Source organism: Adiantum capillus-veneris, chromosome 10, assembly GCF_014529385.1.
Source record: "Adiantum capillus-veneris isolate H3 chromosome 10, ASM1452938v2, whole genome shotgun sequence".
Taxonomy (NCBI): Eukaryota; Viridiplantae; Streptophyta; class Polypodiopsida; order Polypodiales; family Pteridaceae; genus Adiantum; species Adiantum capillus-veneris.
In genome coordinates this window covers 27,193,774-27,329,407 of record NC_140940.1, presented here as the reverse complement: position 1 = coordinate 27,329,407, position 135,634 = coordinate 27,193,774, and the positions used below count along the sequence as shown (strand labels likewise).

General features: G+C 42.4%; 2 protein-coding genes and 1 pseudogene across 4 annotated transcripts; 2 read left to right on the top strand and 1 right to left on the bottom strand.

Moving 5' to 3' along the window:
* The first annotated feature begins 28,979 nt into the window (after window positions 1–28,979).
* Window positions 28,980–87,073, top strand: LOC147448593 (uncharacterized). Of its 2 annotated transcripts, XM_086521161.1 has the most exons (6): window positions 28,980–29,341; window positions 68,509–68,577; window positions 85,987–86,127; window positions 86,306–86,425; window positions 86,502–86,597; window positions 86,718–87,073. In XM_086521161.1, the coding sequence occupies exons 1-6, from the start codon at window positions 29,117–29,119 to the stop codon at window positions 86,826–86,828; spliced, it is 762 nt and encodes a 253-aa protein (XP_086377287.1). In that variant the 5' UTR covers window positions 28,980–29,116; the 3' UTR covers window positions 86,829–87,073. The 2 variants fall into 2 exon arrangements, with proteins under 2 accessions (XP_086377287.1, XP_086377288.1); XM_086521162.1 differs by lacking the exon at window positions 68,509–68,577 and having other exon boundaries at window positions 28,987–29,341.
* Window positions 62,942–68,497, top strand: LOC147448595 (pentatricopeptide repeat-containing protein At5g55740, chloroplastic-like; annotated as a pseudogene). Its single transcript, XR_015189367.1, has 2 exons — window positions 62,942–67,980; window positions 68,088–68,497. The product of XR_015189367.1 is annotated as a pentatricopeptide repeat-containing protein At5g55740, chloroplastic-like (transcript).
* LOC147448594 (uncharacterized) lies at window positions 71,086–71,948 on the bottom strand. The gene is given in 2 exon segments (XM_086522510.1): window positions 71,086–71,525; window positions 71,528–71,948. Coding segments are annotated over 2 exon segments (861 nt in total).
* Window positions 87,074–135,634: the final 48,561 nt, after the last annotated feature.

The window sequence follows — 135,634 nt, the reverse complement described above, 5'->3', positions numbered from 1 at the left end:
TTGTTTGTCTCCTGCATTGGGGATGTATGTTGTCTGTGCTCCTGGATTGGAGATGTTCTTTTGGCTCCTAGATTGGAGTATACCAAAGATGTCAGTTTCTTCCTAGTCCAAACCTCAAGGGGAAGATTGTAAGGTGTGAGCTTTGTCATAGATTCACTAGACTGTGAGTCAAGGAGAGGAAAGGTGGAATTATCCCACATGCAGTGGTGCAAGGCTATAGAGCTACTTAAACCTCATTTTATGAATGAATTTATGGTGAGCTTCTGATGGCTTAGCAACAACTCAAGATCGTGTTTCTGAGTCCAAGTTAATTGATCTTGGAACCTAATTTGCTTGAGTGATAATCTAGCCAATACACACTCACTTGTGTGCACAATGTTTCTCTTTCATCCACCATAGCTAGCACGATCCCATTCCCATCACGGCTGCCTCTTATGAGAGAGGACAACCCTTTTGGCCTATAAAAGGAGGCCACTTCTACACACAAAATGCATTGTGGTGCATTGTGGAGTTGATGCAACAAGGTGTGTGAGGTGGTGAGAGTGAAGCAACGTGAGAGCTCTATTAAGGGTATAATCCTTTTGTAACCTACTTCTTGCTTGAAGTACTAAAGCCATTGAGTGGCTGCTTTCCCGTGGATATAGCCCACATTGGGTGAACCATATATTTTTTGTGCTCTCTCTCTCTCTCTCTCTCTCTCTCTCTCTCTCTCTCTCTCTCTCTCTCTCTCTAATCTTTAATGTGTGAAAATTATCTCTCTCCATTCAGTAAACTACTCTAATATCTACTTGGCTACGTCCTATTTCCTAACACTAATGTTACAAGATGCAAGAGTCATGAAGACTAAGAGTCAAGATACAAGAGCAAGAGCATGCAAGAGCCTTGAGAAAATGTCCCAAAATGAAATTAATCGGTCCTATTTATAGGTATCGACAGTGGGTTCATAGTTTGATAGTCTAGAGCTACCGCCTCCATGTGTCATCTGGCCACTGGCAGTGACTCTGAAAAGCCTCAATCTATAGTGGAGCGCCTCAACCTCTAGGAGAATGGTCCCACCTTGTACATTCCTTCTTCCCTTTCTTGAATTTTTTCATCTACAAAATTTCAAACATAAAGGCTTCATTTCTTTTGTCTGCAGTTTGGCTTGTCTAAAACATTCTTTACTTCAGATTGCTGAACAATCTGAGCTAGTGGTCTAGCAAATCAGATCTCCATCTAGTTCTAACGAGTGTTGGAGGTTGCATTCTCCTTCATGAAAATTTGATAGATAGCCTCTTGCTCTAGTTGCTCCCTTCTTTCTGTGTGCATCTCAACTTCATAGAGTGTTAACACGTACCATGTCTTTGCATCTAGATCATACAATTGCTTCTTTACCTTTCTCGGTCTTTCCCTGACCAGCTTGTGGAACATGGATGCAACTGTTATCCACCCATCTATATCTAGTTGATTAACTTTGACTCTAGCTTCAAACATTATTTTAGACATCTCCTTGAATTGGGACTCATGGTTGGCCTTGCTAGCTAGTTTCTTTTCTAGGATCTTTGAGGGTTTGACCAATAATTGAAGAAGATCATTTGGAATTGATCCCCTACCTAACCTAGTCTTTTAATTGTGTCATCATCCCTTTAAAGTTGACCGGATCATCCGTCAGTTCTGAAATCGTGTCTTTTCATTTCAGTAGCATTGAGAACTGACTCTTGGAGAATCTACTCCTTTGTTTTTAAAAGAATGTCTTCAACACTATTTGAAGGCTGATGGAATGAGCATGTGAGATAAACTAATAAAGAACTTGAATGTTACATTGTGGTAGTAACTAGAAAACAAAAAGCAAACTGGCATGAGTACGGTGTGGAAAGTGGTAGAATGAAGCCAAGATGACAACATTCTATGGAGGTGGACCCGATCAATCAGGTACCTTTCCAAAGATTATTATGTATCTATTTTGTTAGGCTAGCTGGCATTATGTCCTAGGGACAAATGAAACTTGATGGTTGTGTCTCTGAAAGCTATGGGAAAAACAACGTCGGGGTCAGCTGCCCTGGAGTATGTACTTTGTAGGTTGACTTCCATTTAGATGTGTAACATTGTAGGCTAAAGTGAAGTTCAACAATCAAGGACTCTTGCTTAAGGATCTGCAATGTTGAGACTCACAAATCCATGGTGCCTGTGTAGAGTTAGGAAGTAGAGTGTTACTCTTGGGTTATGTTTTCCCTTAGCTTTCGCAATGCAAGATGAGACCAACCCTTCACTAGTGGTTCATGCATAAAGCTACAAGTGTTGCAAGGGCAATGTCCATTGGCTCTCTCTCAATTTATGGACATAGGGTCAAAGACTTATCAAAGGTATACCCATACTTCATTTTGATCAGGTGGGGAATGTGAGAGCGCTAGGTGCGAAAGTGATGCACGGTGCATGTGGAGTGCGAGGGAGGAGAAGAGTAGAAGACACAGTGTGTGGGTGGAGAAAGCCTCTAAGAAGTGGTGAGGAGCTCCTTATTCTTTGTGTATATGAGGAATGTGTATGTAGACACATTCGGCTACTTGATATCGGATGTCCGGCCACGATCAAAGGCACAACACCTTTACCCCAATAATCTCTCACTTAAAGGCAATCTACCGATAAGTGAGTGCTACTAGCTACATTACTAGTATGTGCAAAGAAATTGGGGAGATAATTTCTCAACCTATGCCCATTGGCTCGCTCGATCGATCTATATATAATTGTATCCGTTCTAGGGATAGGCGAGCATGCGTGTACCCATGCAAGAGCCTGTAAATCTCATAGACAACTCTGTATGGTCTGCAAAACTCCACTATGCATCATGGTAGTGTCAGTCATTGTACGATTGACAATTGCTTCTACAAATACTCACACTACAGCTGCTAGGTCAAGCCTCGACACTGTAGGTCGTACATAAGACGCCCGAATGCTAACAAAATTTGCACAAACCTGGATGTTCTAGCCTCCCTTGTTCTATCTGCATGTACTGCATCATCACAAGACTATTCATCGCATAAGGATGTGTCAACACCAACACTGGAATGGCTACGTACTTCTCACCTATAGATAGATTGTGTGTCGTGGCATCAACTCATCAGCTCTTTAGAACCTGTCACAAAATGCATAAAACCTGGCAAAAATCCAATAGAGTCTCCTATTTAACTGGAGCAAAATGTCACCAAAAGACCAAGGAGATAAACAATGCCAAAATGCTATGGCACAATGCCAAACACAATGACAAACAATCCGAGAATCCCTCGACCGAAAGCAATGAGCATAAAGGTCTTGCAATGTCAATACATGAGTTGTACTTGCTACACAAGACACTGCAAATCTATTAGCTAATCGCCAAGCTCACCCAGTGTAGTATTGAGGCATACACCCACTAATATCCCACTTGCAGATAATATCACACAAGTCTTGAGTGCAACTTGCAAATCACTACCTAGATTACATCAAATCATCCGCATAAAACTACATTAAAAAACTGCCAAAGCTTCAACACCATTTCATCTGTTTGACCATAATAACCATACATGCCATAAACATGCTCAAAACCACGAGCAAATCATGCGCAAAATCCACACTCAAGCATACATTGTAGCCTCCCACCTAAGAGCAAGCCTGCGGCCAACAATACCACTCTCACACTCGAGAGAAAACCATGTGCGAAATCCTCCATGCACAACAAATAGTTGTTATTGCAAAAAATTTAGAGGTCAAAATCAATCCAAATGGATATCACTATCGTATGTGGAGCGTTTCAAAACACCAGGTTACATCTTGACCTTGCATAAATGGAATTTCTTATGCAAAAAACATTATTTTGGAGTTCAAAAAATGGCCTGCAAAAATGCAAATGTGCATTCTTCTAGATCTGGTGGTTGCTCACTAAACTCAAGCTCCCATCGAAAGCGAGCTCACCATCATCGAAAGCTCACTTCTCTATAGCACTCCATCCATCACAAAACCAAAGCTCTGATACCAATTGTGAGTGGGTGAATGCGGTGCATGTGCGTCGGGGGGGGGGGGAGAGAGAGAGAGAGAGAGAGAGAGAGAGAGAGAGAGAGAGAGAGAGAGAGAGCAAGATGTGAATGGACAATCGGACGTATTTGGCATGTTCGACTGGGGTTGAGAGGCACACCGCCTTTACCCCAATAGGAAACACACAGTTATCATGTATTAGAGATAGTAATGTAGGTTCACAAGACATTTATGACACTCTGTTGTCTCTTTTTAATGGTGGAAAGTTGAACAGAAGCTCCATTGAGGCAAATGTATAGTCTATGGGGGATTCCAAAAATGTCACAGATAAGCCTATTATTGAAGCATATGTACATGATGTACTTTATGTACTTGATGTGGAAAGAGCTGATAAATGAAGAGGCTAGGAGTATGCCTCAATAAATGGTGCCATATTTTATGTCATACTAAATTGTTGCACCTATGTCATCATACTCGTTCAGGCTCTCACCATGCATCATATGCATTAGTTATGCTTTGGTTATTTCTAGTTTATGTGATGAAGAGGAACCTCTTTCTTTTGATAAAGCACATAATTTAGAAAATTAGATGACTACAATGAAAACAATATATGATGCACTTATAGAAAATGAAACGTAGAATTTATTTGGTTATCTTGCTAGCAAAAAGGCCATTGGTATGAATCATGTTTACAAGATAAAACATAAGTCGTATTGTAAGATTGATCGCTATATGGTGAAACTTGTTGCAAAAGATTATACACAACAAAAAGGCATTGATTATGATGAGGCTTTTGCTCCCACTTTTTGTATGAGTATTGTTCATTTCTATGTGTATTGGCGATCTATTTTGGACAGAATGTATATCAATCAAACATTGTTACTACTTTCTTGAATAGTGATGTAGTTGAGAAGTATATGTAACGTAGCCTCATGGTTTTGTTAAGAAAGGACAAGAAAAGAAAGTGTGCAAATACAAGAAAGATTTAGATGGATTGAAGCGGTCTCCTGGTGCTTGGCATGAGAAAGTTGACACTCATTTGGTTAAACAAGGCTTTTGTAACAGCCCAGCTGAAAGCACTTTGTACGTCAAATGTGAGGGCGATGTATATCTCGTCGTCATTTTGTATGTAGATTATTTGTTGTTTACTAGTCCAAATGAGACACACATTGCTAAATTTAAGGTTGAATTGAGTGCTACTTTCAAGATAAAAGACTTGGGGCTTTTGCATCATTACTTGGGCATACAGTTTAAGCATTGTGAAGGAGGTATTGCTTTGTGTCAAGCAAGATACATAGAGACATTGCTATGTAAGTTTGGACTTCATGACTACAAACCTATTGCTACTTCATGGTGGAGACAAGTTTGAAATTGAGTCTTTAGGATGGTAGAGATCTTGCAGATATTTATGTATGCAATACTAGGCCAAATATTCAGTTTGTAGTCTCACAAGTCAGGTCAACAAATTTATGCGTAGCCCAAGGTCTAAGCATAGGCAAGCTGTCAAAAGGATCTTTCACTGCTTGAGTAGTAATTTACATCTTGGGTTCTTTTATCCCAAGTGCAGATCATTGCCACTAAACTTCATGCTTTTTTGGACTCAAATTAGGCTCGGTTGTTATGACACATGTGTGTCCATAAGTGGTTTCAATTTTCATGTTTGGCAATTCATGTAGATTGTGGTTGAGCAAGAAGAAATTTACCGTGGTCACTTCCAATTGTGAGGTTGAGTACAGGGTAGTCTTCATAGCTATGGTTGAGTGTGCATGGCTTAAACACCTTATGGTTGATTTGGGCGTTGGACAGGCTCGCACAGAGCACATTGAGGTGAATTATCACTATGTGAGGTAAAGAATCTTATTAGGAGAGATTAGCTTGGCTTATTTGCTGACATAGGAAAACCTTGCAGATTTGTTCACAAAGGCATTGTGTCATGAGAATGTTGAAGATTTTCACAAAGCTTTGGGCTTGCTTCCCTTTGTGGATTGATCATGTCCTTAGGGCATGGCACTTGCCTTGTTATTTGCATCACTCCCAAGGGGGATTTGTTATCATGTATATGGTAGTGATGTGTGTAAAGACATTTAGGACTGTTGAGGCACTTTTTTCTTGAATAAGAGTTTTCCCCCCTGTGAATTGTATATATGCCAATCACTCTAGGACTCTCTTATCCTTCTAGTTGCGAAATAAGAAATATACTCTTTTTTGTGTGCCTTGAGCTTCTACATCTTCCCCAAGTTGTGTGTGCATCCTTGCAACCCTAATTCCAACATATTTGATTGCACATGAAATAGTTCGACAAAGAGCACTTTGTATGCAAGTGTATGAATGATGTATTTTTTATCATTGTGCTCTATGTGGTGGCCATGTTGCTCACTATACCAAATGAGAGACATATTGTTGATTTTAAGGCTTATTTGGATGCTTCTTTTGAGATCTTAGATCTTGGGATTTTGCAACATTATTTGGCATACAATTTAAGCAAGTTGATGGAGGTATTGCTTGGTTTCATACAATGTACATTGAGACATTGTTTCATAGGATTGCAAGCCTATTGTTACTTCTACAAAAATAGGTCTATAGCTTAGTCTTCATGATGCTAGAGGTTACTTTGATGTCACAAAGTATCAGTAGGTTGTTGGTTGCCTCATTTAGGTATGCATTACAAGGCCAGATGTTCAATACGTAGTCTCACAAGTGAATAGATCTATGCATAGCTCAGGCTCTATGCATTGGGGCATAGTTAAGTGGATCTTTTTCTACTTGAGTGGTACTATACATCTTGGGTTGTTCTAACCCAAGGGGGGATCATTATTGCTAGATTTAGGCATGTGTCACACACGGGCGCTGGACAAGTCCAAAAAGAGGCTCTTTGGGTGCCTCTATTGTCACACACGAGCATACATTTTCATGCTTTGAATTTTTTCTCTTACATGAGCATCATTTAAACATAGCTGATTGGCTAATAATCTAATACATGACTATATTAACCTGCAATCAAACACTATCATTTATTTTTGCATGCCACATTTTGTTCATGTTTGTTGCCTTACATGTTTTTTAGACTCAAAATTGGTTAGTTTCTATGACACCAGTGTCCACAAGTGGTCTTGGTTTCATGTTTGGTAGTTTATGTATATCTTGGTTGAGCAAGAAGCAACCTAGAATGACCACTTCTAGTAGCGAGGCTAAGTATAGGGCATATTTCATAACTATGGTTGACTGCATTTGGCTTGGTGGATTTTTACTAACTTGGGTTTTGTTGCCATCACAATCTACATTGACTATTAAAGTGCTTTGCTAGTGCAAGGAACCCAATGTTCCATGTTCACACAAAGCACATTGAGGTACATTATCATTATTCATGGAGACTCTTTCCAAGAGAGGTCAGCTTGGCTTAGGTGCTTACACATGGCAACCTTGCTAATCGTTTCACAAAGGCTTTGACTCGTGGGAAGTTTGAAGCCTTTTGCAAAGATTTGGGCTTACTCCCCGTTGTTGATTGACCACATAACTTCTAGCACTTTCCTATAAATGAGTGCTAGCTCATGTCCACTGCATCACTCCCAAGGGCATTTGTTACCATATTATGGTAGCGATATGTGTGAACACACTTAGGACTGTCAGGGCACCTTTTCCCTCTTTAGGAGGTTTTTTCCCTTGCTTGTATATATGCCCATCACTCTAAGGCAAGCTTTATCTTTTTATTGGAACACTTAGTGTTTCTATTTCCCTTGGGGTGTACTCTTGATCCTCTCCTTCATCTTCTCCATCTTTGTGTGCATTCCTGTAGCCGTATTTCCTACAAATCTTTCTCCCCAACCAATTGAAAGGCAAAGGCTAGAATTTCTTTTGATGAGAAGATCAACATCATAGTTTCGACAAGCTTAAGTCATCTTTAGCATCAATACCTATACTCACTATAGTTGATCCATTTAAGCCATTTTTTCTATAGCCAAATGTTAGTTTTAGAGGGAAGACTATTGCATTTTGAGAGAAAGAACTTGATAGCTCCCATCAAAATTATTCTACCTATGAAAGAGAACTCTATGTTATCATGTACGCTTTGCAAAAGTGGAGACATTATTTGTATGAAGCTCAGTTTGAGATTGTGTTCAACCATGAGAACCTATAATCACGTGTTGCTTGTGCATGTAGCTTCTTCACCATAGAATTATCGGCCTCCATCTTCTCTGCCCAATTTAATACACCCATGCACACGATGCTTAAGTAACACCGCTCTCATATATACCACCATTCTCAAGTTTTCTATACTCACCTCTCCAATTACCACCAGTAGACATGCATTCTTAGCTACTACGAGAATGGCTTCTCTTGTGTAGGAATAGTGGCTTCGGTCATTGTTACATCACTCCCGACCAATATGTCCACCGGATGATATTTCTAACAAATGTGAAAATGATATAATGTCATAAAATCTAATATCTAACCAACCCAAATGATTTTCTCATATTAAACTAATCATTTAATGTGGGAGAATAAATAGGACCAAGGGTTAAGATATAAACATGTGCTTATATATATATCTCAACACGGGCCAATGGTAAAGGGGGCCAAATGAGAGATGGTAGATCAAAGAGAAAGGCTAACCAATGGAGCATAAAACCTTAGGGTTAGCTTCATTGAAGACCTCCAGCAATTAGTGTAAAAGTCCTTTGACCTTAGGTAAGCTAGGGCTTAGCTTGAGGTGGGAACCCAACCCAAGCTTAAGGTGCTTGAGGTGCTTGACGTGCTTGATAACTAAGATGCTTGAGGTGCTTGTCATGCTTGAGATGCTCGGGTTGTACTTGAGGTAGGAACCCGGCCCAAGCTTGAGGGGCTTAAGGGCCAAGCCTTTGGTGGGAACCGGGTCCAAAGTTGAGTGGCTTGAGGTGTGCAAAAGTCAACACTAATCCCTACAAGGAGGGGGCGAGCCCTACAAGAGGGGGGATGAGAGAGAACACACACACTCACACAAGGCATGCTTGGTACAAAGAAAGTAAAAGGGACACTTGTCAAGTTCTTCCTCATGTTGCCCTCATGGTCTGCCTAAAGTCTATTGGTTGGCCACCCAAGGGGTCCAATGATAATTTACAAGATTTAATAAATTGTTTTGCATTTATCAAGTCCTCTCTCTCTCAAAGGGGAAAGGTGGACACTTGTCCCAAGGCTAGTATGCCTGCTTGGTAAGACTCCTGCTTGTGATTGGCTAAGCCTGAGGGTTCGAATGAGCTTCAAGCATGAGCTACAAGGGGGGATCGACCAAAGCAAGTAGGGGGCATTTTTGAGGGGTATACTCTCTCTCTCCCCCCCCCCCCCCCCCCCCCCCCCCCCCCCCCCCACACACACACACACACACTCATTGTGTGAAGTGCAAAGTGCAAGATCTCCCTCTCCTTCTCCAAGCAAGTAGAGAGGCTACACCAACACTCTTGCTATGGAATGCAAATCCAACCAAGAGCCATGCTTCGATGCTTAAGCTTGCCATCTTCTCCATCTTCATTACTACGCTATTATGTATGCTACCAAGAAGAGTGATGATAAGTGAGGAACTAGTTCTTTCTCCTATGAAATGATTCTTCTTCCTCTTCCCTACCTTCATTCCCTGCTAGCTCTCTCCACCTTCTAAGGTGTTTGAGGTCTTGGGACTGAGGCTTGGGATAATTAAAGCTTTCCACAAAGTTTATGTTATGCTTGTGATGCATCAAAGAGCAAGAAAACAATGAAACATTTTTTCTTCCTCTGAAGATGTGGCTCCACGAAGATGGCGGTTTAGACGATCGCCCACTCCTCCCAAGAGGAAAAGATCAACACACAGTCCTTCTCCTCGTCATTTGAAAAGGGAAGAGAGGAAACAAAGGAAGAAAAGGGCTAGAAAGAGGTCACTCTCTTCTCCTTCTTCTTCACCTTCCTCCTCTTCCAAAGAAAGCTATGGCTATTCTCCTAGAAAATATAGGAGGGGAGGACATCGCAAATCATACCCTGCATGGCAAAGGTCGCAAAAGCTAAAGAAGTTCAAGGAGGGAGGAAAGAGTATCTCTTTTCTCACCTATGATGGCACCTTTGGTGCTACTGACAAAGTGTTGGCCTTCATCCAACAATTTGATGCGGTCTTTGGAGACGAGGGCTTCACAGAATCCTTCAAGCTACACCATGTAGCTATGCACTTCCAAAAATCAGCTCATCAATGGTGGGCTAGCCTTCGTGGCAACGATGAAGCCCCAAAGACATGGAAAACTGTACGAGTTTCCATCATGAAGCAATTTGTTGCAAGCGATGCAAAGGAGAAAGTGCTCACCGAATGGCGCAGCTTGAAGTTTCTCTCTCATGAGTCTATCCACAAGTATGTAGACAAGTTTTGGGATTTACATGTCAAGGCTATTGTCTTCCAAAAGATAGACTTCACCGAGCAAAAGCAATAAGTTTTTGCAGGATTACCTGAAGAGATGGTCAATTATGTCAACTCTCAACGGCCTGGTTCTATCACCGAAGTAATCCCACACCATGGTTGCTTCACACATCAATTTCCAACAAGGGGCTAGACGGAATGTCAAGCCCATGGAAAACAAAGATAAAAATGATGCAAAGGGAAAAACCAATGCTCAAAATTATTCCCAAGAAGGCACTTCCAACAACAACAACAATATTCGGTCCAAGGAGAAGGGAGTTTACAAAGGCAAAAACATACTCTCTCCTAAAGATCTTGAAGCTTTTCTCAAGGACCATAAGTGTTTCAAGTGTGGGGAGCAAGGACATGGCTATCGTTCTTGCCCCAAGAAGAATTCTCGCAATGAGACACCTAGGGCTTCCACCATCGAAGATCCAAAAGAGGATGCTCATTGCAAAGGATCATCACTTTCCTATGCTTGGGGAAAGGTAAGAGAGCATGATGCTTTCATCTTGTTTGACCCTGGCTCTACTCACAACTTCATGGCCACCAAGTTGGGCATTCAATCTTTTGAGATATTGTAACGGTTGACACAGCTTTCAAGGGACAACAATCCTCCGTTGCTCCCTTGATTGGGAATTTGAGGCTTCATGTCCAAAGCTATGTCGACAAAGAAGACTTTTTCATCTCTCCTCTCCAACATGAGGATGCTATCCTAAGGGTGTCATGGCTTGATCGCATGGCTGCCAATATGAAGTTTTTTGAAAGGAGAATCTACTTCACCTGCTTTTGATAAATCAATAAAGAGCTCAGTTTCTGCGTACATGATTTTTGTCAAAGAGTCTCTAAAAGATCCTAATGTTTTATCAAATGTAAATGATAGGAATCAAGAAGAGTTATACTTGTCTAATTTTCTAAAAAGGTTTCCAAGATGTGTTCATCAATGATATCCCTATGGACTTACCTCCAAAACAAGGGGATGATGACCATCGAATTGAGCTCCTTCCAGGAATCTCATCACCTAACAAGCCTCCTTATCGAGTCTCTCAAGCTCAACAAGAGGAGATCATAAGGCAAGTACAGGAATTGGTAGAAAAAGGGATGGCGAGGCCTAGCTCCTCTCCCTTTTGTTCTTCAATCCTTTTAGTGCAAAAGAAAGATGGTACATACCGTATGTGTGTGGACTATCGAGCACTAAACCATATCACTATCAAAAATAGATTTTTCGTGCCTCAGGTAGAAGATTTGTTTGATAAGCTACAAGGCTCCACCTACTTCAGTAGGATTGACCTTAAAAGTGGCTATCCTCAAATAAGGCCCTAGTGGATGAAGGTATTCTAAAGACCGCGTTTCGCACAACGTTTGGTCTTTATGAATATCTAGTCATACCTTTTGGCTTGACTAATGCGCCAGCTACGTTCAATCATCTAATGGAGAAAATTTTTAGACCTTACCACAAATTCATTGGAGTATTCTTTGATGATATCATCATCTACTCCAAGTCTTTGGAGGAACATAAGCAACATCTCCAAGTGATTTTTCAAGCATTGCGGGAGAATAAGCTTTTTCTCAACCAAAAGAAAAGTAAATTTTTCCTTCAAGAGATTCAATACCTAGGTCATATTATCTCTCAAGATGGTATCCGTATGGATTCATCGAAGTTAAAGGTAATAAAATCATGGCCTAATCCAAGGAATCTACATGAGCTACGAAGCTTTATCGGTACGTGCACATACTATAGGTGCTTCATAGCAAAATTCTCTCAAATGATAGGACCACTACATGACTTAACTAAGAAGAACAATAAGTATGTATGGACTGCTAAGGAGAAAAATGCTTTTGATAAGCTCAAAGAAAAGCTTACCTCCCAACTAGTCCTCATGATTCCGGATCTCTCAAAGCCGTTTGAGATCCAATGTGATGCTTGTGGTGATTGCCTTGGAGCAGTTTTGCTTCAAGAAGGGCATGCCATAGCATATGAGAGTTGAAAGCTCAATACCGATGAACGAGTCTTGGGTATTTATGAGAAAGAGCTTTTAGTTGTTCTACATGCCTTAGACACATGGAAGCACTACTTATTGGGGACTCCATTCATTCTACGAACCGACCACCAAAGTCTCAAGTATTTCATGACGCAAACCAAGCTTTTCGACAAACAAATGAGGTGGACAAATTTTCTTTTGCAATTTAATTTCCATATTTCTCACATTGCTGGTAAGCCCAATCAAGTGGCCGATGCACTTTCACGACGATCAAAAGTTAATGCGGTGTCTATAGCTACTCACAATGATCTATCTTCTATGATAGATGAGTATGCTACTGACCTTGACTTTAGAGACATAATTGTTAGGAAATAAGACGTAGCTAAATAGATAATTGAGTAAATTACTTAATGGAGAGAGACAAGTTTACATAGATAGAGTAGAGAGAGAGAGAGAGTACACACGATATATGTGGTTCACCCAATGTGGGCTACGTCCACGGGAAAGCAGCCACTCAATGGCTTTAGTACTTCAAAAAAAGAAGTAAATTACAAAGGGATTATACACTTAATAGAGCTCCCGCCTTGCTTCACTCTCACCACCTCACACCCACCTTGTTGCATCAACCTCACACTATATAATGTGTGTATAAATGGCCTCCTTTTATAGGCCGAAAGGGCTGCCCTCTCTCATAAGAGGCAGCCATGTGTAGCCGCCCTTGTGTAGATAAGTCCAAATCGGACCCTCCAATCCGCCCATGTGTGGCCGCCCTTGAGAAGACATGTCCGCTTTTGAATTCGGCCACCGGCCATTGAATTCGGCCACCGACCACCGGCCATTGACTTTCGACCACCGGCCACTGGCCATTGACTACCGGCCACCGGCCAACCGACCGGTTGTTTTCCGACAACTTTCCGGCCGCCATCCGGCCATAATATTCCAACGAGGAAAAAAAAAAGTCTCGGGGGCGGCCCCTAAAGTTGCCCCTGATTTTTTGCCGTGAAAATTTTGGTTTCCGGCGAGTGATTTTCCTTCACGTACGATGGCTTCCCTCATAATGGGGGCCTTACAAATGTGCGCTTTTACCACTGAAAATTACAAGGGGTAAATCAGGCTCCATACTTAACAATCTCCCACTTGGAGACTGATCTCCAAACCAAACCTGTGACTGCTTTCCATCTTGGCTTCTTATCCTTGAATGCCGATTGAAGATGAGCAAAAGCTCAACTTCTCCTTGGTGACCACCTTTGTAAACATGTCTGCAGGATTTTCACTTGTATGCACCTTTCCTAGCTTTAGTTGTCCCTCTCCCAAAAGAGCGCATATGAAGTGATATCTCACCTCAATGTGCTTTGTCCTTGAATGAAAGGCTGAGTTCTTCGCAAGATGGATAGTACTTTGGCTATCACTGTACAAGACACAATTGTTTTGTTTGAATCCAAGCTCTTCTAAGAATCTGTGAAGCCATAGAATCTCTTTGCTTGCCTCCGTCATTGCTACATACTCTGCTTCCGTGGTAGAAAGTGAAACCACTTTCTGCAGCTTTGAAGCCCAGCTTACTGCTGTGCCTCCAATTGTGAACACATAGCCAGTAGTGCTCCTTGGAGTATCTTTGTCACCTGCCATATCTGCATCAGCATACCCTTCTAGAAAAATATTAGTTCCTCCAAAATACAAAGCATTTGTTGTTGTCCCTTTTAGATACCTAAGTATCCACTTCACAGCTTGCCAATGCTCTTTACTTGGGTTGTCCATGAACCTATTCACAACTCCCACTGCATGTGCAATGTATGGCCTTGTCCAGACCATAGCATACATTAGAGAACCTACCACTGCAGCATATGGAACTTTAGACATATAGGCTATCTCCTCTTGTCTCTTTGGACACATATCCTTTGTTAGTTTAAAGTGACCAGCCAAAGGTGTAGAAACTCGTTTTGCATTTTGCATTGCAAACCTTTCTAGTACCTTCTTGATGTAATCCTCTTGAGATAGCTTTATTGTCTTCTTCGTCCTGTCCCTTGATATTTTCATACCAAGTATCCTCTTTGCAGCACCTAAATCTTTCATTGAAAAAGATTTAGACAGCTCCTCTTTTAGGTCTTTGATGTCCTGCATGTTAGCACCGGCAATCAACATGTCATCAACATACAACATTAGGATGATTTCCCATCTCCCAAATTCTTCGTGTAGACGCAGTGATCCGAGTTGCATCTTGTGAATCCATGATCCAACATCCATCGATCAAACTTCAAGTACCATTGTTTTGATGCTTGTTTTAAACCATACAAGCTCTTCTTTAATATGCAAACCATTTTCTCTTTACCTTTTACTTCATACCCCTTTGGTTGAAGCATGTAGATTTCCTCCTCTAAGTCACCGTGAGGGAATGCCGTATTTACATCCATTTGCTCGAGATTTAGATCATGAGCAGCCACAAGGCTTAAGACAAGCCTAATTGAGTTCATTTTTACAACAGGAGAAAATACTTCATTGAATTCAATACCTTTCTTTTGAGAAAAAACCTTTTACCACAAGCCTAGACTTGTACCTTTTCTTCCCACCTTCTTCTTCCTTCACCTTGTACACCCATTTGTTTTGAAGTGCCCGCTTACCTTTAGGCAACTCGACCAAATCCCATGTTTGGTTGCGATGTAGTGAGTCCATCTCCACTTGCATGCTCTTCGTCCATTCTTCTTTGGATTCATGTTGCATAGCTTCTTCGTATGATTCTGGCTCTCCAGAATCTAAGATCAAGAGATGGTTGAAGGAAGGAACAAACCTTTATGGAGGTCTACTTGCTCTTGTAGATCTTCCGAGAATAGGTTGAGGCTCCTCATTTGGTTGACATTGTTGCACATTGTCACCGTTTGCAGTCCTTGAGTCTTCACCGTCCTCAAGCTCCATGTACTCATCACCTGTTTCTTTTGTTTGTTTTCTTTCCAAGTAATCTTTGTACATATTTTGTTCGTTAAAAATTACATCCCTACTCCTTAAGATTTTACCATCTTCAGGATTCCATAGGCGATACCCAAAGTCACCTTCTCCATAGCCAATGAAGAAACACTTTTTGGACTTTGCATCTAGCTTTGATCTTAGGCTTCTATCTATGTGCATGAAAGCCTCACACCCAAACACTTTGAGAAATGCATAATTCACCGGTTTACCTATCCATGCCTCTTCTGGAACTCCCCCATCCAATGCCGTTGAGGGTGGCCGATTGATTAAGTACACAGACGTACTTACAGCTTCCGCCCAAAGCTCAAGTGGTAGGCCTGCATGTAGCCGCATGCTTCCTGCTCGCTCCATGATTATTCTGTTCATCCTTTCCAAAATCCCATTTTGTTGAGGTGTCCTTTGCCTCCGAATGCCATTGCTAGCACAAAAGCTTTCAAAAGCTTGGCTGCAATATTCGCCTCCATTGTCGGATCTGAGGCATTTAACCTTGGTACCTGTTTCATTCTCCACAAAGGCTTTCCACCTTTGAAATATGGAAAATACATCTGATTTATTCTTCATGACATAAACCCATGTTTTTCTAGTCGCATCGTCTATGAATGTTACATAGTACAATGAGCCACCAAGTGATGGTGTACTTGCAGGACCCCAAACATCAGAATGAACCAACTCAAGTTTTTTATTTTTTCTTTCATTTCCTGATTTTTGAAATTTTACCCTCTTTTGTTTACCATAAACACAATCTTCACAGAACTCTAAGTCCACTTCTTTCAAACCTGGTAGAAGCTTCTTTGGTTGAAGGATTTGCATTCCTTTGGCACTCATATGCCCAAGCCGGTAGTGCCACACCGCACTGTCAACTTCTGTAGTTGTTACACAAGCTAAAGGTTGCGTGCTAACAATACACAAGTAAAGTGTACCGACCTTTTCTCCTTTGGCAACCACCAAAGATCCCTTAGAGATCTTCCACCGTTTGTTTCTGAATGCAATGTTGTGACCTTCATCGTCTAATTGTCCTGTAGAGATCAAATTTTTGCGAAGAGAAGGAACGTGCCTAACATCTTTAAGCTTCCATTCATTTCCGTTAGCTGTTTTGACAGAAATTGTACCTTTGCCGACAATCTCACAAGCTTCATCATCTCCCAAGTATACATACCCAAAATTACCTTTGGTGTAATCTTGGAAATGTTGCTTGTGTGGTGTCGCATGGAATGAAGCCCCGGAATCTACTATCCAAGAATTAGACACATTGTCTAATGAGAGAATTAGAGCATCTTGCTTCACTTTACCTGCCCCATTGGCCTCCGATGTTGGCTTGTTGTCTTCAGACTCTGACTCCTTCTTCTTCTTGGACCAGCAATCCTTCTTGATGTGGCCCTTCTTGCTGCAGTTCCAACATTCAAGAACTGACTTTGTGCGTGACTTGATCCACCTTGAGCGATCACGAGCCTTTTGGTTTTTGAACCTCTCCTTAAGCCTTCCTTAATAGAGCTCCCGCCTTGCTTCACTCTCACCACCTCACACCCACCTTGTTGCATCAACCTCAGACTATACAATGTGTGTAGAAATGGCCTCCTTTTATAGGCCAAAAGGGCTACCCTCTCTCATGAGAGGCAGCCATGTGTAGTCGCCCTTGTGTAGATAAGTCCAAATCGGACCCTCCAATCCGCCCATGTGTGGCCACCCTTGAGAAGACAAGTCCGCTTTTGAATTCGGCCACCGACCATTGACGACTGGCCCACCGGCCAACCGATCGGTTGTTTTCCGACCACTTTCCGGCCGCCGGCCGGCCATAATATTCCGACGAAAAGGAATATTTCGGCGAGTGATTTTCCTTCACGCACGATGGCTTCTCCTCATAATGGGGGCCTTACAAATGTGCGCTTTTACCACAGAAAATTACAAGGGGTAAAGCAGGCTCCATACTTAACAATAACGTCAACCCTTGCTTTGGGGAATAAAGAGGAACCATTCACCTTGCAGGATGGTTATCTTCTCCACGGCAATAGGCTATGTGTTACCCATTCCCTTCGTGAAAAAGTTATGTATGAATCCCATGCTCCTCCCTACATGAAAGTGGAGATACAAGAGTATGTTTCAAAATGTGTAGTGTGCCAAGAGACTAAGTATGATAGAGAGAAGCAACTTGGATTACTCCAGCCATTTCCTACCCCAAATTCACCATGGGAGAGTATATCTATGTATTTCATCTTTGGATTATCTAAGTTTATCCATGGGAATACGGGAATATGGACAATAGTGGATAGGTTTAGCAAGCAAGCACACTTTATTCCTATAAAAAAGACTATTAAGGCACACCAAATGGCAACTCTCTTCATATCACAGATTTTCAAACACCATGGATACCAACATCCATCGTGTCAGATATAGATCCTAGAATGACCAGTAATTTCTGGAAGGGTCTCTTTGAAAATCTAGGAACGAGATTCAAATTCTCTTCTGCATATCACCCACAAACGGATGGCCAAAGTGAGATAGCCAATCTTATGATACCGATCTACTAAAGACTTATGTTACAGAAGTAGATCAACGCTCACAATGGGAAAAGTACTTACCTCTTATATGGTATGCCTACAATAATATTGTACATATTTCTACAAGAAAAGCACCTTTTGAGATCATTTAGGGAAGACATAAAAGTCCCTTGCTACTCAAAGTACATGGGAAGATCTTTGGTGCCAATGAGTATAGCCCTGACCTACAATAATCTTTTCAAAAGATTAAGCATGCTATATCCCTCTCTCAACAAAGGCAAAAAGTTGTTGCTGACAAGCACATAAGGGCCTTAACGTTCAAAGAAAATGATTGGGTCTTACTAAGTTTTCTAAGGCTCGATTAAGGCAAAAAACGGGAAAAAATCCTATTGGCCATCAAAAGTATTATGCTAAGCTAGCAAAAAGATACTATGGTCTTTTCTAAATCTTGAAGCCTATCAATGAGATGACCTACCAACTCAAGTTGCCCAACCATTGGCTCATACACAATGATTTTCATGCGAGCCTACTCAAGCCCTACAAAGGAGAGCCACCAAGTGAACCAATTATTGAAGACCCTCCCGAATGAAGACCAAGAAGAGGTCCTACAACCCAAAGCTATCCTTCGGCATGAAGACAAGGTACTACGACATGGTAAGATTATCCGACGGTATCTTATTAAGTTCAAACATTATCCTTTTGAAGATGCTAGATGGATGTAAGGAATACAGCTTAAGGATAGTATGAACCTTGTCAATGCTTACGATGCTACATTAGAGTAAGCAAATGTACAAATTTCTTTTAAATGACCCACGTTTTTGTCTTATAGATTAGTTCTCTTTTTAATTGTGCACAAATTTAAATAGTATGCATGCTTAGAATCATGTTTGTGATGACGACGTCTCTCAAAGGCCAAGTAGAATTTGTCACTCTACTTTGGGAGAATGAAATGGACTAAAGAGCAGACATGCCTGCGGGAGCTATGTCTCCCAAGCACCAAATGGATTGGTCATCCATCTCGGAAAGATGTCCTAAGGTAAAAAGGGATCCTCTACCCGCTAAGTAAGATTGACTAATGACTAAGGATTTATCTCTTCTAGCTCATAGTTAAGGACAACTATGATTTCAAGAGAGAGGTAATGTCATGACCAACCCAAATGATTTTCTCATATTAAATTGATCATTTAATGTGGGAGAATAAACGGGACCAAGGGTTAAGATATAGACATGTGCTTATAGATCTATCTCAACACGGGGCCAATGGTAAAGGGGCCCAAATGAGAGATGGTCTATCAAAGAGCAAGGCAAACCAATGGAGCATAAAAACCTTAGGGTTAGCTTCATTGAAGACCTCCAGTAGTTAGTGTAAAAGTCCTTTGACCTTAGGTAAGCTAGGACTGAGCTTGAGGTGGGAACCCAGCCTTAAGCTCCCGGCCCAAGCTTAAGGTGCTTGACGTGCTTGATGACTGAGATGCTTGAGGTGCTTGTCATGCTTGAGATGCTCGGGTTGTACTTGAGGTAGGAACCCAATCCAAGCTTGAGGGGCTTAAGGGCCAAGCTTGTGGTGGGAACCGAGTCCAAAGTTGAGTGGCTTGAGGTGTGCAAAAGTCAACAGTAATCCCTACAAGGAGGGGGCGAGCCCTACAAGAGGGGGGATGAGAGAGAACACACACACACACACACACTCACACGAGGCATGATTGGTACAAAGAAAGCAAAAGGGACACTTGTCAAGTTCGTCCTCATGTTGCCCTCATGGTGTGCCTGGAGCCTATTGGTTGGTCACCCAAGGGGTCCAATGATAATTTACAAGATTTAATTCATTGTTTTTGCATTTATCAAGTCCTCTAACTCTCTCAAAGGGGAAAGGGGGACACTTGTCCCAATACTAGTATGCCTGCTTGGTAAGACTCCTGCTTCTGCTTGGCTAGGCCTGAGGGTCAAATGAGTTTCAAGCATGACAAGCACCTCAAGCATCTCAGTCATCAAGCACGTCAAGCACCTCAAGCACCTTAAGCTTGGGCTGGGTTCCCACCTCAAGCTCAGCCCTAGCTTACCTAAGGTCAAAGGACTTTTACACTAACTATTGGAGGTCTTCAATGAAGCTAACCCTAAGGTTTTTATGCTCCATTGGTTAGCCTTGCTCTTTGATAGACCATATCTCATTTAGGCCCCTTTACCATTGGCTCCGTGTTGAGATAGATCTATAGGCACATGTCTATATCTCAACACTTGGTCTCATTTATTCTCCCACATTACATGATCAGTTTAATATGAGAAAATCATTTGGGTTGGTTCGATATTAGATTTTATGACATATAACGTCAAATTAAGTTGTTGAAAAACAATCACATGCAAAATCAAAGTATACTCACTCCTCATGGCTGATATGTGCACGTGCAACCTCAGACACTCTAAGGGGGGTGATTTTACACCCCTTCTCTCCCCAACCCACAAAGAGAATGTACTTCCTAAAATAAAAGTGCCATTGTCTAGGCTTGCGATGACAACAATTTCTAGCTCCTTTCTAATAAAGAAGCTCTCTGTACTCTTCAAATCACCAATGGCATAGCTTGCTTCATAAGCTTCTTCACTTGAAAATTACTCCCTTGCATCTCTTGTAGGAAAATTTTGTGTTTTTTGGTAATACATCACATCAAAATCCTTTTACATTATGCATCAGAGAGGTGGATTAAATTATGAACACAATGTATTCAAATCATCCCATGTATACATAGTGTAAATTACACTCACCTTCCACAAAATTTGAGCTAAGAAAGACATTGGAAGTTTAAGCCACTTTGATCGGTTCACGTTAGTGCCACGAAGAGCCCTTTTAGCTTTCTCTCTTTCTTCCTCATTGAATTTGTCTAACAAGGACTGTGGGTTGGCAAGTCCTAACTTTTGCATCATAAAAATATTGTGGGAGTTTGTGGCACATGGACCCTCGAAGAGCCCTTCTAGCTTTCTCTATGTCTTCCTCACTAAATTTGTCGAACAAGGATTGTGGGTCGGTTAGTTCTAACTTTTGCATTGATTTTAATAGCATAACATGCATCGTTTAGTGACCATTAAAACTTAGAATAGCGCAGCAAAGCAAAATTAGAGAAACTTCTTATTGATCATGCTGAGAACCAATAAAATCTCTACCATCTCTTGAAGATCGAACTTCACAAGGGTGCACTCAACCTTGGGAGTTGTGAATTCATCCAATCGCTAGTGGTTCCCATCTCATACAATGAACATCTTTTCTTCCATATGGCTAAGCTTTGAAATGAATTTAATTTGATCATCAAAGGTGGAGGATATGATCAGTTCGCTTCCATGAACACCATGCCTACCTAAACATATAAAATCAAGGCTAAGATAGACTTTGAAACAATAGAACTGTTGGAATTAGGGTTGTAGAGAAACACACACAGCTTGGAGAAGACGAAGGAAGCTCAAGGCACACAATAGAGAGTGTGTTACTTAGTGTGCAATGGAAATATAGATAGCCCTAGAGTGATGGGCGTATATACAATGCACGGGGGAAAAAACCTCCTAAAGAGGGAAAAAATGCCCTGGCGGTCCTAGTGTGTTCACACACATCGCTACCACATGTATATGGTAACAAATCCCCCCTAGAGCGATGCGGTGAACGAGAGCTGGCACATGAGTAAAGGGAAGTGCCATGCCCTAAGGACATGATCAATCCACAAAGGGGAGTAAGCCCAAGCTTTGCGGAAAGCTTCAAGCTTCGCATGAGACAATGCCTTTGTGAAAAGATCTGCAAGGTTGTCCTCTGTTGGCACATAAGCCAAGCTGATCTCTCCTGCTGAGAGCCTCTCCCTGACACAGTGGTAATGCACCTCAATGTGCTTTGTGTGAGCATGAAAAACTGGGTTCCTCGCAACTGCCAATGCGCTCTGACTGTCAGTGTAGATAGTGTTGGCAGTGTCCTGTCCAACACCCAAATTAGCCATAAGGCGTCTGAGCCATACACACTCAACCGTAGCTGTGAAGACTACCTTGTACTCAGCCTCGCAACTCGAACTGTCCACAGTAGGTTGCTTCTTGCTCAACCATGATATACATGAAACAAAAACCACTTGTGGACACTCGCGTGTCAAAACAACCAGCCCAACCTGAGTGCGAAAAAGCATGTAAGTTTGGCGGCAATGATCCCCCCTTATGATAAAACAAGCCAAGATGTAAAGTGCCACTAAGGTAGCGGAAAATCCTCTTGACATCCTGTCAATGCTTAGACCCTGGGCTATGCATAAATCTGCTGACCTGTGAGACTGCAAACTGAATATCCGGCCTCATGTTGCATACATAAATGAGGCAGCCAACAGCAGTTTGGTAAAGAGTGACATCAGCAGGATCGCCAGCATCGTGTAGACTCAACTTCAAACCTGTTTCCATGGGGGTGGCAATAGGTTTGCAATCCTCAAGTCCAAACTTACATAGCAATGTCTCTATATAACTTTTCTGACACAAGGCAATACCACCATCACACTGCTTAAAATGTATACCCAAGTAATGATGCAACAGCCCCAAACCTTTCATCTTGAAAGTAGCATTCAAATCGGTCTTAAATTCAGCAATATGTCTCTCATTTGGTCGAGTGATCAGCAAATCATCGACATAAAGAACCACAATGAGAAGCACATCACCCTCACGCTTTACATACAATGTGCTTTCTGTTGGACTGTTACGAAAGCCTCGTTTAACCAAATGAGTGTCACTTTTCTCATACCAAGCACGAGGAGATTGCTTCAACCCATACAAAGACTTCTTACATCTGCACACTTTGTCCTCTTGTCCTTTTATGACAAAACCGCGAGGCTGCGTTACATAAACTTCCTCAAATATGTCACCATTCAAGAAAGCAGTAACAATGTCTGATTGATGTACTTCCCAACCAAAATGACATGCCACCAATGCACATACAAAACGCACAGTAGTCATACAACAAGTGGGAGCAAAAGTCTCTTCATAATTAATGTCTTTTTGCTGTGCATAACCCTTTGCAACAAGTCGAGCCTTATGGCAATCGATCTCACCATCCAGCTTGCGTTTCAACTTGTAAACCCACTTCATACCAATGGCCTTTTTGCCAGGAGGCAAATCACATAAAGTCCATGTGTCATTTTCTATAAGTGCATCATATTCTGATTGCATGGCAGCCATCAAATTTTCTGAATTCTGTGCTTCATCAAAAGACACAGGCTCCTCAACATCATGTAAACTAGACACAGCTAAAGCATAACAATCTGATGCATAAGATGCATGGCGAGAGCCTGAACGAGTACGACTAGACAAAGGTGCATCCAATTTACTATCACGCAAAGTGTGCACCAGCCATTTTGGCATACCTCTAGCCTGCTCATTTTCAGCCCTTTCCTCATCAAGTACATCATGTACATCTACATCAGTAATAGGCTGATCTAAAACATTTTCAGAAACCCCATAGGCTGTACATTTGCCTCATTGGAACTCACATTCATATTTCCACCACTGAAAAGAGGCAACAAAGTGTCATAAATGTCCTGTGAGCTTAAATTACTGTCTCTATCTAGTACATGAGAGCAAGGGCTGAACATAATCTTCCACAAACACTACATCTCGTGAAACCAAAATACGTTTTGTTTGCGGATGATACAACATGTAACCTTTGCTTTTAGCACTATAACCAAAAAAAATACATTTGACAGCCTTATCATCCAATTTTCTGCGCTGCACTTGTGGCACCAAAGCATATGCCAAACAACCGAAAACACGCATGTGCTCAATAGAAGGCTTTCTATCATGCCATGCTTCATATGGAGTAATAGACTGCAAAGCTTTCGTAGGACACCTGTTAAGTACATAAGTGGCACACATGATGGCCTCAGGCCAAAAAGAATGCGGCAAAGCTTGAGTTTTGACCATACATCGTGCCATTTCCGTCAGTGACCTGTTTTTTCTCTCAGCAACACCATTTTGCTGAGGTGTATCAGGCACTGTACATTGGTGTTTTATCCCACGACTAGCCAGAAATGCATTCAATTCACGAGACATATACTGCCCCCCTCGATCGAAACGGAGGGTGCCCATAGTACATTTCGAGATATTTTCAGCCATAGCCAGAAATTGTTTAAAGCACATAAAAACTTCGGACTTTGCTTTAAGCGGAAATACCCATGCATGCCTGGAGTAATCATCAATGAAAGTCACGAAGTAAAGGTAATTGCCCAAGGACGAAGTTTGCATGGGCCCACAAACAGCACTATGCACAAGCTGCAACCTGCATGTGGCCTGAACTGAACCATCCTTTGGAAACTTAGAACGCTGCATCTTACCCAAAATACAGCCTTCACAAGCATGTTTGACAGGTGCTTCAAGAGGCGGCAAAGAAGCAACCATATCAGATTTCTGCAAACGCAGCAAACTGGCAAAATTCAGATAACCAAAACGTGCATGCCAAAGTTTTGCATTTGAAATAGCCCTTGAATCTGCAACAGCATTTGCAAAATTTTGTCCACACTTGTCATACAAAGTGAGCTTATACAGCCCACGACACAAAAGGCCAGATGCAACAATTTCATCACCAAAACTGAGATCATGAACTGTACATCTGTCATCCACAAATTTGACTACAAGTCCAAGTCTAGCAAGTGCGGATACAGACAAGAGATTCTTCTTGATCCTAGGTACATAGAGTGCATCAACAAGTGTGAAGGAACTGCCATTAGCAGCAGTGAGCACAATCTTTTCAACTCCATGAACTGGATAAGAGGCATTGTTGGCACAAGTGACAGAATTTCCATGAGGGACATACTCGAGAAAGGTAAACAATTCACGATGTGAGGTAATGTGCTTTGTAGCACCACTGTCAAAATACCACACATGTGAATCTGCAGCAAACTGACAAGCATGCATCATGGACAGCTGGATTATAAGTGCACTCTGCGCTAAAAACCCATTCTGCATCAACATCAGCATCACAGTCTCCTTTCACAGAAGACTCAACAATGGCTGCAATTGTAGTGGAACCAGCATTTGCAGTGGAACCACCCTCTTTCTTCTTAGCCTAATTGGCCTTCAACTTAGGACACGACTTGATCAAGTGATCATTAGATTTACAATAATGGCAACGCATCTTCTTTTTGCCCTTATCACCAGAATTTCCAGACGAAGTGCTGTCAACAAAAGCATTAGGAAAAGAATTTTTGCCACTCGCAGCAGAACCATAAGAAGTGGCTGCATTACTGTTACCACCCTTTCTTTGAGAAGCAATAAAAGCCTGTTCAACTGCACGCTGCCTAGTCCTGTTTTTTCTAGAAAGTGACTCTTGCAACAGCAATGTGCATAATGCATCAAACTTGACAACTTCAGGATTTCCTTGGGTCATCAATCTCCAAGTACTAGCAAAAGTCTGGTAGGAATCTAGTAAGGCATCAAGAACAGTTTGCACAAGGGAACTGTCTGAAATGACTTCACCTGCAGAAATAAGTTGCTCATTGATATCCTTGACACTAGCAAGGAAAGTTTCCATATCATCTTCCTCATGCATAATCTTCGACTCTAGATCTTTACGCAGCAAAGCAATTTTAGCCTCATTGCGACTTGCATAAAGACCAGCCAAAATATCCCAAGCCTATTTGCAGATTTTGCTGAACGGATGTGAGGAACAATGGTGCGCTTCACAGATTTTGGTGAACGGATGTGAGGAACAATGGCGTGTACTGGAGCAGCTAGCGACTAAGCCTCGGAGGACGCAACCTGCTCTGATACCAATTGTTGGAATTAGGGTTGCAGAGAAACACACACAACTTGGAGAAGACGAAGGAAGCTCAAGGCACACAATAGAGAGTGTGTTACTTAGTGTGCAATGGAAAGATAGATAGCCATAGATTGATGGGCGTATATACAATGCACGGGGGAAAAAACCTCCTAAAGAGGGAAAAAATGCCCCGACGGTCCTATTGTGTTCACACACATCACTATGTATATGGTAACAAGAACCTGCCATCATAGGTTGGTAGCCTCTCTCAAGTATCTGTTAACCCTCATGGCTCACGGACACCCTATCACCTACGACGGACGTTGTATTATTTACTTGTAGAGTCAGGTACCGGGCTTGTCGGTCCAATATGAAAAGGGTAAGAGTGATCGCCGATGAGAGGCGCACTCTAACTGGAACATTCAAGGGATTAGTTGGCTAAGCATGGGCGCCCAAGTGTGAATGGGGTGAGCTCATATAAAAGTCAACTAAACCTAAAATTCACTCGTTCTCTCATTTGTGCAATAGAAGAGTGCTCTTGCTCCATCTCCATCTTCTTCTTCTTCATCTCCTTGTGTGTGTGTGTATGCGAGAGAGAGAGAGAGAGAGAGAGAGAGAGAGAGAGAGAGAGAGAGAGAGAGAGAGAGAGAGAGAGAGAGTGCGATCGAGCATTGCGACGACGGCACGACGATCGAAGCGGTTGGGCGCGGTGAAGCGACGGCTCTTTCTTCTTCGTGGCGAGGAATCCTCCATGAAGCAAGCGTAGAGCGGTGAGTGACACACCATCGCCTTCTTTGAGCTTACTAGTTTAGGCTTGTTGTGTGCTTGGAGCCATTTGTGGCTTGCACACGGTGTATCGGCAAGTTCCTTGCATTGACATGTGCGACATACATGCACAGTATCAAATTGGTGAGCTCTACAACATAGCCATTGTTTGTTCTAATGGTCTGATTGGCCAAAAGATGACAAAGAGGAATCATTGGCAAAGATGGTTGTATGGTGCAATATGCACATCTATCCATCCTGTCAAAATGTGACTATAAAAAATAGAACCAAATAGAACGCTCAATGATTCATTTTCAACATTTTGTGGCTCTATGATTGTCAAAGTTGTTACATGTGTGGATGGAGCTTCATGTGCAACCATCACTACGAATGCAGCAACCACTGACGTTGTTGTTTGCGATGAACTGCTCTCTTGAGTTATGGTTATAGGAAATACTTCTTAATGCTCAACCCCTTTGGATCGATTTTGTGTGAGAATTGGTATTGTTTTAAAAAAAGCAAAAATAAGGAAGCGAGTGAAAGAGGGAGAGAAAGTGAGGGCATAAGAGATTAGGAGGACAAGGGAGAGTGAGAAAGAAGGGGGCAAAGCGAGTGAAGGAGGGAAAGAAAGTGAGGGCATGAGAGATTAGGAGGACAAGCGAGAGTGAGAGAGAAGAGGGGCACAAGAGTGTGTAGGGAGGGGGAGAGGGAGTGAGAGGGTGAGAGAGAATGAGAGAGTTAGGGGGACAAGGTGGACGGGAGAGAGTATTAGGACAAAGGAGAGTGAGAGAGAAGGGGGGGAAAGGAGATGTAAGAGAGTGGGGGTAGAAGAGGGGCACGAGATTGTGGAGTAGGGAGGACGCGAGGGAGTGAGAGGGTGAGAGAGAATGAGAGAATAGGGGGAGCAGGGTGGGCGGGAGAGAGTAAAAGGACGAGAGACAATGTGAGAGGTGAGAAGAAAGTGAGAGGGCAAGAGAGAATGAGAGAGTAGGGGGGAGAGGGGGCATGGGAGTGTTTGCAGTTTTGGATTCTCAAGGCTTTCTGATTATTGACAGTTCCAGTTTTTTGCTACAATTTGCATCTTCTTTGTCTTCTTGACATCACATCTCAACGTTCGGATAATGAATTTTCACATTGCACCATAAAGGATGAGATTGTTGACATGTCACACCAACTACCTATTCACATTAATATGAAAGTAATAGCCTCTCAAGAGCTATAAAATGGATTTGTATTCACATTTTTCTGAGATCGACACCAAATAACTTGCATAGAGTAATACTTTCTCCACACAATGTCTAAAAACCTTGAAACATCCATCAAGCCTGCTTGGGATGCCCTGGAAACCATCACCAATGGTGAAGCAAAATATGGAAAACAATAGTTCAAGCATGCCGTCAAGGTAACAACAAAAATATATGGAACTTTATGGAATCTGCACGGACCCCATAGAGGATAGTACTACTACAACACCTGAGCCTTCAAGAACGCAACATATAACCCTGAGACCTTATGCCCTACAAGTAATATTAAATGTAATGCTTTCTAAGAATAATGAATGTCCTTTTTTTTTGAAGCTTTGTTTTTGTTGTCCAAGATCTGAGCGACGGCGATGTAATGCTTTCTATGAATAATGGACGTGCTTCTTTTGTTTTTGTTGTCCAAGATCTAACTAGAGATGATGACCTTTTGAAGCTTTGTATTTTGCTTTTCAAGATCTGAGCGATGATGTATTTTGTTACTTATGATATGTATCTCTATCTCTCACACGATTTATCCCCCCCCCCCCCCCCCCCCCCCCCCCCCCCCCCCCCCCCCCCCCTCTCTCTCTCTCTCTCTCTCTCTCTCGATGGTATGCTGTGTGTGTGTGTGTCGTCCATTCTCTCTTAATAAAGAGGGGAGAGAGGGTGGGAGAGTCAAGGAAATAGACCATATAGATCTTTGTGCTATGCATTCTCTCTCTTCCTATCTCTCTCTCTCTCTCTCTCACACACACACACACACACTCTCTCTCTCTCTCTCTCTAGAATCTTTCTGGAATCTGCTAGTCGGATTCCAAATAGCATTCTTACTCTTTTTCAATGGCTACCCATAAACACACTAAGAATCATGTTTCTGAGTACATAGCACATCAACTGGTTTAGTTCTTGTGGAGACTTTGGAGATCTAAGAAGATCTTGTAACGCTAACTAAACTTAGTAGTTTTTCCCCTTTGCAAAGCTGAAGAAGAGAGCGTTGTGCCAAACTAATGAGCTGTGTGCTTCGTCATGTTGTTTTAGCCCGCTCCACCTCCCCACCTAAGAGCAGCCTTGCAACTGGTTGCCAACTAGTTGTGCACATTTTGCACTCCTCCTCACGGGAACATAGTTTTTCCCCTTTGCAAAGCTGAAGAAGAGAGCGTTGTGCCAAACTAATGAGCTGGGTGCTTCGTCATGTTGTTTTAGCCCGCTCCACCTCCCCACCTAAGAGCAGCCTTGCAACTGGTTGCCAACTAGTTGTGCACATTTTGCACTCCTCCTCACGGGAACATAATATGTTTGCCACTGGTTGGCAATCGTGCACAACTCCTCACGGGATGTGGTTTGCAATCAAGTTACGATGTGAACTAGCTCCAAGGGTTGAATCCCAAGGTTCTTCTAATCGGACGGTCGTTTCCATACCTGCGTTGCTGGCCGTTGGCCGTCTGGTCTCGATAGGCGCGACGACGGGCCCGGCTGCAACGCTCACGTCCATGCGTTACGAAGAGTCTACTCTACTGGGGCTGATTGAGTAGTTGAACTGCACCAAGACTGCCATGGCCATGGCGCTGGAGCCTGTGAAGGTGCTGGGGGTGGGCTTCTTTGCTTGGACTGCTGCATTTCTGGTGGTTCGCCTTCTGCTTCCAAAGCGCTCTCATGATTTCTGCAACCGTGTCGTTTCCCTCCTGCATGTCGGCATCTCGCTTGTCCTTGCGTCACTCTCCGTGCAGGACTGGCACCGTATTTTCTGGCCACTCGGAACCTCTCCCTCGCCCATGCAGGTTTGATTCTGTCTCTTCATCAACCAGTCGAGGAAATCAGTTTGCAGCGTTTAAGAATTTGTTAGATTTACGGACCTAGCTGTTATTGCTCTTTAGCTAGAAAATGTACAACATAGAAACATTGTCAATGTTGGATGTTGTAAGCTGAGCTGAGAATCGGCAACATCGGCGCAGATGGGGCTAGTGAATATGGACAACCACGTAGGGATATGGAGATGATCAAAAGGGCTTAGTGAGTGCTGTGATAAGCGCCTGCTCTGGTAATTTTTGCTGAAGTCTCTAGGTCTTATTGCAGACATTGTGTAGGCTCTCTTAAAAAGGTGAGGCATGCTCTCTTAAAAAGGTGAGGCCTCTGCACTTGCTTTTGCCTGAACAGAGAGGCAAAGTTTTAAGGAATTTGGGATGTAGCTTTCAAAGTATACAATGTGAAAGCGTAGAGAGAGAGAGAGAGAGAGAGAGAGAGAGAGAGAGAGAGAGAGAGAGAGAGAGAGAGAGAGAGAGTTCTTTTAACCGACACAATCGGCGACGAAATAGATGAATTAGATGATTATTACATGGGAGCTGGTATATATATATATATATATATATATATATATATATATATATATATATATATATATATATATATATATATATATATATAGAGCTGGGATATATATATATTGGCTTATTTGACATGAGAAGTGGATTACATTGGTATTTACTTAAACACCCTCTTTGGAGCTCGTAGTGGACTTATGCAAGAATACCAAAAGTGCCAGGTGCAGCGGAAGGGTTTAAGGGTTTAGCTTGGATCTAGTACTCCGCACAAACACAAGGTTACTTTACTTCACTTGAAAAGAATTGAACTGAACTGAATGAAAGAGAGAGACGCAAAGAGAGAGAGAGAAAAGAGACGACACGACATGTCGGGTCCCAACCACCCTCAAGGGCCCCCTTGCTCTATTGCCAGAGCAAGTACTTGCTTTATTACTTGCACAAATGCTGATACAGTGATGCTAAATGATGAGATGTTGAGATGCTAATGGGTACTTGATGCAGATGCTTGGTACTGCGAGGATACTGAGGGGTACTGCGGTAGATGTTGACGGGTACTGTGGGTACTTTGGGTATTGAAGGTACTTGGGTGCTAAGGACACGGAGGTCGTGATGATCCCTACGCTAAGCTAGGCAAGAGCCAAGCCAAAACGCAAGGGGTGCTAGATGCTAGGGTACTGCGTCGACGTCGACGTCGACGATGATGATGTCGACGACGACAACGAGGGTTTTTTGTGCTGCGGTGCTGCTGAGGTGCTAATGGGTACTGCTAAAGATGCTTGGTACTGCGACGACGATGGTGATGACGACGAGGCTGTGGACTGATCTGCTATGGCCAGAGATGGCGATGGGCTGAAAACTGAAACTCGTTGAACTTAGGCTGAAATCTGAACTTGCTGCAATGACGACGACGACGATACGGCGATGCTTGGTTGAGGTTCTTGTATGGCGAGGCTATGGCTGAATGCAAAGGCGTTGATGATGCCGATGACGATGGGCTGAATACGAGAGGATCTGTTGATGATGGGGTTGCGAGGGTGGGACTGAATGTTGGCTGAAAAACGTTGATGCAAGGCTACAAAAACACTGGTACTGCTGGTTCTTGAGAGGCTCTGCTTCTCTAATTCTCTGCCTTCTACCGGTGCCCAAAGGGTTTCTTTAATAGGTCTTTTAGCTATTCGCCCTACCTACTTTTAATAAATGTCATGTCAAAGTCACTTATTAATGAATGACTTAAGTGACTGTACATATGCCTATATGCTTAATTGACTTAACTTGCATGTGCAAGTGAGGGTATGCAACTATGACCTACCTTATCATGCACGTCTTGTTAGAGGCTCACAAGGGTGCCAGGCTAGGTCCTAAGCTGCAGAAGCTTGTCCACGTGGCGCAAGTGCAATGCGCACTTGACAAGAAGCTACCATGGACACTCCAGCATTGGCAGCTAGTGGATACATTGCCGAGAATGCAACTGTTGCCTATTCTTTGAACAAGTTGTCATTGATGTCTACATCAGCTGATAAATTAAGGCTCGTGGACAACTGCAAACCAAGTGTCCACTTTCAGGAACAGTGAATACATCCTGTTTTCTTTATCCTCAAACACAGAAGACACTTTGGGAATGCTTGGTTTGCCAAAAGTCAAGTACGATTCGCATAAGTCACCTGGGTTACTCCAACCTTTTCCTGTGCCTGATCAACCCTGGGAGAGTAATGCCATGGATTTTATTATAAATCTACCTAAGACTCAGACTGAAAAAGATGCGATTTGTACCATTGTGGATTTTATTTTGGATCTCCCTAAGACTTAGACTGAAAATGATGCGGTCTGGACCATTGTGGACATATTTAGCAAACAAGCTCACTTTATTCAAGTCAAGAAAACAATCAAAGCGGATCATATGGCTAGGATTTTTCTAGTATAGATTCTCAAGCACCGTGGGATACCCTCGTCTATTCTGAGTGATCGAGATCCTCACATGGAAGGAAATTTTTGGCGTGTGTGCGCTCCTTGCCGCACTGTCGAAGCAAGGGACTTGCCAATACACCGTGTGCGAGCCACAAATGGCTCCAAGCACACAACAAGCCTAAACTAGCAAGCTCAAGAGAGCAAAGGGTGTGTCACTCACCGCTCTACGCTCGCCTTCATGGTGGATTCCTCGCCGCGAAGAAGAGGGAGACGCCGCTACGCCGCGCTCAACCGCCTCGCCGCCGTCGTGCCGCCGCAACGCTCGATCGCACACACACTCACACACTCTCTCTCTCTCTCTCACACGCACGCACACAAGGAGATGGTGAAGGAGAAGGTGGAGATGGAGCAAGAGTAGCTTCTATTGCACAATGAGAGAATGACTCAATTTTAGGTTTAATTGGCTTTTATGTGAGCTCACCCCATTCACACTTGGGCGCCCATGCTTAGCCAACTAACCCTAGCATGTTCGTGTTAGAGTGCGCCTCTCATCGGCGATCACTCTACCTTTCCCTATTGGACCGACAAGCCCGGTGCCTGACTCTACTTAAATAAATAATACGGTTACAGTGTCCGTCGTAGGCGATAGGGTGTCCGTGAGCCACGAGGGTTAACATTGCCCCCCTTCCTGATGTAGATTCCGTCCTCGGAAGCTATTGAGTTGAAGCTTGGTATGTCCATGTTGTAGAGCATCTAGATTTGAATCTGCAAGGCAAAGTCACTGTTTTAGCAAGCGGAATTATATTGCCATAAATCATGAGGGGAATGTAAAGTACATGTGGAAATGAGTAAATGCAAGATTTATGAAATGTTAGACTGCCATTAAGGACAAATAAATTGCACTTTGAGTAGATTAATTAATCAAGAGTTTTGAGCTTATGGGTGAGTCTTTGACTAAGGTTAAAACAACTACTCTAGTACTAGCTAAGCTAAGAAGATTATCTAAATGCAAGATTCTCTAATTATGCTTTTCAGCTTTGATTAGCCAACTCGCTCTCACAACTGCAAACAAAAGCTTGAAATGTTAACTGTAAGCTCAATGGAAGTCTTTTAATTTTTCTTCTTCTTTTTTTTCTTTTTTTTAATACTTTTTTACTTTGGGTCACAATCATGTGACGTGTGTGCTTATTTTGTATGTCCGGGGTTTTTTGCTTCTCAAGGAAAAGCGCCCACATTGGGAACCTCTAGGGCTCTAGTACCATAGACAATACATGTGAGTGAAGTACCAATTCAAGCCAGGATTTCTCTTCTAGCGTAAGATTTTTCATTTGTGGCACTTATGTTTTTTTTTGCTTCCATTTCCTTGGTATTCGCACTAGTGTTTTTTGTTGTTTGAGTGAGTAAGCCTTTCTCTGCCTAAAACATTCCTAAGGTCTCAAATACTCGGATAATTTTATTAGCTAGGCCTAGTGGTCAAGTAAATGAGTTAACCTAAAGTCACGGTCTCCTAATCTCCAGGCTCATCCATAAGATTAAACTGGAGTTCAATCAACTTAAGCAAAGACAAATTTATACATCTATAATGGCAGATAACAATCATAACTATTGCACTCAAACAAAGAATGAAAAATCATTATTAGCAATTACACATATCCACCAACATGAATCATGGAAAGTCGTACACCTGGAGGTATGGAGTGGCTCATTTCGTTGAAGCAGATGTCCTCAGCCATGTGGATGGAGATCCATATAAGTCCTACCTAACACATCAAAAAACAGGCACTATACCTCTAGGAGGCATGTCAGTGTGAAAAATTAAATCTCCTAAAAAACAAACTCAAAACACAATCCAGACCCCTAACCTACCTATCTGTCACCCCTTTTAGAATCAAGGAAAGAGGATATTATATAAACCGGGTGGCCACCGTAAGGCTAGGCCTCTATCCTCATCATCTAGATAAATAAAATCGTTGTCTGTGAGGCCATAGTCTTCCTTGGTCTCTATTAGTTCCTCTTCATCATCCTCTTGTGCAAGCATGCTAATCAAGAACCTCGCGATGCGTGGATACTCATCTTGTGCAAAAGAATAAGCATGTGCCATTGGAGACACATTCACTACTGGGTAGGGATCACTAGTTAGCCATAGACGTATCAGCCATTCTAACTCCTCAAAATTTCTCTCACATGCAAGGCTCTCTATCAAATCCCATTCGCAAGAAAGTATAGGGTAGCATACGTAGAACACTTGAGGAAAAGACAAAGGATACCTTTCATCAAAAATAGAAGTGAATGCCTCTGGTGAAGTAGCCATTTCTGACAAGACAGATAGATTTGGTTAGGCCTTTAAAACATAAGAGTTGTTTTTGTGTGTTGCTTGAATTGACACGGTGAATTTGGACTTATATGTAAGATCTGATAGGGTGCTCTCTCGTTGCTAGTCGCTCTTGCTCTTTACTATTTTTGTTTTTTGTGAGTATAAGGCTATATATATATATTCCCTAAGATTGGAATTGAGAGGTCAGGGAGGAAGGTTGAGAGGGGAGCGAGTGAATGATTGATGTTAGCAAACACTCCCCCCTTCCTTGGGTAGATCATACCTTTTGGAATGAGGTCGTCACCTTTTGAAACCAATTGTTCCAAGTTGTTATGGGTGAAGGTTTTAACCAATAGTTTTCGACCGCCCTATGCGTTTCATCTAGTTGCAAGGGTGGTAAGGTACTCTCCCATGATTTTATTTGCAACGTTGTTGTAGGTGGTGAACTTACCCCGGGAGGTGCAAACTCTTTCGTGCTTGTATGGATATGTACAGTGGTAGGTGGAGGTTGTGTCGAAGCTTCTATTTGCGTATAGGAACTACATGAAGAGCAAGAAGCTTCATTTGATTTCCCTGTTCCTGAGCTAGGTGGAACAAATCGTTCTTTCTTTGGTACCCAAACTAGCTCTAGATCAGGTGTGTAACATTCCATGATTTTTTCCTTTCCGCGATTTTCAATTTGTTTTGGAGCCACAGGATTGGGTTTACATGGGCCAGGTGACAGGTAAGAGTACACTTTACGTTTGGGCACCCAGATTTGATCATTTCCTTCATAGTATCCTTGGGCTTCCAATAGTCGTTTAGGAATCCAACGCAACGTTTCTTTACATTTCTTGGAGTGAGTGGGACGGTTCTTACTAGGTTCCCGTTTTTTTGCATCAACCATGCTCACTACAGAGGCTTTAGGGACCCACTTGTATATTTTCTCTGTTATATTAGGATGGTTCTTGTGTGTCTCAAGCTTTCTTTCAACTACATCAGTTGAAGCTCTAGAGAGTTGGGCTATGGGGACGTATGGTTCAACCTCCTGGACATGCAATGTCTTGGGTTTTATTTCCTTAGGCAATATCTCAGGGACTATGGCTTGAGTGGTAGGGCTAAGAGTTGGTTTTTGCGTTGTAACACCCCCAGTCCCCTAATCAATAGTGCATTTGGTGGCTATCATCCACGTGCTGCCTAGGTTTATATTACCCTCCATAGTTCCAGTAGGCATGACCAAAAAGTCTTGAGCTACAATTCCATTGTCATAACTGACAGAAGTGTGCCAGATTCCAAAAACCGTAGTTTTTTTCTTGTTGACACCCTTGACTTGGATAATACTCTCAGATAGAGGTGGCTTCCCTAACTGACACCACACCCCATAGGATAGCAGATTATATTTAGCACCCGTGTCCAATAAGGCGTTATATAGCACTTTTCCATAGGCACTATTTAACTCAATAGGGTATCGTAGAGGTGTGTCAGAGTCCAACCCATCCTCTTCGATTTCCACGTGGAATGCATTTGTGACTCCAAGGTTAGCCTCTCGTTTTTGTCTTATACGTTGTTGTCGCTCCTTAGCCTCAGCTTGAGCTTGTATCTTGTTTAACTCGGTTTATGCTTTGGCGGCCTTCTTTTGATGAATGGCCCGTAGTTCTTCTTGGCTTAAAGGATCATAATATCTTTTGAATTTACTCCCATTGAGGAATCCAATGGTTTCAACTCCATCAAGAGTTTCCACACGAAGGGTACCTTGTGGGGTAATTTCACATACTCTATATGGTCCTTTACCAGCATATTTCAACTTTTTCCTCTCCTTACGTACTCCATACATAAGGACTTTATCACCAACTTTGATGTCCTTGTCCTTCACATGGCGATCAAACCACTTCTTTCTCCTATCCTTTTCCACAAGAGCATTTTGCACAACCAACTGTCTCTCTTCGTCTAGTTTTTCTAAGATATACAAACGCTCGGTTAAGGGGTTACCATTCCATCCTTCTTGCGAACTTCTTGCGAAGCTACCCTAAGACTAGGAATGACAAACTCCCAAGGCATAACCGCTTCTTGGCCGTATACCATTTTGAATGGCGTACAATTAATAGCCACTTTATAAGCAGTACGATAAGCCCATAGAGCAGATGTCAACTTCAAATCCCAATCAGTGCGATGAGCTTCTACCGTCTTGGTTAAAATAGATATTAGAGTCTTGTTGGTGCTCTCGGCTTGTCCATTAGCTTGCGGGTAATAAGGTGTAGACTTATGGTGGGATATCATAAAGGTCGTGGTAAGCTCTCTTATTACCTCATTTATAAAATGGGTACCATTATCACTAACAATTTCAAAAGGGCAACCAAATCTTGTGATAATGTTCTCAAAAAGAAACTTAGCTGTTGTCCTCGCGTCAGCTTTTTGTGAAGCCTTAGCTTCAGCCCACTTTGTTACATAGTCCGTAGCAACTAGAATATATCGAGATTGAGTGTTGCGAGCTGCGGGACTAATTGGACCTACAAAGTCTAAGCCCCATTTTTCAAATGGTTGGGTTACTTTAATAGGATGTAAGGGCATTCTGTCTTTGCGCTGTGTGGTCTTGTAACGTTGGCACTCATCACACCCTTTTGTAAAAAGTGATGCATCCTTAAATAAAGTTGGCCACCAATAGCCTGATTGCAGCACCTTTCTAGCAGTCAGGTCTCCTGAAAAATGTCCTCCTGCTATGCCCATATGTGCTTCTTGCAAGATATACAAATATTTATCCTCGCGGGCACAACGCCTAAGAATATCGTCCTTGCCTAATCTATACAGAGTTCCGGCAATCAAACAATAGGGTTCACATTCTTTTACTAGCCTTCGAGCGATATCCTTACGAAGTTCCTTGGGTGGAAAACCATTAACTAAAAAGTTAACAATGTTCTCACTCCATTCAGGCATAGTCTCAACTATGAATAGAGAAGTATCGGGTAATTCATCATCAACTCCTGTAGGGGCTTCACCATTGGGTATGCGAGACACATGATCAGCCATGACGTGCCTTTTACCGGGTCTCACTACAATCGTGAAATCAAACTCCAGAAGAATTAACAACCATCGTGTGATTCTTCCTGTGGAGCATGGCTTGTTTACCAGATACAGCAACGCTTGATGATCCACATAAAATACAAACTTGTTTGCCAGAAGGTAGTAGCGAAATTTCTTTACTGCATAAACCATTGCCAAACCTTCTCGCTCTGTAGTGGTGTAGTTTCTTTCAGCATCGTTCAATTGACGGCTTGCAAAGCTAATGGGATAGTCCAATTTATGTTCTCCTGGTTGAGTGAGAACACACCCAATAGCAAAGTTTGATGCATCAATATGCACATGGAAAATGACATCCCAGTTAGGTGTCCTTAAAATCGGAGCACTTGCTAGTGTTTTCTTCAATTGTTCATAGGCCTGGTCACACTCTTCAGTCCATTTAAATTCAATGAGAAGCTTGTACAAAGGACGTGCTATCCAGCGAAAAATAAAATAAACCGTCGATAATAACCCACGTGTCCCATGAACCTTTGAACTCCCTTGTAATTGGTTGGTGGTGGTAACTCTAGAATCACTTTAATTTTACTCTCATCGGTTGAGATACCATTCTTGGATACTATATGCCCTAAAATAACTCCATGCTTGACCCAAAATTGGCATTTGAACGGGTTCAATGAGATACGATATAACCTACACTTTTCAAACACCTTCCGCAAACATGATAGATGTTCTTTCCAAGAAGAGTAAACACAAAGGTCGTCTAAGAAAGCTTCACAAAACTCTCTCAAATATTCTTTAAAAGCAGTGTTTATTAATCGTTGGAATGTAGCAGGGGCATTTGTTAAGCCAAAAGCCATCATACGAAATGCAAACACGCCAAATTCTGTGATGAAGGCAGTTTTAGCTTGGTCCTCTAGCGCTATCGTGATTTGGTTGTAGCCTGAGTACCCATCTAGAAAGCTATAAGCTTCCTTGCCTGCAACTCTTTCGAGTACATGTTCGGAATATGGTAGGGGGTAATGGTCTCTTCTAGTAGCTGCATTAACTTTTTTGAGGTCCACGCACACCCTGAGTTTCCCATTCTTTTTTGGCACGATAACTATTGGAGACACCCATTCAGAGTGTTCAATAGGATATATGAACCCACATTTGATAAGCTTTTCTAGTTCTTCTTGAATGATCTTTGCGTACTTAGGATTCATCGGGTAGGGTCTTTGTTGTACGGGCTTCGCAGTGCTAATCATAGGGATTGTATGTTGGACCACAGAAGGTGGAACACCTTTCATATCATGGTATGTCCAAGCGAATATGTCCTTGAATTCCTTGAGAAGCTCTTTGAGGACCGCCTCTTCAACTTCTGTGAGGTCTTGGGCAATAAAAACAGGTTTTGATTCTTCACCGGGGTCGGCTAATTCTATTTCTTTAACTATTGCCGGACCATCATAGATTCCATTATTCCCATCGATAGGTATTCTTTGGGCTTTTGTGTACACAACCTTTGCTTCCCCTGTGGTGTAAGATTTGAAATGTTCTGGTGTAGGATGCAAGTCTGTGGATTCTGGTTGTGCTTCCATTTCTGCTTTCTTGTGTTGTCGAGCTAACTCTTGGTTTTGACGCCTCCTTGCAGTGCGGCTCAACTTTGGCTTGTCTATGATCTCTAATTGGGCTATGTCATGGGGTCGTGGTCTACACCACATAACATTTTGGAGATATTCACCCCAATTGTCTACCAATTTTCGATGAGCATCACATGCTCCTATATAACTGAGCCATTCTGCGGAGGATCTCTTCTTTTTTATCCTAGCACGTACATTGGCTTGATATCGACGCCTCTTAAGGTTTTTCTTTTTCTTATTTGAGACCTGCTTTTGATTTGCATTTAGATCTGGCTCACTAAAGGAGTCCTCGTTGGTGTCCTCTTCACTCTCGGAGAAGCTATCATGGGTTGATGTGCTCGGTCTTTCCGAATGTTTTGACTCTGAACTTGCTCCACTCTTTAATTCATGAGATTCCGAATCCGTTTCACTCTGGAAGTCAGTGTCTGAGTCGTGCTGGTTAAAGTCTTCTATTGAGCTATCGGTGTCACTGTCAGATTGGTCCACAATTGCCTTGCCCTTAGAAGATGCATGTATGGCACTTATCATGTTTAGAGGTGCAATTTGTGGTACCTCTTCCCCCTCTGGTGTGACCCAAGTGGTTCCTCTATTTCCCCAAGTATCTATGGTTGCAGCTAGGTGTACCCAGTCTACGTTGTCTGATTCCGTCATACCCGGTAACACATCCATGTAAGGAGAATCTTGGCCAATGTCTGTATCCTTCTTACAAGTGTAACAATATTGTAGTGGGGCCGAGTGAACTGTGGTGTCAGAGCGATGATCAATAATGGTTTTACTCCCTAAGGGGTGTACCTTACCAGTCACCAAATCCACTCTAAGGACAGAGTCTTGGAATTGCAAATAGACATGATTTTTAGACCAATCATGAACCATTTGTGCTTCCCTCATGAATGGTCGTCCTAAAATCATTTCATATGACATAAGGTGTTTAGAGAAATCCATTACAATGAACGTATGTCGTACCTTGTGTCCTAGAACTTTGATCTTAAGATCCTTGAGCATCCCCATAGGTTTGGCTATGGTACCATTTGCCATCTTTACCACAATGTTAGTAACACGGAGGCGGGGTTTTCCCATGGATTCCCAACAATCTTTTGTAACGATGCTAACTTCCGCACCACCATCAAGAATTCCCTTTATAGTTAATCCCTTGGTAGTGATGGGTAGGGTCGCATTAGACTCGTCGCCTTCAAAATACTGCCCTAATTCGTTAATGGGTACCTCGATCACAGACTCGTGTCCATCTAAGTCAAGTGATTGCACATGATTTTTCTCATCAATCATAATCGAGTCAGGCCTATTTGGTTGCGTAAACTGCGGTAATCCCGTTCGTAGCTCTCCGTTAAGGAATACTCGAAGTGCAAGGAATAACTCAGGATCTCCATACAGCTTTGCTATGATCGTGGTTCGGACCTCAGAAGACATGAAGTCCACTAGTTTGGCAACATTCATTGGCATTTTGCAGGGTGTAGGTCCTTGACTAGGAACTGGTGAGGATGGAATCTCATATTCCTCAATGGGATCAGGTATTCCTTCGTTAAACATCCTTTCCAACAAGAAGGGTGTATGCTCACTTTCTGATGTCCCGTCCTCACTCCCTTCTTGGATGATACTAGATATGGCTAACGATCTATGATTCATGTGGGGTGGATGAACTTGCGTGGGAAACACTGTGTCATGAATTTTGACATGCATGGGTTCTGGTTCTAGTTTCCTTTGAGTCTCCTCCACTAAACCTCTTAGATGTTTCACCTGCTCAATCTCGTCTACTGGGTTTGGGTACGTCCCAATCTTCTTTTTACGATTCTTCCCTTTTTGCCCCTGCGGTTTATCTTGGGGGTCTTGGATTGGATTTGGAAACACTTGTGTTTTCAGAGGCTCTTTATGGTTTTCTCTTATTCGGTTTTCATTTGGTTCCATGTTACGGTTTTCTTTGTCGGTCTTTCCCTTTGTGGTATTGGTTGTAGTCTCCATTGTCTCGATTGAATCTGAATCATCCTCGAGGTCATTCATATACACGGGGTCATCTCCTGTTCCTATGTTTGTTTTGGAACTTGGCTTTGAATTTCCCGTATTCTGCGACCTCTTCCTTCGTGTCTTCTTTTTCTTTGCTTGGATAACTGACACGGTATCTCTCTCTTCGAGGATATGGCCTGGCCCTTGAAGCATGGACCGTGTAATCGCATAAGCGGGTGCGACGGGTGGTATTGGCGATGTCACACTAGCAATTTCGACCAAATTTAGAGATGTGATTTTAGGCGCATTTGGGTTATAGGGGCATTGGGCAATCAAGTGATCTATGCCACAACGATTACATGTGAGTATTGGCATTGCAGACGTGCTCCCTTGATTCATTTGCATCTGTGCAGCATTCTTTTGCAGCCTAATAGGGCACTCCGCTGCTCGATGTGATCCACCACACTCGTAGCATTGAAGAGGTGGCCTCCTAGCCTGGGTGTTGATATTTTGACCTCTGGATGCGAGAGCAGCAGCTTGATAAACCGGCTTGACTTGCCCCCAACAATCTTCCATGTAGTATATAGGACACTCTTCCAATGTATCAAGTCCGTAGGCAATACTAGTGTCTATTTCCTCCTCACAGCCATCTGCATAAGCATTTGATGGCTCGCAACCCACTTGGTTCATAGGGACGACTCTTGGATGCGGGGACTGCGGTCCCAGCACAGGAGGTGGTAGCGGTGTAGCTTGTACAACATTTTGAGATCTAGGGACCATGTGTTGCAGTAGTTGCTCAACAGGTGGAGTAGGCATCAATATAGGAGCTCGAGGCGCATCCGTCCAGGCTACAGGTGGTCTATTTGCCATCATACGTTTGATCATTAAACAATCCTTAGCTTGGTGACCATACCTACCACATGCGTTGCAAGTTCCATTAAATTTTACTCTAAACGTAGGGCACTCACTAGTGCTATGTGGACCTAAGCAAATGGAACACCATTGTTGCTCCCTTCTTGGATACATGTGACTATTTTGAGGGGGTCGATTATCCTTAAGAGACTCTTGGATTGCCTTGGTGAGGTCTGTCAAGAATGTCTCAAATACCTTTGGCTCATTGGCAATGGGCTTTGCAGTCATGGGTTCATACTCATTGGCTTGTGAGCTAGTGGATCTCGTGTCAGTAGACACCCTCATGCCTGCTATCATCAAGTTGTCCTCTAATTGGATTGCATTGGCAGTGACATCTTCCCAGGTTGTGATACCTCTAATCACTAGTCCATTATAGATTCCTTCATTCCTCAACCCTCGAATGAATCGATCAAGCAGTTGGTTATTGTTGAAGCGCTCATTTACAGGGCAGCGAGAGTTTAAGTGCTTTAGACGACTAATGAAGTCCCTTACTGACTCTCCTTCCTTACGTTCGGCCTTCTGTAGCTGAGATGCTACACCCCAAAGCACACCTTCTCGTATGTACTCCTTTAGAAACAACCTTCGAAGGGTAGGGTAGATTGTTTTCTCGTCCACCCTTAGGGTTCTATACCAATCTCCAGCCTTCCCACTTAATGTCAAGCTTAAGGCATTGCACTTATGTAGTTCGTTGCGTTCCCCTAAGGAATCACATACTTGTTCAAACACTTCAATGTGTTTTCTAGCATCTTCGTCCCCATTGAATTTTTGCGTGAGTTTGGCAATTTGTACTGCCTTACTTCTAGGCTCTCTATCAGATGCATGACGCATATTTTCCGCGATAGATCGACCTATGGTTTGAGCAAACGCTGCCAAGTCACCTATGTGAGGAGGCAGGGCCGGTGGAGGTACTCTTGGAATCATATGTGGGAGAGGGACGGGTACCGGTCTTGGCATATGTGTGGATGATGCAGGATATGGAACATAACTGGGCATAGGTCCACTCGGATAAGGGCTAGGGAGCGGCACTCGAGGAGCATAAACAAGTGGTACAATTGGAGGTGTGGGGGCCATGTGTGCATAAGGGGCTAGAGGCACATACGGTTGAGGCCCCATATTAGGTACTACGACACTAGGTAGTGACACTGCGCTAACCGTAGATGTCATCGGTACATTCTCTGTCAGGCTTATCCCTGGAGTGAGCACTGTGTTTTCCTTAATAGAGGGTTGAGCCAAGTTAGGGAAGCTAAAGTTGTCGCTCGGAGGCTCAGATTGCATAGAGACCCAAGGTGAAATGACGTAAGATGGGTCCATGGGGCTCATTAGAGGAGTCTCCATTTGTGATAGAGTAGGCTGTTGAGCCTTGCTCGTATCGAGAAATCTCATGGGGCCAGTTGAGAGTATATTTACCCCTCGGTTTTGCCTTTCTGATTGAATAATGCCATGGATAACATTACAGATCATTTTCTGTTGATCTTCGATGCTCGTGGCACTAGAGGTGGATTGTATAATCTCTATCCATCCTACATGGTAGGCATGGCCAGAGTGTAGATCCGTCAACACCTCAGTGTCGAGGTCGTATGTCCAATGATCATTAATGAACAATCCTTCTAGAGTCGACGTGTTAACGGTTTCTTGTGAGGTAGAAGCAATGTTGCTCCCCGTGGTTTTACTTGTCACCAACGGTACTCTAGAGGGAACTTCTGAAGGAGGCAGCTCAACAGGGCCTTCTTGGTAAGAAGTTGGCAGGATATCTACATGGACACTCTTTGGGGGTGTGGGGTCGACGTGCGATGTGAAAGGAGAGTCCACTTCCCCACCCCCTTCGTGTGCTTCATTTGCATCAGGTTCCGAGCGAGTAGCTCTACCTAATGTTTCCATGAAACGGCTAAACATACTAGTACTAGGCTGTGGAGCTTCGGGAGGTGCATGGCCTTCTCTCTCAGTGTTTTGGGTAGGGTATGCTTCCATGATTTCTGAGTCGGAGGAGGAATCACTAGCGGCTATTTTAGGGTCTTGGGTGGTGCTACCTTGTGTCCCCGCTGAGGGTCTAGAGCCTATCGTGGATGGGTAATGGGTGTCCGTATGAACAGAGGCACCCTCAATATGCTCGTGTTTTAGCACCCGCCCAGAGCGTAAGTGCATGTGCTTTTGATACCCTAAGGTGTCAAAAAGCTGCTCTAGGAGGCCTTGTGACTAGTTTTTTGCGTGTTTTTTGTTTGTTTTTTTGCTAGATTTTTTAGAGCGTGTCGTGGAATGGGCCGTGTGATAGCTCGAAACGAGCGTATCGCTAGGAGGGACGCGCTGTGCTTTACAGCCCACCGTTTGGTTCTATTTTGCTCCAGAAAAGCCCGAAACAATCTTTTCCTAGCTAGGGAACTAGGCTCCAAATAGCAAGTCTAAGGGTGCAAGTGGGAAGAGAAGGGAGGAGAGTGGAGGACTTGTCCCACATGCTCTCATTCCCTCTTGAGGGAGTAGGGTATATATATAAGAGTGAGTTTAGTATATATCATAAGACTGAGGCGTGGGCGTGGGCTTGGGCTTGGGCTTGGGCTTGGGCTTGGGTTTGGGCTTGGGCTTGGGCTTGGGGAAATGATCCCGATCTCGATCTATCTTTTATACAAAACAACCCGTCCGTTTTAAAACTCACGTTTTTTATTTTCGAAAATTTAACCTCCCCCTCACTCGCGTTTTTATTTTTCGGATTTTTTTTTTCAACAATTTTTTTTATTTTCGATTAAAAAAAAAAATGCAGAAAATGCAAAAATTGAAAATGCAGAAAATGCAGAAATTGAAAAAACGCAAGATATCCAGAAAATTGAAAAAACACAGAAAATGCAGAAATTGAAGCTTGATAGAACCAAAAGATGCAGAAAATGCAAAAACGCAAGAAATGCTAGCTGTGCAGTGCAAACCAGAAAACGTAGAAAACGCAGAAAACGCAAAAAACAGAAATCTCCACACAACTACACACACTCATTCCCTGCCTTTCCTATGATAGAAATTGCACCACAAGAAAGCGTAAAGTGCTTAACCGAGCTTAGTGTAGGGCATTTCCCCGGCAGCGGCGCCAAAAATGTGCGCTCCTTGCCGCACTGTCGAAGCAAGGGACTTGCCAATACACCGTGTGCGAGCCACAAATGGCTCCAAGCACACAACAAGCCTAAACTAGCAAGCTCAAGAGAGCAAAGGGTGTGTCACTCACCGCTCTACGCTCGCCTTCGTGGTGGATTCCTCGCCGCGAAGAAGAGGGAGACGCCGCTACGCCGCGCTCAACCGCCTCGCCGCCGTCGTGCCGCCGCAACGCTCGATCGCACACACTCTCACACTCTCTCTCTCTCTCTCTCTCACACGCACGCACACAAGGAGATGGTGAAGGAGAAGGTGGAGATGGAGCAAGAGCAGCTTCTATTGCACAATGAGAGAATGATTCAATTTTAGGTTTAATTGGCTTTTATGTGAGCTCACCCCATTCACACTTGGGCGCCCATGCTTAGCCAACTAACCCTAGCATGTTCGTGTTAGAGTACGCCTCTCATCGGCGATCACTCTACCTTTCCCTATTGGACCGACAAGCCCGGTGCCTGACTCTACTTAAATAAATAATACGGTTACAATGTCCGTCGTAGGCGATAGGGTGTCCGTGAGCCACGAGGGTTAACAGCGTGTCTTGTTTGACAACCTTGGCATGAAGTTGAATTTTTCTTCTGCATACCATCCTTGAACGGATGGGCAGAGAGAGATCGTCAACTCTGTCACAAAGTGATGACGTGGCTACTGACAGCAGAAACCCTAATTTCTGCTAGAAACCCTAAAATTCTTGCAAACCCTAATTTCTACCAAAAACCCAAAAACCCTAATTTTTGGAAACCCTAACCCTAACTGTTGGCTGAAACCCTAAAGTGACTGAAAACCCTAATCAGGCGGCAAATGCCACGTGGCAGCAGTGTACGGATTTTCGGATTTTACGGAGGTGGAAAAGCCCAGCTGAGCGACGCTATTTTCTTGCTTTTCCCCACGCCATATGTTGTGTAACAAACTGCTGACGTGTCAACCTACTGAAGAACAGAGCTATTGGCCGAGGGGCCTAAACCCTAAGAAGAACAAGTAACAGAAGAAGTGTCACAAAGTGATGACGTGGTTGCCCAAGAGCAGAAACCCTAACTGCTGAAACCCTAATTCTCGAAACCCTAATCCTAAAACCTGTAAACCCTAATTTTGGAAACCCTAACCCTAAAACCTGCAAACCTTAATTCTAGACACCCTAACCCTAAAACTTACAAACCCTAATTTTGGAAACCATAACCCTAAAACCTGCAAACCCTAACCCTAAAACTGCAAAAACCCTAACCCTAACCCTAAGGGCAGCAAGGAGATTTTCGAAATTGCGCTGGCTGATGACGTGGTAGGCTGTACGGGTTTCCGTGATTTACAAAAAGCTGGCAGCTTTTGGCATTGCCTTTTGGACGAGGAGCTTTTGAGTTTTGAAGGCTTTTCACTGTAATTGCTTTTTAGGCCAAGGGCCTTTAAATATGAGGTTAGGGCTCATTCTCTAGCATGCTTCCTGGAGAAGGTGCAGAGTGTGGAGTTCCGACTTGTACTGTGTTGATGCAATATAAAGAAATACTGAAAGGGGCGCCAAGGTTTGGGGCCAATGCTCTTTGGGGTGGAATTCCGCCATTGTGTCGCGTGTCGTCTCTCTCTCTCTCTCTCTCTCTCTTAGTTCAATTGTTATTGAAGTGCTAAAAGTCTGTTCAGTCTGTTCTTTTCTATTGGCATGTGGTGCCCGGCTTGTGACAGTTGTATCAGAGCATCAGGCGTGTGCTTTTCTGAAAGCATACCGGTCCTACAAAAGAGCAGACAGAGCTATTGGAATTTTATTTGAGGGATCTTCGCCCTCCAACCCGGACTTATTAGCCACTCCCACCCTTACTTCATCGCGCATCGAGCGCGCTCCCTTCTTCACCGCTCATGTCTTACAGGGTATAAGCCAATTAAGATCACTTGCAAGAGAAGGATCCAGATTTGTTTCAAGTCATTGTTCTTCTCAGAAGCAGGGCCATGCAAATGTTGATGTCTACAGCTACCAACCAGCATACTCCAAGTACTTGGCAAGCTTTCAAGAAAAAAAAAAATTTGCCCGAAGTTATATGGTTTTTGACATCTTCCTTCGGAGTGCAACTTCTGGCAGAGTGGGGTATCCTGAAATGCTTACCATGGAAACCCTAGCAGATTATATCTTGAAATTTCTCAATATCTCTCAGTAGATGTCTCTTCACGAGCAGATGACCTTGGAGGTTCGGTGCGATTGCTACCTTGGGACTACCATTGCCGCCAAAGAAACACTGTTTGTCCAAAAGCTGATGGACCATGCTGTGCTCGGCTACGACCTCATGGAAGGAACCTAACCCTAATTTTTGGTGCGGGTTTTCAAGATGGAAAGTCAGTCGACTTTTCGAGCGACTGATGTCGAGATTGCTTTTTAAGTTTGAGTTCTGTTTGATCTTGTTTGGAATCTGTTTGAAATGGATGGTATCTGTTTTGAACCTGTCTTGGTGCCGATTTGAATTGTTTGACTCTGGTTTTGATATCGGTTTCAATGATTGGTGATTTTACTCCCGAGTGGAGAATGCTTGTTCATACTCATGGCGTGGACCCTTGTGGTTATTTGCGGGGGGAGTATTGAATGATTGAAAAGTGTTGTTTTTTACTCATGGCCCGGACCCTTGTGGTTATTTACGGGGGGAGTATTGCTATTGTGACTCCCGGCCTGGACCTAGATGGTTATGCGGGAGGAGTATTAAGAAGTCTGAGCAGTGGTTACTCTCAGCACCTCCAAACGACGCTGGCTGTGGTCTGGGGGGCGTTTGGTTGTATAAGGCCTCTATATCTCCCGGCCCGAACCTTTTTAGGTTATGCGGGAGGAGTGATGAGGGAGTCGTTGAATATCTCCCGGCTCGGACCTTGTTAGGTTATGCGGGAGGAGCGTTCATCGGCGGCTTTATGTTTCTATGTCTTATAACATGCATATGTAAGCATTTGTGTTGCATTGTGATGTGCCAACTACTGAATATTCCTAATTGGATGAGATTGCCTGGGTATGTAATTTTAGTGCATCAAGATACCCGTGGAAGATCAGTACGGTCTGGGTGTGATGGCTAATTTTACTACTCCGGAATATCAAGAGTTCTGATATGGACGAAAGGAGAAGCTAACTCCTTGATCAAAAGAGCAAAAAGGAGAAGCTAACTCCTTGATCAAAAGAGCAGAAAGGAGAAGCTAACTCCTCAACAAAAAGAGCAAACTGATTGTCCCTCGGAAATTTTTGAGCTAACTTGAGTTGTTTTGCAAATATGTTGTAATCGAGGACGATTACTCTCTTTCAAGAAGGGGAGATGTAACAAACTGTTGACGTGTCGACCTACTGAAGAACAGAGCTATTGGCTGAGGGGCCTAAACCCTAAGAAGAACAAGTAACAGAAGAAGTGTCCCAAAGTGATGACGTGGTTGCCCAAGAGCAGAAACCCTAACTGCTGAAACCCTAATCCTAAAACCTGCAAAGCTAATTCTGAAAACCCTAACCCTAAAACCTGCAAACCCTAATTCTGGAAACCCTAACCCTAAAACTTGCAAACCCTAATTTTGGAAACCATAACCCTAAAACCTGCAAACTCTAATTCTGGAAACCCTAACCCTAAAACTGCAGAAACCCTAACCCTAACCCTAAGGGCAGTAGGGAGATTTTCGAAAATTGCGATGGCTGATGACGTGGCAGGTTGTAGGGATTTCCGTGATTTACAAAAAGTTGGCAGCTTTTGGTATTGCCTGTTGGACCAGGAGCTTTTGAGTTTTGAAGGCTTTTCACTGTAATTGCTTTTTAGGCCAAGGGCCTTTAAATATGAGGTTAGGGCTCATTCTTTGGCATGCTTCCTGGAGAAGGTGCAGAGTGTGGAGTTCCGACTTGTACTGTGTTGATGCAATATAAAGAAGTACTGAAAGGGGCGCCAAGGTTTGGGGCCAATGCTCTCTGGGGTGGAATTCCGCCACTGTGTCGCGTGTCGTCTCTCTCTCTCTCTTAGTTTAGTTGTTATTGAAGTGCTAAAAGTCTGTTCAGTCTGTTCTTTTCTATTGGCACGTGGTGCTCTATTGTGACATGTTGTGAGAGAGAGAAGGATACTTGCTTTATTTTTATGAAAGCCACAGAGAGAGAGAGAGAAATTGCTTTTGATTTTTAAGCTTTTGGGGCTCTGCTTTTGGGCATCCCTTGTAAACAAATAAATAAACGGTTTAGGGCTCACTCTGCAGAGCATTTGGACGCAGAGTCTGGGAGTGAAACCCTAAACGCTCTTTGTACTCTGACATTGATTTTAATACGTAAAGAAATACCGAAAGGGGCGCCAGTCTTTGGGGCCAATATCTCTAGGCATGGAACTCCGCCGAGCCATTGCAAATCTATTGTGATCTGTGAGTTGTTTTGAAGTGGTTATTTGGTGCTGTGGTGATTGATTCTTGACTTGGAGCGTCCAAGTTTGTTACAGTGGTATCAGAGCACCGTCGATTTCTCTTCTACGGGAAATCCGATCCCCAATTTTTTTTCTGCAGCACCTATGGCTTCACGCAAGGATCAGTCGACTCCCTCTGCATCTGGAGATGCGGGTAGGGATCACAACGAAGATTCCAGCAGAGTATGGCTCGCCTAGGCCTACTCAGGCGGAGCGACGAGGGATGGAGGGTCGTCAATTGATCGGCGATGCAACGAAAGATGATGCTCAATTTTGCGAAGGACCCAAAATTTGCGAAGTATATGAGTGAGACTTCTTTTTAGGAAGTGCATGAACAGTGGCAGAAAACCACTACACCACCCCCGAAACCCGCTCTCAAGAAACTTTCTGCTCACAAGAAATATTCAGAGAAGGAATTAGATGAGGTGGTTGATGCACGAATTTCTCAGCTTTTTGACGCGCAAAGGAAAGCCAAAAAGCACGGCAAAAAGCAGAAGAAAGGCACTGACTTTCCGGGTTATTTGGGTCAAGGCGACATTTGACAAAGCAAAGAAACAGAAGAAGTGTGTTCACTTGGAAGGAGTACCCAGTTCTTCTTCTTCTTCTTCTGACAGTTCTTCTAGCTCTTCAGATTCGAGTGAAGAAGACAGAAAAGGTAAAAAGCGAAGCAAGAAACAACGCTTTAGAAAGGGCAAGAAAAAGGCAAAGAAGGCTAAATCTCGCCCAGAGACGACAGTTCTATTGAGGACTCGTCTACAGACAGCTCAGATTCCGATGACGGAAACTTTTATGCGAACAAGAAGAATTTTTATAAAGCCAACCAGTATGACTTTCTGGAAGATAAAAGCAAGAAAGTCCGAGAGTTTAAGGAAGGTGGACACTCGATCAAATTTGATACTTTTTCAGGATATTCAGATGCTTCGAAGGCTTTGTCTTTTATAAGCAGTTTAACATCGCTTTCGCGGGAGGACGCTACATAGAGCACTCCAAGATTCGGAGAGCTGCCTCTTACTGTAAGGGGAATGCTCGCACTTGGTGGTCCACGCTTCTTCTAAACAAGACTGCGCCAGTTAAATGGCTGAAATTTAAGAAGCTTTTTATTTCTTCTTGGTTGACGCAAGAGTATGAACGAGATATAGGAGCTGTTTGGAACCATCTTTGGATGACCAAGAAAGATACGATCAATGCTTATTGTGAAAGATTCTGGAGCTCTTTTCTACCCGCCTCTTCATTCAAGAAGATCTTGTTCAGAGAACAGATTGAGCGGTTTACCTTGGGTCTACCTATAGAGATCCGAGATCACTGCTTTGAGCAGAAGTCAGCTTCTATTCAGGAGTTGATGAGTCATGCGAAGCGAGGCTTTGCCATTCACTCTGGCAGTCTGACCTACCTCACAGATGAGGCCATGATACAACGAGCCGAACAGACTTCTGGGAATGAAAGTAGAGCAACCCAGAGAAAAAGGATGCACGACCCAAGCTTACTCCAGGAGCGAGCTCGATTCATCAAGGAGGGGAAGTGCTTTGGATGCGGGGAACATGGACATATCTCCGCGAAGTGCCCTAAAAAGGCACAGAAAGAACAAAATGATAAGGACGATGAGAGGTGTGAGAGTTCGAGAGCAGCTGAGGAACTTGGACGAAAAGGCAAGATGAAAACAGGACTGGTTCCAGATTGTGTGGATACCGATCCCGACACCATGGACGAGAGTACAAAACTTTGTCGAGCTTGGGGCAAAGTGAGATCAAGAGGCCCTGATCTTCTTTGATGGAGGAGCGAAGGCCAACTTCAATTCACCGGAATTGGCAGCGCGGCTCGACATCACTCCCGATCGGATGGGACCACTTGCGGAGGCAGTTCTAGCGGCACCCGGCAGGGACGTAGCCATTACACCTGTCATTGGCAAACTTCGGTTGCATTGTCAGGGGTATTTGGGGCATGATTACTTCTTCATAATGCCTTTGGAGGGTTGTGATGTTCTCTTAGGGATTCCCTGGTACGACAAGAACAACGCCGTGGTCGATTATCGGGCGAGGAAAGCGACTTTGACTACAGAGAAGGTAGAACCATTGTACTTGATATTAAACTCAAGGGCGAATCTGTCCCTAAGGCTTCGGCCATTTCAAAATTAATGAGATCCAGTCTGTTTGTTTACTCGATCTTTATGAAAGAATTGAGCGATAAGGATAGGACAAATATGTCTAAACTTGATAAGAACGCCAAGATTTTCTCCACTCTCAAGTCGATTGCTTCTCAGAGGGCCTACCAGGCGAGTTACCACCTGCTCGTCCTGAAGATCATACCATTGATATGATATTTGGAAGCACACCACCGAACCGGCCACCTTACCGTGTGAGACGAGCACAGAATGAAGAGATTATGAACCAAGTGAAAGACCTCTTGGAAAAGGGTCTTGTCCAGCCTAGTACTTCACCGTATTGCTCTCTAGTGTTGTCGGTTTTGAAGAAAGACGGATCTTGGAGAATGTGCCCCGATTATAGAGCTCTCAACAAAATCACCATCAAGAACAGATTTCCGATTCCTAGGATCGATGATATACTCGACAGGTTACAGGGATCCTCGTGCTTTAGCAGGATTGACCTTAAGAGTGGATATCATCTGATCCTAATCGCGCCTGGGAGACGTCTACAAGCCAGCCTTTCGGACTACTTTTGGGTTATTTTAGTTTTTGGTGATGCCTTTTGGCTTAACCAATGCTCCTGCGACATTTAACCGGATGATGGATAGGATTTTTCGAGAGTACAGGCTATTTGTTGGCACTTTCTTTGACGATATCATTGTTTTCTCCAAGAATGAGGTAGAACATAGAGATAATCTGCTTCAGGTCTTTCAAGCATTACGAGATCACAAGTTAGTGATTAATGCAAAGAAAAGTGATTTTTTCCTACCAGAGATACACTTTTTGGGACACATTGTCTCAACAGCAGGAGTGCAAATGGATCCGGCCAAGATAGAGACTATCCGCGATTGGCCCGATTTGAAGAATGTCCATGAAGTGAGAAGCTTCTTGGGACTGTGTCCGTACTACAAGCGGTTCATTCGAAAGTTTGCAGAGGTTGCTTCCCCTTTGCATATCTTGACACAGAAAGGAGTCCCTTTCTCGTGGGGACCCACAGAGGTGACTACCTTTCAGACATTGAAAGAGAAATTGACTACGGGATCAGTTTTGACTTTGCCGGACTTGCAAAAGTCATTTGAAGTATATTGTGATGCTTGTGGTCGTAGTCTGGGTGCAGTCTTAATGCAAGAAGGCCATGTCATTGCTTACGAGAGCCGATTGTTCTCTAGGCTGGAGATGACGGCACAGATTTATGAGAAAGAGCTTTTGGCGGTTATCCATGCTCTTACTCAGTGGCGGCATTACCTACTCGAAGCGGATTTTACTGTCTTTACAGACCATCAGAGTTTGGGCTACTTCTTGTCACAGAAGCAGCTTTTGGTAAAGCAGATGCGGTGGGTTAACATCTTGTCACAGTTTCACTTCCAGATTGTCCATGTGCAGGGACAGAAGAATGTGGTGACAGATGCTTTGTCTCGGAAGCCGTTGGTTCTTGCTATTTCCACGGTACATCATAGGAGCTTCGAGGATATGGTCGACCAGTATGCCACAGAGACAGATTTTGCAGATATTTTCACACGGATACGTGATGGGGAGACAGTAGCAGGATACACCATTCGGGAAGGCTACTTGATGAGAAAAACCATGTTGTGCGTTACACAGCCGTTGAGGGAAAAGGTTATGACTGAATGCCACTGTCCACCTTTTACGGATCATCACGGCATTGCTACCACCATGAAGGGGGTAGAGAGATACTTCTTTTGGTCGAGACTCAAAAAGGATGTGGAAGAGTTTGTGCGCAGTTGCTTAGTATACCAGAAGGTCAAGTTTGATAGGCATAAGGCACAGGGATTGTTACAGCCTTTACCCATACCCACCCGCCCCTGGGAAAGTATTGCAATGGATTTCATTTTTGATCTCTTGAGAACAAAGAGTGGTCACGATGGTATCTGGACTGTTATTGACAGATTTAGCAAACATGCTCATTTCATTCCAGTGAAGAAAATAGTCAAGCCGGATCACTTAGCGAGACTGTTTGTGGCCCAGATCTTCAGATTAGATGGCATGCCTGAGACGATTGTCTCCGACAGAGACCCTAGATTTACGAGTTTGTTTTGGAAGGCAATTTGGGAGAACATTGGCACGCGGTTGCAGTTCTCATCATTGTTCCACCCGCAGACTGATGGGCAATCTGAGATTGCAAATTCAGTGGTTCTAGATTTGTTGAAGTCTTATATCTTAGATCAGAAGACTCAATGGGAAAAGTATTTACCTTTGGTGCAATTTGCCTACAATAACACAATACACTCTTGGATGGGGAAGGTGTCATTTGAGATTGTTGAAGGTGCTGCGAAGGGTCCACCCTTCCTAAGCATGAAAGATAAGATCTTCGAAGCGGATGAATATACGCGAGATTTGGATACGGCTTTTGCCAAGGTTCGCGAGACTTTGCAGATGTCTCAAGAACGACAGAAAAAGGCAGCGGATTGCCATCGTCACAACTTGAAATTGAAGGAGGATGATTGGGTGCTCTTACGTTTTGAGAAGGCATGCCTTACAAAGAAAAAGGGAAAGGAGAGGCTTTTTCCAAAGCTTAGTATGCGATACTACGGACTTTTCCAGATCACTGAAAAGATAAATGATGTCTCCTTCCGATTGAAACTGCCAGATACTTGGAGGATTCACAATGCATTCATGTGAGTCTCTTGAAACCTTTTAAGGGTGATGTGCCTGATCATGGGGAGCCTGATGAGCAACCCGAAGTGGAAGAAAACGAGAAGATCCTTGTTCCTGAACAGATTTTGGCACATAAGGATACGAAGTCTAAAGGTAAAGTCCGAAGGCGGTTCTTGGTTAAGTTCAAGAACTATCCTGCATTGGATGCGAAGTGGATGGAGGAGGAGCACCTAGCAAACTCCTTAGATTGTGAAACTTTACCTCGATGCTTTTGGTTTAGCATAGTCTACTCCAAACGGAACCCAGAATTCAGCTTGGCCGGAGATCTGGTGCAGTGGGATGCACAAGAGGGGAGTCACTCCGCTCCTTTGTCAACAAATGCCTTGATTTAGATACTAGAGTCATTGATGTCTCTTTGAGCTTCAGGGATACTGAAAGCTGGCAGTATCGCACGTGACACATCCAACCGTATGTGTTCGTGGACAAGCTACAACATGATCAGGGTTCAGTCAGTCCAGTCAGTCTTGATTTAGAAGTGATCTGGCACTTTTGTGAGTCTATTCGTAGACCGTGCATGACCAGTCACTTAGCATAGATGCGTATCCTTTGGTTGCACACAGCATGATCATCAATATTCCCTTCAGAATCCATCAGATTCAGTCAGGGAATTTTCTAGTGCATTTAGCCTATTTTCCCTATTTTTGGTATTTTTCACTTATTATTTTTAAGTGACTTTCCAAGGGAGGGCAATTTTGCTAAGAAAATATATAAGCAAACCAAAGTTAGCACTAAATGGCAGAAGAGGCAGCAGGAGCACATGCTCAGCAGGCACCTTCTTAGCAGAACCCAGCAAGAACCCTTGGCGTTTTCCATTGCCGTCATCGCCAACACCCTCAAGCACGTAGCGTTTTCTGTCCTAGCAGTTTCCCGCATCAACAGTACCCAATTCTCCATCGCGTTCCCAGTCCCTATCGTTTGTGGATGCCTTTCATCGCCAGCACCGCCACTTGCATGGCGTTTTCACTAACGCTAGGAAGGGCAGCCAGCGTTTTGGTTTCAGCCTTGATTGAAGCAGAAGAGCAGTGTTTTACTAACGCTACAGAACAACAGATCAACTTTTTAAATATCAGCCTCACAAGCTGCAGGTGCACCAGCGTTCTCAGCCATTAGAAACCCAGCAGATTCAGCCCTAGAAGCTTTGCAGATACCCCCATTTTCAGCCCTCGAAAACGCAGCCAAACAGTCATTTTGAGCCACGGAAACAGTCCCGAAATTCAGCAGATAGAAGATCACATATTTCAGCCATCAAGTTGTCGTCGTCATCATCGTCGTCATCATCGGCATAGTCCAAGTTGCATCAGTCCATTGCATTCGCATTGTACCACTTTGTGCAACCAAAAGTAGACCACTCTCGCCGACGAGAGTGGGGCCTTCGGAGGAGGGTTTTACGTCTCTGGTGTCGTATCTCTCTTCTCTCTCTCTCTCTCAGTCTCATACACTTGCACGCATACTGTCCATTCACTGTGTTTGTGATCATAGCATTCTCTCATTAAGAACGGAAGGCTCGACCTTCCATAAGAACAAAAGGAACCTTGAGCACAGTTCGGAGCACTCATCTTGAGCAAAGCGCAAACAATCATTCCGCTGCACCTAACATTGGTATCAGAGCTTTGGCAGTGTTTTGTATCACTCAAGGAAAGAACCACAAGAATTTTTTTTGCTTGTTGCGGTCGCACGAACCCAAGTTCGCTTGGGCGTGTCGATTCCTAATCGTGTTTTTGAAGAGTGACAGGAATCCCAGGAAAGAAGGGCTTGTCCAGCCTCCCCTTGTGTCTCTTTTCACTCATTGAGAGCGGACCCTGCACTTAGCGGCCGGCCAATCGATGTGAGGTGGGAAAAAGCAACCTTGGTGTGAGCGCAAGGCCGCCAAGGGGTGCGCCCGCGGAAAGGAGTAGAACTCGGGTGAAGAGAAGATCCTTCTCAAACACGGTTTGCAAGCGAAAGAAAACCCCAAGACCCTCAAGAACCCCAAGAACCAAGAACCCAAGAACCCAAGTTCCTCATGAACTTAAGAACCCAAGACCCCCCAAGAACCCAAGTTCCTCGTGAACTTAAGATCCCACGATTGCAGAATGGTCATCACTCGAAGCGGAATGGATACTTCGCTTACAGGTGATGAGCATGAGAGGCGAAGAAGAATTTTCCCCACCAGGAGGTTTTTCCAACCCTCCTCCTTCACCATCTACGACAAGGATTGCGCTAACTCCTAGGGAGGAGTTGGACCAAGAAAGAGAAGCAGAAAGAAAAGTGTCACAAAACGGGAGCGTACACGAGCACTTAGAAAAATCTGAAAATTATAATTCTTTGAAAACATGAGAGAAGGGAGAAGATCGACACAGTATTGGGGACTTGAAGATGGGCTGGTCCCCCCCCCCGTTAAGAGTATTCTTTTATTCAGGGAGAATTCTTATACAAGCACGAGAACCCGAGGAAACCCCTCCGTTCTGTAATCTTAGACCCGAAGGTCGTGCTTTCCCGTAAAAGGGCTTGGGCACAAGGCCGTTCCTTCCCGTAAGGGACTTAGGCGTGTAGCCGTACTTTCCCGTAAGGGACTTAGGCGTGAAGCCGTACTTCCCGTGAAGGGCCTTCCCGTAAGACGGGAGATTCTTGCAAAACAAACCACACAAAGCAACAATTCTCAATGCGTATCAACACCTTATACCTGTCGCTCCTTGCTCGGAGAATCAACCTCCGTACTCAGTCGTCACGCGAGCACTTGCAAATTTCGTCACCAATCTCTGCTCCAGAATCCCAGCGCTTGCACTTCCTTCTGCTTCCGGCTCCTCCAGACTGAAACGCTGGCTACCCTTTTATAGGGTCTGACACCTGGCAGGAATAGGGGTCCAAAAGCAGAGCTTGGCGCTCCTAGAGAGAGGAGAGAGAGAGATCGCAATTCAGTTCCCCCTGCGTTGGTTTTAGCGCTGGCTTTTTCTATAAGAGCCTTGCCTGTTTTATTTTATTAATAAAGGGGCCGGTCACTTAAAAGTGACCGATCACTTTATAAAATAAAGTGTGAACCTGTTCAAACTTTAAAAACTCACTCAGTTAGTGAAAACAATGCTACACGGACACATTCCAGGCGTCCCCGGGTGCAGGACACGACACAGATGCAATGCAGACACAGACTCCTCGCGGGAAAACATCTGTCCTTCCGCGACTATTCCTGCTTTTCGTAAAAAGCTTCATTGAACCCATCTTTATTCTTGTGCTTGCGTTCTTACGCGTATTTTCTTACTCAGTTCGGATTTCCTCCTTAGCCTACGGGATGCCCCCTTATTGATGCACCCGTCACGCATCATGTGACGCATCAGGGGCACTCGTAGCCCAGCCCTTTCCACCGAACTTACGGAAACTCCTTTGCGATGTTTACCGTCACCCATCAAATGACACATCAGAGTTGTTCGTTCCTCATGGCAGTTCCTGTAGCTACAATCTTTTAACAGTTCTTAGTGCACATAATAAAATATCCTAAAAAAAAGATTTAATCATTAAAAATAAGAAAATAGTCCAATTAGCAACATCCCTCTGGCTTTCTAGAGGAGAGAGAAAATCGCGTTTTCTAGAGAGAGAGAGAGAGAGAGAGAGAGAGAGAGAGAGAGAGAGAGAGAGAGAGAGATTGCAATTCAGCCCCCCCTGCGTTGGTTTTATTGCTGGCTTTTTCTATAAGAGCCTTGCCTGCTTTATTTTATTAATAAAGGGGCCGGTCACTTAAAAGTGACCGGTCACTTTATAAAATAAAGTGTGAACCTGTTCAAACTTTAAAAACTAACTCAGTTAGTGAAAACAATGCTACACGGACACATTCCAGGCGTCCCCGGGTGCAGGACACGACACAGATGCAATGCAGACACAGACTCCTCGCGGGAAAACATCTGTCCTTCCGCGACTATTCCTGCTTTTCGTAAAAAGCTTCATTGAACCCATCTTTATTCTTGTGCTTGCGTTCTTACGCGTATTTTCTTACTCAGTTCGGATTTCCTCCTTAGCCTACGGGATGCCCCTTTATTGATGCACCCGTCACCCATCATGTGACGCATCAGGGGCACTCGTAGCCCGGCCCTTTCCACCAAACTTACGGAAACTCCTTTGCGATGTTTACCGTCACCCATCAAATGACACATCAGAGTTGTACGTTCCTATGGCAGTTCCTGTAGCTACAATCTTTTAACAGTTCTTAGTGCACATAATAAAATATCCTAAAAAAAAGATTTAATCATTAAAAATAAGAAAATAGTCCAATTAGCAACAAAAAGCCTACGAAGAAGACATGGCAGCCATAGAGCGCCAGTACTAAGAAAGAATGGTAGCCATAGCGCGTGAGAGCGAGCAAGCACGCTTGGAAGCCAAAGCAAGACAAGCAGAATACGACCGCGAGACCACAGCAAGAATGCAAGCGATGTTTCGACTCTTTCCTCAAATGCAGGCGCACAGATTCAACAAGATTGGGAAAAGGAGACTCTCTGAGTCTCTTCTTCTCCAAAGCATGACACACAGGATTTGCATGATTGTGTGAAGCATGATGATGATTTGAATGACAATGATAAGCATGATGATTTGGATGCCAATGATTTGGATGACAATGACAAGCATGATGATTTGCATGATCAAGATGTGATTTCTCACAAGCATGATGAGTTGCATGAAGAAGATGTGTTTGTTCACCAGGATAAGGTGTTAGTGGATGCTTTTTCTAGCGAAGCTAACATCGTTACAGATTCGATCAATCACTAAGAAGCGATCTTGGCTCTCGAGCCTAGGCCCAAAGAACCCTCACAGGAAGTATTATGTGTTCACAGGATTGATACGCATGCATTGTTTGAATGTTTCATTCGTGATCTTTTCCTATATTTTTGTCAGCATCGTTATGTGATCCCTTTTCCTAGGCATGACATATTGTATGTGCTGTATGACTTTAATGAAATGGAATTCCTAATTATGATACTGATTTGTTCTTGACTTCTCTTAAGTGCAAGAACTTATAGACGAAATGACTACAGCATTTTGGTCTGATTGATCTCGAATAGACATGGTTGCAATAGGGGTTAGTCAATCGGACATCGATGAGGTCCCGATTGGACCTAGATGCGATTGCTAGCTACATTGCCGATAAATCATGTTCTAAGATCCGAATGAATGTTGAATGTCATGTGATGTCCTGTGATGTCTAGTGATGTGACTGTCGATTTGGTACATGTGCTAGGTGTGTGTTCTTAGTACGTAGGTACTAACAGTCAGTGTCTGCTAAGACGGTTTATGGCTTTTGTCGGTTTTGCAAAGTTAATCGCAGTCGATTACAATGCTTTCAAGAGAGGGGTATGTCACAAAGTGATGACGTGGCTACCAACAGCAGAAACCCTAATTTTTGCCAGAAACCGTAAAATTCTTGCAAACCCTAATGTTCAGAAACCCTAATTTTTGGAAACCCTAACCCTAACTGTTGGCTGAAACCCTAAAGTGGCTGGAAACCCTAATCAGGCGGCAAATGCCATGTGGCAGCAGTGTACGGATTTCCGGATTTTACGGAGGTGGAAAAGCCCTGCTGAGCGATGCTATTTTCTTGCTTTTCTCCATGCCATATGTTGTGTGAGAGAGAGAGAAGGATACTTGCTTTATTTTTATGAAAGCCACAGGGAGAGAGAGAGAAATTGCTTTTGATTTTTAAGCTTTTGGGGCTTTGCTTTTGGTCATCCCTTGTAAACTAATAAATAAACGGTTTAGGGCTCACTCTGCAGAGCATCTAGACGCAGAGTCTGGGAGTGAAACCCTAACCGCTCTTTACCTTGATTATGTAATATCATTTTTGAGAATGTTGAAAGAAGACTTGTGCCACTTGGCAGCACTTCATTGGAAGGAAAAAGCAAAAGATGGCGAAAGGTAGTGAGCTAATTTTGGAAAAGGAGTGGAGCAGACCGTGGTGCGCAGTCTTCAGCTACACACAGAGAGAGAGAGAGAGAGAGAGAGAGAGAGAGAGAGAGAGAGAGAGAGAGAGAGAGAGAGAGAGAGAGAGAGAGAGAGAGAGAGAGAGAGAGAGAGAATCAGCAAAGCTTCCTGTCCGTAATCTTGTCTCTTGGAGTGCATTGATCGCGCAACAGGGGCAGGGGTAGGAAGTGTTTTCTGCTCCAGCACAGAGAGAGAGAGAGAGAGAGAGAGAGAGAGAGAGAGAGAGAGAGAGAGAGATAGATAGATAGATAGATAGTTCTATTATCGTCCTGGGAGGTCAAATATGACCTATGGGACCAAATGAACATGTCACGTGGTGTGAGTGGAGTTCATAAGTGACTCTCGATGCTCAAAAATGGCTGAAATGAGCGTCGCAATAGAGAGTCCACATCGTGGTTGGGAGAGGAAGGTATGTAGGGAGAGCTCATGGCTGAATATATGGGGAAAAGAGGACCTAATGTGGTCAAAAGCTGAGCACTCAAGTAGTGTGTGGTACTCACTCTCTCGCACTTGACGAGGGCATAAGGTGCAAAGTCGATGACACTCCTCGCCAGTGCCCCAACGTCCTGTCTCGCAGCGTAGAGAATGGGAGCTAAGACGAATGGAGGCAATGGTGCGGATCGCACTCAACGGGATGGGCTCAAGGATGTAGGAATGGGTTCGGTTACCTCGTTCCGAGAAGAAGAGAGATTTGTAGTTTGGGGCAACGTGTGTGGTGTAATGGCTGAAGCGAGAACCTCCAGATTTCTCCCAAGCCATGATACATTGGCGTTGTAAGAAGGCCTCATTAACTTGGGAGTCGATCGACGCATCCTTGACCAAGTGACATGCATCCCATCTTCCAAACCATTTCTTGATATCAAGCATCCACCCCGAACTTAGTATTTTGCTCTTGCATGTCTTTTGAACCTTTTGACTTACTTCATATGCGATTCTAGGAAGTCGATGCAAAGGGCTACGTTGTGTCTTACGCATGTACTCCACAACCCTTTCCATGCCCAAGACCTCAATGGGAAGCGATCCGGACTCAAGAAGTAAGAGCATGTAGGGTGTTTGTGTCTTGACTTGGAGAAAGTTGGTGAGAAAACGCTTTTGGACATTCTCAAACTCTTTCCAAGTAGACTTCCCGATGCTTCCACCCCACACCTCCACTCCATAAAGAAGCACCGGTGTCACCAATGTGTCAAAGAGGTACTTTTTGAGAGCCCAACACTTGATCTCTCCTGCATTGCACATGTTCTCAAATGCATAATAAGCCCTCTTTCCGGCTTCCAAGCGACGCATTGCACAATCCTTCCATTTATGATTGGATGGAACCTCAAGGCCAAGGTACTTGAAGTGATCTACCACTTCAAGTTTCTCATTGTTGTATACAATGCATGGATTTTCGTCATTGAGGGTCTTTACAAGCATAACCTTGGTTTTGGATCCATTCACGATCAGCCCGCTATGTAGGCAAAAGCGTTCCAAGACACTCATAAGCTTTTGTGCATCTTCTAAGGTATGTGCCAAGAGCACTACATCATCGGCATAAAGCAAAAGCATGATCACCGCATTTCCAATCTTAACCTCTTCTATGCCTTCTTGCTGCATAAAATCAAGAACCATGTATTCCAATTCATCAATGAGTAGCCCAAAGAGGGTTGGGGAAAGTGGGCATCCTTGTTTGACACCAATAGTGCTTGCAAAAAATTCTGAAATTCCATCTCCCATACGTAATCGACATATCACTTTTTGGTAGATGCGAAAGACTGCATGCATAAATTCTCTCGGCACTTGAAGGCTTTGCATACGTCTCCAAAGATTTCCTCGCGGTACCATGTTAAAAGCTTTCTTGAAATCCACAAAGCAACAATACAACTTTTTTCCTTTCAATCGAGACGCTTCCATAAGAACTCGAAGAGTGACAAGGTGATCAATAGTGCTATGATGCTTTCGAAAACCTGCTTGGCCAAGCGCACGTTTGCCATTCTTTTCAGCCCATTCACTTATCTTCATCTCCATGATACATCCAAATAACTTTGCCATCAAAGAACCAACCATTATAGTGCGATAGTTGTTCACATTGTTTACATCTCCTCCTTTGTGCAAAGGTTTGATCCAATTTGCACTCCAATCATGAGGCATGCCATACTGAAGTGCAAGGTTAAACATATCGCATATCCAATATCGTATTTTCTTGCTTGTCCATTTAATCATTTCAGCCTTGACACCTTGAAGGTCACCTGCCTTGCGAGTAGCAAGTTTCTCAAGCGCGCGGCATACATCTTCAATGGTAAAGAAGGGAGACATAAATGGAAGGGAGCTACAACCCTCCATCTTATCAACATTGGGTTGCTCATAGAGGTTCTTACAATGCATATATATATCCTCAAGAGTCAAGTCACCAAAGCTCTCAACGCGCTTGCCTTTTAGATTTTTCCAAAACTTGCCACATGCATGTGCTTTCTCTTGTGCTAAAAGAAGTTGTTTTTCGACTTCCCACCTTCTCCTCTTCTTTTGAACAAGTGCTTTGTATGTGTGTGAACATTCCAAGTAAACTTCCTTGTCTTTGATTGCATCCAATCTAAGAATTGGTTGCGCATCATGCTCCCATGTTTCGACAAGAAGTATCACATCGGAGTCATTGGTAAGCTCATCAATGCCAATTCCCGCATTCCATGGATACCCGTTACAATTCCAAAAGCTTATTCGCAAGCGTGAGTTGGTCTCATAGATCATGTGTCCGTAATCTTATCTCTTGGAGTGCATTGATCGCGCAACAGGGGCAGGGCCAGGAAGTGTTTTCTGCTCAAGCAGAGAGAGAGAGAGAGAGAGAGAGAGAGAGAGAGAGAGAGAGAGAGAGAGAGAGAGAGAGAGAGAGAGAGAGAGAGAGAGAGAGAGAGAGAGAGAGAGAGAGAAGCTTCTTGTCCGTAATCTTGTCTCTTGGAGTGCATTGATCGTGCAACAGGGGCAGGGCCAGGAAGTGTTTTCTGTTGCAGCACACAGACAGAGAGAGAGAGAGAGAGAGAGAGAGAGAGAGAGAGAGAGAGAGAGAGAGAGAGAGAGAGAGAGAGAGAGAGAGAGAGAGAGAGAGAGAGAGAGAGAGATGCTATGTGTAATCTTGTCTCTTGGAGTGCATTGATCGTGCAACAGGGGGCCAGGAAGCGTTTTTTGCTGCAGTAGAGAGAGAGAGAGAGAGAGAGAGAGAGAGAGAGAGAGAGAGAGAGAGAGAGAGAGAGAGAGAGTGATGTTGACAAAAATCGCCATGCTAGGCACTGCCTTGCTCGGCATGTATGCCAAATGCGGTGTTCTTTATAAAGCACAAAAAGTGCTCAATGAGCTTCCTGTCTGGAATGCTGTCTCTAGGAATGCTCTAATCGCGGGATATGCCCAATAAAGGCAGGGCCAGGAAGCGTTAGGCTGTTTTCGGCAGATGCAAAGAGAGGGAAACTCTCCCAAATGCAATCACCTACGCTTGTATCTTCAAGGCATGTGGCATTATGCAGATGCTGATATGGGCAAAAGAATTCACGATTATATTGTTAGCCAGAGGTTGTTGGAAAAAACGGGGTACTTGGCACTGTCTTGGCATGTATAGCAAATGTAGTGCACTTGAGAAAGCACAGAAAGTGCTTGAGGAGCTTACTGTTCGGAGCGGCATCTCTTGGAATGCACTGACTGCAGGATATGCACAAGAGGAGCAGGGCTAGGAAGCTGTGGACTGTTTACCTTGATTATGTAATATCATTTTTGAGAATGTTGAAAGAAGACTTGTGCCACTTGTTTCAGCAGATGTGAAGCGAGAGCTATCTCCAAACGCAATCGTCTAAGTGTATATCTTAAAGGCACGTGGCTCTACGCAAGATGCTGATATGGACACAGAAATTCACAATGATATTGTTACTCAGATGCTATTGAAAACAGATGTCATGTTGACACTCCCTTGGTCCATGTGTATGCCAAATGTGGTGCACTTGAGAAAGCACAAATAGTGCTCGAGAAACTTTTTGTTCAGAACAACATCTCTTGGAATGCACTGATTGCGGGATACGCACAACAAGAGTCGAGGTTTTGTGCCAGAGCAGTAGGATTCATGTTGATATTGTTAGCCAAGTGATGTTGACAAAAAACGCCATGCTAGGCACTGCCTTGCTCAACATGTATGCCAAATGCGGTGTTCTTCATAAAGCACAAAAAGTGCTCGATGAGCTTCCTGTCTCTTGGAATGCTCTGATCGTGGGATATGCCCAATAAAGGCAGGTCCAGGAAGCGTTGGGCTGTTTTCTGCTGCAGCACAGAGAGAGAGAGAGAGAGAGAGAGAGAGAGAGAGAGAGAGAGAGAGAGAGAGAGAGAGAGAGAGAGAGAGAGAGAGAGAGAGAGAGAGAGAGACATGCTATCTATGTTAAGCATAAGGTTTTGTGCCATAGCAGTAGGATTCATGTTGATATTGTTAGCCAAGTGCTGTTGACAAAAACGCCATGCTAGGCATTGCCTTGCTCGATATGTATGCCAAATGCGGTGTTCTTCATAAAGCACAAAAAGTGCTCGATGAGCTTCCTGTCTCGAAAGCTGTCTCTTGGAATGCTCTGATCGCGAGATATGCCCAATAAAGGCAGGGCCACGAAGCGTTGGGCTGTTTTCTGCTGCACAGCAAAGAGAGAGAGAGAGAGAGAGAGAGAGAGAGAGAGAGAGAGAGAGAGAGAGAGAGAGTGCTGTTGACAAAAATCGCCATGCTAGGCACTGCCTTGCTCAACATGTATGCCAAATGCGGTGTTCTTCATAAAGCACAAAAAGTGCTCGACGAGCTTCATGTCTGGAATGCTGTCTCTTGGAATGCTCTGATTGCGGGATATGCCCAATAAAGGCAGGGCTAGGAAGCGTTGGGCTGTTTTCGGTTGATGCAAGGAGAGGGCAACTCTCCCAAATGCAATCACCTACGCTTGTATCTTCAAGGCATGTGGCATTATGCAGATGCTGATATGGGCAAAAGGATTCACGATTATATTGTTAGCCAGAGGTTGTTGGAAAAAAACGAGGTACTTGGCACTGTCTTGGCATGTATACCAAATGTGGTGCTCTTGAGAAAGCATAGAAAGTGCTTGAGGAGCTTACTGTTCAGAGCGGCATCTCTTGGAATGCACTGACTGCAGGATATGCACAAGAGGAGCAGTGCTAGGAAGCTGTGGACTGTTTACCTTGATTATGTAATATCATTTTTGTTTCAACAGATGTGAAGCGAGAGCTCTCTCCATACACAATCATCTACGTGTATATCTTAAAGGCATATGGCTCTACGCAAGATGCTTATATGGACACAAATTCACAATGATATTGTTACTCAGATGCTATTGAAAAGAGATGTCATGTTGACACTCCCTTGGTCCATGTGTATGCCAAATGTGGTGCACTTGAGAAAGCACAAATAGTGCTCGAGAAACTTTTTGTTCAGAACAGCATCTCTTGGAATGCACTGATTGCGGGATACGCACAACAGGATTCGAGGTTTTGTGCCAGAGTAGTAGGATTCATGTTGATATTGTTAGCCAAGTGCTGTTGACAAAAACGCCATGCTATGCACTGCCTTGCTCAACATGTATGCCAAATGCGGTGTTCTTCATAAAGCACAAAAAGTGCTCGATGAGCTTCCTGTATGGAATGCTGTCTCTTGGAATGCTCTGATCGTGGGATATGCCCAATAAAGGCAGGGCCACGAAGCGTTGGGCTGTTTTCTGTTGCAGAGAGAGAGAGAGAGAGAGAGAGAGAGAGAGAGAGAGAGAGAGAGAGAGAGAGAGAGAGAGAGAGAGAGAGAGAGAGAGAGAGAGAGAGAGATGCTATCTGTGTTAAGCAGAAGGTTTTGTGCCAGAGCAGTAGGATTCATGTTGATATTGTTAGCCAAGTGCTGTTGACAAAAAACGCCATGCTAGGCACTGCCTCGCTCGATATGTATGCCAAATGCGGTGTTCGTCATAAAGCACAAAAAGTGCTTGATGAGCTTCCTGTCTCGAATGCTGTCTCTTGGAATGCTCTGATTGTGGGATATGCCCAATAAAGGCAGGGCCAGGAAGCATTGGGCTGTTTTCTACTGCAGCACACAGAGAGAGAGAGAGAGAGAGAGAGAGAGAGAGAGAGAGAGAGAGAGAGAGAGAGAGAGAGAGAGAGAGAGAGAGAGAGAGAGAGAGAGAGAGAGAGACTATCTGTGTTAAGTAGAAGGTTTTGTGCCAGAGCAGTAGGATTCATGTTGATATTGTTAGCCAAGTGCTGTTGACAAAAATCGCCATGCTAGGCACTGCTTTGCTCGACATGTATGCCAAATGCGATGTTCTTCATAAAGCACAAAAAGTGCTCGATGAGCTTCGTGTGTGGAATGGTGTCTCTTGGAATGCTCTGATCGCAGGATAGCACAGAGAGAGGGCAACTCTCCCAAATGTGACTCAAATGCAATCACCTACGCTTGTATCTTCAAGGCATGTGGCATTATGCAGATGCTGATATGGGCAAAATAATTCATCGATTATATTGTTAGCCAGAGGTTGTTGGAAAAAAATGAGGTACTTGGCACTGTCTTGGCATGTATACCAAATGTGGTGCACTTGAGAAAGCACAGAAAGTGCTTGAGGAGCTTACTGTTCGGAGCGGCATCTCTTGTAATGCACTGACTGCAGGATATGCACAAGAGGAGCAGGGCTAGGAAGCTGTGGACTGTTTTCAACCGATGTGAAGCGAGAGCTATCTCCAGACGCAATCGTCTACGTGTATATCTTAAAGGCATGTGGCTCTATGCAAGATGCTGATATGGACACAGAAATTCATAATGATATTGTTACTCAGATGCTATTGAAAAGAGATGTCATGTTGACACTCCCTTGGTCGATGTGTATGCCAAATGTGGTGCACTTGAGAAAGCATAAATAGTGCTCGAGAAACTTTTTTTTCAGAACAACATCTCTTGGAATGCACTGATTGCGGGATATGCACAACAGGAGTCGGGCTAGAAAGCTCTAAGCTATTTTCAGCAGATGCACAGTGAGGGCCTTTGTCCATATGCAATCACCTGCACATGCATCTTGAAGGCATGTGGCTCTACGTAAGATGCTGATATGGCACAAAAATCCACAATTTCTTTGTTCGTCAAAGGCTTTTGAAAATAGAGGTCGTGGTTGGCACTCCCTTGGTCGATATATATGTCAAATGTAGTACGCTTCAGAAAGCATAAAAAGTGCTTGAGCTGCTTCTTGTCTGGAATGTTGTCTCTTGGAACGCGCTGATTACGGGATATGCGCAACATGAGCAGGGAAAAAAATCTCTAGGCTGTTCTCAGCGGATGCAAAGCGAGTGTATCAATAACCATTCAATCAACTATACTTCTGTCATTTTGAAGGCATCTAAGATTACAAGTGCAGGGTGTTCGGGCAAAATATTGTGTCACTGCACAGGAAAACAGATATCAACACATGCGAAGAGAGGGCCTTTGTCCATACGAAATCACCTGCGCGTGCATATCGTGATTGCTGCAATCACATGCGTGTGCATCTTGAAGGCATGTGGCTCTACGCAAGATGCTGATATGGGCATAAAAATTCACGCTGATATTGTTGGTAAAGGATTGTTGAACGTGCTTGGCAATGCCTTGGTTGACATGTTTGCTAAATGTGGTGCACTTCAGAGAGCACCATAACTTGCTTCCTATCCAGAGTGTGGATTGATTGCAAGATTTACCGCATAGGGGACAGCCAAAAAGCTCTAGTCTGTTTTCAACATATTTGAAGTGATACCTTTGGTCTGTTCTCAGCAGATTCGAATCGATGGCCTCTCTCATGATTGCAAGATTTGCTCCAAAAGGGCAGCGTAAGAAAGCTCTAGGCTGTTTTCAACAGATGCGAAGCAAGGAATCTTGGAGAAAGATATCATGCTTGGCTGTATTTTGATCAGTACGTATGTCAAATGGGGTGCTCCAAAGACTACGACTTTGTGTATATGTGCATGTGAGCCTACAGACGAACAATATGGAGAATTCAACATCAATCGACATGTCATTTTGCAGAAGTTGCAAAATGGATGACGATGGCAGAACGTATACTGGTGGGAAGGTGGCGGAACAATGTAAGGAAGGTCTAGAAGCGGCTCCATCCAAGAATGTGCGTTGATCCACATGACCAATACCGAAGGTACACTTATATTCCGTATTTTGATTTCCTTTATGTGATCTCAAAAGTACTGAGATTAAATCATTTATACATTAAAACAATAAATTTTTATCATATTTATTTAAAAGATTGTAGATGAGGGTGACAAAGTTCTGATGCCCAACAAAGGACACGTTCACAATACACAATGGCAAGGCAACGTGAAATGATACATGTCTTCATAAAACATCGGTAATGAGTTCTTCCTTGTAAAGCTGTAGTATTTTTACAATAATAAAGTCCCTCTAACATTGGAGGAGAAGCATAAGTCCCCCTTCAACACTGAAGGAGATAAAAGTGGCGGGGGAAGGGCATGCTCCCTACGGTATCATTATAAATGTGGAGAACGGTGCCAACTCCACACCATACATATGTATGGTTTTTTCTTTTTTTTTATATGGGCACAAGCATCGTAAATGCACAAAATGCATCTCGTCTTATTTTTAATTATAATGTGGAACTATTTACATTCACACATCTTTTCATACAAAATCTCATTTGTGATTCGAGGTCGTAGAGATTCTGGTGAAAGCTTCGAGGAGATATGTTACGATCCATCAACACAAACTATGCCATGAGGTAAGAGCCACACCATTATCACTTTTTGAATTCTTACCATATGCATAGTAAAGCAATCAAGGCAAACTAGTTGTACTGTGACGTTGATTTTAATACATAAAGAAATACCGAAAGGAGCGTCTTTGGGGCCAATATCTCTAGGCACGGAACTCTGTCGGGCCAGTGCAAATCTATTGTGATCTGTGAGTTGTTTTGAAGTGGTTATTTGGTGATGTGGTGATTGATTCTTGACTTGGAGTGTCCAAGTCTGTTACAAACTCCATAGTACTGGATATGTTGAAATCCTATGTGTCGGACAGATAGTCTGACTGGGAGAAGTATTTGTCTCTTGTCGACTACGCGCATAACAATACCGTACATCCCCACCACCATCGCCACCAGGCTACAATGGTTGGAGCCCATATGGATACCCTTACTATTCGTATGTAGGGCACGTGCCTAACCAAGGGAAGGATTTCAAAGATGGCGGCACGACAGTAAAATTTTTCATCTTTTCTGGGGTGAAAGAAAAGAAAGCACTATAGTTTTTACAACAATTCGACAACATCTATGCTTTGGGGAACTATTCGAAAGAATCCAAGATTTCTTGAGCAACGGAATTTCTTAAAGATAATGCTATGCAGTTGTGGAGTTCAATCGCGACACAACCGCATGCTCCAAGGACCTGGCAAGCTCTCAAGACAATATTTGCATGCAGTTACATGACTTCTCTCTTTGAAGTCGAGATCTTGTCAGAATTGGGCAACTTGAAAACGCTTGCCACAGATACCATGGACGGCTATAACCAAAGGTTTCTCAACGTCTACCTTCCGGTGTCTTTAAGTTCATTCCCTTGGAGGACCAGTGCGAGCGATACACCATTGGACTACCATCACCATGTGCAAGAATATTGTTTGTTTAAGCAAGTCTCAACCATGCAAGAGCTTATGGACCATGCCGTGGTCGGCTACAAACTGATGGAAAGGAAGGTTAGAGTTTACCATAGAAGCAACTTCGGCCACTAACCAGAACCCCTGGCAACAATGAACAAATCCTCGGGAGTCTCGTGAAACCCGACTTCAAAGACCTCGTCTGACACAGTGTCATCGAGAAACCCTGTTTTAGGAAGGCCGAATGTTTTCAAACAAGGCATATGTTCAATACATATCCTCAACGAGCCTCGACGTCTTCAGAGAAACCTTGTGCTCCCACGGCAGAAAGATCCCAAAGACCACCTCTTGCTCAGAGAGCTAGACTTGTTATTGAACTAGTACCTGACATTTATGGCATGAATCTAGAGAGTACAAATGAATTGTGCAGAGCATATGGCAAAGTAAACTGCTTGAAAGCCCCCAATCTTCTTTGACCCCGGAGCTATAGAGAACTTCATCTATCCAAAATTCTTGAAGCAGATGGACTTTGATTATTGTAAGGTGCAATGGAAGTGAATGTTGAAATTGCTCAAGATGAGTGCTCCAGTGCTCAAGGGTTCATTTTACTTACAAAAGGGAGAGCCTTCCGTTCCTTTAGAGAGAGAGTGCAATGATCACAAACAAAGTGAAAGCTACTGTGAATGAAAGTGCTGAGACTGAGAGAAAGAGAGAGAAGAATATGAGATCAGACGTTTCTCAAACCCTCCTTCAAGGGCCCCCCTCTCTATGGCGAGAGGTCTATGCTATAGATTGCACAAATCTGGTACAATGGTCTAGATGCAATGGACTTGCTGACGATGTCGACGATGTACGGGCTGAAAACTGAAAATGCCAGGGCTGAAATGCTGAAATCTGAAAAACGCTGACTTTCTCCTGATCTCTGACACTGTGTCGGCGAGGATGGCGATGACGACGACTCAACGACGATGCGCTGAAAACGCAGATGCTGAAAAGTGAAAACGCTGATGTGCTTGACTGATCTGGCGTTGGAATTTGCAAACGCTAGGCTTGATCTGCAAACTGAAAACGCCAGGTTGATCTGTATCAGAAACGCTAGAGGAACTGCTCCCAAAAACGCTAGCTGCTGCTGTTGGCTGAAAACGCTAGGCTGTCTTCTGCCGGTCTTGCTGAGGAGAGAACACTGCAAGTTGCTGGAACTTCTTCTGTCTCTTTTGCTTAAAACTGTAGCTCTAGGTTTCTTTTATAATCCCTTAGCAATTTGCCCTACCTACTTTTCCAACAAAAGCCGCTTATTAATAAATAAATGAAAAATGTGTATTTTGGGAAAAAGGGTTCCATGCTCTGTAAAATGCTCATGATGGGTACTAAATGCCATGCTAATGAATATGATGTGTGCAACCAGAGGATATGCAACTAATCTAAGTGCCTGGACATGCACGGCTTGCTCAAAGGCTCAAAACGGTGCCAGAACACTTCCTAACTTGACCTGAACCCTAGACCTGAGATAGCTTGTCCACATGCACATAGGGTTAGATGTGCACGTGACAACTATGATGCAATGGGATGCTAACCTATTAACCACGGCCATACCTTTAAGATGTCCGCCAAAAAGTGAAGGCAATAAATGCTATCAAACTTAGAAACTTTTGCAAACAAATTTGGAGCATTTGCTAAGTGCTTTGGTTTCCAATAAAATAGCATCAAGAGAGGTACACACCTTACACACCTTACTTATGGTAGATGATCTACTCAACCACCTAATGTCAAAGGTGTGCTCCATTTTCAGAACAGGACATGCAAGTTCCTCTTGTGTACTTGTCAACTCCTCCAATCTCTTGGAACTTGCATTAAAGTAAGATGCAATAGAGTTAACAAGCTTCTCAAGACTTTTTGAAAGCTCTCTATTTTTAGCAATATTTGATACAGCTAAGGCTGCCCTATGTGCCACACAGTGGATTGACGTTAAGAATGGATTGACATGTTTTTTGAACAATGCCGCAACCCCATTCTCCTTACGAGTCATTGTTGAGCAACCATCACTGTCAAAAGCTATAAGCAAGGTCAAGCTTACTTTTTTTTAGCTGTGTACGTTTAAACAACATTAAAGATGGTTTTTGTTGTTCCATCATTTACACGTGCAATGCCATAGAAACTGCTAGTTGGAATGCACTCATCAATAAGATAAGACAAATAAATAATCAGATGACCATGCTTGCAAATGTCATTGGACTTATCAACTTTCTTCAAGGTAGAGTTCGTTAGGTACTTACCAATACAGAATACCATTTCAGCACAAGCCTTATCGTCGTTGTACAGACAAGTGGAGTATGGAACACGACAATCTTGTAACAATCCGATAAAATCAGAAAACGCATAATATTTTTTAGCCATGTGATATGAAACTTTGAAGAGTGTAGCTAAAGCGTCATCTTTGAAGCTTTCTACCTTCTTCATATTGTTTTGAATGCTTTCCTTCCCTTCAAAAAGGAAAGCATCCATTGCATTTAAATGGCACTCGGTCCTACAATGAGCTTTTAACTTGCTAAGCTTGAAATTTATAGAACCTTGTTTTGAATAGACACTATGATGATGAGGATATTTCAAACAAAACTTACAATACAATTTTTGCTGCCTCCTCATTATATACCAACCATTCGAACTTTTGCAGCCAATCTTCTTGAAATGTGGCACGTTCTTCGATTTTTCTTTGTAACTCTATCTTCATTGCTAAAGATAATAAAGAATTCTCATCAGTAGAAACTGCCTTTGGTAAGTTGGACAAAAGTTCACCTTTCTTCTTCTTGACATTTATCTTGGACGGATTAAGCCGTGCCCATTGTAACAATGTGCCTTGCCTTTTTTTATTACCTTTCTCACCATCTTTCTTACCCTTTTTGGTACCTTTTGTCAGTGTAACAGGGAACGGGCGGAACAGTCCCTCGCTGTATCGAAACGGAGTTCCAACCGGTGCAATCTACCGAAACGGTGATGGGAACGTTTTAACGTGCCGGAACTGGAATGTAACAGCGGAACGGCCGGAGGGGGGAGGGGGGGAGCAAATTTTGAAAAAATAGCCATTTTCAGAAATTTGAAGTTGGGGAGCCACTCTCACCCTCTCTCTCAAGCTTGAAGTCACAAGCTCTCAAGCTCCATCCCTCCATCGGAGTCCATCCCTCTCTCAAGGCTCTGGCCTCAAGCTTCATCCCTCTCTCTCAAGCTCCGTCCGCAACCACTAACACGCAACCGACAGTTGAAACATGCTTAACCATGATTCTAATTGTGCAACTAGATGTTAGAAGGTTGGCTTATAGTTGTTTACTAACTTATAGGTTGTTTTGAGGTTGATTTTAGCGTTTTTTGAGTGTACCATTCCGGCGTTCCTGTTCCGGTACCGTTCCAAAGCCTCCCATCCCGTTCCGCGTGTAAAAAACTTGGACACCCCAAGTCAAGATTCTACCGCGACACAACAGAGATTCACTTCAAAACAGTTCACAAAATTGACACGGCCCGACGTAGGTCCATGCCCAGAGGTATTGGCCCCAAAGACTGGCGGCCCTTTCGGTATTTCTTTTTGTATTAATCTGTGCTCAAAGTACAAGAGAGTAGGCAGGTGCTCACTCTCAGACTCTGCGTCCAGATGCTCTGAGAAGTGAGGCCTTGCCCACTTATTTAGATGTTAGGTGCAGCGGAATGAATGTTTGAACTTTGCTCAAGATGAGTGCTCCGAACTGTGCTCAAGGTTCCTTTTGTTCTTATGGAAGGGAGAGCCTTCCGTTCTTAATGAGAGTGCTATGATCACAAACAAGTGAATGGACACTGTGCGTGCAAGTGTATGAGACTGAGAGATAGAGAGAGAAGAGAGATACAACACCAGAGACGTTGTAAAACCCTCCTCCGAAGGCCCCACTCTCGTCGGCGAGAGTGGTCTACTTATGATTGCACAATCTGGTACAATGGGAATGCATGTGACTGATGCAAGTCTAGGCTATGTTGACGATGACGACGAGACCGACCTAAGGGCTGAAATCTGCAATCTTGCTACTGCTGCCCAAAAACGCTATGGGCTGAAATCTGCTACGGGTCCAAAAACGCTGATTTGGGGGCTGTTTTCTGTGGGTCTTTGTCGTTGAAAATCTACAGGTTTAGGGCTGAAAACTGAGGTGTCTTTAGGCTGAAAACTGATGGTCTTTCCGGGCTGAATCTGCTACTCTTTAGTGGTGATCTTTGATGGTCTTTCTACTGCTGAAAGTCGCTAGGCTGAAGACTGCAAAGGCCGCAATCTGCAAACGCTGGATCTTCAGAAAACGCTAGGGTTGAAGGCTTCCCAAAAACGCTAGCTGATGTCTTGTCAAAACGCTAGGAACTGGGTTTTGGTGGCGATGATGCTAATGCAAAAACGCTATGCTTGGGACTTGCTTGCGGCGAGGATTTGTTGATGAGAAAAAACGGTAAGGCAAGGTGCTTGATGGAGAAACGCCAGGGGGATGGTTCTTCTTGCTTGGTGGGGGAAACCGCCAAGGGCTTGTTGAGAAGTTGCCTGCTGAGCTTGGCTCCTGTTGCCTCTTCTGCCAAATAGTGCTAGCTCTAGTTTGCTTATATACAAACTTACTCAATTTGCCCTACCTACTTTTCAACAAAAGTCACTTAAAAATAATAAGTGAAAAATGTGAAAAATAGGTAAAATAGGCTAATGCACTGGAAAATTCCCCTGAAGTCTGATGGATTCTGATGGGAATGCTTATGATCATGCTGTGTGCAACCAAAGGATATGCATCTACACTAAGTGATTGGGCATGCACGGTCTACGAATAGACTCACAAAAGTGCCAGATCACTTCTAATCTAGAGTGACTGGACTGACTGAACCTTATTATGCTGTAGCTTGTCCACGGATACATAGGGTTGGATGTGTCACGTGACATCTCCTCCTTTTCAAAGTGAGGTACTGGTACCGAATTGTATGGCGTTGAGCGAGATCGCCAATAGCATCTGGAATCTTGGAAGAGACTCTTCGCCGGGCCACTATGATGTGTGGGTCGTGCGGTACTTGAACTTCATAAAGGTCTGCAACGCTGGCTTCTTTGGGCCGCGCCGAAAGCGACACAGTCTTCTGTGGCTTCTTCAATGCTTCAACTTCGTCGAGAGTCATGCTTCTTTCTTCTTCGAGAATCTCCATGTCTGAAAATTCCTGAAACCATTTCCAACACAAAACCATGAACATACCTATTCCATGTAAAGTGAGTGGAAAAAATCTCGTCTTTCTAAAAGACTGTGCATGCAATGTAGATGAACAAATAGACGGAGTGCTAAACCGTTCACCACACACACGCAAACAATGAGATCGAATCTTGTCGTGCTGATCTAAATAAATCAACTGTGGCAAAACACAATGGAAATGCCCATGCTTGGTGTGCATACTTTCTTGTGCTCTTTCTACAACTGTGTCATGCGAAGGAAGAGACATGAAATGTGACTTCCTTGAATGCCTACTTTTTAGCTTTTCATGAATAATCCGCTTACATCCGTGCTCATTCATGAGTGAAACGTGCTCAACGTTAATATGTCATGCCTAGGAAAAGGGATCACATAAAGACGCTGACTAAAATACAGGAAGCGATCACGAATGAAACACTCGTACAATGCGTGCGTATCAATCATGCGAACACAAAATACTTCCTGTAAGGGTTCTTTGGACCTAGGCTCAAGAGCCAAGATCGCTTCTTCCTGAATGATCGAATCGTCTTGTGGGGGTTCTTTGGACCTTGACTCAAAAGCCAAGATCGGTTCTTCGTGATTGATCGAATCTACAACGAGGTTAGCTTCGCTAAAAAGCATCCACTAACACATCATCCTTGTGAACAATCACATCATCTTCATGCAACTCATCATGCTTGTGAGGAATCACATCTTGATCATGCAAATCATCATGCTTATCATTAACATCCAAATCATCATGCTTATCATTGTCAATCAAATCATCATGCAAATCATTATCATTTAATTCATCATGCTTCTCATAATCATGCAAATCCTCTGTGTCATGCTTTGGAGAAGAAGAGACTAAGAGAGTCTCCTTTTCCTGATTCTCTTTCATCTGTGCCTGAATTTGAGAAAAGAGTCGCAACATCTCTTGCATTCTTGCCTTGGTCTCGCGATCAAATTCTGCTTGTCTTGCTTTATTCTCGCGAACAAATTTGGCTTGACTTTCTTTTTCTTCCAAGTCGTACTTACGTTCTATGGCTGCCACTTCTTCTTCGTAGTCACGATCTATGGCTGCCATTTCTTCTTCGTAGGCCTTTCTGTCTACTTCTCTTTCTTGGTCCAACTCCTCCATAGGAGTTAGCGTAATCCTTGACGTAGATGGGGAAGAGGGAGGGTCGGAAAAATCTCCTGGTGGGGAAAATTCTTCTTCGCCTGTCTCATGCTCATCACCTCCAAGCGAAGTAGCCATTCCGCTTCAAGTGATGACCATTCTGAAGTCGTGGGTTCTTGTGGGTTCTTGTGGTCTTGAGGTTCTTAAGTTCACGAGGAACTTGGGTTCTAGTGGGTCTTGGGTTCTTGAGTGCTTGAGGATCTGAGGTTCTTGAGGTTTTCTTTCGCTTGCAAACCATGCTTGAGAAGGATCTTCTCTTCACCCGAGTTCTACTCCTTTCTGCGGGCGCACCCCTTGGCGGCCTTGTGCTCACACCAAGGTTGCTTTTTCCCACCTCACGTCGATTGGCCGGCCGCTAAGTGCACGGTCCGCTCTCAATGAGTGAAAAGAGACACAAGGGGAGGTTGGACAAGCCCTTCTTTCCTTGGATTCCTGTCACTCTTTCAAAAACACGATTAGGAATCGACACGTCCAAGCGAACTTGGGTTCGTGCGACCTCAACAAGCAAAAAAAGAATTTGTGGTTCTTTCCTTGAGTGATACAGAACAGTGCCAAAGCTCTGATACCAATGTTAGGTGCAGCGGAATGAATGTTTGAACTTTGCTCAAGATGAGTGCTCCGAACTGTGCTCAAGGTTCCTTTTGTTCTTATGGAAGGGATGTTAGGTGCAGCGGAATGAATGTTGTATTTTCTCAAGATTAGTGATCTTTATTGCTCAAGGTTCCTTTTAGTTCTTATGGAAAGAGAGAGCTTTCCGTCTTGTAGAGTGTTGTGGTCACGAACAAAGTGAGTGGATATTGTGCGTGCAAGTGAATGAGACTGAGAGAAGGAGAGAGAAGAGATACGACACCCGAGAGGTTGTAAAACCCTCCTCCGAAGGCCCCACTCTCGTCGGCAAGAGTGGTATACTTGATTGCACAAATGCGTACAATGCAAATGCAATGGACTGATGCAAATGACGACGACGACGATGACGGCGACGACTTGGCCGAAATCTGAGATCTTCTAGATGCCGAGTTTCTTGGACTGTTTTGGGGCTGAATTGGTCTACTTCTATTTGCTGTCAAAAAGAAGCAACTGCTGCGGTTCTGAGTGGTCTTAGGGCTGATTCACATGGCTGAAATTCCCTGTTTGGACGAGGAATTTAGGGCTGAACAAAAACACTGAAAAACTAGGGTTCAAGGCTGCATTTTTGGGGGGAATTCTTTGGCTGGAAAAACGCTGGACAGCAATGAGATTAGGGCTGAAATCGCTGGTTTATTGCAGATCTGAGGGGCTGAATTCCTTGCAGTGTTTAGGTGCTGAAAACGCTGCAAAGCTGCAACTAAATGCTAACATTAGTAAATCTGGGGGCTGCTGCTAGTGAAGAGCAAAAACGCCAGGCATGAGGGAGCATGGAGGGCGATGTCTGACTTGGAAAAACGCCAAAGGAGAGGGCCTTATGGCGATGGCTGTAGAAGGGAAAAACGCCAGAGGGGGAAGTTGGTCGGCGATGGGTCTTGATGCTGAGGGGGTACTGCTGAGAAGTTGCCTGTTGAGCAGGGAGCTCCTGCTGCCTCTTCTGCTAGAAAGTGCTAACTTGGGTTTGCTTATATATTAACTTAGCAAAATTGCCCTACCTACTTTTGTTGGAAAGTCGCTTAAAAATAATAAGTGAAAATAATCAAAAATAGGAAAATAGGCTAAATGCACTGGAAATTCCCCTAACTGATGCTAATGGATTCTAATGGGAATTCCGATGATCATGCTGTGTGCAACCGGAGGATATGCATCTATGCTAAGTGACTGGGCAAGCACGGTCTACGAATAGACTCACAAAAGTGCCAGATCACTGCTAATCTAACTTAACGGATCTGACTGAACCCTGCTGTGGTGTAGCTTGTCCACGGACACATAGGGTTGGGATGTGTCACGTGACATCCCCTCCTTTTCAAAGTGAGGTACTGATACCGAACTGTATGGCGTCGAGGGAGGTCGCCAACAGCATCCGGAATCCTAGAAGGGACTCTTCGCCGGCCCACTCTGCTGTGTGGGTCGAGCGGTACTTGAACTTCATAAAGGTCTGCAACGCTTGCTTCTTTGGGCCACGCCGAAAGCGACACAAAGTCTTTTGTGGCTCCTTCGATGCTTCAACTTCGTTGAGAGTCATGCTTCTTTCGTCTTCAAGAATCTCCAAGGCTGAAAATTCTGAACCCATCTCCAACACAAAACCATGAACATACCCATTCCATGTAAAGTGAAGGAAAAAAATCTTGTCTTCTCTAAAGACTGTGTATGCAATGTAGTTGAATATAGAGACGGAGTGACAACCCGTTCATCAACTGTGGCAAATCACAATGGAAATGCCTATGCTTGGTGCTCATACTATCATGTGATCTTTCGAAAACTGTGTCATGCCAAAGAAGAGACATGGAATGCGACTTCCTTACATACAAACTTTTCAGCTTTTCATGAACAATCCGCATAAATTCGTGCTCATCCATGAGAGAAACGTGCTCAACATACAATATATCATGCCTAGGAAAAGGGATCGCATAACGATGCTGACTAAAATACAGGAAACCTTCATGAATGAAACACTCGAACAATGCGTTCGTATCAATCATGCGAACACATAATACTTCCTGTGATGGTTCTTTGGACCAAGGGTCGAGAGCCAAGATCGGTTCTTCCGGATCTATCGAATCTTCATGTGGGGGATCTGTGGACCTTGACTCGAAAGCCAAGATCAATTCTTGGTGATTGATCGAATCTACAACGAGGTTAGCTTCGCTAGAAAAAGCGTCCACTAACACATCATCCTTGTGAACAATCACATCATCTTCATGCAACTCATCATGCTTGTGAGAAATCACATCTTGATCCTGCAAATCATCATGCTTTTCATTGGCATCCAAATCATCATGCTTATCTTTGTCATCCAAATCATCATGCTTATCATGGTCAATCAAATCATCATCATGCTGCACATAATCATGCAAATCCTGTGTATCATGCTTTGGAGAAGAAGAGACTGAGAGAGTCTCCTTTTCCCGATTCTGGTGCATCTGTGCCTGAGTTGGAGAAAAGAGTCGTAAGCGCTCTTCCCTTCTTGCTTTGATCTCGCGATCAAATTCTGCTTGTCTTGCTTTGTTCGTTGCTTGTCTTTCTGCTTCGGCTTCTGCGTGTCTGTATTCCATTTCTTTGAATTCACGATCAAATTTGGCTTGTCGTTCTTTGGCTTCCAAGCGTGCTTACTTGTACTCACGCGCTATGGCTGCCATTCTTGCGGCATGTCTTGCTTTGCGTTGTAAAGTCTGTTCCATAAACAACAGCTTCAACTTCTCCATTGGAGTTAGTGCAATCGTTGTCGTGGATGGGGAAGGGTCGGAAAAACCTTCTGGTGGGGAAAATTCTTCTTCGCCTCTCTCATGCTCATCACTTCCAAGCGAAGTATCCATTCCGCTTCGAGTGATGATCATTCTGAAGTCGTGGGTTCTTGTAGGTTCTTGTGGGTTCTTAAGTTCACGAGGAACTTGGGTTCTTGGGGGTCTTGGGTTCTTAAGTTCACGAGGAACTTGGGTTCTTGCGGGTCTTGGGTTCTTGAGGTTCTTGAGGTTCTTGAGGTCCTTGATTCGTGAGAATCTTGGGTTCTTGAGGTTCTTGAGTCTTGAGGGTCTTGGGTTCTTGGGGTTCTTGAGGTTTTCTTTCGCTTGCAAACCGTGCTTGAGAAGGATCTTCTCTTCACCCGAGTTCTACTCCTTTCTGCGGGCGCACCCCTTGGCGGCCTTGCGCTCACACCAAGATTGCTTTTTCCCACCTCACGTCGATTGGCCGGCCGCTAAGTGCACGGTCCGCTCTCAGTGAGTGAAAAGAGACACAAGGGGAGGCTGGACAAGCCCTTCTTTCTTGAGATTTCTGTCACTCTTGAACAAAACACGATTAGGAATCGCCACGCCCAAGTAAACTTGGGTTCGTGCGATTGCAACAAGCAAAAATATTCTTGTGGTTCTTGTGGCTCTTTCCTTGAGTAATGCAGAACACTTCCAAAGCTCTGATACCAATGTTATGTGCAACGGAATGAATGTTGTATTTTCTCAAGATTAGTGATCTTTATTGCTCAAGGTTCCTTTTAGTTCTTGTGGAAAGAGAGAGCTTTCCGTCTTGTAGAGTGCTGTGGTCACGAACAAAGTGAGTGGATATTGTGCGTGCAAGTGAATGAGACTGAGAGAAGGAGAGAGAAGAGATACGACACCCGAGAGGTTGTAAAACCCTCCTCCGAAGGCCCCACTCTCGTCGGCGAGAGTGGTATACTTGATTGCACAAATGCGTACAATGCAAATGCAATGGACTGATGCAATGGGACGACGATGATGACGGCGACGACTTGGCCGAAATCTGAGATCTTCTAGATGCTGAGTTTCTTGGACTGTTTTGGGGCTGAATTGGTCTACTTCTATTTGCTGTCAAAAAGGGGCAACTGTTGCGGTTCTGAGTGGTCTTAGGGCTGATTCACATGGCTGAAATTCCCTGTTTGGATGAGGAATTTAGGGCTGAACAAAAACGCTGAAAAACCAAGGTTCAAGGCTCCTTTTTTGGGGGGAATTCTTTGGCTGGAAAAACGCTGGACAGCAATGAGATTAGGGCTGAAATCGCTGGTTTATTGCAGATCTGAGGGGCTGAATTCCTTGCAGTGTTTAGGTGCTGAAAACGCTGCAAAGCTGCAACTAAATGCTGGCGTTAGTAAATCTGGGGGCTGCTGCTAGTGAAGAGCAAAAACGCCAGGCATGAGGGAGCATGGGGGCGATGTCTGACTGGAAAAACGCCAAAGGAGAGGGCCTTATGGCGATGGCTGTAGAAGGGAAAAACGCTAGAGGGGGAAGATGGTCGGCGATGGGTCTTGATGCTGAGGGGGTACTGCTGAGAAGTTGCCTGTTGAGCGGGAAGCTCCTGCTGCCTCTTCTGCCAGAAAGTGCTAACTTGGGTTTGCTTATATATTAACTTAGCAAAATTGCCCTACCTACTTTTGTTGGAAAGTCGCTTAAAAATAATAAGTGAAAATAACCAAAAATAGGAAAATAGGCTAAATGCACTGGAAAATTCCCCTAACTGATGCTAATGGATTCTAATGGGAATTCCGATGATCATGCTGTGTGCAACCGGAGGATATGCATCTATGCTAAGTGACTGGGCATGCACGGTCTACGAATAGACTCACAAAAGTGCCAGATCACTGCTAATCTAACTTAACGGATCTGATTGAACCCTGCTGTGGTGTAGCTTGTCCACGGACACATAGGGTTGGGATGTGTCATGTGACAAGGGAGAGCCTTCCGTTCTTAATGAGAGTGCTATGATCACAAACAAGTGAATGGACACTGTACGTGCAAGTGTATGAGACTGAGAGAAGAGAGATACGACACCAGAGACGTTGTAAAATCCTCCTCCGAAGGCCCCACTCTCGTCGGCGAGAGTGGTCTACTTATGATTGCACAATCTGGTACAATGGGAATGCATGTGACTGATGCAAGTCTAGGCTTTGTTGACGATGACGACGGGGACGACGAGACCGACCTAAGGGCTGAAATCTGCAATCTTGCTACTGCTGTCCAAAAACGCTATGGGCTGAAATCTGCTGCGGGTCCAAAAACGCTGATTTAGGGGCTGTTTTCTGTGGGTCTTTGTCGCTGAAAATCTGCAGGTTAAGGGCTGAAAACTGAGGTGTCTTTAGGCTGAAAACTGATGGTCTTTCCGGGCTGAATTTGCTACTCTTTAGGGCTGACCTTTGATGGTCTTTCTACTGCTGAAAGTCGCTAGGCTGAAGATTGCAAAGGCTGCAATCTGCAAACGCTGGATCTTCAGAAAACGCTAGGGTTGAAGGCTTCCCAAAAACGCTAGCTGATGTCTTGTGAAAACGCTAGGAACTGGGGTTTGGTGGCGATGATGCTAATGCAAAAACGCCATGCTTGGGACCTTCTTACGGGGAGGATCTGTTGATGAGAAAAAACGCTAAGGGAAGGTGCTTGATGGAGAAACGCCAGGGGGATGGTTCTTCTTGCTTGGTGGGGGAAACTGCCAAGGTCTTGTTGAGAAGTTGCCTGCTGAGTTTGGCTCCTGTTGCCTCTTCTGCCAAATAGTGCTAGCTCTAGTTTGCTTATATACAAACTTACTCAATTTGCCCTACCTACTTTCCAACAAAAGTCACTTAAAAATAATAAGTGAAAAATGTCAAAAATAGGTAAAATAGGCTAAATGCACTGGAAAATTTCCCTGAAGTCTGATGGATTTTGATGGGAATGCTTGTGCAACCAAAGGATACGCATCTACACTAAGTTATTGGGCATGCACGGTCTACGAATAGACTCACAAAAGTGCCAGATCACTTCTAATCTAGATTTACTGGACTGAGTGAACCCTGTTTTGCTGTAGCTTGTCCACGATCACATAGGGTTGGATGTGTCACGTGACATTAAAGGTACAAAGGATGCCCAAAAGCAGAGCCCCAAAAGGATTAAACTTAAAAGCTTTTAATCTCAAAAGCAATTGTCTCAAAAGTTGTCAGAAAAATCAGCCAGCACAATTTATGGAAATCTGTACAGGCTGCTACGCCATCAGCTAGCGCAAAAAGAGAGATTCTTTAAGGGCGGATGTCACAAACTGCTGACGTAGCCACTGAAGAACGGAGCGAACTTTGCAGATCCCAGCCGAGGGGCCTAAACCCTAGAAGCAGCAGAAGAAGTAGAAACAGTTTCACCAACTTGCAAAGTTTTGCCGAGTGGCCTATTTTTTTTAAAGACAAGCTCCCACCAACTTGTGGGACCCCGTCCGATGGGGCCCAAGTGACCTAAAGAGATTAAAAGCGAGACCCACACACACAGAATTCCGTGGAGCATGATGATGTGGCATCCGTGAGGATGCCCGCGTTTTGTGTTGGCAGTGCCACGTGGCAGACATTACAAATTTCCGCATTTTGCGCTGCTGACATGGTAGTTGTACAGGTTTGCGTAATTTGCACTGGCAGCTTTTCATGCCAGTTTTTGGGACCAAATGCTTTTGAGTTTGAAAGCTCTTCATGTAACTGCTTTTCATGGTCGAGGGCCTCTAACTATGAGCCAACGGCTCATTCTCCGGCACGCTTCCGCGTGGAGGTGTAGAGGATGGAGTATCGGTGTTGTACCTTGTTCAAGCAATATAGAAAAATACCGAAAGGGGCGCCAAGGTTTGGGGCAAGTGCTCTCTCGGGGTGGAACTCCACCACTCCCTGTCACAAACGAGAGTGCACAACCATATAAAATACATTCAGATAAATAGGATTTATCACTTATTATTGAAGCCAGAGAGAGAGAGAGAGAGAGAGAGAGAGAGAGAGAGAGTACTGGGGACCAGAAGATGGGCTGGTCCCCCCCCCCCCCCCCCCCCCTACTATACTACAAGCACTTGAACCGAACGTATTACCACGTTCGTTCTAGAATAAAACTTGATGGTTCCCGGAAGCCTCAGCTTCCGATTCCTAGGGCAAAACCCTATTCCAAGGAACTTTCGTTCCTTATTCCAAATCCTTGAGAATCAAGGTTCTCGCCTCTGGATCTCACCTTCCAGACTCGGGGCATGACATCCCTGCAACTCTCTTTTCCAACTCTGTTTCCAAAGTCCTCTTCCTGTAGAACAACTCTGCTTTCCTGGACGCAAAGTCCTTACTTGGGAGTCTCAACTTCCGGATCACAACTCGAGAGACTACCTCTCTCCGATCCATGGATCTACTTCCCAAACTTGGGTACGAAACCCTTGGGCTGATCTGGCTCTAGTTCCTCAGAGCGCTTTTCTCCTGCAGAGGCTCATGCCTTCCTTTGTTCCTACTCCCTCACGAAGAGGAAGCACACCTGCAATCAAATATTCAGAGATCATAACATGAAAATCGTCACCTTCAAAGTCTCGACGCTCGAAACGTAACTCGGTTCTCGAAAAGCAATTCCCCAGAAGAGATCGCTACATAGAAAATCCTCTCTTCCAGTCCTACACATAAAAGAGGTGTGTTCTCGGGTTCCTTCTCGTAAATCAGCCCCGTCTACGACGTTTATGGGCTGAAAACAGAGAAAAACAGCAGCTTGTCGCGATGGAAACATGCTCCATAGGCACTTCTTCGCGAGGGAACTCGCGCACTGGGTCTTGGCGACATCGGGTACACTTGGGGCAGCCATGGGCATCGCCGGCAACGTCTTCTTTACGATTGAAATCTGCAGCAGCATCTCCCCTTGTGAAAATTGATCCCCTCCTTTGAGTGAGGGCATGTGATGCTTTTCGAGCTCCTGGCCACGACACTAATAGCAGAGCATTCGCCGCTCGCGTAGAGATCGTGGCCGTTTTTTCGTTCCTCCCCCCCCTGCGTTGTTCCGCCAGAAAAAGAGAGAAAAAAACGCTGGCGGATCTCTTGCCTTATTTATCAGATGGCTGCCCACTTATTAAGTGGGCGGCCGGTCACCTTTAAAAATGGTCTGAATCTGTCCAAAAACTCAATAAAACCTTATAAGTTAAAATAATGCTTTCACAACACTTCCCAGGTGTCCCTGGATGCAATCACATGCACAGTTGCAATGCAGACATAGATTTCCTCGACTTCCTCGCGGGAAAGCATCTGTTTTCCCGAAAAGCAATCCCGCTTTCTCAAAAAGCATTTGTTTTTCCTCAAAGTTTCCTCTGAACCCATCTTCATTCAAGTGCTTGCTTCTCCTTGTGCACAATACCAACACAGTTTGGAATTTCCTCCCGACTATGGATATTCCCTTTCTGATGCACTCATCACCCACCTTGTGACGCATCAGGAATACCCATCACCTAGTCCTTTCCTACCGAACTTACGGTACAATCTCCTTCGCGATGCTCTATGTCACCCATCCTATGACGCATCAGAGATGTCCGTTCCCGGATGGTCGGATACTTCTTTCTGATGCTCCTTGTCACCCATCCGATGTGACGCATGAGAAGCACCCGTTCCTGGAGGCCTTATAGATATTCCCTTTCATAGTGCTCCCGTCATTACTTTGAATGACGCACTAGGAATACTCTGTTCTCGGATGTCTCCAGTGAGAAAAACCCTCTTACTTAAAATTCCAATAATTCATTTAGAATTATTTTTCCTGGTGTTCGAAGCGAGAAAACCCTCTCACTTATAAATCCAATAATTCATTTAGAATTATTTTTATGTCAGATAAAGCCAATTTAGCAACACTCCCCGTCCTGTGTCGTGCATCTCTTTCCGTTTAGTTCTCATTTGAAGTGCTTAAAGATGTTCAGTCTGTTCTTTTCCATTGGCACGTGGTGCCCGTCAGCCTACCCATCCGGCATTGAGGGTACTAACTTATGATCATTGGGTGACCCAAGGGGTCACCTATATAGCTACTTTGGTTCGAGCAATCACTAATAACCTTGTAATTGTTGGCTAAATGTCACTTATTAATGAGTTAAAAAACCCTTAAGAAGATGTGCTTCGTGTGCTGTAGACTACCTAGGCGAGGTACTAATACTATTGTAAGGGAACGACGCTCCCCAGTGCCTACACCTAGTAGACATTGGCTGTGCTCATGTGCAATTAGAGGGTATGCAACTATTGTAAAGTGCTTGGACATGCATAGAACACTTCCTAGGCTGTCCTAAATCCTAGAAGTAGGAGTTAGCTTGTCCACATGGACATAGGATTTGTGCACGTGACAAGCGAACGCCAACCCTCTAGTGTCTTCAGTAAGGTGTTCTGTTTTTCTATTTTGGTTTTTTTTTCAGCTTTGGTATTGCTACAGTGTCTTCACTGTCTGTTCAAGTATCTAGCCGGTTTTAGTGATGACAGAGCGCCAGTTGATTGTTCTTCTGAGAGTAATCCGATCCAGCTACTGTAACAATTCATCATGGAAGTAGCACCACTTCTGATCTGGGCAAGGAGGATATGAGGAAGTGAAAGGAGAGGTTGAAGAGGATGTTAAAGAGGTTATCGAAGTTGAGGAGGAGGTAGGAAAAGAACAGTCCATAAATTTAGTGAGGGGCTTGAGTGTTCTACTTATCCATTGTATATGAATCCTAGCACACATTAGGTTTTAGGACCATGTTCAGTTTGTAGTCTTAGTTAGAGGTTATGGAACCATGTGGATGGATATACTAGACTCAGTTTTGTTTCTCTATTTTATTTGTATACATGCAGATGTTAACAATGACAGTGAGCTTGGCGTATTTTGTATACGACTTCTTCTGTTGCCTCTTTGACACAACAATCGATTACTCTAACGTCGTTCACCATACTGTTAGCATCAGCAGTCTTGCATACTCCGTGTTCGATAACAAGGTACGGATTTCTTTTCTCATAGTTGACAAATTTGGGTGAATTTTGATTCTTGATTTAGATTGCCTGTCAGTATAGTCTAAAGGCTTTGATGCAAAAGCATCGATTACTGAAGCATTGCTAGATTGGAAGATGTCTGCAGCCTATTTGAGTTTTGCAGATTTTTTGAGTTTGTCTGCAGTGTGGAACAGAAATTGTGATGTGCCTTTGGCTTTCGGAACTTTCCAATCCGTTTATGCATGCACGTGAGCTTTTGAAAGAGCTGGGTCTGAAAGACACGATTTTGGCTCTCGCAAACGATGTAAGCTGCAAATGACATTTACAGTACGGGAGTGATGTCTTGCTAAGTCATGCTAATGCCTTCCTGTCGGTTCCAGATTTGTTTTGCTCTGGTTTTTGGATTTGCCAGGGTTGTACTCGGACCTTATCTGGTTTATTTGACAGTATTTGCTGATAACCCAATAATGGTGAAGGTATTCCTTTTGTCGAAGCTGGAACTGCCTTTTATCCAAAGCGGACGTGCCAATGTACTAAGCTTCAATGTCCTGCTTATGTTGGATCCATTCATACTGAAGTTTCTGATGTGGATGCAGGTAGGAGCCTTGGGTATTCAGTTTGTCAGCATCTTCTGGTTTTACAAGATTGCAAGAATGGCCGTATACAAACTCTCGGGAGGAAAGAAGCCACCTAAAAAGAAGCTATAAAATTATTGGAGCCGTGCTCGAGCATTTTACAATTGACGCGTCATTTAAGCCTCTTATTTTGTGACTCAATTATTGTTTGTTAACTACTCTGGATGGTCCTTCAAAGCCCTCAATGTATGCTGGCTTTGTTTGGGCAATGCAGATTGCCAGAGTCCAGTGTATTTCTTGGCCACACAAGTTAAAATTTAGGTGGTGGTGAGATAATTACAATTTTTACGGTTCTTATTCAGAATTTTTCTTCTGCATTTTATGATTTGTGGGGGCTACCTCTATGTGGACTCATAGTTGATGATCTCTTGGGTGGTTACCAGCTCTTGCCAATAGCCATAAGCGAAATGACCATTGGCAAGGTTTCCAGGGACTCTACCTCCCTTTCAACTTCACTCTTGGTATTCCTCTTTCCCCTATTGCCTTTTATGTTGCTTCTCATAAGAGCAAGCTTGTGAGGGCTGGAGAGGGAGCCCTTGGGTTTTATTTGCAAATAGAAAAAATTAACTAAAGCGAGCTATGAAGAAAAGAAAAGTTATCTGGCTCTGATTGCTGAAAATGGGTGATTTGGAAATCCCCAAATGGGCTTACTTATGAAGCCTAGTATTGCACCAACCATCTGAAAGAGTCCACCAAATGCAGTAAGGAGAAGAGGCACGGCAAAGATGTTGAGATACTACTGGAGTGTTTTGGCAATACCATAAGCTTGCGCACGCGCGTGTGTGTGTGTGTGTGTGTGTGTGTGTGTGTGTGTGTGTGTGTGAGAGAGAGAGAGAGAGAGAGAGAGAGAGAGAGAGAGAGCTTCTCATGGAGTGTGTTTCTCTTGTTTATGGTTTCTTAGAGAGTGCAGGCCTTCATGGTCTTATATGGTATGCATGAACAAAGAGGTGTTCTCAAAATAGTGTGAGGAATGGAGAGTGAGTCTCTTGAATGTGTACATTGGGTGCATCGGATAGAGCTTATGATCTGCAATGCCCTCAAGGATCCCCCTCCAAGGTGCCCCCATGTAAGATAGCGATGAGGGCTAGGCTTTTGTGCAAGATAGTGGGGGTAGTTTCCACGTAACTCTCATTGACATTGTAAGTTTTAGTGAGGTAGTATCCCCTCCACACTATCTTATGCAAGGCTGTTTCAAATGGGATCTACGCTTGGGGGCATTTGAGCCGCCCGATGTGCATTTGCAAATTCGGGGCTAAAAGTAAATTTGGGTAGGCTTGTAAATTCGTTTTGCTTTGCACCCTTGCTCTAACCATTGTGCCCACATGCGTTTATTAGAATATAGGTGATTTGGGTTTGATTTTGTATATGTGGCCGGATTTGTAACTTCGGGGCAATTTTGTAAATATAAGGCACCCCTGGTCGCCCGATCTGATGGCCCATGATGAATATGTCCCTTGATTTTTGCCTCCACCGTTGATCCCATTTGAACTCGGCCATGTGATATAGTGTTGAGGGCAGTATCCTTCTCTTCCTTAGTAACTTCTATTGTATCCCCTTTCGGGTGTTTGATGGCTTGACTTGGATTAAGATGATCTTCTAAAGTAGTGTTTCCGGTGTGCTGCTTCGAAGTTGTTCAATGGGAATACTGTGTGCATATTGAAAACATTTCTCCTTACACATGCTATTTGTATTGTGTTTTATAAAGGAGTGGGAGAATGTGTGTTTTTTTGTGTGGCCTCTTGTGTCTTTTGGAAGCATTGAGCATCTAATAGTGCACGTAGTATTGCACCAAACATAGTGTCATGTATACATAAAATGCTTCATCTATGGAGATCAAATGCTCGAGTTTGGTACATTGTCAAACATTTATGGAGCCTTTTTCATTTCTGATGTGTGTGTTAGATCTCGCTTTGCTTCCCTACATGAAACCATATTGGGAGAACATAATATTTATGGCAACTTGTACATAGTTTTATGGAATCAATCATAACAATCTTCACATATCTTACCAGTTGCCTTTTAAGTTTTCATCAAACATGAGAATAGTATCCCAATTAAAGCCATGAATCACAAGACATGGTTAGTACAATGCAAGCTCTTGCCTTTTGAGTGGCCAATTTCTTAAGCGCTCCACATGCATCTCCGATGGTAAAGAAGGCATATATGAAAGAGAATGATGGCATGACATCTTTTCCACGTTTTGTTGGGGCAAAGATGTGGATATGTACACATTTGCATTTTGAAAAAAACGCTTCAAACTTTTGGTCTCCATGTACATTGTTTGGCATGTGTTGTTATATATCCATTATTTGATCGCCTTCTGTGCTCTTTTGGGAGGGTGTTGCCTTGTAAATTTCGAAGGGAATGTATGCTTTTGAGAAACAAAGGATTGAACGTCTTGTCAAATATCCAATTATGTACATTGTGTTGTGGTGCCCTCATAGTAAATGGCACCTAGATTTTGAAGTTCTCTATTGCTATACAAGTGAAAGCAACAAGGGTCTTATTGAGAAAGTAAAGTTCGATAAGGGAGGTCCACCATTGATATTATTGGGGGCTTTGTGTTTTCCTCTAGAAAAGAGGTGAAAGGAAACGACTCATAAGTGATGGGCTTATGACTAAGTAGAACTTCAACATGTTGAAAATCCAATAAATAATGTTGCATTCCATTCAATGTGTTTTGGAAAAAAGATACTTTCATTTGCTTACAAGTGCTTGTAGCATTTTTTCCAATGGATGATGCTACATTCCGTTCAATATGTTACATCAGAAAGGTATCATCATTTCTTACATTTGGTTATAGCATTCTTCCCAAGACCATGACCATCTGTCCAAGGATGATCAATGGTGCTTAAACTGTGTATAGTGCTCAATCTTTTAAATGATCATATATTATATTTTCTTTAGTTTTGATATAACTTGTGTCGAAAGAAGTGTGCATGGTTCACACAAGGACACTTTGACAAAGTATCTTTCCATTGCATCAAACCTTATTTCAATAGTGCATTCATTGAGTATATCCACAAATTTACCATACTACTATGCCCAACCTCATTTCATAGCAATGATTTCTTTTAAGAGCTCTTAACTATCATTTTATATACCCTGCATCATGTTCGTCTTTGATATTTTGTACTAGTGCTGTACATGGACCCTATGGCGCTCTTCTTACTTTACATCATGCCATGTGAGAATGTAATAACAGTTGTTTGTCCATTTCAACATACGAACACCCACTTAGCCTACCACCGCATTTTTAATATATTTGTACTCTATTATTTTTTAAAGCTAGTGCAGCTATACTACGTGTAAAACTTGATTCTAGAGTAGTAGCGCCATTCTATGAGTTGTGAAGTTTTCATGATATTTGTAAAGGCCCATGTGAGCCTAGCTATTGACCATTTAGAAAGCCTTAGGTATAAAAGATAATAACTTTAGTATGAAAGGAAGGCTTATCTTTTGAAGAAGAAGGGGAACTCTGTGTACGTACGTTGAAGTGGTCGAACAACTCTAACTTGTTATCGACTTTTCTAATGATTGAGTAATTCTATTTTGATTATGAAACTTGCATTGTGTCTATGTCTCTTGTACTTTCATTTGAATGTAAGCATCGTCAGTTCTGTTGAAGTTTGTCGTAAAGTGTTTTTTGACTTTATCTTCAGATTTTGGTGCTCAAAACTTCATTTCATGTTGTTTTGATGATAGGAGAGCGATATTAGACCTTAGGATGACCTGTTTGAATTCTTATGTTGCAATTTTTATGACCTGGTTCATAGTGGAGTGCAATTCTTATACCTTGTTAGAATGCTGTTAGATAGTGTAAGCTTGTCTCCCAAGACCTAGTGTAGCTTCCCCTAAAATTTCGTGGCTAGCCGAGTTCGTTTAGTCAATGGAAACACGCGATGATTGAAAGAAGTGAGACATGACGTAGACATATTTTCTGATCATTGAGGTGATGATTAGCTTGTAGAGCCTGATTACATTGCTTGTTAGATTCACTTCTTGAGAATTGACACTCTTAAAGAGTCTCCGTTCCCCATTCGAGTCACTTCCATGAGTATTGACATGAGTATGGTTAGTACCAGAAAGCTATGCTATGGATGTCCGTCGTGGCAACCCGCTAACATTGGTGCCGTAACCGGGGAATGATCCTTAGGTGGTGAATGACCTAGTGCGTATTTTGAGTTTTTTTGTCTAGAGATTAGTCTTTCCATTTCATTTACACTAGCAACAAGGTAGCTAGATGGAGTTTAGTACTCGATAGAGTCTAGAAGTCGGGGACTTGCTAGATCTATTATGGAGAGGTAAAGATAGTTATCAGTAAGATAGTCAAAAGCATTTCATTCGTCGATTTTCTCATTACATATAGAGCATCGTACCGTTTATCGTTGCGATGCAAATTTCATTGTTTTGTTTCTTTTCAACACATAAGAGTAGGGTAAGCAAAAACCATCACCATCAAATTGGTTTGAAAAGCAATTGAGTGCCATACATCCGTTAGGTCCTCTACCTCCCTAAAATTCTCAAGGAAAACCTTCTTGACAAGTCAACATTTGTGAAGTTTGAGATGATTTCAACGAAGACTCATACTCATCATAACATGTCCTTGCATCGTCTTTCAAGCAAAAGAACAAAATCTTTAGCATAATCATTGGATCTTTCTTATTTGCAATCAAACAAGCAAACTCCATCTTTTCAGTGAATGCATCGACATCCTTACCTACATGACCATAAAAACTTGGAAAATTTGCCATTATAGCCATCAAAGCTGTCAATTGAAGGTCACTTGAAGAAGATCCTCGATGGCGGGCATCAAAACATTATACACCTCTATAGCAATGTCTTTCAATAGCGCTCAAGACATAAGACCAACTCCACATATGGCATCAAAATAACCTCAACAAAACCACAACTCAAAAGCATGTGATCCCCTGGGAAAGCACACACCTACCCAAAAGATCACCATGGAAACTAAGCACCTGTCCTGGCATGGATTTACAACACACGACAACCAATGCACTTGAAGAAAATATCTCCCCCCTTCAAAAAACGATTCTTCAATAACAAAATTTCAAAGTGTATACACTCCAAAAACCAAGCGAGCTTCCACAACTTACCCTACACCAAAATGTATCCTGCGTGAAATAGACTATATCTCCCAAACCACAACCCCAAAAGGGAAGCTTTCAAGCCTCAAACATATGTGTACTTTTTTGTTAAATTTTACTAAAGACCAAAAAATTTGAACCTATGCACCTCTATGTGAAAAATTGGCACGAACAGGAAGCTGTCCTAGCACGACTACACATAGGGACGACTAATTGAGGGCAAAAAAATGAATCAAAAAGCATGAAGAAGGCACAACAATCCAAAGCCTGATTTTTTTAAATATTTGGCTGAATTTTTTATGTTTGTACATGATTTTTAGTTATATACAAGGCATACTCTAAAAAAATCACTACAGACACTTATGGCAACTCGACATGTGGCGCTAGTCAAGCGACTTGCACTGCAATTAATCTTTTGCCTTATTCCTGTTCTTATCTTGATATTACTTTGTTGAACATTTGATGTGGAATTTAGAAACACTACTTCTTCATTTGATTTCAATTGTGCAACTATTTTTGATTCTTCAAGTATGTAAATGATGACATATTCTTGTGGTTTCTTTTCTTCCTTCATTTGTTCTTTTGCATCGTCATTCATGACATATTTGTTTTGTCTCACCTTTTCTGCTTTCATAATCACAATTTTCATTAGCTTTCTTCAACATCTTTATCATAAAATAGGAAACTATGTCATAGTATTCCTCATCACAAAACTTTGTAGGCGTTATTTTATTTACGCACACACCTAGAGTAGCCAAGATTTGTTTCCATCCGGATGGCTCGAATAAATCCTTAGGAAATGGTTTGGGGATGTGCTCTTTGTTCTCTACCGTTCTTTCTAGAAGAAAATCCTCTTTGGCTGAACTTTCACATTCTGAAGCTCCACACATCTAAATGTGTGTTTTGATTTGCAGCCATGCAGGTATCTCTTTCTCGTTGACTGTTGTTAAGTAAAGTTCTCCACATGAGCTCGACTAACACCTCTATAGCTATGGTCTTTCACACCGATCCTTGTCGTAACCTCTTTGTGCCTCAAATAGATGTGGTTGTAGCCCGAAATAGATATGGTTGTAACCTCTTTGTACCTTAAATAGATATGATCGTAGCCCCAATCTTGTACCATTTTAAGTTGATGCATAAATGGTCTCCTCAAAATGACATCAAAGTTGTCTATCCACTTGATACATCAAGGAAGGAATCAGGAGAGAAATCAAAACCCGGGAAGAGCACGACAATGAAGCAGGGAGTATCACTGCTACAACTGTGGAGAAGACGGTCATGGTATGTATTACTACCCCCAACCGCGACAACCCTATAATAGAGGAGGTAGGAGAAACCAATTGTCACCCCCTAGATAGAGAGCACCCCCACCCCGAGCACCAGTTCCACCAACACAAATTCTACGTCCACCCCAGGCACCACCACAAGCACCCATTCCACCTCTTCCACCGGCACCACCACCACCACCTGATCACAATGTAAGCATCATTAGCTTAGAGGAGAAAGGAAAGGCTTTAGTAGTGGATCCACTTAGAGTGAAGGAGAAAGACAAGGGTAAGGTGAAGGCAACCTTTGTAGAACCATTAGAAACCATGACTGTAAAGAGAGCTAGGAGGGAGAAAATTGCACAAGATGATGATGAGAGAAGAATGAAGGGAGAGACTAGCAAAAGGCCGTCAAGGTCACAACAAAAAATAGGCATCATCAGTAAGGAGAGAGTTCTAGGCCCTATGATCTCACATTGGATGTGGTAGAGCAAGGACCAAAGATTACATGGCCACAACTGCTACATCTCGCACCAAAGGTAAGGTGGAAATGGTCTAAAATGGTAAGTACAAGTCTCTCCAAAGCAAAGATAGCCGGAGCAATTTTGGGTTGCAACATGGTTGACATCCTTCTAGTCATCGACGCAACATAAAGGGTAAGAGGGTTGGAAACACCTACATGGATGGTGGCGCAAAAATCTGTGTGATGAGTGAAACTATGATGCTTCGGCTAGGGCTCGAGGTTGACCGGCCTTCTCCATGCAAGGCAAAGATGGCAAACAACACAAAAGTAAAATGTGCGGGTGTAGTAAGTGCCATGAAGGTGAAAGTCTTCAACACTGAGGTAGAAGTAGATATTTTTGTGATGACAACTAAGGGGGAGGGCTATCCATTGATCTTGGGAAGGCCATGGTTGATGGCCATGAAGGCAAAGCAGGACTGGGGCACTGGTTCTACGCATGACTGGTAAGAAGGGGGAAACAATCTACTACGACATGAGGACCGGCAAGCAAAGATAGATGGACCTAGAGACATCAATAGATGAAACCACTAGTGAGTCTTCCACTTTTGAGGAGGAGACCACTTCCACTAAAGAGAGCGATAGTTCCATCAACGTGATGGGCATTATCATGAGGGATCTACAAAGGGCAAGCACGACTGGCGACCTGTCACCAGAAGGTCAAAGCAATAGAGAGAAAGACAAATCACTTGGCCTATGAGAGGGTAGGTTGAAAAGTACGATGTCTATGGAACTGACAAGTGAAGCGAAGGATAAATTTTTACAAATATTGATGATATTCCCTGACCTTTTCATTGACAACTATGAAAGAATCACAGGTATTACAGTAGTGGAACATCATATTAAATTGAAGGAAGGGGTAAAGCCAGTAGTGCAAAAACTACGACGGCTGGGGGTCATACAAGAAAAGGCACTCCGTTCCGAGGTAAGGAAGCTACTGGAAGCAGGGTTCATTTAACCTGTGGAAAGCTCAGAGTGGGTGTCACCCGCAGTGGTGACACCTAAGAAGAATAGTAAGTGGAGGATCTGCGTCAACCACTAAATGCAACCACAAAGAGGGACCATTTTCCTCTCCCTTTCTTGGATGAGATTCTGAATGAGGTAGCTGGTTTTGCTTATAGAGTTATGCCATTTGGCCTCACAAAGGCACCTGCCACATTTTAGAGATATGTCACATATGTCTTTCAACCGTTCTTTGGAGCATCCATAAGAGTGTTCATTGATGATTTTTGTATATATAGCCCTCACATCTTACACTTAGAAAAAGTGATTGAGGGTTTAGCAAGACCGCAAAGCCTAGGAGGGTACTTAAATGTAGACAAGTGCCACTTTGGGAAAAGTAGAGTCATTCTCTTAGGCCATGAAATTTCAGTTGAAGTTATCAATGCCAATCCAAGAAAGGTGTCCGCACTCATTGCATTACCTTCACCAACAACCACACGTCAGCTAGTCTCTTTTCTACAGAAGGTGAGGTACTTGAGTAGATTCATACATCTACTATCACAATTTGCTCTACCACTGCAACAACTCACACAACGATCGACTTTCACATGGGACGAGGAGAGCGAGCATCACTACAACAAGGTAAAGGAGGTCTTAGCCACCCTACCAATCATCTCACAGCCTAAGTGGGACGAAAAGTTCTATGTCACCTCACGTGTGGGTGATGACTCCTTGGGAACAGTGCTACTCCAGAAGGACGCAATGACATCTTTCATGAGGCCAATCTACTTCTCCTATCGCAAGATGACAGCGGCGGCACAGAAAGGTTTCACCCATGCGGAACACCTAGTCCTAGCTCTTAGATTTGCAACTACGAAGTTTCAATCATATTTGTTGCCTAAGAAATTTGTACTCTTAACCATGGATGAAATGTTCCCCTATGTGGTACAACAAATGGATGTTTCTGCTAGAATTACTAAATGGCTAGTTCATCTGCAAGAGTTTGACTACATGATACAGGTGGAAAGCATGACAAGGGCAAGCTTGGGGGGACTCATGACCTACCAACACTTTGAGAAAAAGGTAAATCAATCTAGAGGGGAGAGAATTCAACCACTTCCAGGGCCACCGGTGTTAGAAAGAGCACACTCTCTCTACTTTGATGGAGCCTACAAGTGAGCATCTGACAAAGCAGCTGTAGGCATAATGGTCTTTGATGACAAAGGTATCAAGGTATTTTCGCTTGGCCATTTGTTAGAATCACATTCTAACAATGAAGCTGAGTATGCAGCACTGACCAAGGGATTACAATGGTGCATCTCACAAGGGGTAAAACGCATTAATGTATTTGGGGATGCTCTATTTTTGGTAAGGCAAGTAAATGGAGCATGGACATGTAAGAATCCTAGCTTGAGGACTCACTTAAGATGTGTAAAAACTTTGATGGGTAAGTTTGAAGAGGTTCAACTAAACCACATCCCAAGGGGCTCAAAACCATGAAGCCAACGCCTTAACAAGTGAGAGACTGCAGGAAACGGTAGTTGGGGCTATAAAGCTAAAGCTCCCTCTATTTCAAGGTAGTGATGTCTTACCCGACATAATGCATTTCTTGGAAATAGGTGAATGTCAACCAGATCTGACAAAAGGGAAAAAGCAATGGTTCACCAGGAAGGGCACAAGGTATTGACTTATCAATGACGGTCTGTATTGTAAGGGTAAGGACCAAGTACTCAGGAAGGTCCCTCTCTCTAATGAAATTACTGGGATAATTACCAGCTTGTCATGATGGTGTTTGTGGCGGTCACTTTGCCCTAGATATAACAAGCAAGAAAATCTTGCAGGCTGGTTTTGTATGGCCTAGCTTCAATCGTGATGTACACCACTGGTGTAAGACACGTAAGTTGTGTCAAAGGGCTGGCACCAGAGCACTCATGCTTGAACCACAGAAACCTATCCTTTCATATGGGCCATTTGAAAAATGGGGTATCAATGCCATAGGACCATTGTCTAGGGCCAACTTCGGGAAGTTCTATATCATCATGGGAGTCGACTATATGACTAGATGGGTGGAAGCTACAACCACAACTAGGATCACAGTTGTGGAGGTAGCCAAGTTTGTCTATGAACACATCTGCAGGTTTGGCACACCATTAGAAATCATCTCTGATAGAGGGCCAGGTTTTCGAGCAGACTTGGTAGGGGAGTTAGTGCAAAAACTAGGCATTACAAGGAGACACTCCACGCCATATTACCCTCAATGTAATGGCCTAGTTGAAAAAGTGAATGGAATGATTTGTAAATTATGACCAAGCAGGTTAACAATCATCCTAGGGATTGGGATAAGTATCTACTCCCAGCTTTATGGGCCTACCGAACCTCATTCTGAACATCTTTGGGGTTCACCCCATATCATTTGGTATTGGTAAGGAGGTATCTTACCTATTGAGGTGCAACTAGCAAGTCTCATAATAATGGAGAGCCAACTTCAACAACCCAACATGCATTTGAAAGATCACATCCTTGACTTGGAACGACTACAGCTAGGCAGAGAGGAGGCAATCAACCATTATGCAGCACAAACACAACACAGACGGCTTAGTTTCAATCAACATCTTCGGCACAAAGATTTATGGAAGGGCATGTTGGTGCTCCACTATGACAATCGCTTCGACACACGCAACGATAAGAAGTTCCTTTTCCGATGGGAAGGCCCTTTCATCATCAGGAAGAAATATACCAATGGGAGTTACCAACTCATGGAAGTTGATGGTAAGCTTCATAAGACCAGCATCAATGGATGGTGGCTTAAACCTTATTTTCTACGATTTGATCAAACTCCACCTATCGACATTCGTGATGAGGATACACCATCAATCTCCACCTCTGATGACAATGACCAAACAAATGAGTTAGAGGCATAAATGTCCCTAACCTTTTGGGGGAGGTCTAATGACACGGGGTTAACCGCATCGCACTCTAGCTCACCCAGAGGCTAATGATGGCCGGCTTTAAAAGCCGCGGCCGCAAGAACCAACCCCAATCAAGAAGCATGAAATAATAAACAATAAAAAGAAAAAACAATTTTTCCCTCTCTTCCCTGCATGCGCCACCTCCCCTCCTTTGCTCACACATGTGCAGTGGGCCGCTGCCCCCCCTCCCCCCCCCCCCCCCAATGGCATCACTCCCTTCCTCTCCTCCATTATCACCACCCCTCCCTCTCCCTCTCGTTTGTTTGCAAGCCGCCAAAATCTCTCTCTCTCTCTCTCTCTCTCTCTCTCTCTCTCTCTCTCTCTCGTTTGTCACCAGCCCAAGGGGCCGCCATATGCTATCTCTCTCTCTCTCTCTCTCTCTCTCTCTCTCTCTCCCCCCCTCATCCATTATTCAGCTCTCCCTATCCCTTCCTATCCATAAAACAATATCTCTCTCTCTCTCTCTCTCTCTCTCTCTCTCTCTCTCTCTCTCTCTCTCTCTCTCTCCCCCCCACCCTCGCCCACTCCCTCACCCACTCCCTCTCTCTCTCTCACCCCTGTTGACTCCCGCTCTCGCTCTCTCCTTCCTTGTGTTGGCAGCCATCCAAGCCATCCCATAGGGTGCAAAGTAGTAGTTCCCTCTCTCTAAACAACCACCACACACACACAGTCTCACACTCCCTCCCTCTCTCCCCATCTCTAGCTCACTGTCTTTCCTAACTCACGCTCTCCTTCTCTCTTCCTGTCGTGTGTCGGCAACCAGCTCGGGTGCATGGCAAAACAGTCGCTCTCTCTCTCTCTTTCATGATCTACACACACACTGCAAACCCCACTCCCTACACACACACACACACACACACACACACACACACACACACACACACACACACACACACACCCTTAACCCTCTCCCTCCCTCTCTCTCCCCCCTTGCTCACTGTCTCTCTCTTTCTCCCTCATTCCTGTACTTAACCAGCATGTAAAAAATCTCTCTTTCTCTCTCGTTCCCACACATACACACTTACCATACACACTTACCATACACACTCGCACACTTACAAGCACACACAAATATCTACATACACCTACACATGCACATACACACTCATGAGCGCACACACACATACACCAGTACATTGCACGCATGAGCACAAGTACCCACTCACACAAGTACACACTTATACGCACAGATACTTATATACACCACCGAATATCATGCTAAGTAAGTAGAAACACATGCTAGCCTACAATAACACCTAGTATAAACCACCATACTCAAATTTTTGACAAGAGGAACACAAGAAGCAAGACGGAGGAACGAGACAAGCGGGGAGTGGCCATACGGCCTAGATCTCTTCATCCCATGGCATCTTGGCATCGGCAAAACATCGGGGATGGCAGAAGCATACTCCATCCCTCTTCTACAACTTGCCCATTGGAAACACCCTTGTAGAAAAGTCCTAAACTAAGTTACCCTAAGTCTAGCTATGACTAGCACTTGTAAATTCACCTACCCCTACCCCACTCCTTATGTCATTCCCTCTCTCTACTCTCTTCACCTTCTCTCTCCTACTCAATTGAATAAGAAGAGGCTCCACTGGAGCACGTCCCGCAATCACATGGTACACTCACACTCTCTCTCACCCACTTGTAAGAGAGGTCACCACTCCCAAAATCCTATATAAGGAGGGTTATCTCTTCACTCAAACGACCGAGGAGAACACCAAACAGAGAAGCACAACATCACCATAGCCATGATATTATGCACACACTACACAAGCATGATAGACAAGTAGTAGTTTTGGGAAGGTTGGCACTCTAAGCACATGGAATTATGAGTACTTGATGCTAGCACCATGGAATATGGGTTTAGGCACACATCTAACTCATGAGAAATATCTTGATTAGCCCAAGCCGCATCTTGAAGCTCAAGTACCTTGTAATCTTCTTGCGGAACTTCATCATTAGAAAGGACCTCTTCGTCATCAAGATCTTTGTATTTGTGTTACATCGTGTGGTAGAAGTCGGGTGTAAGCATACACCCCCCTAGGTGACAGCTTCTTCTCTATGGAAGCTCTTGGGTCTGGTTTCATAGCTAACCTTCCATGACGACGGTCCAAAAATCCAACGGTCACGACTCAAGGCGACTCCCAGGTGTAGGTGGTATGTTTGTGTATCCATTTGGGACTTCTCATAGTAGGGAATGATAAGAAAAGGGTAGTCTCTCTCTCTCTCTCTCTCTCTCTCTCTCTCTCTCTCCACACACTCTGTTTGTCATAGTCAGGATTCAGAAGAATGTGGTTTGGGTGTGTTGTGCTAGAGTGACAAGTCCGAGGCTATGATACGCATCCTAGCCGCGCTTATGCTAGGTGGTGCCCCTTTAGAGTTATAGGATAGCACACCTTAGGTGCTACCCCCCCTGAGATGATGCTTGGGGATTTCAGGATATGTGTGGTGTAGAGGCCACCCCACCTGGCACGTCATTTCTGACTATCAACCACATCTTCAAACCGAGGTACAAGTTCCTTTTCTTTAATTACTGTGACTATGTGATCATATTCGAGTGGAAGTGTTTTGAACAAGACTACAATTTCAGGCTATGTGTGGTGTAGAGGCCACCCCACCTGGCATGTCATTTCTGACTATCAACCACATCTTCAAACCGAGGTACAGGTTCCTTTTCTTTAATTATTGTGATTATGTGATCATATTCGAGTAGAAGTGCTTTGAGCAAGAATGCAATTTTGTCCTCATCATCCACTTTAGCATATAAAGATGGTAATTGAGTGCAAATGGATTAAAGCCTATTGATAAGGCTAGCTAATTCTTCATTAGCGTCCATCATGAGTTCCTAAAGCTACATTTTTAGGATAATTTTGGAGTGTTTAGCCTTTACACCAAACATTTGTGCCAAGGCTTCCCATGCTAATGATGAAGTGTCCTATTCATCTATGTAATGAACATAATTATCATCTAATGCAATGATAATAATGCCTAGGGATTGTTCATATTTTGACACAAATTGTGCATGCGTCATAATGCTTTCCCCTTCCCAAATTGCTTTATAACAGCCCATAGGTTCTTTTTCATTAGGCACCCTTTAATTTTAACTTGCTAGGTGTGAAAGTTCTGGCCATTGAACTTGTCCAAATTCTCAGGCGACAGTGCTGTTAGACCACTCTGTTCAACACTCAGGTGATAGTGCTAAAAAGAGCAGGAAGTCGGGGCCACTTAGTGTTGCCAAGCAATAACTTGCTTAGGTATGTCAGCTTTGGTGGCCTAGAGATTAATGATGGATTGCAGCCATATTGAGTGGCCTGGAGAGTTGTCGACTCAAAAAACGGCTTGAGAAGGTGCAATGCAACAGCATATGGGCTCGTGCTCTGATTTGTAGGGCTTTGGGAGCTATGGCTCTCTTGTCTCTCATAGTTTGCAGGTGAATAGAAAGCTGTCAAGGCAGTGAGATATCGAGAGTAGTAGCACAAGCAGTGTCGGGGGTCAAGAGTTGGGGTCGGTTGAAATTTGAGCTTGTGAGTTGATTTGAATTGCACACAAGAAGGAAAGTTGGCAACAATCAGTGCAAGCGGGCGAATTTGAGTGCACTTAGGAGCACGTAGATTAGGTGTGGTGGTTGTGTGTGGAAATCGTTATCCTTCAATGAAGCTAGCTCTACTGGCTTGACTAATCAATGCAAGTCAAGGGAGAATTCAACTTTAACGCTTACTCATTAAATGAGTGAAGAGAAAGAGTTTATCACTTGGCTTGGATTGTTCTCTCTCAATTTTCTATGCCACTTATCGTGAGTATAGTGAGACACCTATAAGGGAAGAGATATTTACAAAGCAAATTGGATGCTTTATTAATTAAAATGTATCTAATAATGGCTAAACAAGTCCTACAAATTGCTCTGATACCACTTGTAAGGCTTGGCATTTATGGTGGATAAATATTACTCGCATTCAAAATAATAAACAAACTATCCTAAGATAAACTAACACTTGAAGATGACATTTGATACTGCTGTACAAAAAGATGCGTTAAATTATAATATCATCAAGATGATATTTTGTACAAGGGAACTCCATTTATAGATGGAGTGATACATGTGAGTAGAAGAGGTGGAAAATGCTAGTGCATCCACATACATGGCTAGGTGTTTGTGTGCATGAGGAGGTTTAGGACAAGTGTATGCTCCATGTGGCATGTAAACGAAGTGCTAGGTGTAGGCACATTCCCCATATTAATTTGAGGAGCTATATTGGGTACAATTCACATGTAGTGAGGTTAGGGTTATCCTAATAGGATATGCTACAATTTGATTATTCAAAGCTGCAACCTGAGAACAACATCTTATTGAGCAGGGTCCAAGTTTGCAAGGAGTTAGAGAGAAAACTAAGGGATATGTCTGATGATGACTTAGATCTTGATGGGTGGTACATGTTACCACAAGATTTAGATGTTCTTAAGTTAGAGATCATGAAGCAATGTGAAAGGTGTGGATGGAACTTAGAAAGAAAATGTTAGCTCTGGTGAACATTCCATACCAAGTTTTTGCAAAGTAGGAACAAAATGCAGAGTATTTGCTACTTCAAAATCAATTTGAGGACTTGCAGCTAAAGATGACTGAACTTAAAACAAAGATAATTGCAGGATCCATTCAAGAGCCATCAAAAAATGAGGAGACATTAGCAGAAATGGTTCAGGAGATGGTAGTGAACAAAGATTTTTTTACATTGGTTGAGGTAGCAAAAAAGCAAGTAAATATGGAGGAGGATTAGCAAAGACCTGCAGTTGATGATGAGAATCCTATAGAAGTGGGAGTTTAGGAAGAGCCAAAAAGTATTGTAGCAGAAGTTATACATGATTTTTTTTTTCAAAATAATGAAGGAAAGGAGGAATCTGGGGAATTGCACAGTAAGAAGGAAGAAGAAACAAATCAAGGTTAGTTTGAAGGGCATTATGGAGACCAAAAATTTGATGTGGAGATGGTTGATCAAGTGAACACTTTAGAGGAGCCATTAGGGGAGGTGCCAAAGTCATCATTTGATATGATAGACTGAAAAAAGTGTTTTTCAACACTAAGTAGGGGAATAGGGGGAGTGTATCAAAAGTTAACAAGTTAACATGATGTAGCTTGTGTATCTTGGGTTTAGTTCTAGGAATTATACTTTGCATTATGATAAGTTATGATCACTCAAATTTTGAACAAGGGATGTGATGAATTTGCAAAAGTTTTTGCTGAAGAAAAACTTTTTGCCACCAAGATGTGCCAGGTGTTAAACCCATAAGTTAGGAGAATTTATTTAGCAATAAAGTGTTTGTAGCCTTTCAAGGTATTTTCAGTTTTTGTAAGGGTAGAAGGACATATATCTCTTCAAATCAAGATATGACATTATCCTGGGGATTGTAGCATTTTGACATGAATGAAACAAAGGAGAAGAAGAGGGTTTACCACTGTGTGATTGCGTTCATTCTCTTTTCTCTGTTTTCAATTTTCAATTGCGACTCAGGTTCCTAAATGTTTCTTGAATTCTATTTCTATACTAGAAGTTATCTAAACACAAACTTAATGAATTGAATGCCTTTGAGTAATGATTATGTATTGTTTGTGAGTTGCCATAATCCCTAATAACACGTACGTACAACAAAGTTCTTTCTTCCCCCAAAGATAAGCCTCCCTTTCACATTAAAACCATTATCTTTCATACCTAGGTGGCCAGTGGCCGGCTCACATGGGTCTTTACAGATGTCATGGCAAATTTCAATCTCAGGTAATAGATCTACTACTCTAGGATTAGATTTACACATAGTGTAGTTACACTAGCTTGAAAAAATAACAGAGAACAAATTCATTAAAAATATGGTGTCCGGCTAGGTGGGCGCCTGTGTACTATATCCGCCAACCCTTCCTAGCTCGTTTCATCCCTTGACATGACCATGTGAAATTTGGTCATTTGGGTGGTCTTCAGGTTTATCTACAAGGCTATTCTTTAGCTTTGAAATTACTTTATAGAGTTGATGACGCTTCTCCCTTCGTTTAGTGAGTCATATATGTTGTGTTCTGATTGATACATGAGTTGGCTTCTATTATTGAGGCAATTTTGCATTTGACTGCTTATTCTTCTTTTCATGTCCAATTTTGGAAATGAGCGGCTTTTGCTTGCTTTTTTGGGAACTAAGCTTGTTTGGATAGTTTACTTGCAAGTCCTCTGCAATATTTTACCAACTTTGAAGCACAATGTGAGCTCCTCAGCCTTGTTTTTTATAGCTCTCTTGTTGAATGTATCAGTGCTTGTCGATTGTTGTTGCATGTTGTTCTTTGACTTTTTATTGTTTGATGGAGCTATGTTGTTGTCCTTGAAGATAAGAGTTTCTCTTGAGAAGCATAGTTGAGATCTTCAATTGTTTCTTTGATTTTTTGACAAATGATATGGGTATCCATTTCCTTATTGTTGAAGAATGAATATATACAAGAGGGTAGTGATGAGTGTTTCTAGATGAGGGTCTAAAATCTCGATGACCAAAGGGGAAAAACCCCATGGGGAAAAAGTGCCTTTGGTATACACTCTTATTGGAGTTGAGTAGACTCTAAGTACCTATTCATGCAAGGTGAGTGCTTGGAAGAAACAAAGGAAAGGTGTCTAATGCAAGTTCCAATTCCAGGACACTCTATATGCATACAATAAATTTGTCAAACTTAGGGAGTTACATCTCAAGGAATCAACCTGCTACTATGGGATCAGATTTAGATAGAGAATAGTTACACTAGCTTAGAAAAATAACAAATGCATTAAAAATATGTTATTCAACTAGGTGGGTGCCCGTCATATAGTGAATCCGCCAAACATTCCCGCTTTCCTAGCTTGTGTCATCCCTTGACACGACCATGTGCAAGTTGATTGTTAGAGGTGCTTTCAAGTTGTGTTTAAAGTTGGCCTTTAGCGTTGAAGTTGTTTTGTTGTTGATGATGACCCCCTCTTACTTAAGTGATTCATATCTGCTTTGTTTTGGTTGATACGCGAGTTTGACTTCTATTGTCAAGGCAGCTTTGCATCTTCTTGTGCATTCTCCTTGTTTGTGGCCACTTTTGGCGGCGGATAGTTCTCTTGGATTCCACTACAATGCAAGTCCTCTATACTATTTCACCAACTTTGAAGCACTATTTGAGCTCCTTATTATGATTTTTGTTGATAGCTCTCTGGTTGAATTTGTCATTGCTTGTCAGTTGTTGTAGTATGTAATTCTTTGACTTGCCATTATTTGATGGAGCGTTGTTGTTGCCCTTGAAGGTAAGAGTTGATATTCAAAAGCATGGTTGAGACCTATAGATGTTGTTTCAATGTGTTGACAATTGATATGGGTAGCAATTTCCTTATTGCTGATGTAGAAGGAATATATACAAGAAGATAGTAATGAGTGTTTCTAGATTAGGGTCTAAAACCTAGATGACCAAAGGAAAAAACCCAGTGGGAAAAAAGTACCTTTGGTATATGCTCTTATTGGTGTTGCATTGTTGGACTTTAACTACCTATTCATGCAAGGTGAGTACTTGGGAGAAACAAAATAAGAGTGTCTAATCCAAGTGCCGATTATGGGACACTCTATATGCATACAATAAATTTGTTAAACAAAAGCACACGTGACATCAAAGAATGGACTTGATGGGTGATTTGAGGAGCAAATGTAGCACATAAGACATCAAAGGATGTCACAATAGCTTCCACGTTTCCAATAAGGGTTTTTGATGTAGAAGTTTCTCCACTCAAACCTCACTGTATTGAGTGCATGAGTGTCTTTTGGCCTTCCTCTCCAGACTTAAAATACATAGACTTCAACTCTTATTCTCACCTATACCAGCATGAGCGACACAACAAAAATATGCTCAACTCTTCCAACCTTAGCACTACCTAAAATAGTTAAGTCTCTTAGAGCACATAGAATATTACTTGAATCTTTAAGACTAACACCTCGCTTAGTGGCTTAGCTGCCAAATCTAACTCTATGTCATCATGTATTTTTAATGGAAACTTGGACGTACATATGATTCAAGGTCAGAGACCAGATTCCATAGGTTCTTGAGATTTATGCCTCTTTCATTGTTTTGGTCTTTGGATGCCACCATTCTATCTAGTAGAGTGGCATACTTCTGCTCCTCTTGATTTTTTTGTTTGATGTTGATATTGCTATGTGAAATAGGTTCCACGTTTGTAGTAGGGACTGGTGGGCCTTTGCTTTATCTCCCATGAGAAGTGGTTGTAGATGTTTGTGGTTTCTTTGTGATTGAGTTTCCAATAGCAATTTTGGAAACCACCTTGTTGTTGCTCTATGTGTGGTTTTCTTTTCATTTGCCCCTTTTTCTCTATGACTTGATGGACATTAGGATTTGGGGTCCATATATGACTATTACAACTATAAAAGCCTTGATTTTGTAGTTGAAGATGAGGTATCAATTGGGAGGTCATATCACCCTTGGTTGTGATTGGCTTTTGTTGGCTTTGGGTTGTGATTGCTTGTTTTTGGGTAGAACCTTATGCTGCATGATTGATCTTAGTTTTTCCAGGTTGAGCCACTACTTTTGGTAGTCATATTTTAGAGTTACCTTCATAAAATTATTATGCTTCAAGTAGCTTGGCTGGAATAATCCATTGATTCACATTTCTTTTTTGGGTAGCTTGGTCATACTTGTTGCATTGCTTGTTTCTTCAAAGGTCTTCTCTTTTGGTTTTTGTTGTTGTTGTTTCTCCTTGTTGAGGTGTTTTTCCATTGATATCTTGGCTTACTCTTTGTAAAACTTTTTTCTTGATGTGAGTAGGTCCATTCTATTACTTTAGGCTTTTGGGCCCAAACATTGGTGCTCCCTTAAAAGTAGCCTCGAGCAATGACTGACTCATTTGATGCTACCCACCCTATTACCTTTGGTTGTTGAGGATGCACATGTGCTTGATGTATCCAAACTAGATTTTTGACTTTGATGTGCTCTTTGGATACAAACACTTGGTTGATTCTTTTTGGCTTCTTTTGGAGGCTTTGTTGTGATGGAAAATTTGATTGATAAGCTTAGGTTTCCATTGCATTGTTGATGGTTTGGATTTTGATGTAGAGGCTATGTAAGAAGCTTGATGGGGACTTGTTGAAGGTGAAGTTGACTTGCGAGGTTAATTGCTTTAGTGTTTGCCTTAGCTTTATCCTTTTTTGCTATGGTTGATTGTTTCTTTTTTGCCATGATTTGAGATGCTCCTGTGACTTTGACCATTGTTGTTGTTGGGAGGGTTTTGTTGTTGTGGAAGGAAGATGCTCATCCCCATATTTTTGTCAGGATAGTCTCTCCTTGATGTGATGGGAGTCGGTATGTAGAGTTTGTCCTTGAACTCCCCATTACTCAACTTGAGCACGGTGGTGCAGCTAAATTTGGTTATGGCTAAAAGGAATGCAATGCAAGGTTATGTGTGCTCTTGAGGGCATGTCAAAGTGGTAAGGAAGCTCTAAAGTTCAAGGTAAAGGGCATATTCCTTATGTGGCTTTTTGGGCTAGAGTACTTTTCCATGGTGTCTATCAAATATGGGTGATCAAATTGTACAAAGTGCAAAAATGGAAATTCCAGAGGAGGTCCTCATTGTGATCTACAAGGTAGTGGAGACGGCTTCTCAATCAGAGCTACAAAGGGATAGTTATGACAGTTTAAAGTTTGAAGTGGTTTGTAGATCCTTACCAGACACTGGGCAGTAGGTAGTAGATGGTGGGTCAGGATGGAAGTGAATGCATGGGCCTACAGTGCTTGTCTTATGGGCATGTCAGTCTTTTTGCATTGGCAATCGGAGTTCAAACGACCAAGATATAAGCAGTTGGAAGTTTCATCGAGGGCCAATTATGGCTGCCTTGGTAGACATGCCATCGCAAGATTTTTTATTTTGTCAGGGTTTGAGAGTATATTATGCAATGTGCAAGGTCTTAGTTGGAGTTGATGGCTTTTTGATCAGAGTCACTATTAGCAAGATATATGGCTAAAGTTTGGAACAGTTGGTGGTGAGGTCTGATGGGATGATTTTTCCCGTTTTGCAGACTTCAGTTTGGGGTCTAAGAAGTATCAAAATGGGGCAAAGATATTACGCTTAGAATCCGGCATGATGATTTTTCAAATGGGCTTTTCAACATGGGAATAGGATTACAATGCAGTAAGTTATGCCACATTTAAAAGGGCATTGATAAGTTTTTTCTCACTTGAAATGTGATGATGTTCTGGGGGTCTTGAGGGCCAGATGGATGTTGTGCTACCACGTGCATCTGGAGTAGTCCCCCATGTGGGTGCAGAAGAGTGGATCATTGTTATGCATGAAGAGAGAGAGAGAGAGAGAGAGAGAGAGAGAGAGAGAGAGAGAGAGAGAGAGAGAGAGAGAGAGAGAGAGAGAGAGAGAGAGAGAGATCTCCCTTGTCCTTGTGGCTATGGTGGGTTCCCTCTAGGCATTGTGCACGGTGTTTGAGTGGAATCCACCGGTGCTTTGTGTGGCATTGTGGTGTTGCGTGGTGTCCTTGTGCCATCAGACTGTGGTGTCATGGAGGCGATGACATGGCACGCCAGTAGGGGTTGGTTCTTGTGCCATAAGGGCCAATATTTTTTGAAGGCAAAGGAGCACTTGCCACCTAGCAATGACGATGTCATTGTTGCCTTGGGAAAGCAGGGCTTCCCACTTGGCTTGGAGTGCAAGATAATCCGGGAGCAAGTTGAGATTCTCATTCAAGCTAAAGATAGACAAGTGGTCGTTAAAAAAAGGGGTTGCCAAAAATAGATCACACACCCTATAAGGATGCATTTTTTTTGTAGTTGGTGGGGGTCTTTGGAAGAGGGCATGTGAGAGCTACAAAGAAGAGGGAGAGAATATAGAGGTGGGTTTTTTGCATAGAATGCCTACAAGGGTGGTCTGGAGACACCAAGAATACAATAGAGACTGAAAGAGGACGGGGGTTTGACAGTAATAAGGGGATTGTGCGCTTGATTCAGGTGCAAAGGGTGAGCAAGAGTGAAGTGTTGTGTGGTGTTGGTGTGTGTGATTCAAGCTGTGTTGGTGTTGTGTGGTTTTGGATTCATCAAGGAGTGGATAGGTTGAAGTGGCGATTTAGAGTATGTGTGGTGCAAATCATGTCAATTTGAGTGTGATTTTGAGTGGATTGGGGTGTTGTGACCATCTTGGGCTACATAGAGGAAATCTATTGTTGTTTTTGGGTGTGCTTGCATTCCCCCTTTTGATCTTCTAGTGCCCCCACAAAGGAGCATCTGGTTGCTCATTGGATTGATCAAAGAAGTGGTTTTTTCACAAAGAAGAGATGGTAGCACAAACCTACGGACCGATTTTCACTGGAGAAGAGGATCCGGAGGAGTGGATGGCCAACTACAAATCCTAAGTAAATCTATCTAGTCATAGACCCTCCGCAAGACACATGCTTCCTGGATATCCACTTGATCTCGGAATAACCTCTTTCAAAACCACCTAAGAAATATGCTTTCTTTAGCCAAAACTAAAGCAAGCAACCATCACACAAGTGTTAGTAGGATTACCTACTTTAAGCTCTACATGCTATCATTGCATATGCCAAACAAGGATAGCAAGATGCAAACAATTCCACTACAAATGCACCGAAAAGCGAGGCATGGTTTTATGCTTTGGAGGGACAAACACGGTTGACATGGCCATCCCTACAGGCTTGCTTTTTGCAGGACTTTCTTAAAAACTTATCGCCAGTTGATTTGGATGCAAAGTTGAAAACCTTCAGGATGTAATGAAAAGTTTGTTGTTTTTCTTAATCGGTTTGAAGAGTGTTGAGTAGAGTTTGCAGCTACCATGCAATTGGCTAATGTTTGAGTACTTTAAATTGGACAAGTTCATGGCATGTTTGCATTCCCAAGGTTTGAGAAAAGGTGGAATTTGATAGTCCAGAGAACTATAACAGAGTGGTTGTAACTGAGTGAGTGAAGAGCAAGAAAATCAAGAAGAAGATTAAACAAGGTGCATTAGGGTATGAGCTATGGCTCCCAACCCGCTTCCAAGTTTGAAAGAAGAGGTTCATGCAGAGAATCAAGCAAGTGGGGGTGTGGTGGTAATTCCTCAACAATGGGTACATACTATTCAATATTTAACTAAGCAGATGCAAGAGCTTTGTTTGAGTGTTATGGAAAGAGGTGAGCGAAGGGATGAAAGAGGCAGGGCTAGGCCATTTCCTAGCACATGTTAAAAATGTGAAGAAGAGGGCCATTATGCCCCAAATTGCTTGCATCCACTGAGAGAAAGAGGCGGCATGTACCCTTTATTTGGTCAAGGCAGAGGACAAGTGCAATTCAATGATCAAAGAGAGCAACAGGCAGCTGAAGAAAAAGAATGGAAAGTGGAGGGTGTGTGGACTAATGCTACTACAATGTAGATTTATTATCCTTTTCCATTCCAAGATGAAATTTTGAATCAACTAGCAAGGCATGAGTGGTATTCTATTATGGATGGCTTTTATTTCCTTGGAGGACCAATTGAAGACTATTTTCAGTCTGCCTTGGGGTTGCTTTGCCTACCACATGATGTGTTTTGGATTGATGAATGCTTATGTGACCTTTCAAGATAGGATGAGTAAGGTGTGCAGGCCATACTTGGGTAAGTTTATCATATTTTTCATGGAATCTATTGGTTGTTACAGTTCTAGGGTGGAGCATTTGTCCAAGCTAAGACTGTTCTTTCAAAGTCTAGATGAAGAAGGTGAATAGTTGAACCCTAAGAAGTGCAAGCTATCTCATCCACAAGCTCATCAATTGGGTCATGTGGTTTCATAGAATGGGATAGAAGCCGATCCAAAAAGGGTAAAAGCTTTGGTTTTGATGGAGCCCCAACGAGTCTGATAGGTTTGGCTTCATTTGTGCACTAGCTCAAGTATTTTTCCAGGCTTTTTTGGATGCTTTTGCAGTATGTATACCCTCTTCAGAAGTTGATTCAATAGGTTCATGGTTTCTAGTGGATGAAAGATTCACAGTAAGCCTTTGACAAGGTGAAGGAGATTTTATGCTAGTTGCCAAATCTGGACAAATTCCTCTCAAATTTTTCCAATTTCCCAAGTTATGGCCCAATTTGGTCTGACTTTGCCATATTTGGTTTTGGTTGGCATCTTTGATCTTTGATGGTGATCAATATGGTTGACATTTTGACCATCAAATGATTTAGGATTGAAGAAGAGCCCCAATCCCATCTATATGTTGATATTCATTGCATTTGAGTCTGTTTGGACCCTCCCATGGTCCTCTAACATTTTGATACATTTTTTAGGCATTTTTTGGTATTCCTCGAGTTACAACAAGTTCACAACTCCTTCTGACACCAAAACTTTTCCAAGGATCACAATTTTTTCACTTGACACTTTGACAATGCTAAACCTGAAGGAATGGGATCGTGCTAGCTAGGTTGGATGAAAGAGAAACATAGTGCAAATGTGTACTCAAGTGAATTAGTTCCAAGATAGATTAGCTTGGACTCATAAACACAATCTTGAGTATTGCCTTAGCTTAGCAGAGGCTCACCATAGACAAGCATTAAGTGCAAAATTGAACTAAGTTGTTTATTCATGAAAGTGAGCTTTAAGTAGCTCTATAGGTTGACTCCATTGCATGTGGGATAATTACCCCTCTTCCCTCCTTCACTGAGACTTTAGGACAAAACCCACACTTTACAATCCTCCACTTGGGATTTGGACTAAGACGAAATACTAAAGATGCAATATCCACACAGGATGATAAGTTGGTATCCACACAGGATGGTAAAAACCACACAGGTTGACAAAATTCACACAGGATGATAATATAGGAAAATAAAAGTCCTACCCTACAAGTAGAGAGGTTGCATCTTCAAAGTATGTTGTCATAGAAGACAAGGTTGTTATCACGTATGTCTTCTTCTTCATCTTCTACCATGTGAGTTGATCCTATGATAGGTCTCTTCCCTTCGTAGATTCTCTTGTTGCTTCTACTATTGTTGCTTTCTCCACTGCTACCACTTCCATTTGAGTAGCATCGAGAAGGAGGATGTCCGTTCTTACCGCATTTGTTGCAAGGTTTGTTTGTGTAGCAATTTTTCACTATGTGTACCATTCTTCCACATTCATAACACTTTCGTCCAGTTGATGATGTTGATGGTGAATATCTTCCCCTTCAGGATGTCGTGACAAAATCCCTTGCTGATGATGTTAATGACTCTTTTTGCTTTCTTTCTTCTGCTTGAATTGAGTTGATAATATCTTGGAAAGATGGAGCTGGTTCCTTTTCTTCAAGAATTGTGACTAAGTGGTCATAAGAGGGTGGGAGTGCACTTAAAAGTATGGCATTTTGTCATATTTTGGTACTTTGCATTGGATGTAAGTGAGCTATGTGACAATGCTCTTAAGCATATCTACTAGGCTAGCAATGTCCTCCCCTTTAGTCATACTAAACTTGTAAAGTTGTCTTTTTGAGACTAACTTTACTTCTTTTGGCCCTAGCTCCAAAATTGCTCTCTAAAACATGCCAAGCTTCATGTGCATTCTTGCATTCGTCTATGAAATGCACATAGTTGTCATGCAAGGAAGTTATGACAATTCCTAAGGATTGTTCATCTTTAGCTAAATTTTGTGCACTCATTATGAGCGTAGATGCTCTACCATGTACTCCATCGGGTTTGGCTTGTTGCTCTAAGGCAGTGCTGATAATAGACGATCATCAATTTTTCATTAGGTAACACCTTAACTTTGTTTGCCTGGTGTGAAATCCTTCCCCGTTGTACTTTTCTATTCCCTTATCCCCCATTTGTGCTAATAGAGGGGTCTTAGCTTAGGAGACTCTCCTAGCCAGTGTCTACCCAGAAGTGAAGTTTATTTGATGGATTTATTTTATTGCAAGTTTTGAGAGAGAGAGAGAGAGAGAGAGAGAGAGAGAGAGAGAGAGAGAGAGAGAGAGAGAGAGAGAGAGAGAGAGAGAGAGAGAGTTTTCTTCATCAAAGTGAAGCACCTACTCATCGAAGTGAATCTCCTCTTCACGTCTTTTGAGCTTGTTGAATTTCTGCTTTGGAGAAGCTCAATGAAGCCTTGACAATTTTGAAATAACCATTTTTGAATGCCTCTTGGTAAATCTTGAATGTCACTTTCTCTTGAGGGCTCAATGATTTTTCTTTGAAAACTTTTTTGGCTTTGTTGAAACTCAATGGAAGAAGAAGGATTCAAATTCTTGATTTCTTCTACAGGTATGACATGCCACCAATAAACCAGCTTTGGGGTGCTTTATGAGCTCTATGGAGCTTATGAGTTGGGAGTGCTCCCTTGTGAGGAGCTTGGCTTCTTGGAGTGCTTGGGGTTTCAGACCTGCACGACGTGGTAAGGGGGTCTTTCGTGGGCTGGGCAGCTCGGGGTAGGCGGGGTTAGCTGAGCAGGCACGTAGGTAGGTTGTCGGGCATGCGGGGGTAGCTCAAGCAGGCTATGACTAGTTGAACATATTTTAAACGCATCGATCGTCGCTAGATTGGTTGGCAGTGTAGTAAGCAAGGCCGCCAGTCAGCATGGGCAAGGCAAAGCGGTCGATTTTCGACATGTCGAACCTGAAGCTGGGATTAAATCTACTTTGGTGCATATTTGAATTTTTCCCAGTGGGCACCCAATGAAGCCTTGGCCGCCTTGTGTGTGACCCCTTTTAAAAAGGGTTCACTTCCTCCTCGAAAGCCAGGGGTTCCCACCACGGGGGGGGAGGGGGCGGGGCTTCAAAAAAAAATTTATTATGGCTTAAGGAAAAAGGACAATGAGCATTAAATGTCAAGAACCACACACACACACACACACACACACACACACACACACACACACACACACACACACACACACACACACACACACACACACACACACACACACACACACACACACACACACACACACAGAGAGAAAACTCAAACCCGCCTGCAGGGATTACACAGACTAAGAATGCACTTGGAGCAAAAATTGATTAAATGATTAAGTGGTTTAATGGAGCTGGATTTGAGCAAGGAGATATTCGATAGAAAGCTCTTGAGACAGGCTATGCACGCACATCAATTGAAAATGCTAATTTTGTAAAAACAAGGAGCAACTATTGAATGAAAAATGCAAGTTTCTAATGGCAAATTAATGAACTTTGACGCTAATTAATCTTCCAATTAGCCAGTGAGAAATTCCCCCTCTTCCCTCCTTCACTTAGACTTTAGGACAAAACCCACACATTACACACATCTCATATTCATTGACTTTTGCACACAATCTGCAACCAATTTTTGACATTTCTACTTCACAGGGACATGGATTGTGATCCATGTTTTGAACCCAATTTTGACCAGACTTTGGGGATAGCATTTGGACATGATCCCTAAGCCATTGGTTTACTTTTTCCTTATTTTAAACCATTTTTACTCATCATGGGTCCTAATGACCATTTGGAGACCGACTTTTTATTTTCTTTTGGTTTTTGGTGATTTCAAGGTCCATTTTCCCAAATTTGCAAGGCACATAGCCAAGGCAAGGTCAATTTGAGTGCATTGAAATTTCTCTGTTTTGGCATGTTGGGAGAGAAATTAGTGGTGCAAAATGCTCCTTATGAAAGTGTCTACAAACTACGGCAATCACATATTTGAAAATGTTGTTGGACATGTATTGTGATCTATGTTCCACCCCTTCTGGCAATCATGACTACATGACTGGATTCTACCTAGTGAATGGAGTCTTTTGGTGGAAAAAAAATTGAATTTGGACTTCAATTGTTATCCCAAATGACCTCTGACAATTTAGGGATTTCTGGCTTTTGATTGATTGATTCAATTTATGTGATTGTTTTTGTGCATATTTGACCATACATAATTGTTCTTACAATGATTAGGAGCATACCTATGAAATCTTTTGTGGTATGGGTGTTCTGAGTGGTTGTATCAAGCAAGAGTCTGGCAACAAGCTCTCTCTCTCTCTCTCTCTCTCTCTCTCTCTCTCTCTCTCTCTCTCTCTCTCTCTCTCTCTCTCTCTGTGACTATGAATAACTGCAAATGAGGTTTAATTTGTCCATTTTTTCCTATATTTTGTATGACTTACCCCAAGTGCGTAGTGTGCATACTTACCTTAATTGCCAACATTTTTCATGTCATATCACCTGTGGCTAAGACAGCTCATCATTTTGACACCTTATCGTTATTACACTTGATTTTTCAATTCTGATCTGTCGTAAGTTGGCCTGAATTTTGACATGTGCCAAATCCTTTTATATTTGATATGCTCAAAGCTCTTCCTTTGTAAATTTGGCATTTTCTTTCAGAACTTGAATCCTAGTTTCTTAGCTCTATTTATTAATTTTTATCATTATTAGGTCAAAAAAGAAAGAAAATTATTATTATTATTATTTTTTGGCCAACAATTTGCCAAAATTATTCCTCTCACACTTAGATGTACATACTCTCACTCTAGGAATCTTACCCATCAAATTTGTCAATATGACTCATTATTATGCCTGATAAGAGAAATTTTTTGCTTAAAGGTAATAAAAAAGCAAAAATTTAAGAAACACACTTTATACACAATACACATGATATCTCATCATCTCGTAACTTAAGATCTTGCAGTATACTGCTCCGATTATTGCTACTTTGCTACTCTCCCCTTCCCATTTTGAGTTATCCCGAACGAAGGTTTGTGCAATGTGTATGGGCATGAACAACGTGTCTATGCAAGGCCATGGAATGTGGTTCTATCATGCTTATGGAAGAGATGCATTGGGTAACATTATGATGTGCAAGATGTGGGTACTAAACAGATTGTTCATGTTTTTGCTGGCAAGGTTTCATTGAAGCCGCGTTTTCTAAACAAAAGTATTTGAAGAAAAATTACCCACTCTTTGATGGTTGGTTTAGTGAGTACTAGTTTTGGGTGATGATATGGCTTGGATTTACTTTAGGTACCCACTTGAAGGATGATTTTTGAGATTGTAAAGCGGATTGACGATTTGATTATTTAGGTCTCCATTGCCAAGATGGTTCTTTGGTGGTGGTTGACTTCTTTGATTGGAATTTGGAAACCCATAAGTAGTTTGGGATAATTTTTGAGACATTGTTGTTTTGTGGATTTTGGCTAGCATTTAGGCTTGTTTGAGGGGTTTTTGCTCCTTGAAAGTTGGGCTTGGCTGATTCGAAAATCGGATTGGAAAGTAATGCTTTGGGTATCCATATTTGTTGTAGTTTGGTTCTCATGATGGACTTCTTTACCCAAATTTGCTTGACCTTTATTCCATTGATGCTTGTAGATTGTTGCAGTTGGATGGTTGCTTGTGGCTCCTTAATGTGTTGTTCTAATGGAGATTTTACATTCTAAATGTAATCTATTTGTGCCAAGGGTGTAACATATGATGTGCCCTTGAGATTGTACTTTAGAGTTTCATCCTTCCATTTTGGAACTGATTTGTAAATGCGCATTCAGGAAACTCCCAAGATGATTTATTCATTGAGATCCATATCTGTCATGATATGGAATTGATGTAGGCAATGGTTATTGTCGATGTCGATTGAGACATTGGATTGTGCCAAACTAACCATTGTTCCTCTGTTAGCTTCCCTTAGCTCAATCTTTGCTGGTTCGATGATGGAGTTTGATAATTTGAGGTAAGTAGAATACCATATGGCATTGACCCGTTCTTCAGTATCTACAAGTGCTCTCTCTATTGTTCCATCGGCTAGCTAGACAGTGATGCATACATCCATTCCTCCAAGCCAACTTGGCTCAATTTGGACTACTTCAATAGGAGAAGATGGTGCTTCTACTTACCAAAGTTGAGTTGGATTCTGTAAATCCGCAACTTGGCTATCTCCTTTGCTTGTTCTTGAATTGCATGAGCCTTTTGCTTCCTTTCCATTGCTTCATAAAGATTTTCCAACACCTCCATAGTGAGGGGTATATGGTATCTTTTTAATTTGCAACCAATGATCCAATTAGGCATCTCCTCTTCCTCTAATGTTGCAAGTTGTACAATGCCACTTGATGATATGTCATTGATCACAAATGGGCCATTACCTCACTTTTGCAGTTTCTTAGAGTGTTGCTTCAAGGTGTAGATTAACACATAGTCTCCTTCTAAAACTCCTTGTTGATTACGTCTTTGTTATGAGTTTATTTCATTTGGCATTTTTATGCATAGATGGCTGCAACAGCTTTGAGTCGAGGCTCATCTAGCTTGATTAGTTTCTCCAGTCTTCCAGACAACTTTTTCCTAAGTCTTGTGCAACTCGTAGTATAGGGATCAAGAATTCTATGCGTAGTATGGCAGTTATCCTGAAGTTGAAAGGTGTTGTATTCAATGGCGTTTTGTATGCTACCCTATATGTCCATAAAGCTGAGTGTAGTTTCTGGTTGCAATCGGATGTTGATTTGTTTACAATTTTTGTGAGCATCGTGCATAGGATTTTGTTTGTGCTCTCAGCTTGGTCGTTTACTTGAGGGTGATATGGTGATGATTTTGAATGAAGCACCATAAATTCTTGCCATAGATAGTCAAGCATATCGTTGATGAAATGAGTTCCTCGATCACTCACTATCTCAATTGGAAGCCCGTATCGAGTAGAGATATTCTCATACAAGAATTGTGACATCATCCTGGCATCATTTTTCCGTGTTGCTTTGGATACTGATTTGGTCAAATAATTGGTCTTAATGGAATTTCATCACATCACATAGGTAATTTTATTCGTTGGCAATCATCACATTGCTTAACATATTGTTCTGCATCAATGTACAGAGTAGGCCATTAGATTCCTGAAAGAAATATTGCAAGTGTTCATCGATTCCTCTTTGATAAAGGTTATTTTCTATGATTATGTAGTTTTTTCTTTCACTCTAGATCGAATGTAGTCTGGATTTTCTCATGTTTGTTGGTGGAACTCCCTGCTCTATGAAGTCCACTATGTATTTTCCCCACTTGAGTGCTTCTGTTTGAAACAATGTAGCATTTTTTATTGTCTTATGAATTGCACAAGTATGACATGAACTAACATAGTCATGGACACTTCTCTACATGTGAGGCCAATACACCCGAAGTCTCATCAATCTCTGATAGGTTTGCATTTTTACATTGTGAAACCTATTGTCTGTACATGAGCTTGTCTCAAGTAAAATTCTTTTTTCAGATGGCTCTATACATAGCCTAAGTATTTCATCCTTTCCCTACTTATATAGCCATTTGGCTATTAGCGCAAGTGAGCGTTTTTGTTCAATGATTGATGGGTGCCTTTCAATCTATAGAGAACCAATGGTGAGCAATGGGATCACATGTTCTCTCCACCTTGATACCATCTGTATATTGAAAAGATACCAATATGGCAGGTCATTGTTAACTGCCAGAGGTGCTTTCCCATGACTCAATTGCGATAAATGGTCCACCGCTCTCTAATGAGTAGTCCCTTTCTTGAGTACCACCATTATATTAAACTCTAGCAATATTATGAACGATCAAACTATACGGACAATTTTATATGGTTTGTTCACTAAGTACAATAGTGCCTGATGATCCACAAAAGACAAATTTGTTTGCGAGAAGGTAATGTCAAAACTTTTTGACATCATAGATCATTCTCAATCCTTCCCTTTTTGTGGTCGTGTAATTTTGCTCCGCACTATTGAGTTGTCTATTAAAGTAACATATTGAAAAATCCATATTATTCTCTCCAGGTTGTGCCAAGATGCATCCAATCTCATAGGCTAACGCATCTACATGGACATGAAAAATCTTGTTCCAATCAGGAGCTTTCAAAATTGGAGCAAAAATCAACCTTTGCTTCATTTATTGAAGCACTTTTTCACATTCTTCATTCCACTCAAATTTCATGATGAGAGCATAGAGAGATTTTGCAACAATAGTGTACATATAGATAAATCTTTGCTAATAGCCGTAATGACCCATAAAAGCTTGTACCTCTTTAACTTTGATGCGTCTTGGAAGAGCAACAATCACATGTATCTTCTGTGAAAATGTTATTTTTTTGACACAATGTTCCCTAAAATCTTGCCTTGTCTTACCATAAAGACACATTTTTTTGGGTTTAGGCAAATGCGATAAGTTTTGCACTTCTCCAAGATCTTCTTTAAGTGTAACATGTTTATATCTTCGTAGAGAATGCACACACAAGTCATACACATAGATCTCTAAGAATTGTTTTAGATATATCTTGAATGCGTGACTCATCAACCTTTGGAACGTGGCAGGTCCATTGGTTAAATCAAATGGCATCACCCTATAAGTGGATATGACCCATTCTGTTGCAAAGGCTATTTTGTGCCAATCCTCTGGCTTTATTGTGAGCTGATTGTAGCCCAAAAATCCATCAAGAAAGTTGTAAGCTTCCTTGCCCGTGACTCTCTCAATCACATGATATCATTGATGGGTAAGAGATAGTTGTCTCTTAATCATTTCATCAGTTTTCGTGGTCTCAGTTCCTTCTTCTGGTTCTAGGATAGCATTTACCATCTAAAAGGGCATTATGCCGTAACCATCTATTGTGGGGATTACCTCATTTACGCAAACATCTAGAGTTTCTAGTATCTGTTCCCATCCAAAGGGTTCAAACAAATCCTCTAAACATGGCTCCTTTACATAGTAGTTGTCTTCTATCGATCGCTTTAGGATACAATCTTCCTTTTTCAGGCTTCCACACTCCGATGCTCCGCACATTCAAACATGCACTTTCGTTCATCAACTAAGCAGGCAGTTGTGTTTTGAAATTTGTAGCTACACCAAAATCTTCTACTGAGGTTTGATTTACATCTTGCTAGCTATGGTCCTTTGTATTGACCCTTGTTGTGACACCCTTATGCCGTAGGTAGAGATAGTCATAGCCCCAACCTTGGACCATTTTGAGTTGATGCATGAATGGTCTTCCCAAAATAACTTCAAAGATGTTGCTCTTTTTGAAGTCCAATACCATAAAAGTGTGCTCATACTCGATTCGGATAGAAGATACAATAATTTTTTCTAGCATTCCCAAGGGTCTCTCTACAAATCCATGTGCTAGTTACAACTTCATACATGTTTTCCTGAGAGCTGGACTTCCCCACTTCTCCTAGGTTTCCTTTGTAGCAATCACTGTCTAATATTTCTATCGTTTTAATTCCTTTGTACTCTAGTGGTAAGGTGGTGTTTCCCTCTCCTCCTTTGCAATAATCACCTACCTTATTCATTGATACCGACATTGCCTTTGGTTTCTCTAGCTATGTTGTTTCCACGATTTTATCTTCAAGTTTATATTGCAAAGGGATTTTCAACCCCATTTTCTCCTGGTTTTTGCTCATTTGACCCCATAAATGTGGCATGATCTTCAAAAGTTCTACGGGCGTAATGGTGCATCTTATAGGGGACAACATCAAATCGTGTAGGCTTTTTGTGTCCGTCATCTTTAAAATTGAACTCCATGGAGATGGCACAAATCTCACCTTGGATTTCCTCTCATGTTACCCTGCAAAGGAAGGTAATGTCCTTAATGTCATTGGTTTACTCTCTACATGATACTTCTATCCTTGCATCTCCATACGATGATTGTATAACCCCATGATAAATCTCATGGTCCATGTTTATCTTCGGGATTGGTGCTAATGCAGCGTGGCACTTCCCTCTTTTCTGTTTTTTATTGCCTTCTATAATGATTGTGACCATGGCTCATCCACTTCAAGAATTGGTGGCATCTTGTGGGATTTGGCCTCATTCGTCATGTTTGCAACAACCCTCGTATCCAATGGTCCTTCCTCTTCAACTTTGGTTGGTTTGCTTGTGTTGTTTTCCTTGAGTGCTTGCATTTTTGTTTTTTGAAACATGCACTACTTGCTTAGGGGTTTTCAATGTTTTTGGTTATATTAGATGTTGAGCTGTGTCTATGAGCCTGTTACACATTTTCATTTGTTCTAGTGTTTGGTTGTTCTTTAGCCTTACCTCATAGGCTTGCAACATAGTATCTAAGTGCTTGTTCACTTTCTCAACCACGATTGAACCTCCCGATATTGTTTTAGTGCTTTCGTCCCTTGGCATTCTCCTTATTCTCTTGTTCACGTTTGAGTTGTTCCTTCATTTGGTTTAGCTCAGTCTCCAAGGCCGTATTTTCCTTTAGCCTCTTTGCTTTCATTCTATCTCATTTTTCTTTCCATAAGTTTTTTTGAGTCCTCACTGACCCGTTTACAAACTTGGTTGGTTCTAAAAGTTTTAGCTCGTCCGTCACACTGGCTTATTTTTGGCTACTTCCTGAGATTGAGCTCTCATTCCTACCTTGATATGAATTGTCGGGTCTGACTCAAACCCACTCAAACAAGGTCAAACCCCAATGACATTCGTAGCCACTTTCCCCTTATTATCTAGATTCTTAGCATAGTGTTGGATGAGATAATCTATTGCACATCTATCACAAAATCCAAAGATTTTTTGTTCGTTGGCCCTTGTTAGGACAAACTTGAGAATCACTTTGTTTCCCTTGTGTTCATCACTTTCCCTCTCCTTTTGGTGTATCTTCGCTTTTTGGCTGGGGAAGTTTGGATTTCAAGTCTTCATCAAAGCTTGAGCCATTGCTATGAGCCGTTTGCACATTTTGAATCTCAAGGAATTCAGGATGCGGGTATGTCAACCATCTTTGCTCTAAAGTCTGGTTGGTATCACTCTAGCTTTGTGTGCTTTCAGCAGAGCATCTAAGTGTTCTAGTACTTTGTCCACTAATTTTGGACCACCACCTAATGATATTTTGGAAGACACCACGGATTCTACCCTTTCCTTGTTTTCTTTTTTGTGTTTGAGCTGCTCCCTTGTTTATTGTAGCTCTCTCTCTCCAAGGCAACCTTTTCTTTTAGCCTTTTAGCTTTTCATTTTTTCGCTTTTTGCTTTCCAAGATTTCTTTGAGTCCTTATTGTTAGGCTCTCAAATTTAGTTTGATTAGGTAGTTTTTACTCGTCCTCTAGCTTCTTGATCGTGAGCTCTAGTTACTACATTGAAAGGAATGGTTGGCTCTATTTCAGACCCACTTGAACAAGGCAAAACTCCAATGACATTCATCATTGCTTTTTGTTTGTTTTCAGGTTTCTTGGGACAGTTTGGAAGTAATGGTCAATAGCACAACTATCACAAAAACCCAAAAATCTTTGTATGCTCACCCTTATGTGGACAAACTCTTGCCCAATGATTACGTCCACATTCATAAAAAGGACTTCCAGTAGAGCTACTTGATGTGTCCCCATTGGTTGTCCTCTCCTAAGAGGATATCCTCTATGTTTGTAATTCTGATTTTCTATGAACATAAGCATACTTTTTTCTATGTATAATGATTTTTTGTTGGCTTAATAATGTATGGAGGATCTGTAGCCTCATGTGAGCATATCCAATAAGGATAACTCTCATCAGCATATACAATTATTTCAGGCTTTCTTCCATAGGTCTCCAATGACTCTTCATAATACAAATTTGGTGGAAAAATTTGTTGTCTCTCGAGTACTTCTCCAAGCTGCATACATCGAACAATTGCCATGTTATCTTGAGCTAAAGAAGGATGTTGGCTCACCATAGGTTGAGGCTTATCTCCCCCTTATGTTGCATTATTTGGGCCTATTTGATACCTTGGTGGTGGCAGCAAAGGTTGCACCCCCGGAGGTCCATAAGGCCTTTCCCTCATGTAATTTCTATTGTTAAAACACTCATTTATCTCATGATCGGTGTACTTCTGCTCGATCGCACACCACTTCAGCATTTGTGGTACATCAACTACTTTGTAGGTGGTTGTTTTTGTGAGCTCAGATTTTGTCAATAGCTCTGGTTCATTCTCAAGATCACTTCCTTGACCAATTGATCAACATTTGGTGCATTTTGAAGCTGGAACACTCTGCTTCATTGTGGATTTTCTTGTGGTTGAAGAGGCACTGCTAGTAATAGTATCCGCGTCTTCCAATACCTCTTTGTAAATCTTGAAATTGTCCAGATAGGTTGCCCTAGGGTCTAGGAACACTCTCCTATGGTCAAAATGTAAAAAAAAAACCATTTTGGCACTCAAATCTGTAGATATAGCTCACAGTCTCAATAATCGTAAACCACAACAAAACTAAGAATGATTATACTTAAATGAAAGAGCATGAGACAAGGAGCACAATGCAATTCTCAAAATAGAATTTTGATTACCATATTAAGAGAAAAATCAGTTACAAGTCAGTGTTGAGTAGCCGGTCACAGTTGTACATCCAAAAGCTTTTCAGAACTTTCAACTAATGTTACAATCTGTTTTTAAATCAAGGGTCTTTTAGCTTTATACCTAGGGCTTTTCATATGGCCAATGGAAGGCTTAGAAGGCTTTTAGGCTCACGATAAAAAAATACATCTCTGAATTTACAGCATTCAGCTCAAAAATAATAGTGTCTTTTTTACAAGGCTTCGGAAAAAATAATATGAATTACATCAAAATTTTAGGCTCTTGCAAGGTGTAGTCTCTAGTGAGCCTTGGGACATGAAACAATATGCTCTTGCAATTAAATAGCTCTAACATGACTACTAAAATTAAGAAGATTACCCATGGAATTAACAATTGACCTTTAGTGTTTATTAACAATAAAATTAGTGAAGCTAGACTTCTTGATTTGTTAACCTCTACAAGTGCTCATGAGTTTAATTATATTGCATTTTATGTCTAATACTTAGGTTTGTTTAATATTTTTTTAGCAACCACTCTTTGTGCTTATTCACGCTTTTATGATTTTTAATTATCCATGTTCTTATGATAATGTAGTTATTGTGTCACTTTCTGTTGATTTTGTAGCATGCAAGTGAAGATAAAGAATCACACTCTTGCATAGGACAAGTGCACCCCCGTGTGGTATTAAACTTCTTGATTGAGAGCATGTCCATGGGCTACTACTCTCATTAAGATGTTTAACTACTGCAAGATCCATACAAGTGCATCCACACCGCTCCTGATTTCTAAACAACAAATTCTTAAATTTTGAGGATGGAATTTGCATCAAGAAGGGGGGGGTATGCTAACTTTAAGCGTTATTCTTATTATTTATTTTGATTGAGTCATAGGTCGAGCTTGTTGATTCCACATGTGTAATTATGGGTGATCATCGATGATAGGTGCATACTAGATTCAATAGAGAGAGATAACATATTTTGATCATCAATTGAGTGTGGGTGTCCATATGTGAATGGGACGACCCATATAAGTGGCTTGTAACCTAGCTTTTGCTCATTCTCAAGGTACTAACATTGATCTTGCTCTCCTCCTCCCCAACATTATCTTCTTGTTGTGTGTGAGCATGTGAATGTGAGCATGAGGGAGAGGGCATGGCGATCAAGTAGCAAGGTGGAGGTACAATGATGGTGAGATGGTCGAGCAGCAGTGGCAAGCTTCTTCCTCTCTATGTGCACAAGATTCCTTCATCGATGGCTACACAGAGATGAGTGACACACTGACTGTATCTATTGAGCTTGTGTGCATTCAAGTTGTGTGTTCGTAGCCTCAGTGTCTCACACACGACGTGGAGCGTCTCCTGTGATCCAGCATAAGGTTATTATCTTTCATACCTAGGTATTTCTAAATGGCCAGTGGGCAAGCTCACATGGGCCTTTACAAATATCATGAAAGAATTACAACCATAGAAGTAGTTTTATAGTTGTTTGTGGGTTTTTTGTGATTGAGTTTCCAATAGAAAATTTGGAACCCGCCTTGTTTTTGATCTCCATGCGACTTGAAGGACACTAGGCTTTATTATCCATATCTGATTATTACCATAATATGGGTGTCTAAAATGCGCGCAACATAGTTTGCCAAACCTCCAAGTCTACTAGAGCATTCATGCTCAGCAGTGGCATATAAACATTATGTCCACCCGGACAAAAGGCCATATAACATACATATGTAAAGAAGCATAAATTTGAATGCATCCAAAATAAATTTTATTCCCAATATCAAAGTAAGCAACGTATGTTTCATCCATTCTCTTCTTGAGCATGGTGAGCTCTCAACCAAGACTACATATGGAGACTTGTCCATCTCAACATCATCACTTATTCACTCTCTTTGGCACACATTCTATCATAGCAGTTTCTTGGGAAACCTCTTCATGAGTAGTATTGATATGCACATGTACATCTCCATCAGTTTCATTTTTCTCATCATTCACATTCACCTTCAGTGAAACATCAAATTTGGTAAATGTAGTGACACCAAATTCCTTAAACAATAAGGATGGCATGATGCAACATCTTTTCTTGACCTCTTTGTCCATAATGCATGATTTGGGCACCTCTTTAAAAGAAAACAAATCACAAAATTTCTCATTATGGGCATTCTTAAAATCCACATCAGAACATAGATGAACCTTTGACTTCACATCACCTTGCAATTTGAAGCTCTCTCAATCTCTTTAGCTTTCCGCTCCTTATGCTTTGCAACCTTTACTACATCCACAAATGTCTTTGGTCTTTTAAGCTCAACCATCAATCTCAAATCAGTCCTTAGACTTTGCATAAAAATGCTCAATTTAAGCATAAGAGGAGGAACCTCATTGCCCAAAGAAACACACCACATGTTCTATAAATCATTAAACTGCTTTGCAAAGGCATTTCCACTTTGCTCACCACCCTGGCTCAAAACCATATTGGGCAAAAAGATCGTAACTCTAAAACTTTGAAAATATGATGGTAGAGACCTAAAAGCTGACCTAAAACCAAAAAGATGGTGTAAAAGGACCTCAAAAAACTCATAAAAAGTACTCAAATTTTTTAGCGGATTTTGTGATGAAACATGGATCACCATATCCCCAAGAGACTGACCAAAGCACAACTGAGACCAATTGATAAACTCAGACTTCAATCAAATAAAACCAAACTTTGGGATCAAATTGTTGTAAAAAACACACTGCAACCCATGTATTTCACTAATTCTGGATAAAAATTGAACAATTAGCAGCAGAGAAATATAGAAACATATTTTTGAAGTCAAATTTGTAAAAAAAATGTTGAAAAAAGTGACCAAAAGAGCCTAAAACATTAGATAGCCAAAAACCGCTAAAACAAACCTACGATTTCACTTTTGGCTACCTTTTTCTTGTCCAAATCCAAAAAGATTTTGGACATATCCTAAAAACACATTCATCTATAAGTGGTTCAATTTTGGGGTCAAAAGCTCTCCAAACATGGATCGTGATCCATGTCCCATGGTGACAGCTTGAGCTGAAATTTTCCCAGACTGTAGTAATATAAAAGGAAACATATCCCCAAGTCTAATTTTGGAGAGAAATGAACAAATTTGGATCAAAAGTTATCAAAATAGAAGACAGACTCAAAATTGTAGATCAACCCTAGGGTTTGGCATTTGACCTATCAAAACAATTCCAAATTCAATTTTTTTTTGAGATATAGCTTGTAGGCATAGACGGTAACAAGCTCTCCAAAGATCAAATTCAGACGTGGTGAAACATGGATCACGACCCATGTCCCCCAACCTAAAAAAATTGTGAAAATTGGTACATAGCCTATAGAGGACCTTGTCTAGCTATTGTCAAAATTTGATAGGGGGTCATGGGTTGCGATACATGTATCTCTTTGTAGTGGGGTTATCTAACTGAATGAGCATGTAGATAGATGTGAGTTCATCTTATATCTCAAGTTTGAGCTGAAAATACCCTTTAGAGACCAAGACACACGCAAAAGTTCCAGTGTCATGGTCTTGAGACTATTTTGAGTATTGTTTCAAGTGCAGTTCTCCAAAATTGCTCTAACTTTTACTACGCAACTCCAAATTGAGTTAGGTAAAGCGAAGATAAGAGTTTGCGAGCCAAAATTTAATAAGTTTCCTAATTCCAAAGTTTTAGGGTACCCAAAACCAGTTTCCATAGACCAAAGAGTCACAAAGACCTGAATTTTGAGAGACTTGACCAGGGACATACATGGATTAATTGTACTAAGCCAAGGTGGGCTTGTCAAAGACTATCTTGAGCCTTAACCATGAAAAATCATCCACCACTAGGGTTTTCTACTCAACTTAGAGATATGCAAACCGCAAGAAATGCTGCAACACCTTTGATAGTGGGATTGAGAGAAAACGTGGAGACGTATCAAACATACAACACAACACCTCAAGGTATGGCTCATGAATCTTTGTTAAGGGATTATACACATCATTGGGAACCACACCAACCATTATACACCTCAACTTAAATGCGTGTGCTTGAAAATACGAGAGTGAAGATTGATGAAGACCTAGGGGAGAAGCATCCATTGATCAACAAACCCACCGTAAGATTCATCAAAACCAACAAAACCATGAGAGTTCTAACGGATTACACTCATGAGGGCTTCTATAGGTTCACAAACATGGATCAACATAACTTCTACAAGTGTGTAGAGCCCAATGCTGGAGAGTTGATAGACCATAAGAACCTCTATGCATTCATGTATACACATGTCCAAGGAGTACAAGTACTGATGGTAGATAAGTATGGACGAGAGTACAAACTTTTTGATTCAATTGACCTAGAAATATATACACACAATGGTACTCCAATATCTACATACTTTCAATCGAGTGTGAGTGCACCACTGATCTTTGAGACCAAAACACAAGAAGTTGAGACTCAATCTATGGGAAGAACGGGATTCAATGAACCTCTTGAATATACTTGTTTTAGGGACTAAATCTATGGGGTCAATAGGACCATGATCCAGACATAGATTTCCAAAGATGATGCTAGAGCATATACCAAAGAGAGGATTCCACAATGATTTTTTCCAAGAAGAGAAGAGAGAGTGAGAGATGTCTTTTCAACATATTCCAAATTGGTCAGATTGGTGACTAAACCACAACAAATGAGACCATCTCAAGTGGCCAAATGTGTGAAGACAAAGTACAATGGGTCAGAGGATCCGTACACACATGTGTCACTATTTATATAAGTGTTAAGGGTTAAACAAGTATCTAATTTCCATGCACAATATGAGGGATTTGGCTCAAAAGGGATAGCATAGACTTGGTTCCACCCATTGAACATAGAGGCTTTTTCAAACGTTGAACAACTCTTGCAAGAATTTATAGAGGAGTTCTCTAAAAGGGGAATTAAGCACCACACAGTGTCACAGATCTATGATTTCAAGCAAAAGGACAATGAAAAGGTGAAGGAAGCATTGCTTCGATTCAAACAATACCTTGAGAGATGTCCCACAGGAGAGTTACATTAGGAGAAAATATTGTCAGTTCTCTTTATAAAGGCTTGAGCAATGAGATTCTTAAAAAGTACCTGCATTTGAAAGCATGCACAAAATTTGAGAAAGTCACTAGAGAAGCTCTATATCTAGTTGACAATTGTAAATCTTATTAGAGGTGACAGAAGATGCAACAAATGCGACTAGTAGTGCCTCTTCTATTATGAGTGAATTAAGAAATTGCAAAACAAAGACTTGAAATGCTCATAGAGACAGCTCAATATCTAATGGATCAGAGAAACAAAACATCCCTAAGCAAGAAGAAGTATTAATCCATGAAAGGGACGGGAAATTTGAGTACAAAGGAAGCAAAAACAAATGATCACATGAGACCACAAACAGAAACACCATTGAAAAATAGGGTAGTGGCTAAGAACATAGATGACTCAAAGTCACAAGTGATGACGCTAATCCTAAAGTGGAAGAACCATGGCCACAAGCCTTATGAGAAATGACAAGGAATAAGAAGAATGGTAGTCTACGCCTATTACTGAGATCAACATGGATCATGAGTTTTACTAAAGAGACATATAATCTCTATGTGGTGGTGCAAGAACAAAAGCGTCTAGGGAGAGTAAGCATGAAACATTGGAGATGTTTCGATCCTTCATAGGAGAACATGAAACGAAATTGGAGATTAGAGTGGAACCATCTCAGTGGAAAGACAAACCAAAAATGATGGATACTAAAAGCTTGCATGAATTGATGTCTACTCGGACAATTACTCTCTTAGAGTTGTTGAGAATCATACCACATCTATGGAGAGAAGTGGGCAAAAGTCTAGAGAAGATGGGATTGGAAGTTCCTCGTCAATATTCTCTTAGATGATCAAATGGGTAAAATGATATAAGAGAAACCTAAGGCAAAACCAGTACTTGTAAACGAGGTGGAAGATTATTGTGAAGGAGAAGAAGGAAACACTATCTTACTAGTGGAGCACAAAGAAGTCAAAATAATGGCTAGAGTAGCCACAGCCACCGAAGAAATTTAGGAAAAATAGAAAAACCGACTCTTAGAAAAACCAGGATGAAAGTACAACTTGCATATGGTTACGTTGAGAGACCTGTAGTTATGTTGGAACAAATATTAATAACCTCATGTGGAATAGAGTATGAACATACCTTCGCAATAGTAAATTTTGGCAAGAGCAACACCATCCCCTCACTAGGATACGCCTGTCCCTAAGCCTCTACACACAAAAGCCTCGCTCTAAACCTATCTGTGGAAAACGCGTATAAAGATAGAGCCAAATTCTAAAAGTGTCCAAAACTGAAATCTATGAGTAAATATGCGTAGCTTATGTCTCTACGATTCTAACGACTACTTGCAGGCCAAAAACATACATCATTATATACACTTACGGCCACGAGTAGCTCGTAGATGCGCGAGCACGCATGCTTCGTTTTGCAAGGAATTCTTGCCTTGTTGTGTAGCTCTCGTCGAGGCTAGCACAATGGTGCAATTGGATCTACAATGTGATGAACGAGCGGGGAGTAGCACCAGGATGAAGCTCACACTCTCTCTCTTCCTCTCTCACACACAGTCGATGGCAGCTTTAAACTTATGATTATGATGAAGGTTTTTTTACAAAATGACCTAGGTACCTTATATACTAAGGTCACCTTAGGTTAAACCTAAAATAGAGTTTGAGGGGTCAAATGGCTTGGTATTTACAATCTTGAAGTGCCATTGCACCCTGAATTCTGCAACTAGACTACCTACTTATTAAAATGATGTTTATGACCACAATCCACAACATTCCATAACTCTTAGAGAATAAGGCTTTGTTGAGTTATGGTGTGTTGTTGACCCGCCGGTCAACACTACCCCCATCCACGATCATGTCATCCCTGACATGACCTAGTTGTCGATGTTGGTGCGGTCTTTGTTGTCGTTTTGTTGTTGTGAAGAAAGTATAGGATGTAGACTTTCCAATCTAATGTACATAGTCTTCACATGATTCAAGAAAATCATAATTGATGACAAACTTTATGTCCGTCACATCCATGCTTAGGTGTAGCATTTGGTTCTGTCCTTATAGGTCTATTGTGAGATCTAAATTAAAAAAGAACCCAATCTCATTCAGCTTGACTCTTATCATCATGGATAGAGAAAAGTCCATCCATCACTTGCTCCAGTATTTGTGATTCTCAGAAACAACTTCTACAATCTATAGAGTTGAGTAATTGGCTTTCAGATCTTGTGAGCCAATGATAACTTTGTAAGGATTCTGCAGAAATTGTCTAGCTAGACCTTCAACTTCTTTAGGCCAAGTTGCACTTCAAAACAAAGTCTGTTTGTCAGGCCGAATCTGGGAGATAATTTTTTGATTTGAGGTTCAAGACCCATGTCAAGCATTTCATTCGCCTCAGCAAGGAAAATCTTTTGAGATCCTTTGATTACTTCTGTGTCAGCTCTTCTTTATTGGTGACTTCTTTGTTCCTGCATCAACGTGATCAAAGCCTCATTTGCCATTGTTAGCTTTTGTATGCTGTGTAAATCATTATACTGCTTCTACTTGATACATGACTTAATTAAAGCTGACAAACCCTAGCTAGTTCCCCAAGTTAGTAACTTGCATCAAAAAGGCTTTCTTTATAGCATTTGTGATAGATGACTGCTTCTGCTGATGAGCTATCATTGTCCATTTGTTTGCAAAAATCATATACATGATGTACAGGGTATGTAGGTGGCTATCATGGCTTCAGATTTGAAAAAAATGTATCTTTGGCTAGGGGTTAGACTTTTTTTTTCTTTTGAACCCTTAGCTTGTACTCTCTATTTGTAGCCTCTTGACAAAGTTTGGCTTGATTTGGACTTGTATTTGCCACTTTTCTGTATGTCAGTCTCGAAGATGATTGATGGGCATCACTGCATCTTCTGGCTACCAAACACATGTAGAACCAATCTTGATGATCAGAATTTGGATTGACCCTTGGTTGCTCTTACCGACATCTATCATGATAGATGACTGAAGTGTCATTTCTGCCCCTTTTGTTCTTGTCAGTGTTGTTAGTTTCTTTTGTTTGTTAGGCTTCATTAAGTCACATACAAGATAGAAGAATACAATATAAAGATCTACTTCCTGTATACGGCCTTGTCATTGTGAAGTGTCTGATGACAACTTTACACTTGATGGGTGCTTTTGTTTAGTCACATCACCAACTTTCTTTGTCCTTGTACTCCCGTTCCCAATCATTTTTTACCTCATGTTGTTGTTGAAGGTTGATGAACATTCTTTTCTTACCTCTGACATTATCCATTGTACGTATGGCATTTGAGACATGCTTCGTGAAGTGTCGTCATTTTCTTGGACCTTCTTTGCTTTGTACGGCTCTCGACATCTCTTCAATCTTTTCTTCATCTGGATTATGAATTTTCCCTGCCCCTTTTTTTTTGAAAATCTCAAAAATAATAAAATAAAACCAAAAATCAACTCAACTCAAAAAGCAAAATCATTCTAATAGAATTCTAAACGCTATGTACACTGTACAATGTCCCTAGCCTTAGGGGCTCATATATGGATTTTGTCCCCGTACTCCTCTTGTAATGCTGTTATGAGGGCATATACTCTGAATTTTGTCAAAAAATCATCACAATCAAATGCAGAACTTCAATACAACTCACAAAACATTGCCCTCTAATATTCATAATACTAGGTGTGCATTTAGAATGCCTCCCCCCCCTCCTATTTGGACTCCTCCTTGACAACAGGGTATTGCCACGGGTATGTGTTGTGCTTGGCAATCAACAATTGTGCCTATGCATGCCTTGTAATGTAGCCCTATTATGCACACACAGTCAATACATGGAAAAGATTTATGCTGTGCAAGATGTGGGTATAAGCAATTTTCTTATTAGCATTTGATGGTGAGGCTTCCTATTCTAAGCAATGTGCTGATCTTTGAAGCTCATGTGTTGTTCGCTTGATGGAAGGTGGTAGAGATTTTTTGAAGGCTTACTTAGCTATTTGATGCTTCCTTGGAATCCAGTTTAGCCTTGTGGTTGGTTGTTAATTTGGCATTGTTCCTCAGAGTGGGTTCTCTTCTAATTGTACTGTAACCGTATGAGGAATCGAAAGAATTCAAGCGCAGCGTGTAGAGACAGTAGGTTTATTGGTTCCCTTTGGGACCCACTTCTTCATGATTACTGGTTGTTTTGTTGACACTGCTCGTTTGGGAACCCATACTTGTCCCTGCTTCATTTTTGTTTGAAGAGACTTCTTTGGGATTCACCTTGTCTTTGTGTGAGTCTTCAATGGCCTTTGCTTCGATCAACTTTTGTACTCTTGGTTGGCGACAAGATTCAAACTTTGGGAGTTGACAATTTAAGCTTTTCGGAATCCAAATGAGCTCCTGACCTCTTTGTGATTGAGTCAACTTCTTTGGAACCCAAATCCGATTTGCAAAAGCTTGTGAATTTGTGTTTTTCTTACCCGTTCTTGCATGCTTTGAATTTTTTTTTGTTGGCATTGGATCTTGTGATTTTTCATTGAAGATCTTTGTCTTCTTGATCCATACCTGTTTTTGGCCAATCTGGCTCTTTTGTATCCAGATTTGTCGAGCTTGTTGGTTCGGACTTGTTGTTTTCTTTTGGCTTTCCTTGGTTGTTACTGAAGCTGCTAGTGGTGGCTTTCCTAGGTTGTTACTGAAGCTGCTAGTGACGGTGAAGACTTGAGTACCTGATAGGGGATGTCAAAAGAATCATAATTGTCACTACTATCCTCATCAAGGTTGGGTTCTAGCACTTTCCCTTTGTGGTTTATCTTGTTATGGAAAGCTACTGTCTGTTTGCACTTGGATTGTTGTTTTTGGGATGTCTTTGAGACCCACTTGATTAGAGCGTTGTTAGCTCGTTGACATGGCTTCTTGGCTGAGTATTTTCTTCCTGTATAGGAGCCACGTATGATAATGCTTGTTGTAGTTGCATTTCCACTGAGGATTTTGGAATCCACCTCTGATACACTTTGTTCTTGTAGCGGTGACATTGGTTCCTGGGTCTTTGATATGGACAATCATAAAACCTTGCATTTGTTAAAGTTTTATTCATGTCACCTGTTGGGTTGTCTGGATTTTCATTGCCGGCATCTTATTGAAGCTCCAAGTGTTCTACAGAGTCATAGAACTTGTCTTCTTTTTCCTCTTTGCTTTCTTGGATTACACTCGTTGTAAAGTAAGGAACAACATCATAGCCATCTTCATCACAAAATTTTGTTGTTGGATCATCTAGAATAGCTCATACATCAAGAGTAGCCAAGATGTGTTCCCATTCAAGTGGCTCTAATTCTTCCTTAGGAAAGGATTCTGGGATATAATCTGTATCATCAATTACCCATTCTAGGATGCCTTCCTCTCGCTTTAAGCTTCCACATTGTGAAGCTCCACATATCCACAGTTCTTTAGGCTTACCCAACCATGCTAGAAGTTTTGATCCTGCTATAGTAGTAGAATCAAACTCCTCCATAGGTGTTCTCATCACATCCCTGTAACTATGGTCTTTCAAGTTTATCCTTGTCGTGGTTTCCATATGTATCAGGTAGATATAGTCATTATAGCAATTGCTTTTTCTAGCAGTTCTATGGGCCTTCCATGTGTCTGTCTGCAAGTTGCGGTTTCATCCTTGTAGCCCTCACTGTTGGCTTTCCCCATGTTTTCCAGACCTCTTTTGTTGCAATGGATGGCCATGGTATTTACACCTTGGAATTCCACAGGAAGAGTGGTGTTCCCATTTTCTCCTTTATAATACTCTCCGACCTTGTTTAACGACACTGGTATAGTATTAAACTGAGGAATTTCTAGCTCTTTGATCTCTTCCTCGATCTGAGTCATTGGTTTTTTAACGCCAAATTTTTCTAAGCATTTTCCCACAGTAGCCCACATCTTTGGCCGTATTCTGAGCAACTCGTCTAACATTAGTGTACAGGTGAATGGTGTCGACAAAATGTCAATCAGCCCTTTTGAATCAATGATCTTGTTGGGAGATAGTCTTTGTGATGGTACTGCAACAACCTCTGACTTGGCCTCGTACTCTCCCGTATTGGATGGTAGTGTTCTTAGCAAATGGGGTTGACTATCCATAGAGTGTACAGATCCTTTATCTCCCCAATACAATTCCACTTCTAGATTCATTTGAGAACCAGCCTCAAATTCCTCTATCGATGGAAGAGACACTCCTCTTCCATCACCGGATTGGTTTACTCGTCTGCTTAGATCACTCGCTTCATTGGCCTCTCTGAATAATTTCCATAATTTGTCAAGACCAACTATTTCTTTACAGCTGTCACGATAGTTATGTGAAATCCCTTGGAAGAGTTATCCGTGATTCAAAACTATCCTTGGATTGAATGTTGGGTCCTTGAGCTTGGGTCTGTGCTCATGACTCAAATCTGGCTCTTTTCGTTCCTGGCTTGGCGGGATTACTGGTGCAGGTGGGATAGGGATGACACCCTCAGGTTTTTCAACTTGTGGTTCTAGTAAAGCTTGGGATTTTTGAATCATTTTCTTGCACATTCCAAGCCTATCCTTTTCTAGTTCCGCATATGGATATGTCATCCGTGTTTCATAGTCTTTTAGGAGATTCGTCTAAATGCTCATTAACCTTCTCGACCAGCACTGATCCTGCTGAGCTAGCAATTTTTCGCTCACTTTTCATTGATTGTTCTGTTGGAGGTTGAGATGAATCCGCAAGAGAAGATGCAACCCTTTCCTCATGTTGTCTTATCTTTCTTTAGCTTGGGTAAGATTCTAGCTAGGGATTTTTGCTTTCCTTCCCTACGTGCTTTCATCATAGCCTTTCTAGCTTTCCAGCTATTCTGTTTGCTCTTGGTTTTCTGACTAGGTGTGTCAGTTTTTGGTTCACCCATCTCTAGACTTGCATCAATTTCCATTTTTTCTCTCTCTAGGTTCTCAGCAGCTTCCTTTTGAGCTTGTGCTTTTGTGATTACTTGAACTGGTATGACGTTTTCATTTTTTGAGCTACTAGGTAGCTGAACAATTCCTGAGACATTCGTTGTGATCTTCTTGGTTTGGATTTTTTGGACAATTAAAGATCAAGTGAATGACACCACAATCAAGACAATAGGCATTCACTTGAGTGATCTCCGTCTGAGGACATGTCTGACCAAGTGGCTGACACGGCTTTTGTGACACTCTATCTCTGATTGAGGAGCTTCTTCTTGCAATTCCTCTTGGCTGTAAATAGGCTTTGACCTTGCTAAGCCTCTATCCTTTCGTCCACCTCGTACCTTCTTTCTTCAGGTTCAAGCACATGAGGTGGAGGTTGTACCGGCCTCATCACTTCATTTGTTTCTCTCATTTTCTATCGCTTTGAAGGGCAATACCCACTTTGGTTGTTATAATACATTGTAGCTGGTACTAGCGCTTGTTTGTTAGATGCTTCCATCATTTGCATATATCTCATGTCTATAGGCATTCTAGCACATGGCAGTGGAGGTTGTTGTCCAAAGACATAATGTGGCCTTGCAACTCTTACTGGTCCATTCTATGTAGTGTATCTAGGTGGAGTAGGTGTTACTGGAATAGGTTGTACATACCTCTCCCTAGAATATTCCATGCTATAGTAACACTCTTCTCTTGTATGCGTTGTCCATTTTCTTTCAATTTCACACCATAGAGGTTCTTGGACGTCAGATTTGACTAGAGGAGCAAGTCTCTAAGATAATCCTTCTATAAGCTTCAATTACTCACTAGATACCTCTGGCTTTAATCTGGGTTGGATTCTTGGTGAATCACTCCTCTGAGAAGATGTGTCACTCTCTGTATCATATCTTCTCAAGGTTCTGCTCTGATTTGGATACAA

Coding starts and splice junctions, on each gene's coding strand:
- LOC147448593 (XM_086521161.1), top strand. CDS start 29,117: ATGGCCATGGCGCTGGAGCCTGTGAAGGTGCTGGGGGTGGGCTTCTTT. Junction 68,578..85,986: donor AACACAAACTATGCCATGAG/GTAAGAGCCACA, acceptor GTATACATGCAG/ATGTTAACAATGACAGTGAG. Junction 86,598..86,717: donor ATAACCCAATAATGGTGAAG/GTATTCCTTTTG, acceptor ATGTGGATGCAG/GTAGGAGCCTTGGGTATTCA.